General features: G+C 44.1%; 4 protein-coding genes and 1 pseudogene across 6 annotated transcripts; 2 read left to right on the forward strand and 3 right to left on the reverse strand.

Moving 5' to 3' along the window:
- The first annotated feature begins 11,844 nt into the window (after positions 1 to 11,844).
- On the forward strand, positions 11,845 to 94,281 carry GLB1 (galactosidase beta 1). The gene is made up of 16 exons (XM_054595363.1): positions 11,845 to 12,003; positions 33,379 to 33,548; positions 36,027 to 36,177; positions 37,051 to 37,111; positions 38,234 to 38,328; positions 41,330 to 41,510; positions 44,160 to 44,218; positions 45,571 to 45,692; positions 45,780 to 45,820; positions 50,921 to 51,033; positions 64,115 to 64,189; positions 66,349 to 66,438; positions 69,316 to 69,429; positions 70,778 to 70,909; positions 73,204 to 73,458; positions 93,741 to 94,281. The coding sequence occupies exons 1-16, from the start codon at positions 11,905 to 11,907 to the stop codon at positions 93,993 to 93,995; spliced, it is 2,013 nt and encodes a 670-aa protein (XP_054451338.1). The 5' UTR covers positions 11,845 to 11,904; the 3' UTR covers positions 93,996 to 94,281.
- Positions 11,918 to 16,601, forward strand: TMPPE (transmembrane protein with metallophosphoesterase domain). 3 transcript variants are annotated; one of them, XM_054595364.1, is made up of 2 exons: positions 11,918 to 12,003; positions 14,089 to 16,601. In XM_054595364.1, exon 2 carries the CDS (start codon positions 14,198 to 14,200, stop codon positions 15,539 to 15,541), a length of 1,344 nt encoding a protein of 447 aa, XP_054451339.1. In that variant the 5' UTR covers positions 11,918 to 12,003; positions 14,089 to 14,197; the 3' UTR covers positions 15,542 to 16,601. The 3 variants fall into 3 exon arrangements, 2 of the variants coding, with proteins under 2 accessions (XP_054451339.1, XP_054451340.1); XM_054595365.1 differs by lacking the exon at positions 11,918 to 12,003 and adding an exon at positions 12,246 to 12,300; XR_008530968.1 differs by lacking the exons at positions 11,918 to 12,003; positions 14,089 to 16,601 and adding exons at positions 12,280 to 12,300; positions 13,622 to 14,076.
- Positions 47,523 to 48,061, reverse strand: LOC129088211 (ubiquitin-40S ribosomal protein S27a-like). The gene has a single exon (XM_054595366.1). The coding sequence runs from the start codon at positions 48,023 to 48,025 to the stop codon at positions 47,555 to 47,557; it is 471 nt and encodes a 156-aa protein (XP_054451341.1). The 5' UTR covers positions 48,026 to 48,061; the 3' UTR covers positions 47,523 to 47,554.
- A 17,703-nt stretch (positions 94,282 to 111,984) lies between the features above and the next one.
- LOC129087902 (dnaJ homolog subfamily A member 1-like) lies at positions 111,985 to 113,192 on the reverse strand (annotated as a pseudogene).
- Positions 113,193 to 119,026: 5,834 nt separating this feature from the next.
- On the reverse strand, positions 119,027 to 120,109 carry CCR4 (C-C motif chemokine receptor 4). Its single transcript, XM_054595046.1, has one exon. It carries the CDS (start codon positions 120,107 to 120,109, stop codon positions 119,027 to 119,029), a length of 1,083 nt encoding a protein of 360 aa, XP_054451021.1.
- Positions 120,110 to 144,179: the final 24,070 nt, after the last annotated feature.

Below are 144,179 nucleotides of genomic sequence, written 5' to 3' on the forward strand. Positions count from 1 at the left end.
TCCCTTCACTTTTTTTCACTCACTCCCCCAACCCCAATCCCCTCTGGCAGCCATCAGCCCGCTCTCTGTATCTGAGTCTTTTTCTATTTTGCTTAAGATAGCAAATATTGTTTTGTTCTTTAGAATTCCACATATAAGTGAAATCATGTGGTATTTGTCTTTGACTGACTTATTTCACTTAGCATAATACTGAGATTTCCATTTCTAGTCAGCACCCTGATGAAGCTGATGCTTCTGGTCCAACGCCTACACTTTGATAGCACTGCTGACCACCTTACTTTTCAGTGAGAAAGAAAGCTACTAAAATTAATAAGGATGTCAGTGGCACTTGGTAAACTACTTAGCTAGCCAAGCAGAAGATGCAGCACCTTACAACCCTGAGGATCCACTCTTCAGAATATACTGCAGACACTTGCATATATGCATCGAAAAATGTGGATGGAGCCCTGGCCCGTGCGGCTCGGTTGGTGGGAGTGTCATCCCATAACCCGCAGGTTGTGGGTTCTGGGCCCTGGCCAGGCGGGTACAGGAGGCAATCAGTCAATGCTTCTCCCTCGCATCGACGTTTCTCTTTCCCTTCCTTTCTCGGTAGAAGCAATGAGAAGATGCCCTCAGGTGAGAAAAAAAATAGAGGTGGAATGTTAAAAGCAGCACTTAAAAATTATTTCAACTTTTTATTTTGGAATAATTTGCAGAAAAGTTGCAAGGACAGTATAAAGGACCCCGATATGCCCTTTCAGCAAGAGTCACAAATTGCTAATGTTATGCCACATTTCCTTTCTCTCTTTATGTTTTTTTCTGAATCATTTTTAGAGTAGGTTGCCTACATCAGGCCCACTTCCCCCTTAATCTCTCAGTGTTTATGTCCTAAGAATGGAACTACAGATAATGGTCAAATTCAACATTGACAGAGACTTTAACCTGCCTTCCCTCTTCCAGGTTTGTCCACTGTACCAATAATGTCTTTTATAGCACTTTTTCCCTGGACCGTATGCAGTCCGGGATCGTGTATTGCATCTGGTTGTCACCTGTAGTGCCTTCTAATCTGGACCTTTTCAGCTTATCTTGTTGTGCCATTGACGTTTTTGCAGAATACTGGCCAAAACAATATCAAGATCCCACTATACACCTATTAGAATGGCCAAAATCCAAAACACTAACCACACCAAATACTGGCAAGGATGTCAAGCAACAAGAACTCTCATTCATTTCTTGTGGGAACGCCAAATGGTATAGCCACTTTGGAAAAGAGTTTGAAAGTTTCTTACCAAACTAAACATGTCCTTACTATACAATCCAGCAATCACACTTCTTCGTATTTACCAAAGTTAGTTGAAAACTTTTGTGCACACAAATATTTATAGCAGTTTAATTCATAATTGCCAAAACTTGGAGGCAATCCAGATGTCCTTTAGTAGGTGAATGGACAAATAAACTGCAGTGTATCCAAACAATGGAATAGTATCCAGTGCTAAAAAGAAATGAGTCACCAAGCCATGAAAAGACATAGAGCCACCTTAAATGCCTATGACTGAGAGAAGCCAGTCTGAAAAGGCTATCCTGTATGATTCCAACTATATGACATTGTGGAAAAGGCAAAACTATGAAGATAGTAAAATGGCCAGTTGTTGCCAGGTGTTGGAAGGAGGGACAGAGGAACAGGCAGAGCACAGAGAATTTTAGGGCAGTGAAACTATCCTGTATGATACCATAATGGTGGATAAATCTCATTATGCATTTGTCAAAACCCAAGGAATGTACAAAATCGAGAGTGAATTCAAATGCAAACTATGAACGTTGAGTGATTATGATTTAGTGTAGGTTATAGCCCCAAAGTGTATTTCTCATGGTTCTGGAGCCCGAGAAGATCACAATCAATTTGCCGACAGATTCGATGTGTGGTTCAGGCTAGCTTCTTGCTGTGTCCTCACATGGGGGAAGGAACAGGAGAGCTCTCTGGGGTTCCTTTTATAAAAGCTCTAATGCCATTTGTGAGGGTCCTGCCCACATGACCTGACCACCCAAAAGACCCTAAAGACCCACCTCCAAATACCATCCCACCAGGAATGAGGTTTTAACACATGAATTTGGGAAATATGCAAACAGTCAATCTCCAACAGTAATCCAGCGGGAGGGTGAGTCTGGGAAGATTTCTTGCAAGAGGCGATGCTTGAACTGCTATACAATGCTTAAAAAAATCAAATAGAAGTTGGCTGGAGGTAAAACAAAAGGAAGGATTTCTGGCAGAGACTCGGAAAGAAAATGATGGGGCTGGAGGCCAAAAAGGCCAGTATAGGAGACCCCCAAAGTGATCCTCATAAGAAAGATGAGGGCCTGAATTAAAACACAGGACATAAAGAGCCATACCACAGAGAAAGATAAATGTCAGAAGTCAGATATTGCTAACGGTGATCACTTCATTAAGAAAGAGGCATTAAATCTGGGGTTTGAATTGGGGCTACTTTGTGACCTATGATCCTAGGCATCCCCCAAAACCCCAGGTTGGAGGAAGCTCAAGAAATTCATACAAGATATGGGAGGCTGCCGGGCAACTTCTTTGTGTTGATTAAAAATTTATCTCATCCTGGGCTCCCTAGAAAACAGAGTCTGAGGCAAGGATTAAATGCTAATAGTTTATTTGGGAGGTACAGCCCCAGACAGAGGGCACGAGAGGGAAGGATGAGAGGGAACACTAAGTGAGGTGTTGCTATGCTGGTCACTGCTTCATAACAGCCATGAAGGCATAAAGTCAGTTTCTTGGCAGGTGCACCCTCTGGGGCACGTGGAATGTCTCTAGACAGGCTCTACAGAGACACCATGTCTTAAACAGTTCATCTGAGAAAGGAAGGGAAAGGTTTTCTTATTGGCTCGTTCTCTCCTCTGCTCTCCCACTGTACTACGTTTTCCATGGGAAGTGAACGTGCCTGCCCTTCTCGGGTGTTCTTACCAGCCTCTTTGGCAGCCAGTTAGGAAGCATGGTGCTTTATTCCAGTGAGTCCAGTAATGTCTGGAGGAGCCTGAGACTCCAGATGGTTGGTTTGGGGTGGCAGATGTGCTGTAGGGGCAGCTGACGTGGAACAGGCAGCCTATGGTTTGGGAGACAGGTGACCAATGAACCCCAAGCATCGCGTAGATGTGTCTAATACAGCAGCCACAGAGGTGTGATCAAATTACCCGAACCTGCAAACTTAAATCTCTCATAGAGCCTGCGGGTCATGTCAAAAGTGACATGGAGCCGATGGAGATTATTGCCCACCGAAGGGACCTACCATGCCTTAAAAGTGTCCCCACACATATCTCCAGTCTACGTTACCCTCTGGGCCTATGGGCTGGGGCAGCCACACCTTCTGATCTTTGAAGAGAAACTGTGTATCTAGATTATATAAATTCCCCCGATTAAATGTTGGCAACCCCAGTAATCGTATGAAATTTAAGACACTGGTGAGCCAACATGGTGATTGTCAGAACAAATACACCTCTGGCTGTTTCTAGTTGGAACCGCCAGCTGAGCTAGAAAATTCCTGTGGTCACTGAGAGCAGTGAGCCACACGTGCAGATGTGTCTATGGAGAGAGAGCGAACTGAACCTAGGGCCCCAGGTGGAGAAGAAACAACAGGCCTAACTCAAACGCAAAACGGGAAAAGACAACCCTGCAAAGATACAGCCAAGAAATGCTGGAGAAACAGATGCTCTTGACAGACAGTAACGGATACAAAGAAACAGGAGAGAAGAGTGTTTAAAACAAAGTCCTCATTTTATCTGCCCTAGGCAGGCCTCATGTGGGGCATTGTGTATTTTTAGATATTTTTAAAACATACCTGTTTTTAGAAGCTGAATGGGAATGTGGAGACACAGGGACAAGGACAGCTGACACCTATAACTCATGTGGCATGCCGTCCCTGCTACACAGATGCTCACTTGCATTGGAGTTGTGGGGGAACTCTTGGCCGATTATTTCACAATTTTATCTTTTTATTCTTTCAGGGCCATACCCATTCGTTGGTTGCACAACTTAACCCCTAGACTCAGGTCTCAGGATTTTCTGAGTCGGAAAACTTAGAGACATGAGAAAGGTAAGGAATTGCTGCGCAGCCCAACTGTCGGCGTCTGCAGGGCGGAGGTTTTATTTTTTATTTTTTTTTAGTTTTTAAAATAACTTTACTTTGATATAAGAATTCTTGCGTGCCCTTTACCTAATTCATCAGTTGGTAACATTTTGCCTTGTTCCATTTTTTGCTCTGTCATTTTATACACGTGATCTATATTTTATTTTATATATAAACATATACATACTCTTATTACCATTTGAGATTAAGTTGAAGATGCTATGCCCCTTTACCTCTCAATATTTCAGAGTATATGAGTATTTCCTAAGAACATAGGCACAGTATCATGATCCAAATTAGGAAATGCAATATTAATACCATATGATTTTCTTTTCCTTTCTCCCTCCCCTCCCCACTTTGCAATGCACTTCGGTGCTTGTGGAGGCACTGGCAGTGGTTCGGGGCCACAGCTGGCTCTGGCGTGGGGCACTACGAGAGACCTGGGGGGACGCGCCTGCCATGAATCTACAATATTATATTTTCTAATCCGCAGTCTACATTTGGCTTTTGCTCAGTGTCCCACACATCTTTTGTAATTATCCTTTTCCCCCCGGGCCCAAGAGCCAAACACGCATCAGAATTGGTTGCCATGTCTTTTTAGTGGAGGCCTTGTTTTTTTCTTGCCTCTAACGTATATCCTAAAACCTATTCTAAATTACAACTATTTTCATGGAATTTTAAAAATATTAGACACATAAGATTTGTTAAATGTTTGCACTGCAGTCGGGTCAGAACTTGACACTGGGACTTGAAATTTGCTAAATTAGAAAGCTCTGCTAGGACCCTAAGGGAAAATTGATCGATCAAAGGGGCTGAGATTGATTCTTAACTTGTGTGCAAAGTCTTGTTAGGATAGAAAAACAAAGTTTTCACCTGCGTTATTGGGCCGCACACCTCTCTTCCCCTCATTATTCTTATGCTATTAATGAGGCCTCTGTGTTTTTCAAACTTCCTTTGGTGAAGAATCAGTTTTGTTTCGGTGGTTATCAGTGCTCTATCCCAACAATTCAAGGGCTGATCCTGTTGTAAAAATATGATAAAAATAAATTATTAGAAAAAGGAAATAAAAATGTACATACAAAATTTACATCCACTTTTTTGCTATTAGATTTAACAGACAAGCTTTCACAAATTGCTACAAGTTTCTAAATACCTCCTTTGATGTGTGTATTTAGGCCCCTGCCCTTGGACCACACTGTGAGTAGCACTGCCCTATAGTAGAGCCTATACTACATGCAGCTGTGTATGTGTCAACATCTTTTTTACTGGAGATGAGTCCTTACAAGATGACAGCTTTCTCGTGGCCAGTTCAGATTCCCCACAACCTAGAGCAGCAGGTTTCACATCCCAGCACACTCGCTGAGGGGCACCTCCCAAAGAACCTGGAATTATCTTCTGCAGTGTGGGTCCCTTGTGGTACAGGCCTCCCCTGCTAGGTGAGTGTCTAGGAACCCATCTGTATCGCTGTACCAACTGGCGTTGTTGTGAGAGGCTGCGTTCGGCTTCAGTGAATTTTCTCTGAAGACCCAACATGTTTGCCCATCTCTTGATGGGTGACTTACTAGTCACCCTTCCACATCGTGCTGAGTGTTCAGCAGTTTTTGACCAAAAACAGCAAGACTCCCGTGCCCCACCCTCCCTATTCACCCACTCTCACCCTAAGTGACTTTTTTTGTGTGTCCCTGGGTGAAAAAAGTCCTCAAAGGGAAACACTTCACTGATGTGAAAGAGGTGAAAACAAAAAAATGGCAGAAGCACTCAAAAGCAGCAACATCAATGAGTTCAAAAACTATTCTGGCTGTGGAAGAAATGTCTCGATAGGTGGACTGCATCAAATGGAGAGTACTTTGAAAGTGACTGAAGTTTAAACATGTAAGACTAGCCCTGGCTGGTGTGGCTCAGTGGACTGAGTGCTGGCCTATGAACCAAAGGGTTGCTGGCTTGTTTTCCACCCAGGGCACATGCCTGGGTTGCAGGCCAGGTCCCCAGTCGGGGGTGCGGGAGAGGCAACCACACATTGATGTTTCCCCCTCTTCTTCCCTTCCTTCCCCTCTCAAAAAACAAATAAATAAAATCTTTAAAAAACCAAACATGTAAGAATAAATACACAATTTTTAATAAATAAATTCAGGGTTTTTTTTTTTGCGGGGGGGTCCTCCCTGGTTTATGTACACTTCACTTGGACAGGAACTAATAGATAAAGTATGGGCAAAAAGAGGCATGGCCTTGTAAAAATAACTCAGGCTTGAAAGTCAGACAATGTGACTTCAGAGACTCCCTCACCTCCTGGCCCTGTGGCTACTGGCAAGTCACTTAACTCCCCTGTGCCTTCGTTGTCCCCTCTGTGAGGTGAAATTTGGATCTTGAGGCAGCGACATGCTGCTGGTAAAGCATTCAACAAAACAATGACCATTACTTTTATTGCTAGTGCAACTACAATACCAAGTCGAGTGCTAGCATCTCAGACACAAACTACAAACAGCAGGCTCTGGGCAAGCTTTTACTGTAAAAGGGCCAGATAGAAAATATTTTAGGTTTCGTGGACCATAAGGTCTCTGCTTTGACTACTCGATTCTGCCACTGCAGGGTAAAAGCAGCCACAATGTGCAGAGATGTGGGAGTGGTTATGATTTTTTTCAACCATTTAAAAATCTAAAAATGATCCTTAACTGACAGGCCGTACAAAAACAGGCATCCGGCGGGATTTGGGCTGCTGACTGTAGTTTGTTTAGCACAGCCGTGGCTTAAACACTTTCTGCCTCAGCTCGGTTAAAAATGCCTGCTGTGCATTGTCACCGCAGGTCTCTTAGCTGGGGGCAGGGGTCGGGGGAAGGTGGGAAAATTTGAATCTGCCATTTGCTAAGGATTTTTAAAAATTTAACTATCTTCCAGTCAAGATGGCAGCATGGGCAAACATGGCCCGCCTCTTCACACAAACACATCAAGATTACAACCAAAATTATAGAACAACCATCACTTAGAACTGTCAGAAATCAAGTTGAAGGGAAGTCTGACAACTATAGAATTAAAGAAACCACATCCTTCTACTCTGGTAGGAGGGGCGCAGACACACCACTGGCTGGTCCCACATCCACACGTGATGGATAAAAATTCGGGAGGGATCTCTCAGGAGCTCAGAGTCCCAGCCTGACACCAGGCTCCCCAGTCCAGGGTTCCAGTGCCAGGAAAATAAGTCCCCACAACTTCTGGCTGCAAAACCTAGTGGGGATTGAGTCTGTGGCAGAAACTGCTGAAACTCCAAGCAGTTCCTCTTAAAGAACCCGCACATGGACTCACCTACTCGGACTCACTCCCTCTTGAGCTCTAGCACTAGGGTAGCAGTTTGAAAGGCACTAGTGACATACAGGGAGACTGAAGTATCTGGCATCAAGGTGAGCAGATACCATTGTCCATTTTCTAGACCCTCCCCTGACAGAGCCAGCAAGCCGATGTCATCCATATCTGAAACTGCACCAACATGGCTAACACTGTTTTATTCACCTTGGAAATCCATAGAGATTCTGCCCCACCCAACTTATGGGCTCACCCAAGCTGTTTTTCCATATGAATGGTCTTGGCTCCTGCTGCACAACTCCCCAAATCCTCTCAAATAAGCACCAGCTGCCCTCAGTGGACCCCAGGCCTGGCACTAGCACCAACAAGCTTAGAGTCACAGCATGGCTTCACCTGGGACTCTCCAAGCCCAGCACAAGCAGCAGCCATCTCAGATTGTTCTATAGCTCCGGCAGGGCGCCCCAGCAAAACACAGGTGGGGACTGACCTTGTCATGCACCACCTGGGAAACCCCAGGGCCAGCCCCCCCAGTGGACAGCTACAGACCACATCGGAGCACTATCACCCAGCTCCTGCACAGCTGATCCTCCACAGAGGGCAGAGGTTGGTGGTCAGTTGTCACAACAAGTCCTTGCAGCTGACTGGCCTGGGTAAATACCTCCCATTGATCTTCCAACAGCAACCAAGGCTCAACTTCAAGAGGAGGGTGTACTCAGTCCACATGCAGGGCGCACCTCAAGTGCGCAGCTTAAGTGATAGAGGAGGCTGTGCCATGGGACCGTGCAGGACACCTACTACATTAGACCACACTACCAAAACACAGTGTCAAAGCAGCTTCACCTAATACATAGAAACAAATGCAGGGAAGCTGCCAAAATGAAGAGACAAAGAAACATGGCCCAAATGAAAGAACAGGTCAAAAGTCCAGAAAAAGGAGCTGAATGAAATGGAGATAAGCAATCTATCAGATGCAGAGTTCAAAACACTGATTATAAGGATGCTCAAGGAGCTTAGTGAGGACCTCAACAGCATAAAAAAGATCCAGTCAGAAACGAAGGCTACACTAATTGAGATACAGAACAATTTACAGGGAAACGACAGTAGAGTGGATGAAGCCGAGAATCAAATCCATGATTTGGAACATAAGGAAGCAAAAAACAACTATGCAGAACAACAAGAAAAAAAAGACTAAAAAAAAAAATGAGGATAGTATAAGCAGCCTCTGGAATTTCAAGAGGTCTAACATTCACATCATAGGGGTGCCAGAAGGAGAAGAGGAAGAGCAAGAAATTAAAAATCTATTTCAAAAAATAGTGAAAGAAAACTTCTCTAATTTGGTGAAGGAAACAGACACGCAGGTCCAGGAAGCACAGAGAGTCCCAAGCTAAATGGATGCAAAGAGGCCTACTCCAAGACACATCATAATTAAAATGCCAAAGTTTAAAGATAATGAGAGAACCTTAAAAGCAGCAAGAGAAATGAAGTTAGTTATCTACAGGGGAGTTCCCATAAGTCTGTCAGCTGATTTCTCAAAAGAAACTTCAGGCTAGAACGGATTGGCAAGAAATATTCAAAGTCATGAAAAACAGGGACCTACAGCCAAGATTGCTCTACCCAGCAAAGCTCTCATTTATAATGAAGAGCAGATAAAGAGCTTCCCAGGGAAGAAAAATCTTAAGGAATTCATCATCGCCAAACCATTACTATATGAAATGTTAATGGACTTATTTAAGAAAAATAAGATCAAAACTATGCACAATAAAATGGCCAAAAATACATGTCTATCAACAAATGAATCCAAAAAGCAAACTAAGCAAACAAGAACAGAGACAGAATCATGGATACGGAGAGCATTTTGACGGTTGTCAGATGGGAGTGGGGTGGAGCAGAATGGTTTAAGAGGTGAGGGGATTAAGAAGTACAAATAAGTAGTTAAGGAATAGCCCTGGGGATGTAAAGTACAGTATAGGAAATGGAGCAGCTGAAGAACTTATACGCATGACCCATGGGCATGAACAGTGGTGGGGGCACTGCCTGAGGGAGTGGGGGTGCTGTGTAGAGGGGAGCAAAAGGGACGAATCAAGACAACTGTAATAGCACAATCAATAAAATATCATTTAAAAACATTTAACTTTATTTTTCAATAATTTAGACTTAGGGAAAAGGTTGTGAACACAGTAGAAAGAATTCCTTGATTGATTTCCCTAATGTCAACATTTTACCACATTTGCTTTATCGGTCTATGTGTATGTATGCCTTTTTTCCCCTAAACTGTTAGAGAGTCAGTTGCAACAATGATACCCTTTTGTTTCCTAAAAGCAAACACATTCTCTTATAAAAAAGAGTGCAATTATCAAAATCAATAAATTAATGTGAAACTATTATTTAATCTTTGGCTCTCACACTCTTATCAAAGTCAGGAAATAACCCACATATCTCTTCGGATTTCATCAACTGCCCTGCTAACATCCTCTATGTGCCAAAGGTCTCATAGATATCACCTTTTGCAACTCTCTCAACAATCTGGTGAGTTTGATATTACTATCCCTATTTTACCAATGAAGGAACTGAGGCTCAGAGAGGTTCAGTAACTTGCCAGGTCACATAAACTTTAAACAGCAGAGCTAGAATTTCAACTCAAGTGTGCCTGCCTCCAAAGCCCTTGTTCCTTAGTTCTGGACCAGGATCGCCGTGTTTAGAGAGGACTTCACAGTACAAGACAAGGGAGTCTGTGTTCCAGCCAAGAAAAGAACCTGTCAAAGGAATGCCAGTGATTATTTCTCAGTCTCCGAAGGAAATGTCCAGTGGAAAAGGAGAAGGGAAGGAGCAGATGGAATTGTAGCTATTTTGTTAAACAATGTATAAGTTTTTTTGGAGGGGATACAGTTATGGTTATTTTTTAACTTTTTAAAAGTAAAAGGTAACTTTTTAACTTATTTTAAAAACAGATACAGAAAGAGGCAGAACACAAATAAGTAACTTAATGAGTTTTGTTGTGGGTTATACCCTTGTAACCACCCTCCAGTTCAAGAAACAAAACTTCAGTTCCAGAGCTGGGGGTAGCCAGTGATCCTGGACTAATTAACACATACCGCAGAGCATTGATTTGTTTGCTCAAGTGTAAAACGAGATAATGCTACAGTCATATGCTGCATAATGACGTTTCGCCTAATAGTGGGCCAGTAGTGGTCCCACAAGATTGTAATGGAGCTGAATCATTCTTTCTGCCTCACGAGGTAGCATTGTAATATCACGTTTCTCACCTGTTTGTGATGTTACTGGTGTAAACAAACCTGCTGCACTGCCAGCCGCGTACAAGCGTAGGACATTTAGTTATGTCCAGCACACTACACTTGATTATGATAATAAACAGCTATGTCACTGGTTTATATATTTACTACACTATATCTTTTGTCATTGTTTTAGAGTGTACTCTTTTACTTATTTTAAAAAAGTATTTGCTGTAAAATAGTATGCCATGTTTATCACGTCTCTGGATTGCATTATTTTTTCTTGTGCTTGATTTATTCTCATGCTGTTTTGTAGGTAACCATGTAGCCCAGGAGCAATGGGCTGTACCATATAGCCTAGGTGTGTAGTAGCCTCCAGGTTTGTGTAAGTGATGTTTGTGCAATGACAGAAGTCACTTCACGTTGCATTTCTAAGACTGTGTCTTGTCCTTAAGGGACACGGGACTGTGTTTTATCCCCGTATGACAGATCTACCTTCATTGGCATGGCAGGGCTGTTGAGAAGCTCAAGTACAAAACTGAAAGACGAGAGGGGTTTCTCTTATCTGTCAAAACCAACAATGAAAAAAAAAATTCTACGGACCCTGATGCTTTGAAAGTTGGCATTTGTAATGTTTCACAGCTGAACCATAGCTCTAAATTTCTTGGTAACCTAAAGTTTGAGCGGTTCTCAAACTTCAGCAGGCACCAAACAACCCTGGGGAGGGGGGTGCAAAGATACTTCTGGGCCCCACCCTTTGAGTTTCTGATTGAGAGTTCTCGGGGTAAGGCCCTAGAATTTGCATTTCTAACAAGTTTCAGGTATAGGGTTGGTTCAGGGGCTGCAATTTGCAGACCCCTAGTTTTCCAGAGAATCCGGTATGCAGGGCTAAGATTCTATCAAGTCCACTTAGGTTTATCTGGTTTCAACTTCCCGCTTCTGTCCTCTGAGGCAGCCAGGGAGCAAGGAGGCCCATGTTGAAGTCCAACCCCCGGGCGCGTTATCAAGCTGCTGACAGCGGGGCCTCCTGATTGCCTTTGCAATGGTTCTGGCGGAGGCCGATAAGGAACCCGATAACGCTCTCCTGGAGTCACGAGGCCGCGCGTGGCCTCCAGGCTGGGCCGGCCCTTTCCCCGCCCTCAGGTCTGCTGTGGCGGGGCGGAGCCCGGGGCGGAGCAAGCTCCCGGGCAGCGGGCAGGACCCGCGAGGGGCGGTGCCAGGCCGCGGGTCCTCAGTCAAGTGACGCTGAGCGGCTGGCCGGGGCGCCGACTGCGATGGAGCGGAAGGGCTGGAGAGTGGATATGCCGGGGGTCGTTCGCATCCTCTCTCTGCTGCTGGTGTCCCTGCTGCTGGGCACTGCGCGCGGCTTGCGTGTAAGTCCACAGAGCCCCCGCGCGGGGACGCATCGTTAGGGGGGACAAGCTGGCGGAGGCCAAGGCTGTGGCTGCGGCCAACAGGGGTCCTGCAGGGCGCTGGGCCTGGGACTCGGGGGCGCAGCCCGGCAGCCGGGCAGCCTGCGGAGCGCAGGCAGTGGACTGGCCCTCCTGCCGGGGGCGGGCCGGGTAGGGCGCTCGTCCTTCCCGGTAGCCTGTCGCTTGTGTGTTCCGCTCCGGCCGCCGGTTCCGCTGGGACTTACGTCCTCAAAGGTGCCACGAGGGGGGTGAGGTGAGGTGAGGTGCACCCACACCCTTCCAGCTTTGCAGTTTTTCGGGAGGGGGAATTCCAGCCGGCGCGCATTATTGGAGGAAGCCTTGGGCTCTGGCTTGGGGCGCCCTCCCTTGCCCAGTGCGTGCTCTGCGGACCGCTCCGGAAAAAGGAAAATGGGGTCAGGGGAGGCCCCCGCAATGGCAACTTTGGGTTAATGTCCTCCGTGGAGTTCTCTTTTCAAACATCTTGCCTCTCCCCGCCGCTTCCTTTTATGGCTTGGGTTTTCCAGACCTTCAGGACGGTCCGGGCCGCGGGTGGCCGGGCGGCAGGTGGCAGCCGGAGCCGCTGGAGGGAGCCTGCAGCGGCGCGGCGGGGCGGGGTGGGGGCGCGCTTGGCGGGAGGGGAAGGACCGCAGGGAACTGAAACCGGCAGCTACCCCTCGGCCACGTTCAGCGAACCAACTTTGGTGCCTCCAGAGCCTGGGTGGGCTGAGGCTGGGGCACGTTTTAAGCAGAAGTGGTGAAATTTGGGCCGGTTGATTTGTAAAGCACACCCTCGCTTAGAAGCTTTAAACAGCTTACATTCAGATAAATGTGTAAGGGCAAAACCATACATTTATTTAAAGCGAGGTTAAGCATCTTAAGAATTTGGAAAACACCTGCTGAGAATATTTTTAATTTGAGGTTCCTCTTGGGGAACGCTCACCTCAAATAGAGTGTTTGCTAACCCCTGTGCACGGGGGCCTGTGGATCGTGTAGCCCAGATTTTTGACTAGGAGGGTTGGCGCGGCCCCCGGGCTCTAGCTGGCCCGCTGGGAGGACCGCGGGGAGCGGCGACAGAGACAGCCGGGCGCGGGTAAGACAGGTCTCGACGTTCAGGTGGCTGTGGGGAGGGAGAGACGCGGTGTGTGGCTGAGGAGCCGGTGGGCAGGGCAGTCCCCCTGGGCAATGGCTGCTCTTCATTGTGCAGCATCATTCGCCAGTGGGGTACCCTCCGACTGCCGTGCCAAGGCCCACCCAGGGAGGCCAGCTTCACCCCAGGAATTCCTTCCTGTCTAGTTTTCCTTCATGGGCCTCCAGCGGAGGGAAGCTACCAGCGAATGAGTTTTCTGTGATGTCCTTGTTGACGGGTACTTAGAACAGCGGTTCTCAAACTTTCACTGTCCTAGAACTTAAATTTTTAAATATTTATTAATTTATTTCAGAAATAATGAATCTAGTACATGTGAAGAAACTTATGGGGGTTTTTTTGGGGGGGCGGGCGGGTGGATAACAGTGTTTCTCCCCGAAATTTCGGGCAAAGTGTTGGTTTTCATGTTTGGAAATCTCATGTCTGTCTTAATAGATGACAGTCAGATCCTCCCAACTGCTTCTGCGTTTTGCGTTGCCATTGCATCTGTCACCTAGCCTCTGAAAAACTCCACTGCACACTCCTGAGAGAACGGGAAAGGAAAAGGCAGTTACGGCTTAGCATTCCTATGGAAGCAATTTTAACTAAATGGACCCCCTGAAGGTGTCTCCCCAGACCGCACTTTGAGAGCTGCTGATTTAGAATAACGTTTTTGTTCTCATAAAAGAAATTCCATGTGCATTGTGGAAAAACTTTAAATGTTCAGAAAACTGGAAAGAAGAAAATGAAAACTGCCCATTGTGTTAACAACCCAGTGTCGGTGTTGTTGAGAGTAGAATGTCGCCACTGACGCGCGGCCTGGATTCCAGGCAGGTGGGGCAGGTGTGAGTGGCCTTCAGGTTTTAAATGGGGACAAGAAAGCGCTAATATTCCACAAAGCTGATGCCGGTTCCTGGTTGCAGGCGGACCTGAGCTGGAACCCTCTCCTTGGCCATTGTCTTTTCTAAGGACCTCACCTTCCAGAGCCCAGCTGCACCGAACTGCCAGGGGACCCTCTTAGGAGCAGACGCAATGGTGATCTTCAGGCAGCTGCCCCTGGGCGTGAAGGCTGCCCTGGCCGCCGGCACTGTGTTCGTGTCCATGATAATCTCGCGCTCCTATCTGTCTGAGAGCCTTGAGCTGGGAGCCTGGCGTTGGCTGTTCCACCTGCAGCTCGCCCTGTTTGTCAACTCGCTCATGCTCATTGGCTCCGTCTACATCTGGCGTAGCACAGTCGGCAACCTGAGCCATTCCCCAGCCTCGGAGTCGGCCTGTTTTCAGCTTTGGAAGGTGGCTGTTGTGACGTTTCTGGCCCTGGCCCATTCCAGTTTCTTCACCATGATCTTTTTAGTGGCCGAGGAGCCCTACCTCTTCTCCCTGGCTGCCTACTCCTGCCTCGGGGCCTACGTCATCATGCTCTTCTTCCTCTGCACCCTCAGCGGCATGGAGCAGGCCTACCAGCTCTTGGCCTGGCGCAGTGGGCGGGTCGTGGGCAGCCTTGACAAGACGAGGAAGCTGGCCCTCCGGCCGGCCCTGGCGGTGGTGGTGACCGCTGTGCTCAGCATAGCCGGGCTTCTGAACGCCGCCCAGCCCCCGCTGGTAAAAACCGTGGCGGTGCCCATTCATCAGCTGCCCCCCTCCATGGACAACCTCAAGATTGTGCTCCTCTCAGACATTCACTTGGGCCCCACCGTGGGCAGGACCAAAATGGAGATGTTTGTAGGGATGGTGAACAAGCTGGAACCGGATGTCACGGTGATCGTGGGTGACCTCTTCGATTCAGAAGCCTCCATCCTCCGGACCGCCGTCGCTCCTTTGGGCCAGCTTCATTCACGCCTCGGTACCTACTTTGTCACAGGGAATCACGAATACTACACCTCAGACGTCAGCAACTGGTTCGCACTGCTGGAGTCCCTGAATGTCAAGCCCCTTCACAATGAGAACGTGAGGATTTCCGCCACAGGGGCCCAGCGTGCTGGCGGTGAGGGTGACGACTGGATCTGCTTGGCTGGGGTGGATGACATTGAAGCGGATATCCTGCACTACTCTGGCCACGGCATGGATCTCGAGAAGGCGCTAGGGGGCTGCCGCCCAGACCACGCTACCATCTTGCTAGCTCACCAGCCCCTGGCTGCCAAGAGAGCCCTTCAGACTCGGCCAGATATTAACCTGATCCTTTCTGGGCACACGCATGCTGGGCAAATCTTCCCCTTGAATGTGGCGGCCTATCTCCTGAACCCCTTCTTTGCTGGTCTCTACCAAGTGGCCCAAACCACATTTGTGTATGTCAGCCCAGGCACGGCCTACTACGGGATCCCCATGAGATTGGGTAGCAAGGCAGAGATTACAGAGCTCATCCTGCAGCGGGCTCTCTGAACCGGGCCCTGCCCCGAGGCCTCTTCATCGCCCTTGCCCTCCATCCTCCGTCCCTCTTCAGAGCAGGTTGCCTGTGTTACGCCCTCCCGCCTCGCCTGCCCAGCCCCACCCACACATGCTTGTCACAAGCCTCTCCTGAGCACTGATTTGTGATGGGGCTGCCTGGCAGGTTAACTCTGTAGATGACCAGTTGCGTTTTGATATGCATCTGTGAGGCCACTAAAGTCACATGCGTACGAACAGGCACCTGTTTTCCAGATGACGTGGAGTAAACCCTCCCTCTTTGCAGAGCTAGGAATACACCGAAACGTGGGGTTGCGAGGAAGGGATACCTCTAGAAAGCAGAGTAGGGGAGGAGCTCTGAGTGCTTTTTAAACCCTCTGTAGGACTGAGGCAGTTTCCAGGATCACTGATGTCGAGCTTTCTGGGCAAGAGGTATGTTGCTAGGTGATCTGGGAGAGCAGGCAAGACAGAGGCCCCTCTGGCTGCTGAAGACAAAGAATTTCTTTCCCCCCTTGGTTCTGTTGAGGGAATCGGCAAAGCCTGCTGGAACACAGAGCTCATCCTATTCCAGACCCTGAGTGATGCTGTTTTACTGCCTGTGCTCCTGGGCTTTGGGGATTGGGAGTGGGGTGGGAAGAAACAGCACCGTGGTAGGTGATGGTCATAGTGCCGCATGGGAATTCAGAGAGTGTCTGCCTCCTTCTATACAATAATTGGATGAGGTGATTAAGAACAGGCTACTTTTCCCTGTCTGGAGATGAGGAAACTGGGGCAAAGAGCTGTTTTCAGGGCATTAGTGACATGACACGTCATGTAGGAGATTCTGGGCTAGAAGTCACAGCTTCTGTTTCCCAAGAAAAGTGTTCTTTCCACTGTCTGGTGGCCAGTAGCTGTATCTGATTCCAAAAGTTACCAGATTTAAGAGAACAAAAAAAGGGCCTAGACCCTGCTGTTCTTTCAAAGTGGTTTGCTTGAGGCTGATTTCTGTGCACCTGTAACTACATGGGCCAGGGCCTGGAGGGGAGTGAGCTGGTTTCCCTGTGGGGGTCTGTTAACACTGGAGGAAGAGTTGGAGCCCTGGAGCCCCTCCCTCACTCTCTACGGGGGAGGGGGGTGTGGCGGGGGACGTGGGGGACAGTGGGAGAGGGGCGCTGCATGGGAGTGGCAGGCCTCTGTCCTCTGGCAGTGCCTCTTGGTCTTGCCTCCCGCTGGGCCCTGGCTGTGGAGTGCAGGACCCTCCTTCCTGCTGGACGGCTTCCAGCCCCCTGGCCTGACCTTATCAGAGCTGCCTTAGGGCTCTGGCCGCAGAATCATACAGCCGTCTCTGCTGGCCACTGGACCCATAAAATCTGGGCAGATGTTGCTGTGTCTGGAGTGACCTCACCTCTGTTGGTCCGGCCCTTGTGCCAGACTCAAGAGACCCTTTGGTCCTGGGGTAGCAATAAGCAGTCCTGTTAGGAAAGACCTCTCTGAGAAGACCTGGCTCAGCGTTGACGTTTTTGTGACTGGCAGTCTTTCTCTGACAGGGAACACAGACACCACGCTGTCGAGAAGTCACCCGGCTGCTCACTGGCCAGGCACTGTTGGGCAAATGACTTGACCTCACTGAGCCTCGGTCTCCCTCACCCTAAAAGGGAGATGTTACCATGTCTACCTCAACACTGTTTCGTGGGGGAGGGCACCAGGACATGGCGCATGAGTTGCACGTGGCACAGTCACAGTGGAAGCACTCAGTGTTGCTGCGTTGTAAACATCACATGGGGGCTCGCTACGGAACTGTGTTGGGCACAAGTGCCCAGGAATTTATAGAGCAGACAATCTGGAGCATGTGAGTGGGTCTCATGCCTCCTGCTGCCGGGCCCAGCGATTTGCTGGGGGGTTGCTTCCCTCTGCCTGTGTTAAGTCTCCTGTGCATGCGCTGCCTGGTGCATAATGGAATCCCAGGGGACCCTGAAGGCCACCTTGTTATGTCCAAAGTGTTGACAGCGGGCCTCCCAGTCCAGTGTGACCGATTCCTCTCTGTTAGGCACAGAACAGGTCCACCTTAAGTGTCCAGGGAATAGTCAGCAACACCTCCTCAGACTTGGCTTGTGTCCCATGACGTGGTGGGAGTTTCCCAGCAGAAACTTCTCCATTATGGCCCAGATGCGGCCCTGAAGGGCCACGCTCTTCACGGCACTCTCTGCACCTCTGTTCTTCACGCATTTACCTTCGTTTATGGCTGGAAGAGGTGGTGAGAAATATGTACTTGGAGCTTGAAAATTATTTCAGTTTCATTTAAGTTTCTTTAAAAAAATCTGTCAATGCAAGTGAAATCGAAATGCTTTTAAAAAATTAACAATGGCGTGTATAGTGTGATCCTGTTACTGTAAAATTTCAGCACATGAATCCCACTGTCTTCCATTCCAAACATCCATCCATGTTTTTTCCCTTTATTTTGTTTGTTTTGTTTGAAACTTTTTATTGAGAAAATTTTAAAAAATAATTCACAAAATGGAACAGCATCCTGAATCCCCACGTGCCAACACCCAGCTTCGATAGTTGTGAACATTCTGCTGTTCTCTGTCACTTGCCCCTGCCCCACACTCTTTTTTGGCTGGACTCTGTTAAGGCAAATCTTAGAAAATATGTAACCCCGAAATACTTCACTATGAATTTGTCCTAGGAAAGCATATACATAATGGTGTTATATCCAATGAAATTAATAGTCATTCTTTAATATCCTCTAATGTCTAGTCAGGGGGTTTGGGGGCTAGAAGCCAGGCCTTTTACCTCTCAATAAAAGTGTTTTTTCCACTGTCTGAGGATTAAGTAAGTGTATCTGTTGCAGGTGACTAACAGGATTCAAGTGCAATTTACTGTCTGAAGAGTTAGTATTCAGTTTTCCCTGATTATCTCAGTTGTCTTTGTTGTTTTTTTTTTTACTGTGTTAAAAAAAGCACATAGCGTAAAAAATTTATCATCTTAGTGACTTGTAAGTGTATAGTTCAGTCGCTTCACAATGTTGTGACACAGACCTCCAGAGCTTTTTTTGTCTTGCCAGTCTGACCCCACTCTGCACCCACTAAACAATAGCTCTTCCTTTCCCCTTCCCTCAACCCCTAATCACCACCATTTTACATTCTGTTTCCATGAATTTGACTCCTATGCGTACCTTACTGAAGCGGAATCACACATTGCTATTTTTGTGATGGCTTATTTCCCTGAGCATAATGTCCTCAGTATTCATCCATGTTGTCGTATGTGACAAGACTTCCTTTCTAAGGCTGAATAATACTTTGTTGTATGTATATATCACATTTTGTTTATTCACTTGTCCATCAGTGGGCATTTGGGTTGCTTCCACCTTTTTTTGTTTGTTTATTTATTGTGAATTGTGCTGCTATGAACATGGGAGTGGAAGTATCTCTTCAAGACACTGCTTTCTATTCTTTAGAATACATACCCAGCAGTCAGTTTTTTGAGGAACCGCCATACTGTTTTCCACAGTAGCTGAACCATTTTTGTATCTTACCAATAGTGCACAAGGGTTCTCGTTTCTCTGAGTTTTCACCAGAACTTGTTATCGTTTGTTTTTTGTTCGTAGTGTGAAGTTATAACTTACTGTGATTTGGATTTGTGGTCCTCTGATGATCAGTAATGTTGAGCATCTTTTCATATACTTCTTGGTCATTCATATGTCATCTTTGGAGAAATGTCTATTCAGATCTTTCCCCCTTTTTAAAAATCAGGTTATTTGACTTTTTGTGGTTGTAAGAGTTCTTTTTTATATTCAGTATATTAACCCCTGAGCAGATACATGATTTGCAGATATTTTCATCCTACTGCCCTTAATGGGCAGAAGTTTTTAAGGATGTCCTGTTTGTCTATTTTTTGCTTTTCCTGCCTCTGTTTTTGGTGTCATATTCAAGAAATCATTGCCAAGTCCAATATCATGAAGCTTATGATCCATTTTGAGTTAATTTTTATATATAATGTAAGGTAAGGGCCCAACTTCATTCTTCTGCATGTGAATATCTAGTTTTCCCAACCTCATTTGTTGAAGAGACTATTCTTTTGCCATTGAATGGTCTTGGCACCCTTATGCATATATGTGAGGGTTTATCTGTGGCCTTTAAAAAAACATTCTATTTATTTACTTTTAGAAAAGGAAGGAGAGGAAGAGAAACACTAATGTGTGGTTGTTTCTTGTGCATCCCCGACTGGAGACCCAGGCCACAACCCAGGCATGTGCCCTGACTGGGAATCGAACTGGCAACCCTTTGGTTCACAGGCCAGCACTCAATCCACTGAGTCACACCAGCCAGGGCTATTTATGGCTGTTTTATTCTATTCCATTGGTCTATTTGTCTTTATGCCAGTACCACAGTGTCAGTTTTATAATATATTTTGAAATAAGGAAGTGTGAGTTTTCCAACTTTGTTCTTTAAAAAATTGTTTAAGCTATTTTGGGTTCCTTAAAATTCCCTATGAATTATAGGATGAATTTTTTTATTCATGCAAAAAATGCCATTGGGATTTTGAAAGAGGTTGCACGAATCTGTAAATCACATTGGGTATTATGGGCATTTTAACAAAACTTGAGTCTCCCAATTCGTAAACATTGATTGTCTTTCCATTTATCTGTGTCGTCTTTGATTTCTTTCTTTCAACAATGTCTTGTAGTTCTTGGTGTAGAAGCCTTTTATCTCTTTGTATAGGTTTATTCCTAAGTATTTTATTCTTTTTGATGCTGTTATAAATGGAATAGTCGTCTTAATTTCCTTTACAGATTGTTCTTTGTCAACGTATAGAAACACAGCTAATTTTTGTATGTTGACTTTATATCCTCCAACTTTGCTGAATTCATTTATTATTCTAATAATTGCTTTTTTGGTGTGTAGAATTTTTAAGATCTTCTACATATAATATCATGTCATCTGTGAACAATGTTACTTTTTCCTTTCCAATTGAATGCCTTTTCTTTTCTTTTCTTGCCTAATTGCTCTGGCTTAGACTTCCAATACTGTGCTGAATAGAAATGGTGATGGCAAACTTCCTTGCCTTGTTCTTGATCATAGAAGAAAAGCCTCAGACTTTCAGCACTGAGTACGATGTTAGCTGTGGGCTTTCATTGAATGGCCTTTATTATGTTGCTGTAACTTCCTTCTATTCCTAGTTTGCTGTTCTATTATGAAAAGGTGTTGGATTCTGGCAAATCTCTTTCTGCCTCAGTTGAGATCATCATGTGGGTTTTGTTGTTGATTGTGCTAATATGGTGTATTACAGTGATTGAGTTTCATAGGTTGAACCATTCTTGCATTCTTGGAATAGATCTCACTTGGTCGTGGTGTATAATCCTTTTAATGTGTTGTTGAATTCATTTTGCTGGTATTTTATTGAGGATTTTTGCATCACTTATTATCAGAGTATTGGCCTGTACTTTTCTCGTTATGTCTTGTCAGGCTTTGGTATTAGGGTAATTTCGGCCTCATAGAATGAACTTAGAAGTGTTTTCTACTCTTCAGTTTTTTGGAAGAGTTTCAGGAGGATTGGTGTTAATTCTCCTTTAGATATTTGATAGAATTCTTTAACAAAGCCACCTGGTCCTGGGTTTTTCTTTGAGGATTTGCACCTACTGATTCAATGTTCTTACTGGTTATTGGTTTGTTCAGATTTTGTCTTTCTTCATGATTCAGTCTTGGTAGATTATGTGTTTCCAGGAATTTAACTAATGTCTTCAGGGTTGTCCAATTTGTTGGCATGCAATTGTTCATAGTATACTCTTACACTCCTATTTAGTTCTGTCATATCTGTTGTAATGTTTCCTCTTTCATTTCTAATTTTAATTGAGTGTTCTTTTATCCTTAGTTAATCTAGCTAAAGAATTGTCAATTTTGTTGATCTTAAAAAAAAAATCTCTTAGTTTCATTGATTTTTTTTTCTATTTTTCTGTTCTCTGTTTTATTGATCTCTGCTCTAATCTTTATTATTTCCTTCCTTCCACTGTTCTTGGGTATAGGTTCTCCCATGGTTTCTTGAGGAATTATATCTCTTTGCAGTTTTTTTGTTTGAATCAGAATTCAAAAACAAGGTCAACAAGATATATTTCTTAAGTCTCTCTAAGTTTATAAAACACCCTCCTTTTTTATTTTGTGTCATTTGTTTATTCATCTTGTCAGAATATTATATCTTAGAATTTCCTCCATTTTGGAGTTTTAGTGATGTTTAATGTGTTGTTTATTCCTCATAGTTTCTGTAGACTGGTAGAACTAGAGAGCTATTAAAGTTAGAAGTAGAGGCTGGATAGAATCAAGTTCAACTTTTTCCCTTTTTTGATAGGAAGACTTCATTTCATCAGTGATATAAAGATTGACCCATGGGTCCAGGGGTTAGCTTAATCCCTCCACTAGAAAATTCCTCATTGACTTTTTATTTAAGGTTTCAGCAGTCACTGAGGATTGTTGCTTAAACTTATCCACTTCCAATTGCAAAATGGTAATTTAACAAAAAAATAGTATGACACATTACATTCAGATTTTGGTAGACCAGTGTACTCAATAGGCTTTCTAAGAGTAATTAGCTGGTTTTCATATATTCAAGAGACAGTGGGATCTTCTTTCACTTTGGCTTTGCATTGTGAAGGAGTTTTTATGGCACTCAGAAATATAATCTTTCCCTCAGCCCCGAAAATAGTGATTTTTAATTTCATCATGCCTTCTGCATTTATTAGCTGTCATTCTTCTGCAAAGAACTCTCCTCATCAGTTGTTTGATTGCTCTGAAAAAGTCTATAGCAAAGGCAAAACAGACACTAGATTCTTCTCCTTTATTCATCAATTTTCTGATTAATGAGTTGTTGCCCCAGCATTCTCCAAGGATAACCAACAAGTTTACTCTGGGATGGGAGAGAGTATTATAAATTTGGTTATTTTTATATATTTGATGTGATTCAGTCCATTGAAGTGATACATCTTTTGATGCTTAAACTACCTAATTTTTGTCCAATTCTGTCATTTTATTGTGACCCTAAATAGTTTTTGATAGCTTTAGACTTATTTTGGACATACTCCCCCCCAACTTAGATGAAGTAATTTTTTGAAGGCTCCTGGGTCTTTTTAGTGGGTAATACTTAGAGACTGTAATTTAAGTGACAGGGGATCTAACTGCTACTGGCTGGTGTGAATTCTAAGCTGTGCCAGTGGATATTGCTAAAAAATATCCACTTTTTTTTTCAGAAAAAGAAAAGTTTATAGTAATATTTACAATTCAGGTGGAAGATTGTAGACTTTTTAAAAAATAGAATTTTTTTAGAGCAGTTTTATGTTCACAGCAAAATTCAGTAGAAGGTACAAAAGTTCCCCCCATATCTCTGATGACAGGGTTTTTACTTGACTTTCTTTGATTTTGTTTCTTTCTCTTTTACACTGAAAGTTTTGGTTCCTAACAACCCAATTCAATTACTTAATTACTTTAATCTACTATATATGTTATAGATTCAAAATAGTAATAAAATATTAGTACTAAGATGAAATCTACTGAAAGGTTGGTTGGTTTGTGTGTTTTACCTAAATGCAGTTTAAGGTGTATTTTTATCCTTAGGCAAAATATAGTCATTTCAGATTCACTTGAAGTGATTCTTTCGTGATGTATTTTTATTCTTAGGCAAAATATAGTCAACATACTACTTTAGGTTCACTTCAAGTGATTCCTCTGTGTGAAGTTAGGTTTGTTTTTAACTTTTAAGAACTAATTTATATTTTAAAAATTTATTTAAAAAGAAAAAGTGTGCACTTTTCTCTGAGACGAAGGGGCAGAATTAAATCTGTAAATGTCTGTGAGTCCTGGAGGACTGGGAACTGGTCCCAACAGGGCTCACTTCTCCTCCATTTTGCCATTTCCCCTCCTTTTTCATTGTAATTTACACTCTATGCACAGTCTTTCAGGATGCTGAACAAAATCTTTGCAGAACAAGATAGGCCTAAGTACCGTATTTTGCCTTGTATATAGTGTGCACATTTTTGCCCACATTTTTGAGGGAAAAATAAGGATGCACACTATACATGAATAGTACTAATTCTGTATCTATATAAAAGTTTTTAATTCTTTTATTTCTGTTTGTTAAAAGTATAACTCTAGAAAACGATAACGCTGCCCATATGCAAAATAATATCCTGGAATACAATAATTGGTTTTGTTTCTAAATATAAATAAAAAATTGAATGAAAAAATTAAAACAAAAGCTTTTTTTTCCCCTTAAAGTTTTGGTCAGAAACGGGTGCACATTAGACACGGCAAAATATGGTCAATAAACAAAAATATGCTTAAACACTAGCAGCTCACCTGCAAATTTCTCCAGGTCCATATTCATTCTCACCATTCTCTGGTGGTTTTGCTTCTGCATCCTGTCTGATGTTAAAGGTGTTTCCGTGACATTTCATACTGGAAAAATTCATAGATCTGGCATAATTCACATTTGTTTTATAGTTGTCTGAAATAGTCCTTCTCTTTCTCTTTGCTCTGTGGACTGTGGGTAAGTCCATGGTGTATAAAGACTAGTCTGCCCCATGTTCTCTCCTTCCCATAACCAATCTCCCCTCATCCCTAGAGGCTTGGGTCTCTGCCACCTTGGACCTGAACAGCTTACATCAGAAATTATTCTGGTTCTTGGGTCTCTAGCGTGAGTTGAAAGGGCGTATAGAGTGTTGGGCATGGAGACCCATTGAGTAAGTACTTACCACAGTTACATGGAGAGACTTGGAAGACAACATCTTCACATGATCAGCATGACCCATGTATAAGCTGTGATATAACTAAACTTTCATTTCTTTATTCTAGCTGAGGAATGTGCACAAGTAAAGCAAATATAATTGTTGTTTTTCCTGAAAATTAGGAAACTTGGGGAATGTTCATATTACCTGGTAATGTAATTATCAGTGTTACATTCAATGTTTTTTTTTAATTGCTTATTTACCACTGAAAGAATCTAAACAATAAACAACTTTAAAAATGTTACGTTGAACAGTATTAAATCCCTGATGTAGATTTGGTCTGAGGATATTTTGATTATATTTCTGTGGGTTTTTTTTCCCTCCAGCAATCTATGTATTATGTACACGGGGAACTTTGGGAAGGTGCGGTCCTGGCCTGTCTTGGATCGATTTTCTTTTATTGATATGCGGCTGCTGTGACCTCACGCATTGTAAGGACTTATGCTACCACACCCCTGCAAGTGTGAAATAAAGCTGGCTCTTCAGCGTTTCGTCCGAGTGCCAATTAATTTAGAAGGGCTGGTATCTGCACACAGGGCAGACTTTGCATTCTTTTCATTGGGGGGGAAGAGACTTGGAAGGCAACCTTTCCTCCTTCCTCCTCCCCCACATTTCTTGATTTCTTGTGAGACTTCTTACGGCTCCCCAGCTCCAAATAGCATGGTGTCATTTACATCTCAGATCAGAGGGCCAGCCCATGGCCTGTCCTCACAGTCAAAGTCTCTCATGGGAAAAAGTGGTACAGTTAGTAGGGCCCCGGGGCAAGAGCGAATGTGCACTGCTGTCCTGCCAGCTTAACAACAAACTGCTTTTTGATCCTTTTTATTGATAATTTTGAAAAGATCAGAACATTGGCCACAAACCAAATGCCAAAGGCTGTGTCAGTCCATCCAGTTACCCCATATCCACAGGGTGCTGCCCCTGGGGCGACTTCTTGGTTAAATAAGTAGGTGGCCACCCTCATCTGCCACAGTCTGTCTGCTCTTCACGGGGGCTCGCAGGTCGTTGGGGCGGGGGTACGGTGGGGACGGCCTGTGAGTCTTGGTGGAGGACGCACTCTGTCTGCAACTTCAGGAGGAGTTGTGGCCTTGCTTCCGATTCCTCTTGAGATGGGGCCCATTTCCGGGACTTCCCTTGGCCCTTCCCTCCATGATGGCTCTTACTCACGGTGAGGGTCCTGGGGGTTGTTAGGTACAACCATCCCAACCGGCACCCAGGGCCAGTAAAATAACCATAAGGTAGGTCCTCTGATGTGTTGGACCCACTGTGAGAAAGAGTTGGGCCAAGGCTCCCTTTTCCCCTGTCCTCCCAAAGAGCAGTCAGGGAGAGCGATGGCATCTCAGGTCTTCTGGAATCAGTGACAGCCCAGAGCGTATGCCACTTTCCTGAGGACACACACACCGTAAGTGGGAAGGATCGGGGAACTATTGCGTGTACAGTCCTTGAGTGGGCATTGCAAGGCCCTCCCCCAGGGGTCCAGCCAACCTCCTGGTCCGTCAGTTGGCGGCTTGTCGGAGAGCCGCCTCAGAGCTGGCAACCAGAGGAAGGGACCCATTTGCCAGTTGCTATGGCCGACAATCAGCCTTTTGTTCGGGAGTTCTTCATTTGTTTTTTTTGTTTGTTTGTTTGACACGTCAAGCAACACCCTTGCTGGTTGCCCAACCGTATCACCCTCTAGGAACACTATGGTGTATGAGCCATGGCTGAAGATCGCTGTGAGTCGGCGGCCGCTCTGGCCTTGCTGGTCACTGTGATCATTATAGCCACCTGCTTCTGATGGCCAAGCTGTCCCTCTTTGTCCAAATCCCATCATACCCAGTGACACTAGCGGGGAGCCCAGGACCACAGCAGCATCTCCTGTCACCGTTCTACAGAGGACAGCACCCTCACTGGGCTTCTCCGAGAGCCTGGGCTCCTCCTCTCGGCTGCATTCCTCCCAGAAGGGAAGGGCGGCCTGGCCAATACAGTCAGATGGTGGGGTGTCGGGGCACCATTTTTACGTCCCCACCTCTGCGAGCCATCTCACACCGTCCTCAGGATGCCAGTGCAGCCTTGGCATCTCCAGCTCATTTCCTGTCGGCCTGTCTCGCCTCCAGGTTCCGAGGAGCCACGCCAACAGCACGGGGCGGGGTAAAGGTGTTGTACCGGGATGCCAACTCACATGCCAGGGAGAGTGCGCTATGTCAGCAAACTCGCCTCTGTCCGGCCTCATGTTCCGGCCCCTCGGGATGCGCGGCCCACTGTTCCGCGTGATTAAGCCCTGAGCCTTGCTTTTCCAGAAGGAGATGTGGGTCTCTGGTCATTGCCATGGAAGCCTCACGTTCACAGACTGCTCTGAGTGGATGGATATCTCTTTCTTCCAGGCGTCCAAGTCTGTTACAAAAGCCAGGCAACCTCGCAGTCCTTACAACTACCAGTAACACTCCCTCCCAGGCCCCATTCCAGGCGTAGAGCTAATGTAGATGCCACCCCTCCCTTTCTGCCAGCCCTTATCTCCTCCCAGGTGAGGGCCTTAGCTTTGGTATGCGGAGCCATGCCTGGTCACCGCCCACTTAGCGCCAGCTGCAGGGTTCTTGTTGCTGTTTGACATATCTGAGAAATCCGGGTGCAGACTCACATCCTGAGGATCTGCTGTGTGGGCCCGTCCTGGTACCAATTGTCATCATCTGGAAACATAACACGGAACAGGGCTCAGGTGCAGGTGGCCCGAGGAGTGATTGCAGAGGGCAGAAACGAGGGACAGGTGGAAAGAAGCAAAAGCAACGGCCAGGATTCTGCCCGGGTCTTCTGGAAAGTATACAGGTGTCTCCAGGATTGTCTGCGTAAATGAGGAGAATGCAGTTATTCGGTCCCACTGGTTGAAGACTGTCCCCAAGGTCATGGACTCGCAGTGCTCCTGGGCTCCTGGGAGAGCGAGGTCGGTGGTGTTGGGAGGCAGGAAGGCACAAAGACTTGAGGCATGAGTTTGAGCTGACACTGTCCTCACAAAGTCTACAGAGCTCACGCAGGACTATCCACAAGAGCTGCAGCAGACATAGGCCTGTTTTAAAAAGAGAGAGACTCCTTTCTCTTTTTATTCTCTATGTGGGAGATCTTTCCACAATGGCAAGAGTAGGATGTTTCACTACTCTCAAGAGCAATGAAATGTTTCATCAGATATGCATATGTGATATTTCATCATATATGCATATATATATATAAAAAATACATCATAGAAACCATAATTTACTCATCAGTCCACTTATTTGTATCAACTTTTTACTAGGAAAAAATTTCAGACATACAGAGAATTGAAAGAATTGTATCCCAATTCTTTCCCTCCATCCACATTCTAGCATTAACATAATGCTCCCTCCATCTACCCATCAATGCACCTTATTTTTGGGGTACATTTCCAAGTAAGTTACAGACATCAGTGCGTTTCTCCCCACACACAAAAAGACTTCAGCATGTATATTATTAACTAGAGGGCAATGTTAGTTTCTAGCTTTCTTGTTCCCTTTTAAGATAAACTTTACATATGATGAAACGCACAGATCCTGCACCGTTTGATGACTCCTGACAGATGCACACACCTGAATAACGCAGGGCCCTTATCCAGCTGGAGGATATGCCCACTACCCCAGCAAGTCCCTCAGGTTCCTTCCCAAGCAGCGCCTGCCCTCACTCTCCCAAAGACAACACCTATTCTGATTTTTCCCCACTGTAGATTTGCTTCGCCTGTTCCAGAACTTCATATAAATAAGTTCACATAGTCTGAACTCCGTTGGGCAGGGCTTTTTTTCATCCAGCATAACCTTTTTTTTTTTTTTTTTTTTTTAAAGACTGTACTTTCAGACAGGGGGAGGGAGAGAAACATCAATGTGTGGTTGTCTCCCATGTGTCTCCCACTGGGGACCTGGCCTGCAGCCCAGGCATGTGCCCCGACCGGGAATTAAACTGGCAACACTTTGGTTCACAGGCCAGCACTCAATCCGCTGAGCCACACCAGCCAGGGCATTAACCTTTTTAATTTTTTTTTTTTTTTTTTGAGACTTGTCTGTTTATTGCAAGTGTGAAGAGACCTTTTTTACTGCTGAGTAGCATTCCATTGTGTAGATGTTGCGCAGTTTGTTTACCCATTCTCCTGTTGGTGGGTATTTCGTTTCCAATTTTGGACTGTTACGAATAAAGCAGTGATGAACATTTTTTATGTCTTTTCATGAACATATGCCTTTGTTTCTTTTGTAATTAAGAAAAAGCCTTTATCCTGAAGGGCAATTGGGTTTCAACAGTGTTGGGGTAACAACAACAAAAAGTACGCTTATAAATACATCCATAGAAAAAATTCCGTGGAAAGGGTAATTGCATGTTTAAAAACCTTCTTATTATGGAAAATTTCAGAAGGGGGGAGAGAGAGAGAGACGAGAGAGAGACGAGAGAGAGAATACTCTGTGTCTCCTAACCAGCTTCAACAATGATCACTTTGCATACCCTCTACTATTTTTGCTCTTTTTATTTTTGGTCTATGATAACTTCAGATGTAGTAACAGCCCTAAAATACTTCTGATGAGATTTTTTGTTCTTTCGTCTCATCACCATGCCATCGTTATACCCAACAGAATTAGCAATAATTCTTTTAATTCTATCTAATGCCCAGTCTATGTTCAGATTTTTTGTCTCAGCGTGTTTTTTGTTGTTACAGTTGAAATCAGGATCAAAACCAGGTCCCCGCAGTGCATTAGGTGGTTATGCTTCTTAAGTGCTCTTTAATTTTCTAACAATACTCTTATTGTTTTATTTAATTTTAATACCGTCAATTTGTTCGAGCGCCTCTATCGTGGGACTTCCAGAACGTGTCCCACATTTTGGATTTGACTTACAGCTTTCACTGGTATCATCAGCTTCAGGGTCAACAGTGGGGACTGCTTCTAGGTGAGGCTGCGTACTTCCTCTTGAGAGGTGTCTGCTTGTTTCATTTCTATGAGGCTGACCTTAAGCAGAGGAATCACATAGAATCTGCCCCATCCCTTCTTTATAAAATTTTGCATCAACCTTGTTGATGATTTTAGCATCCACTGACAATTTGACCTAAAATCCATTATTTTACTAAGCGTTAGGGTGTTTTTCAGATTCTGTTATTTCATCTGCATTTATTAGTGGGGATTCTGTGAAGAATTTTCCCTTGTTGATTTTTTTGATTACCCGGGAATACAGTTTTGATGTGAAAGGGAAGTAAACAGCTTGGTTCTTTCCTTTCATTTATCACTTTTCAGAGTAATGAGTAATCTAGCAATCTCCAAAGGTGACCAGTGAATTTTTTTCCACTCGGTGTATCATTACAAACTCATAGGTGTTAACATCCTTGTGGTCTTTTTTCCTGTTGATACGTTTCCTAAGTCTCTCTCTCTCTTTTTAAACAATAGTGTCCAAAATTTTCCACCTGGGCCCAGGGGAGCCTCTAGAGGTTACCCGATGTCCTCCACCTACGCCGGCCCCTGTCCTGAGGGTCCTCCTGCCTGCCCACTGGCCACCTCTTGTCACCGCCGTGGTCCGTGTCTCTGCTTGCTTTTTTGCCATTTCAGGAAAAGGCCAGAGTCCCGAATATTTGAAAACACATGCTTGATGCTATCATTCTTCCATTTAAGTTGTTCTCCATAGCTCTTGGCATAAAGTCCGGGCCCATGAACTCAGACTTCAGGGCTCCTTCGATCGTGCCCCTGCCTGGCTCGGTGTCAGCTGATGTCATGCTCTGTTTGCACTGAGGTCTGTGGCTCCTTCCCTGCGGCTACCTCCTCTCTGCCAGCTGCCCCACCCACCCCCCACACAGAGTTCCCTCTGCCTGCATCACCATTCCCCTTGGCTAACTCTTCTTCATCCTAGGGTTGCATTTAGGCCAATAGTTCTCAACCCTGCTTCATGTTTCAACACCTGGGCAGTTTTAATAAATACCAATGCCTGCGCTCCACGCAAGTTCAATTAAAATCTGAATGCCTGGAGGGTGAGGCCTGACGTTGCTATTTTTAAAAGCTTGCGCAAGTGATTCTGATGTGCAACCAAGGTTGAGAACCAGTTTGGGGTGTCCCTTCCCCAGGGAAACTTGCCCTTGCCCCTCACACCCCTATGTGTGGGTCACCTGTCATTTATTACCACTGTAGCATTCTGATTGAATCCTTTAAAAAAAAAAAAAGATTTTATTTATTTTTAGAGAGGGAAAGGGAGGGAGAAAGAGAGGGAGAGAAACAGCAATGCATGGTTGCCTCTCACACGCCCGCTCCTGGGGACCTGGCTCGTAACTCAGGCACGTGCCCTGCCTGGGAATTAAACCAGCGACCCCTTGGTTCACAGGCTGGCACTCAGTCCACTGAGCCACACCAGCCAGGGCATGATTGGACCCTTTTTCATCCCCAGCTTTATTGAGATGTAAGTGATGGAAAACATTGTATAAGTTTAAGGTGCACAATGTGTTGATCTTGTCATCGAGGCCTCGCTGTGTTTACTCTTGGGTTTCTTCTGCGTTAGATGGAAGTATCACGTGGGCTGTGGCGACATCTGTGTGTGCCATCCCTACTCAGCAAGTGTTTGGTAATATTTATAAATGGATAATAGGGAGACATTGAGGCTGAATTTTGATGTGATTTTAAATACAGGGATGCTACTGTGTCGTGTGGGACAAAGGTCAGATTCTACCCTCTGCCAACATCATCTCTCACTAACTCCGCTCCAGCTTTCCTGAACCCCTTCCCCTAGACATATGGACTTCAAACACCCCTTTCCTTTTCCCCAATTCTGCCCAAAGTTGTTTATTCCCTTCATACTATTTAAAAGAACATCCCCAACTCATAGGCCCCCTTTGAACTCACAGAACTTGTGGGAAACCCTTATTTGACAATTTGTCATATACGTGCTGTAAAAAATGCTTTCAAAATTTGGGGCACCTGGTATATGAAATAAATTTTGTATTTTGTGAGTTTCTTTAGGAGTCTCCTACCTTTGAATGGAAATTAAAGCCTTGGTTTCCTAGAAGAATGAATTAATATTAAAAGGGTTATTTTATGATTATTTTTTACTTTTTTTATTTTGAGGTTGCTTTTTTGCGGTGTAATTCACATACAGTGAAGCTTCCCATTTGCCCCAAAGCAATCTACTTGGAATGTTTAACTTATAGTCACAGTGCTCTTTGATAGAGGACACATGCTCCCGCCGTTGCCTCAGATATGACTTCAAGGCGCCCCCAAAAGCTCTCACTGATTGTGATGCTGCTGTAAAAAAGGCTTTTTTAGAAAATTCATATTGTGTCCTCTGAAAGCCTGCAAATACTCAAGGAACCTTACCCACAATGAAATGGTTTCTTGGTGCCGTGGTCCTGTTGGCACCTGTGGCCGGTCGCTGCCTCTTTCGTCCACTAGAGGGCGGTATTTCCCTCCGCCTAACTGTTGGCCTCCCTTTAGGCCTTCCCTCCCTTTCAGACGCTCGCCTCTGCAGCTCCTGAAGTCCCACCAGAAAAGCCTCTGTCGAAATTTGATTTGACTGCTAGAAAGACATCTTACATTGCAACCCTATAGAGACAGACATACATATGCAATTCCCTAAATGTATTATAAAAGTTTCGTAAAATAATACTTCACTACAGGCAACATACTCTATTTTCTCATCTCTTTTATTAGCAAGAGACCACCATCATCCAAACCGAGTTCATCACGCACAAACTGGGTCACAGCCGACAATGTGAACAATATTGCTTTAGAGTTCACTTTGACACCCTGCATATTTATGGGCGAAGAGATGCAATAGGGAGGGACTTGCCCAGATCCCTGTGGAACTTAGGGAAACACCGAGGACGAGTCTTCAGGGCCTCGGACTTTTACTCTGTTGCTGTTAGCCTGCTGACATTGCTGGTCAGGTACACTCCGTGCTCCGGCAGGTCCCAGCCACAGGGAGGGAGGTGTGCAGTGAGTGTGTGGTGGTCCTGGCACACTGGGCTTTGCTACCCCATGAGAAGAGTCACCTCCAGCAGGGTTTTCTCTTTGGGGATCTAACCTCTGCGTCTCAGCCACCGATTGTCAGGTCGGTGTGGCACTGCAAGGTAAGCCCTGTGGAATCCTGCATGGGGCCGCTCCTTGGTCATTCTGCTGCCTGAGTGCCTACGGTGGACCTGGCTTCGCCGTCCGTGGTTGGTTCTGTCGCCCAGAAACCAAACGGTAACTCAGCACATCACGCAATTAAATAGGCAGGGAGTCACCTGACACAGTCTAAGGGTCTACTTCCAAAATGCGGAAGGTGCAAGTGTTATGGTAGGGATTTAACTAATTGTTAATAAGAAAAGGAGGATAAAGGGACTTAGGCACCGAGCTTAACAAAACGGGGAGCATAAGCCTGTTTGCCTCTCCAGGAAGCTGCCACTTTTCACACTCCAGGAGGTTACAGCATTTCTCCGCCAAGGGGATGAACACTCCTTGCTCCCTTCCCTCCTCTGGTACCGGATTGTTGGGCGGCTCAGGGGGAGGCACTGGACCATAGAGGCCTGTCAGTCTTAACTAGGGGGTGTAGACCCCTCCAAAGCCCATGAAAGCCTGGGAATTGGTCATTTTAAAAAAGCTTCTGGTCTTTTCCAAGCCCAGGTTGCTATAACCCCAGGCGAACAAAGAAGCACCTTTTCTCTCTGTTGCTTGTGAGCTGCTCTCACACCCTCCGGTCCCGTGCCCTCTCTCCAGGGCCATGTTGTCCTAACAGCCACGTGGCCCGGGGCCATTGGGACTCCCCACGCAGGCTCCGGGAGGGAGGCCGAACAGCACCGCACAGCAGTGGACTGTGGCTGGGAACACACGCTAAGCTAGCTGGATGCTGGACTGGACTGGACTTTAATGTGGAGCAGAAGCTCTGGGCCGTGGTGTTTACACTGGCCCTGCTGAAGACAAGGTTAGGCTTTTTCCACGGTGGGACGGATGGAGATGGGACTTTGAGAAGGCAGGAGGGGAACCCGCCTAAATTTACATCATCCATAAAGTTCACCACGGAATCCCACACTCCCTTGCGGATCTCAAGAAAGACACCGCAATAACCCATTTTCCACCAATAACAACAGGTTCTCATCCTTGCTCTGTAGAATGTCTCCCAGAAGACGTTCACGATCGACTACAACCGCCACTGCTTCCTCAAGGATGGCCAACCGTTTCGCTACATCTCGGGCAGCATTCACTACTTCCGCGTGCCCCGCTTCTACTGGAAGGACCGGCTGCTGAAGATGAAGATGGCTGGGCTGAACGCCATCCAGATGTAAGTGGGAGGGCCCTGGGCTCGCACCTGTGCCCAGGCACTCGTGCCTGGAGAGAGGGTGTAGCTGCATTTCTCAGGGCAACTATTTCATCGCTCAGAATGGGAAGCAGCATTGTCTGGTGTCCTGGAGGGGCTTGTCATGAGCTTGATTGTCCCTTCCTCAGGGAATTCATTACCTCTGACTATCTTGGACTTCACTGCCAGAAATCATGAAAGAAATATCAGCTTGAAAAGGCAAAGCGGAATAATAATGAAGGATTGTTCACTATGTGCAGGGCACTTGACATGAATGATTCCATTTCCTCACGGTTTTACCACTCCTGTTTACAGCTGGTGAAAATGAACTTTTCCCAAGCACATGTCTTTGGCCACAGGTCCGGCTCGGATTTGAAGAGAAGGGTGTTCGTAAGCAGTCATAGCTTCCCTCAGCTCTTAGGGGGAATACGTCTTGTTAGGTGGATTCCTGAAACCCAGTCGTCTGTCTGCATGGTTCTCTGGGTTTATTCTGTAGCCGGCGGTTCTAGAATTACCCCAACAGCTATCTCCTCATCTCTCCTCTTCTGTTGTTGCAAGGTGACTAACTGGGAAGAATTGGGGTGGCTGGCCACTCTGGTTTTTACACTGTTGATGTGCATTGCCAATCATTTTGCAAAAATAAAGAACGAGAAAACCCAGAGGCAGATTCCTGGGACAGATAAATGAGGGGAAACCCCACTTATTCTGGTTCTGAGGGCACTGGGGTCTGTCTATAGTTTCAACCCTGTGTTCAGGGGGCCAAGACTCTCAGTTCCAGGGAACCCTGAAACCATAGGATCATGGAAAAAGGACACAAGCCAGGGTCATCAGGGAGACCTTTTGATGACAGTGGGTGGCTTCATGCTTAAATTTATATTCCATGCTCTCGGTAGTCAGGGAAGCTGGTAGGGGCTTTTGCCATTTTACCTCCTGCATAGTGTTCCTTCATCTGTTTTTTCCTTCATTGCCTGTGCTTTTAGTGTTATAGCTATGAAACCATTGCTTAATCCATTGTCAAAGATTTATACTTATGTTGTTGTTTTTGTTTGTTTTTTTATTTTTAGAGAGAGGGGAAGGGAGGCAGAAAGAAAGGGAGAAAAACATCAATGTGTGGTCGCCTCTCTCTACTGGGGACCTGGCCCACAACCCAGGCATGTGCGTTGACCGGGAATCAAACTGGCGACCCTCCAGTTCGCAGGCCAGCACTCAGTCCACTGAGCCACACCAGCCAGGGCTCTGCATGGCGTTCCTGACAAAGTCTTCTGTCAGAAGAACACAGGGGTTGAAACATTTTTCAGTTTTATTTAAAAGTCCTTTTCAAAACATAAGTACAGTCAGGCACCACATAACAACATTTCAGTAGATGACAAACTACATGTATGATAGAGGCCCTGTAAGACAGAACCATAAAATTGCTGTTGCCTAGTGATGTCATCGCCATTGTAACATCGTAGCGTAACCCATTCCTCACGTGTTTGTGGCGATGCTGGTCTGAACACACCTCGTGTGCTGCCAGTCAGGTGGAAGTGTAGCACACGCAGTTATATACAGTGCATAATACTTGATAATGATAACAGGTGACCCTGTTACTGGTGAATGTATTTACTTTCTATTCTTATTTTAGAGTATACTATTTTTACTTATTATTTTAAGAAGAACCCTGGCTGGTGTGACTCAGTGGATTGAGTGCCAGCCTGCGAACCAAAGAGTTGCCGGTTCAGTTCCCAGTCCGAGCACATGCCTGGGTTGGGGGCCAGGTCCCCAGTAGGGGGTGCAAGAGAGGCAACCGCATGTTGATGTTTGTTTCTCTCCCTCTCTTCTTCCTCCCTTTCCCTCTCTTAAAATAAATGAATACCATATTTTAAAAAATAAATCAATAGAAAAGAGTTCGCTGTGAGCCAGCATGCCGCGTTACCCTGGCCGCAGGCTTGCCCATCCGTCTTCACCGAAGCTTTTGATGGCACCATTTTCTCTCATGTTTGACTTCACCACATGTGGCTTTGCTATACTGGCTTGCAGCCTAGGAGCAGTAGGCTAGACCATCCAGGGTCACAGGCTCACTCTCTGGTGTTTGCACAACGGCAAAATCGCCTAACGACACATTTCTCAGAACATATCCCCGTCGTTAGGGGACGCTGATTCTCTACCTCTTACGACTTCAGCACAGGTATTTCCATGTTTTGTAAGCCTCACTCAGGCATATATACAATTTGCACATAGCAATCATTCCTGTTCATGTAATTCTCTTGTGGGTCATGCGTTAAAAAGTGTCCCTGCCCCCCAAGTTTGATTCCCTTGGGTAGCTGCTGCGAAAGCTCAGAACAAGACGTCTTCCCCAGAGGCTGCCTCAGGGAGAGGCCGGTGCGTCCTGCAGGCTTACCGCTCTGCAGGCAGCTCTGAAATTCACGCAGGTGTCTGGACTTGGGAGCTGTTTCCAGAAAGCGGCTGTGTGTGTCTTGGCAGATATGTGCCCTGGAACTTTCACGAGCCCCAGCCAGGACAATACCAGTTTTCCGAGGATCATGATGTGGAATATTTCCTTCAGCTGGCACACGAGCTGGGGCTGCTCGTGGTCCTGAGGCCCGGACCCTACATCTGTGCGGAGTGGGACATGGTGAGTGTGGCTAGATGGGGCTCTGCCTGCCTGGTGCGCGGGACAGGGGTGGGCTGGCAGGCGGGGTCAGAGGGGAAGGGCATCAAAGCAGTTTCAATAAGCCGCTAATTCCAGAAAACACGGGGGCTGTGACTGCAGCCAGCGCAGGCATCTTTACCCTTAGGAGGTGCCTCCGCAGAGAGGAACAGGAACAGGTTGGAGGTATGGGTCCTCCTCTTGGTGGCCACAGTTCTTTATTTTTTTTTAAAACTTGTTATTATATTCTTGTAAAGGTTTTCATGCCTGCCTTCTATATTGCCTGTGTCGTTTTGTTTTTTTAACCTATCTGTACCTTTTAAAAATATTTTATTTATTTTTAGAGAGAGGGGAAGGGAGGGAGAAAGAGAGGGAGAGAAACATCAATGTGTGGTTGCCTCTCGCATGCCCCCTACTGGGGACCTGGCCCGCAACCCAGGCATGTGCCCTGACTGGGAATCAAACCTGCAACTCTTTGGTTTGCAGGTCGGCGCTCAATCCACTGAGCCACGCCAGCCAGGCCGGTGGTCACGTTCCTAACTCAGTTTCCTCACTATAAAAAGCAGGAAATGGTACGGGCTCTGTCGACCTCACAGGGAAGCTATGAAATTAAGTCGAATAATCTATAGAAAAGGCTATGATTCTCAAAATATTGCATTCATGAAGAGTGATCTTGTTTTTACCATGATGATACAATTTCTAATGTCCCCAAAAGTCCCCAAATCAGAAAGCCCAACTCAAATACCGCTTTTCTGTGAAACTTTTCTCCCCTCATTGCTAGTAGTTATTTCTGTCTTCCCTACGTGCCTTTCATGAAATGGACCTTAAATTGGCTTTCTTTTTTCTTTCCTATCCGAGGGAGGATTGCCTGCTTGGCTCTTAGAGAAGGAAAATATTGTGCTCCGTTCTTCTGACCCAGGTAAGATATCACAGACGTCTTGAGAGAATTTAAGAAACTTAGACCACTTATATCAAGAGAATCAGGTGTTTTGAAGTCTGAAGTACTTCTGTGCAAACGCTTCTGAAAGTTTTGTGAAAAACGTTTATCATCCATCATCCAGGCAGAATACCAGACATTGGATGTGTAGGAATAAGCTTTCTTGCACTACTTGACCAGATCTTGCTGACAAGCTGGTAACTCTTTGAATTGGCATTGGGCCCGGTTTTGTGGTTGACCAACTGACTTTCGTGCTTTCTCCTCCTATGATCTTAGAATATCGCGGGGCCCGTGATAGCATCTAGCTAATCAGCGTGGCAGGTGTAGTGTCTGGAGTAGCGTCCTGGGGCTGCTTGGTAGCTGCAACGCGTCCCATTCCTTGATCTGCTTTTGCAGAGTGATATGTAAACGATAGGCCTTTTGTTCTTGTGTTTGCAAACTATTGGAAAATATTTTAGCTGGAAACCCGATTAGCTGCATTTCTGTCTTCTGAAGGTTTCAGTTTCTCCTGGTGGTGGTGGAGATGTGGGTGGTCATAGAGCAGCTTGCGTTCAGGTCACTGCGCAAAAGGCTAGTGCGTCATGCTGTATGCACATTTCCTTCTGAGAGTATTCCCTGCACGTTTTGCGCCCTTAGTGTATTACTAGTGTTTTCACGTATATTATATCATTTAATCCGTAAGGCAACTGTGTAAGTACATACTTATTATCCCCACTGGACAATGTATATTAACATTTTTTGGAGATTAATTGTAAAAGGAAAAACCCCACTGTGACAGCGAGGAGAACACACCATTCGTTCTTTCTTCTCTTCGTTTAACATGCACTGGCAGGACGCCTCCTGTGCTCCGGGCTTTGCGTCCTAGGGACAGGGACAGATGCCAGGCATACTGGTTCTTGTCCACTGACAGCTCAACTGAGGAGACGGCTCCTTGCAAGACCACTTTTATCTGACCCTTAATACATGTAGCTGCCCCATTTGGAAAGGTCACTGTTGAATCCAGTACATTCTGATCTCTGCTGTGGGTCCCTGGGCAATAAGGCTGTGTTATATCTATTTGTACTAAAAGGGGCATCGTGGGGTTAAACTTGTCTTGTTTTCCAGATTACCTTGCAGCTGTGGACAAGTGGTTGGGAGTCATTCTGCCCAAGATGAAGCCTCTTCTCTATCAGAATGGAGGGCCGATTATAACAGTGCAGGTAGGCACGGTGCCGAGCATGGGCTGGCGGTGAGGGAAGGCTGCCATCCGCTCACAATGCATAGAGGAGAGGTGCCGACCTGGGCTTCATAAGTCTGTTTCTCTAAGAGGCAATGCCACAGATGGTGCTTTGATTTAAATTGCATCTGGGGGAGATATTGCCATTTTTGAAGGCCTGCTAGGTACCAGACTCTGCCCTGGATGCCCGTTCCATGCTATTCAACTATTCCAACCATTGTCTCTTTTAAATGAAGAATGTCAAAGAGACCCTGGCTGGTGTGGCACGGTAGACTGAACACCAGACTGCGAAGCCAAGGATCAACGGTTCAATTCCCAGTCAGGGCACATGCCTGGGTTGCAGGCCAGGTCCCCAGTAGGGGGCATGCGAGAGGCAACCACACATTGATGTTTCTCTCCGTCTCTTTCTCCCTCCTTCCCCTTCTCTCTAAACGTCAAAGAGAGTAAGTGACTTGGCCAAAGTCTCCCCGCTGGCAGGTGGTAGAGTCAGCATAGCACCCCCAGTCCACTGTAGACTGTCTCCTTCTCTCATCCCATGTTGCCTTCTGGCTGCAGGGATATGGCATGGACCCAGCCACTCTGGCGACTGCCCTGCTTGGTCATTCAGTTCACATTGATAGAGAAAGATGTGGTGGAATGGGGTCATTATGTTTTCTTTCTTGCTTCCTGTCCTCCACTCTCCTTCTTCCACCTGTATTTTGCTCTGCAAAGAATGGTATTTTCTGAGGTATATCATGTGGCAAGTATTTTCCACGTGAAAAATCGGGACCCTTGACCTGCAACGATTTTAGATGTTTATAAACTTAAAACATCAAACTGTGTTCATTAGTCACCTACCACAGATGCTCTTATTGAAGAGAACAGTTACGTGAAACTAGCTGCATCCTGGAACAGCACCAAGGGGCAGTGGAGCGCCCCCCGTGGGGAGTGTGGGCCAGATTTCCTTCTTAGGAACTGTGGCCAGTTTGTAGGAACTGTCATTGTGGGGAGAGAGCATGCCATTCCCTTGCCCATCTAGTAGGTCAAACAAGGCATGGAGAGGGTGAGCTGGCCAGGGTGCCAGCTCTGACGTGCACAGCGGACAAAAGCCAGGCTGCTGCTCCCAAAGGGACGTACACGTGGCACTCAGTGCCCTTTCATCTGTCCCAAGTCTGAACTCACTAAACCTGGAGGAGCCCATTTTCCTGTGTGAAGGTTTTTGTCTGAAAGTTGGGTGTATCTTTGCATAGCTGGGTCTTCCTCCTCTTGATCTCTGGTTTACTTTAATTTCCCTCATTTTTAGAGAAAGTCTGTACTTTTCCCTAAATCACTTTCAATTTCTGATCACAGTGATCACAACTTTTCTGTACCTATGGTTATAAAAATGTCATGAAAACGTACTCAAATATGAGCTCTGCAGAGGAGAGCAAAGCTGGCTGTCTTGGGTGCATTTCTTTTGTGGCCATCCCTGGTAACCTCAGATGAATTTAACTTGGATGTGGGCCCTACCAGAGGACTTGGCTTCCTCCTCCTCCGCTCCCCCTTGCATGCCCACCTGCTTCAATCCCACCTAATCCATTTTGCCCCTGATCACTAAATGAACAAGTACACGATGTTGGGAAGTACAAAAAAAAAACATAAGAGGGTGGGGGTGGGATGGGTGGGGTAAAGGGGGAAAAATTGAGACAACTATAATAGAAAAACATGATTTATAAATTAAAAAAAAAGAGAGAGAGAGAAAACATAAGAAAAAAACCTCCCCATAATTTTCATTTAAACATCAGTAGCCAGAAGCAAAGTTCTTTACATTTTGGGGGGAGATTTCCTTAAATGTCTTTCAGTGGCTTTAAAAGTTTCTTTTTACAGTCAGTTCATACTGTGTAGACAGTTTCCTGTCTGATTTCTTTTTTACTTTATTCTTCTGTCATAAGCACTTTTTCACGTCATTAAAACTTCTCTGCACACCCGAGTCGTGGCTGCCCTCGGCTTGAAAGCCTTCGCAGGTGACTCCCTCGGCAACACTTGGCTCAGGTCGCTCGGTCAGTGCCTCTGTGAAGCGTCTGTGGAAGTTGGTCTACTTCCGTCCCTGCCGGGTGTAGCTCTAGCCTCTTCTGCTCCCCGCACATCTGCCTGGCAGCTGGGAGGTCACATCCCGAGTGTGTCCACGTCGCACATCTACTGAGCGGTTGTGGAATTGAATAGAGGCGGTTGGATTAGATAAGAAGCTGGTATTGGTCCCCAGTGTTTCCGTGTGTGGGAGTTCCTATAAAAGTTGATTTCTAGCTCTGTCTTGATTCAGGCCAAGGGGCGGAAGGATGAATTTACTCAGTTCACCAGGCTAGTGTTTTCTGTTGGTGCCCGGAGAGTTTGAAGGCCACCAAGGAGACGTGTCTGCAGACAGGACCAAAATGATCCCTACCAGCAGGGTGGTCAGACCCCTGCCTGAGGGGGGTCGGGGCCCTCAACATTACTGTCTGACAGCTGCAGGAGCCCAGCCTGGACCTTTACTGTATATTTGTATATATTTAATGTGTGTGAGAGAGAGTGTGTGTGTGTGTGTGTGTGTGTGTGTGTGTACATCTGGAAGACTGTGCCAGATGCTTACAGTGGTTATCTCTGGGTAATAAAACTGACAGGGGATTTTTCTACTTTCTTTTCACTCTCCTCCATTTTCTAATATTTCTACCATGGGGAGGTATTATTTATGTAATGTTTAAAGGATCTACGATCTATCATAGCGTAGACTATCACTACACTTCGAAAACAAACATGGTGATTTTTGTTTTCTTTTTCTTGTTTCCGGGTGGAGAGGTAAGTTTTTAGGCTGAGCTGCTTTTTAGAAAATGAGTTTTGAGGGCCGAGCGTAGGGGATACTTTTGACAATCATTAAATCTCGTTATGTCACAATAGACACTCAGGTGTTTTGTCCAAACAAAAGCGTTCATTAGAATGATTACATTGGAATCTCTGATGGTTTTTTCCCCCTCCCTTCTTTTAATTTGCAGGTGGAAAATGAGTATGGCAGCTACTTCGCCTGTGACTATGACTACCTGCGTTTCCTGCAGACGCGCTTCCGCTACCACCTGGGGAACGAGGTGACTCTGTTCACCACCGATGGCTCGAATGAGAAACTTGTGCAGTGCGGGGCGCTGCAGGGGCTGTACGCCACCGTGGACTTTGGACCAGGTTGGTGGGCACACAGCAGTGGCACGAAACCCAGCTAAGGCTGGGCATGCTGGCTTGGGCTGTCTCTCTGGGCGGCTGTTGTGTTAAGTGGCATGGAGCTGCTGAAGGAGATTCCTCGCATTTTCCTGTATCCAGTCATAGGTAAAATAGAATAATTGATAAAGCCCCCCTCCATGGCCGAGGTTACTTTGTTTAAGCTGATGTGGCCTTTAGGACAAGAGCTCCGTTTTCGGTGCGGGCGAGGCCCGCCTCGAACCTGGAGCACTGCTCTCTCGGGGTCCAGCTGGCCGGCCCAGCAGCTGCTCCAGCCGTGAGACGCGCTGTTGTGAGGCAGCCTCCTTTCACTCCCCGTCCGGGACACACTGCTCTTCACTGTTTTCCGTGTCCCCCCCAGTCATGGCTGGGTGCTTGGGGGCCCTGGTGTGGCCATAGCGAGCTCTGAGGTCAGCCCCTGGCTGGCTGGTGTTAGCCTGTCAGCCCTGAAGGGCAAGGACTTTACCTTTCTGCTTAACGTGTAACACTGTGAACCCTCCCGGGGCAGAGGTGGTTTAGTAAATGCCACAAAACTCATCCTTCCTGACTTGTGAGTGCCATAGAAGCAGCAGAGGTTCCACAAATAAAAGTTTGGGGGTTGGTGCAGCATGGCTAGGATGCTTCTGGATATAATTAGCTTCTGGCTGTAACTAAGAGACTCTTCATTTAGGTTGAGAGCAGCTTTCATAGAGGACATGACGGCAGCATGCGGTCCCGAAAAGGATCCTGGACCGGACCCCCCTCCCCCCATTCTCTTTATTTTTTGCTAGAAAGAACACTATTGTGACAATTGAGATCTGAATGTAGTCTGTAGATTAGGTTAGATAATAGTAATGAAGCCATGCTAATCTCCTGGTTTTCAATGTGTGTGTCGTGTTTATTTAAAGGCTGCCCTTGCTCTTAGGAAAAGCGCACTGAAGTATTTAGGGGTGAAGGGCCCTCATGCCTGCAACTTATTCTCACATGACGTCAAAATACATACGCTTTTATATGGAGAAAGAAATTGATAAAGTAAATGTGGTAAAATGTTAACAATTGGAGAACCTGTGTGAAAGGAATATGAGGTTTTGGTACTATTCTCACAACTCTTCTCTAAGTTTGCAATTAATTTTTTAAAAAAGTTGAAACTCTTTTTGCATCTCCCCCACCCACCCCCACCCCACACAAAAGGACATTCCTCAGGTCTCATAAAGACCCAGCTGGTCTTCTGTCCAAAAATAAGATACCCCATGCGCATTGCACGTCCAGCACTTTCTTTCTCCTGGGAAGGGTGTAACTGTGTTTTTAAGGAGATTCTTCTGCATTACCAAAAAAGAAAAGAACTGGCTTTAAGTGAATTGAGTGTTTCTAGAAACACGGCACGCTGCTCCGAGCATCTGGTGATGAAATCACTCATCTCCAAAGAGCTGCACAGGAAGTGGCAGGCCGGTTTCCTCCTGCTTCCGCACACCTCTCATCACAGTGTTTTCTGCTGGGAGGGACAAATGGAAGCTTATCACAAGTGTGTTGCAAGCACTGTTTGTAGGTAGAGTGATAGCAGGATTGCTACCCGTGGGTTGAAGGACAGATCACTGCAAGTCCCGTGTCCCTGGGGCAGGTGGGCTTGTGGCAGCTTCATTCATTTGTGAGGCAGCAGGACATTGGATGGAGGTCAGATCACGGGAAGAGACTCACGAGAAGAGAAACTACAGACCTGAACACCACCTAACGCTTACTAGTGAGACATTTAGAGCATCAAGTAAAATGCGGTTACGCTTTTTCTTGATCAGCACATTCTCTCCCGAAAGCTGGTCTTACAGAGAACCAACCCGAGGCCCATCTGAGAGCAAGAAGTAATTCGGAGGTCTTGGCTGGTGCTACTTCCACTCTGCGGTACCTGCTGTGAAGTCTGGGATACCTGGACTGTGACATATGGGACCACGGTGTCCCCTGCTCTGTTGGGAGAGACACTGTTCATGCTCATTCTTTCACTGACATAAGGCAGACATGATGTCTCCGTGGAGAAATCCTTTCTCTTTTTAGGGGAGGAAAGGAGAAGAGAAGACATGGGTAGACAAGGCACAGGCATCCTAAAGAATATCTCAGAAGGAAAAATGGAGAGCACGTAGTTAATGGTGTACAAATCAAAATTCAGAGATACTCCATTATTTAGAGATAGACACAATTAGACCACATTTATCCCTATGATCCATTGATTAATTGGTAAATATTTGTGGCACTTACTGTGTGTGGCACTGTGGAGGCTACAGGGAAGACTGCAGAGCACATCCATCCTGTGGGGAACCTCTGGGTCAACCAGATGTCCATGTGAAGAGAGACTCTCATAAGACGTGTCCAGGCCGTGGGGAAACACAGGTGAAGAAGACTCAGGCGAAGTGAACTCCCAAGGCAATGCAGTCACGACAGGCTATGGGGACCTGCTCAGAAAGAAAGCAACATTTTGTGGTCCCCACACATCCATTGTGAGTGCAGCCTAAAGCTAGCTTAGAGGTGGCCCGGGTCCATGGGAGTGTGGGGAAGGACTGGGGCCGCAGGTTCAAGTCCTACAAAGGGCTCTTTTTATTGAACTTCTTGTCATCCCGTGAGTGACTTTTCTCTCTTTCCGATAATGTTCAGGTGCCAACATCACAGATGCTTTCCTAATCCAGAGGAAGTATGAACCCAAAGGACCCTTGGTAAGAATCGGGAGTGAGTGTGGAGAGACTGCTTGTACCAACTTCACTACAGTTGCTGGGAGGGAGGTTACATGCTGTAGAAGGGTGGGGGTAGATCTGTGGTTTTTCTGGCTCTGGGACTGCAGGGACATAGCCCTCTGGACACCTGAGTGACAGCAGCAGCAATGCCCCTGCTTGAGACTGAGGCTCTGCCCTGGGGTGGAACAAAATACAGACTAACATGAATGCCCTGCCGTGCACCAGGCTCAGTGGTCGTGCCTATTTCATCTCATTTAGTCCTCACGGCTATTCTCAGAAGTAGTAGTATTGGCTCCATTTTCTGTGGGGCTCAGGGAACGTGTCACTTGCTCAGGGTTGTGCAGCTGGAGAGTGGCAGGGCAGGATCTGAGTTGAGGTCTGTGTTTTCATCTTCACTGTGCTCATGAAGCACGTAGGAAACTTGTTAAAGTGCAAACTTTGACCTAGCGGGGCTGGGGTGGGGCCGGAGTTTCTGCATTGCTGATGGGCAACCAGGTGGCACTGGGACGCAGGTTTGCTGAGCACACTGTGAGCTGCTGGTCTTTGTGGCATGCCATGCAGGCAGCTAGGAGGAGGAGGAGCTGGTGCAAGGCCCAGGAAGGTGTATATAGTCCATCAGTCCAGCACTCTGCTCTTTCTTCCTCCACACAATTTGTTGTGACTCGGCCCAGATTAAGGGCTTATGTCCTGTGCCTTCTCTGCGCGGGTCAGCTGGCCCCACCTGCGTGCAGACTTTTGTACAAAACAGCCTTTTCCAAATCTGGCCTCTGCTTAGTGAGCAGTGCAGAACCTGCACCCACAGCCTTTGGGTGGAGCTATTTCCTGAGATGAGAAGGTTCCAGAACATGTCCAGATTTCTTCTTCCTTCTCTAGACCAAGGGTTTGTCAGGGTAATGCCCAGGAGAAAAATGAGGTGCTTGGGGCCTGCTTTGCAGAATACTTGGACAAGCTGACTTCACTCTAAGTCAACATGAGATCTAAAAACCGAAGGGTCCATTTGGAGCTGATTATATTATAACAATATTTTTGCCCTCCAATTCTTTTGCCCCACACACTTTCCTACCGTATTTAAACTGGGGATTGGTTAACAAAATTTTGATGCAGGTATAGCTTTTCAGGAAATGCCATGTTACCGGCACCTGAATAATGAGCTTGGGCCACGCTGTGACTGGAAGTCCTCCTTGGTCCCCCAGCTCTGGGTTGAGCAGCGCATGTCAACTCCCCCTTGTACCTGTCCCTTGGTGGGGAGCCTGGGGAACCCGTTCCAGAGCAATAACCCCTGCCTATGAAGGTCATGACTCGACCCTAAGCTCCATGTCCCTCTCTCTTTTTAGATCAATTCTGAATTCTACACGGGCTGGTTAGACCATTGGGGCCAGCCTCACTCAACAGTCAAGACCGAAGCAGTAGCATCCTCCCTCCAGGAAATACTTGCCCATGGGGCAAACGTGAACTTGTGAGTGGTAATTTCTGGAGGGGAGGGCGTCCCCTGCCAGCTGTTGGCTCATAATGAAGTACTGTCTGTTCTCCTGTTTCCTTGTAGGTACATGTTTATAGGTGGGACCAATTTTGCCTATTGGAATGGTAAGAGCAATTTCACATCTGTTTGTGGAAGCTTATGCTAAAAGGATTCTGGTGCTTGATTTTGGGGGGTTTTACCTACAGATAATTTTTATTTTCTATTTTTGTTTGTCTTCTATATTTTCAAATGTATAAGATTTGGCTATATAAATTAAGAAATCATTTTTCTTTGTAAAAAAAATTCATAAATTGCACATTTAGGAACCTTATTGTCTTAAACCAGGCTGTCTAGGTAGGTCTCGGTCACAACCTTTAGTTCGCTTGTGCATATGTGTTCTGCTGTGGTCTTTTTTTAACTTTTTTTGGTGGAACTAAAATTCACATATCATAAAATTCATGATTTTCAAGTGTACAATTCAGTGGTATTTAGTATATCAAAAAACTGTGCAACTATTACTACCATCTAATTCCCAAACACTTTTATCAGTTCACAAAGAAACCCCAAACCCAAGAAATTCCCCACTCTCTGTCCTCCTAACCCCTGGCAACCACTAGTTTTTCCCCTCTCTATGGATTTGTCTATTCTGGAATTTTCATATCAGTAGAACCATACAGCCCTGGCTGGTGTGGCTTAATGGATTGAATGCTGGCCTGTGAAGCAAGGGGTTGCCGGTTCAATTCCCAGTCTAGGGCACATGCCTGGGTTGCGGGCCAGATCCCCAGTAGGGGACATGTGAGAAGCAACTACACATCGATATTTTTCTCCCTCTCTTTCTCATTCCCTGCCCCTCTCTAAAAATAAAGAAATGAAATCTTCAACAGAACCGTATAATAGGCCGTCTTTTGTGTTCAACTTCTTTCACTTAGCATAATCTTTTCAAGTTTCATTCGTATAGTAGCCTATGTCAGTACCACATTCCTCTTTATTGCTGAGTAATATTCCATTGTGTGGATAGACAACATGTTTAGTCACTCATCAGCTAATGGGTATTTGGGTTGTTTCCACTTTTCAGCTATTCTGAACAATGTATGAACATTAATGTATACTTATTTGTTGGACTCCATTTCAATTTTGGGGGGGCAGGTTTATACCTAGGAGTGGAATTGCTGGGTCACTTTGTAACTCTAAGTTGAGGGAACTGCTCTACTGTTTTGCAAAGTGGCTGCACTATTTTACATTTTTATATGTAAAATATTTTTTTGATAGGAAAATTTATGACAAAATTCTCTCCCTTGCCATTAATTTTTACAAAGCCATACCGTGCTCTGTTGGCCTTTCTCTAAACCTCATTCCCCGCCTCTCTTTACATCTGTATTTTTCTCTCTGAATCATTAAGGATGCCCTGCTGTTGACGTTTGAAGGATTAGTTTGGACCTAAATCTCCTAAGATCTCTAATTGTGTACTCTCTGCTCTTAATGAATTTTCTCCTCAGAGCTGCTCCCTTTTGTGCAGGGTGGGGTGGGCTAGGAGAAGGCTTAGCTTGCAAGTATTGTTGATGTTACTACTATTGTTAGAGCCGAGAAATGGAGATATTGCAAGACTCAAATGTCGTTGATTGAAAGACAGTGTGCAAGGTTGGTAAATGAAGTTTTAGACCATCGCTGTGTGTCTCTGTCTTCTTGCTAGAAAGAGGTAAGACTTTGAGAGGCCTTTTTCATTCAGTAGCTAGGAATTCCACCTGGCTTCCATTCATGGCATTCAGACCAGTCCATCCAATCCAATCATGATTTATTTTTTATTTATTTATTTATTTTTTTTAAATGTTAGTTCATGTCTTTTATTAACCCATATACAATTACTTGTCTTCTGGTTTGTTGAAGCAATAGGTCAGACAACATTTGCCACAATAGTGTCTGTCAAAGTGGCTGGCCATAAAAACTCCAGCACCACATTCATCTGAAGGACACTCCCGACGAAGGCGACTGATTTTGCCATTCTCATCCACTTTGTAGTATTTCAGGACAGCCAGCTTAACCTTCTTTCTCTTATGCTTATTCTTCTTGGGAGTGGTGTAAGACTTCTTCTTCCTTTTCTTAGCACCACCACGAAGTCTCAACACAAGATGAAGAGTAGACTCCTTTTGAATGTTGTAGTCAGACAAAGTACGCCCGTCTTCCAGCTGCTTGCCAGCAAAGATCAATCTTTGCTGATCAGGAGGAATTCCTTCCTTATCCTGGATCTTGGCCTTCACATTTTCTATTGTATCCGAGAGTTCAACCTCGAGAGTGATGGTCTTCCCCGTAAGGGTTTTCACGAAAATCTGCATCTTGGCGGCGACTCCACCGCAGATGGCGGATCGGAAAAAGCCAATCCAATCATGATTTAATCCAAAGGCATAAAAAGGCTGATATATTTGGAAACTTTACTATTCATGATATCATTTTTAAATATCTTACTGTTCTCCTTAAAACAATAGTCGTCTTTTTTTAAAAAATTAGATAATATGAAAGCTACCACTGAGAAAATTAGAACTTGTCTTTAATCTTCTCCCTTGCTCGTCACCCTGCCATAATTAACAAAAGCCTGTTTTCTACCTCGGTTTTCCCATGTAGTCCTCAAAACAGTCTCACCTGGGCTACAATTACCAACCTACTTTCCAGATGAGAGAAGCAGGGCACGAAACATTCGGCTTGCAGGGGGTGGAGCCCGGACCAAACTCAGGCCTTGGACGGCTGGTCCCTGCCGTTGCAGCCTGCAATCCCTGCTCCAGCCCCTAGACCAGCCCTTCTTGGGAACGCCAGGCCCCTCTGACCTGCTAGTGGCCTGGTCTTTTTGGGGACGCGAGGGAGAGCCAGTCTGCTTCTCAGCTGCTGTTCCTCAGGCCAGCGTCCCTGAGAGCTGTGAGAGAAACACATCGTGAGCTCACTGCCCATCTTACCTGGCGTCAGCGCCCACGCTTATGCTAGTAGTGTGCACGCCACGCTCTTGCCTGTGTGGGCCCCGACCTGTGAGAGGGGCTCCTGTGGGCGCCAGGTGCCCTATGGCATCTCACACCACATGGAGAGCTGAGGATGGGGCAGTCTTGCCGTTGTTTGCGTTCCTACCTCACACCCCCTGACGTGGAGAAGAGGCTTGAGTTCGCGCTGTTTCTCTAGCACACTGTGGTGGTCTGAAACCATCCCGAGAAAGCTTCTGCTGGTAGAAATACAGCAAAGACTTCTTTTGCGAGGCCATCCTTTAACCCACTGGCCAGCTTCCCAGCCGGGGTTCTCTTGGCTTGTCAAGTTTGTTTCCGGAAGTCACACTTGTTCAACTCAACTCAGCAACTGACAGAGCTCCTCTTCGGTCCTGGCTGCGGGGGGTTGCGGGGAGCCTCCAGACAATGAGGCCACACCTAGTTCTAAGGTGCATGCCGTGTCTAGTGTGCAGGCAGAGATACAAGTGAGAAACACAGGACAGGACTGTCATTGCCACTTTAGAACTAGAGAAGGGACCGCAAAGGAGAAGGTGAGCTCCTTGCAGAAAGGGATGTGGTTTTCTTTTTCATTGCCTCTCACGACAAAGGATGTGTCTTGTCATCTGTATCCCCAGAGGCAGGCGCACCTGCTGGCAGGCAGCTGCCTCTGGTTAATAAGAAATGGGGAGAAAGTAACATGACCCAGTCGATTCCGTTGGTTTAGGTATTTCCAAATGTAGATTCTGTGCAGAGAATAATGAAAAGGGGCCTTTAGCGGGTGACCTAACACTTAACCTTGCTCATGCGTCAATGCAACCACCCGTCAGATCACCCAGGGTGGATACATCATTTGTGAGTGCTGCGACCGTTTGAAGGAATTTGTTATTAAATCATAGGTAGACTCTCAGATTTGGGGCCTCGTTTACTTAAAACTTAGGTTGGATGTAAGAATAACCTTATTCTCATGCACTTACATCACCAGATGCCCCGAGAGTAGAAGAGAAAGGGGTGGCACAGAACCTTGCTGGCCACAGACCTGGGAGCCTGATAGAGATGCAGGGTCTCAGGTCCCACCCCAGAGCTGCTGATTCAGACTCTCAGGCAGGGTTTAGGAATCTCTTAACAAGCTCTGCGTGTGACTCTCATGCTTGGGTGAATTTTCCAAGTGCTGGCAGACGGTCACGGCCCTGTATTGCATACAAACTCCCACCTGTAAATTTCACGTGTGACAAGGTTGGGTCCTCTATTCTAGACTCTGCTCCCTCAGCAATAATCGCAAGACCATTTGCTTTCCGAGTCTTTGTGTATACACAGCATTGACATCATTTGTTGCTTTCTTTGCCGGTTGCGTTCCCTCAGAAACAGACTCAGGGATGACCCAGCAGAAAGTTTATTGGGCTGTGTTCGTAAGGGCACACAGGCGCCTGGGAGAGAGTGCGGGAGGCAGGGCCGAGTGGAGGGAGACGCTAGGCTGTTACGTGGATTCAAAAGGGGCTCAGCTGATTTAGACGGAGCTCTCAATGGGGCCGGGAAGGCCCTTTGAGGCAAAGGGGCTGAGTTTTCTTGTCCCCACATCGGTCAGGGCTATCCCGGGAGGATTGTGACCAGAGAGGGACACATCTGAGAGCCCGCAGCAGCTAACGCTCCCAGCAGCTGGGGGGACCCGTGAGTGCCTTAATCCTGAAGAGGGGTGGGAGAGGCGCACCCGGGCACCTTCTCTAGGCCTTAAGGTTACGTTGGAATCTCTGTGGGTTCATCTGTGTGCGTAGTTATCTCTCATTTTGTTTGGTCTGACAATTCCCAGTTGTTGTCTGCTTGTCCTTGGCCAAGCCACCCGTGTCTCCACCATTGACCTTTTCTCAGACACACAATTCAGGGTCATGAGGAAGATCCCAGGACTAACCATCAGAGATGGGGGTCGTGTCATAAGCCCTGCCGTGACTGGTTATGATGAGCAAGTTTTGTAGCGTTTCAGATGCTCTGCTTGTCCCACGGCAGGGATATCTGTTGATGTCACAGCTATGAGTTCTGCTGAGAGAGGATGGGGAGAGTGTGCTGTAGACTCCAGGGTGCTTGGCAAGGGCTTCCTGGAGAAGGAAACTAATTTCCCTAAACCTTGCATCCAGGAGGGGCGCCTCGATGACCCTTAACAGTTCAAAGGGGTGTTTTATTTTCTCCCTCCATAGCGCTAAGCCCACGAATCCCAAAGAACCTGTCCCAGGCAAGGCCTTTAGTACTAACTAGTGGTATGTTTTTGTCTTCCAGGGGCCAACACGCCCTACCAACCACAGCCCACCAGCTACGACTATGACGCCCCACTGAGTGAGGCAGGGGACCTCACCGAGAAGTATTTTGCTGTGCGAGATGTTATTCGGAAGGTAGGTGCTTTGGACAGGCTGCGGTGGGCCAGGCTAGGGCAGAGCCTGCCTTGGACTCACTATGCTCTGAAGACGACTTCCAAGGGCCTCTGGGTTTCAAGGGACAGGTGAAGGGAGGCATCAGATAGACTTGGCCTTGCGTCTTAGTCTCCACCTGATGAAGATGGAGCCTGTGAACAAGTTATTCCACTAGTCTATTCCTTTGTAAAACTGGACCAACAGCCCCTGGTTGTGTTGTCAGGATTAAAAAGAACCTATGTAAGGCATCACATTGTCCCGCAAGTGGGAGCCGTTACTATTGTTGATACTAAAGGTAAGAAAATGTGTGTCCACGTAAATAGCTGAAATGTGTAGGAGGGGAAATCTGTAGGCACTACAAGCAAGGTGCCAGTGTGAGCTGTCTGCAAGGCCTCATTCTTCTACCTGGGGCAGGGTTTGCAGTTCCTAATGGCCTGCTACCTGAACTGCTTAGTCCTGCTAATGCTTTGACCTTTTGAGCATCCACAGCACCCAGGTGGGGCTTCCTGTCTCAGCTGTGGGTTAAAAAAAAGAAAGAAAGAAACCACAGTTTTTCTGCTCAGTCACCTGAGTTTTGAAGTAAAAAAAACACAGGTTTTTCTGCCTATAAATGGTATGGACAGTATGGACTATTTTTGTTTGTTTGTTTGTTTAACTATGCTATACTCTCAATTTAAGCCTCAGAGTTAAAATCTGTATAATGATCCCTGGCTCATGTGGCTCAGTGGATTGAGTGCCCGTCTGAGTAAAAAAGGGGTCGCTGGTTCGATTCCCAGTCAGGGCACATGCCTAGGTTGGGGGCCAGGTCCCCAGTGGGGGACATGTGAGAGGCAACCACACAATGTTTCTTTCCCTCTCTTTCTCCCTTCCTTTCCCTCTCTCTAAAAATAATTTTTTTTAACTTGTATAATGAAATACAGTAAACATATTGAAAAATATGTATACTTATCTAGGAATTTGTCTGTTTCATTAAACTTTCAAACATATGGTTAAAATGTTGCTCATGTTATTTTTTATTATGGGTTTGATCACTGCAGAATTTGGAGTGAGGATGCCCAAGCTCCCTCTCATATGTCTGTCCTCTTCAGAGCTCTCTGTTCTGATCCTTATTATTTCCTTCCTTTATTTGAAGCTTACCTTTCTAATCCAACCTTTCTCCTTTTCTAATATACATACTCAAGGTCATACAGTTCTTTCTAGTACTGCTGTAGCTCCATCTCATAAGTTTTAATATGGAATATATTATAGTTTACTTCTAAACTTGCTTATTTTGAATTCTCCTTGACCCTTGAAATATTCAGAAGTGGATTTTTCAATTATTAAACATAAGTATTTGTCTAGTTTGTCAGTTTCTAACATAGTTGTATCTCTTTAGAGAACGTAGTCTGTAGATTCCAATCCCTTAAAATTCATTGAACCTAATCTTAGAGCCTGGCATATACCAATGTGAACAAATACTCCATGTGTTCTTAAAAAGACTGTAGGTTTTATACTTGTTGTATATAACCTATGTACATGATCATGAAATTACACTTCTCAATGGGGCTGTTGATATTTCATTTTCCTTCCTAATTTCTTGTCAGTTTATTCTATTACTTATTGAGAGAGTTGTTTATATATTTCTTTGTAGTTCTGTCACTTTTTAAATTTTGTAATTTTCTTTCACAATGCTTTAATTTCAACTTTTTAATATACTTACACTTTTTTATTATGTCCCCTGTAGCTGGATTAAAAAAAAAAATCTAGTTTGAACATTTTTGTCCTTTTAACTGGTATACTTATTCCTTCTCATGCATTATTCTGGATACACAACAGTTAAATTCAACCATCTTATTCTATAATAATTGATTTGTCCACCTTTTCTATTTTGTCTTCCCTTTGTTACTTTCTTTCGAATTGTTTGAGGGGCTTTTTTTTTTCTTTATTTCACCTCTTCTCTCCACTTGGGAGGTTATTCACTATATTTTTATCTTGTGAGTAGTTACCTATTGAAGTATAAAATATGGAGCCCCTCTAAAAGCACAACTCATAAGTGTATGGGTCGGAAAATTTTATACAAGTGGACACACCCCTGTAATCAATACCTCGCACCCCTGAAGCCCCCCATGCGCCCTTCCAGTCATTAACTTTCCATTCCCTCAGTTACCCACTGTCCCGTTCTCTATCGCCACAGGTTAGTTTTACTTTTTGGGGTTTTTTTTTTTTTGACTTTATATAGATAGGTTCACACAGTCTGTGCTCCTAGATGTCCAGCTCTCAAGAAAACGTGACCATTCCGTTTTAACTTACAATAATTTCAAATTCATCAATATCTTTACTTTCTCCATACAACCAGAACTTTATTTCACATTAACTCAGTCACATCCCTCTTGACGTATATGATATTGTCATGTATTTTTGTTCTCTTGGATTTAGATTTCCAAATGCATTCTATTTCTCTCTCTCAAAATAAAACTATAAGGTATTATTATAATTGTTTCAGACATTATTTGACTTTACCCTCATTGTTTATTTATTTGCAAATAATTCCACAAATATTTAGCTAGTTCCCTCTGTATGCCAGGTGCTATTTTGGCTGCTTGGCATTATATATACAGGGTCCAGCACAAATAGCGCCCCTTTTTTATTACAAAATCATAAGCATGTAATTCTGTAGTATAACACTGTCATACTCAAGCACACTTATATGACATTTGAGGTGAAATGTTCAAATTAAAACTATAAATCATTACACCCATATTATTACCCTACCAACCACACTCAGGCAGACGTTACTTCTGCCAGACCCTATATATAGGCTGCCCTGAGAATCAGGTGAAGCTGCAACAAAGACTTCAAGGTGGTGAAAAGCCATGCGGGGCGATATCCAGGGCCAGAGCAGTGCGTGCAGAACGTAGCCTGGGAGAGTGCGTGGCATTTTTAAGGACTAGCAAGGAGGCCAGGGTGGCTGGAGCTCAGGAAATGAAGGGGGAGAGTAGTAGGAGGTGAAGTCAGAGAGATAATGGGAAACTGACCCCACACAGCCTTAGAGACCGTTATAAGACTGACTGGCTTTTACTCTGAATGAAACAGGAATTCATTGTAGAACTGAGCAGAGCAGCTGATTACTCAGGTCGCAATGCTGAGACTAGACACTGGGAGGCAAGGCAAGGGTAGAAGCGGAAAACCAATTAGAAGGCTTTTGCAGCCACTTAAACGACCAGGGTTGTGGCTTGTGAAGGTAATGGGAACTGGCTGTATTCAGACTGTCTTATGGCTGCTTCCCCACTCTAACAGTATAAATAAATTCTCTTGGAGCGCTTTAAACCTTCGATTTCATATTTTACATTTAAATGTTCAGGTACATGGAATTTCTGTAACTGTTGTTAAGACTGAGGTAGGGATTTAACTTGATTCACCTCTTAAGCGACCAGCTGACTTACCCATCACTTTGCCATTGATTTGATGTTTTCATTTTGTGACCTACTTAATTTCTTTAAGTATTTGGGTCTATTTTTGAACCTTCTTTTGCCATTGATATTTTCCCCCTCCTTTTCCTATATTAAACTTGTCAAATTGTTGCCTTTACTATGTTTTATTATCTGGTAGGACTAGTCTTCCATCTTTAGTCTTTCAGAATTTCCCTGGCTATTCCTGCAAGTTTACTTTTCCATATAAACTTTTGTATTATTTCATCAACTTCAAAACAAAACCGCAAGATACCAGTTGATGTTTGGTTAGTTTCATATTAAATGTATACATCAGATTAGGGGTGATATTTACAAGATTGAGTCTTAGCCAAGAAAATGATTTTTTAATCTATTCAAATCTCCTCTGATGTCCTTCTTAAGTTTCTTAAAATGATTTTTGTCTATTTTTTTAATGTTTATTCCCTAATATTCTTTTTAATACCACTGTAAAAGAAATCTTTTATTTCTTTATATTTTGAGATATTTGTCCTTGAAATATGAAATGCTTAAAATACTTAAATATAAAAAAAATAATATATAAATTAATGTTGTAGATGGCCATGTACCTAGTACCTAGTTTTAACACAGGCTATTATGAAATCTTTGCTTCTGGTTTTTAAAGAAAATAGTACATTACACTTATGGCTAGAGCTTCATTCCCTGATTCTTCTCCTCCCTTCTCAGAGGTAATCACTCTCCTGAAATAGTATTTATCATTTGCATACATTTTTGTGCTTCTCCTACAAATGCATGTATTACCATACAATATATTTAATTAATGTTTGTCCTTTTAAAATTGTATAGGAATATTCCATTGTGATTATATTCTAATGCCTATGGACTTACTTCTTTTGCAGTCTGTTCCTTCCTCTCATCAACCACTTCAATTTGTTTTTATTTAAACAGACTTATTTAGATATAATTCATATACTATATAGTTCATCCATTTAAAGCACACAATTCAATGTTTTGGTATATTAGATTATTAATTTTTTTTAACTTGTGAAGTATGTATTAAACAGTTTGCCATTTTAGCCATTTTTAAGTGTACAAATCAGTGGCATTAATTACATTTATAATGTTATAGAACCATCACTGCTATTTCCAAATATTTTCATCACCCCAGATAGAATTTCTAACTACTAAGCAGTAAGTCCCCACTTCCCCCTGCTCTCAGCCACTGGCAACTTCTAGTCTACTTCCTGTCTCTGAATTTGCTGATTCTAGATCTTTCACAGAAGTGGAACTGTACAATATTTCCCTTTTGTGTCTGATTTACTTCACTTAGCATAATGTCTTCAAGGTTTATGCACCTTATAGCATGTATCAGAATTTCACTTCTTTTTATGGATGAATGATATTCCATCCTATGGATATACCACATTTTGTTTATTTATCTCATTCACCTCTTGATCGACACTTGGGTTGTTTCCATCATTTGACTATTTTGAATAATGCTACGTTGAGCATAGGACCACGAGTATCTGTTCAAGCTCTGCTTTCAATTCCTTTGGGTATACACGTAGCAGCAGTGTTGCTGGCAGGTTTATTTTTAGAGTAGTTTTCTCTCCGAAATAGTGAGCTTTTCTTATGCCTTACATAGAAAAAAAATCCAAGTCCAATTATAAACAAATATTTACATTGCCTTATCATAACCTCACATTTTTATTTCACATTTTTAGCTGGTTCTTTCCATCCCCATTCTCACCCTATACCTCCTCATACTTTCCTTGAGCTTCCCTGGCTCTTAGGACTGATGGTCGTTAGAGTCTTCCACCACGATCCTCCACTGCCCTCTGTGCTGCTGGTCAGGGGTCCCTGCTCTACAAACCACCAGCCCGGGCCATTCTGACCATCACACTCCTGCACTGGAACCAGGCAGGAGAATTGTAGACGTCAGTGTGGACTGGCTGGAACTGGGATTTGTACTTCCAGTCTCAGTTGGACCTTTAACTATCTCCAGCTCTCTTTCGCCCCTGGATCTCTTCTCATTGTCTAAGGTAAACAAGCCATCGCTGCTATACTCTCTCCTTAACAAACAGGTAACATCATCTCCCATTTCAGCAAGAACGTTAATGCTATCAAATACGCCATAGTAAGGAGGTTGAAGAAAGTGATATAGCAGATATATGTTTCAGAAAGGGTATCGACTGAGGCAAAGAAAATGAATATGTACTTAAATGAGTAAAAAGAAAATTACAATTACAAAAATTTAAAAGAAAAATAGTCACAAAACTTTATAACATAGTTTGGATTTACTAACTGTGTGAAACACGTCTGCTGTCCTTTCCTCACAATCTCCTGCATGTGTTTTTATTGTCTCTTCACATGACAACCATGTTTGCAATCTTTTCCTCTAGAGAAAGTGGAACTCTTTAATGCGGCTGATTGAAATTTATTTTTTAGTATTGATAGTTTACAGAAATAGAAGGCTTCACATTTCATTACTGATAATGATATACAGGGGTCGCTTGGCACTCATCATTAATTTGTTCCGGAACTCACAGTGAGTGCCAAAACTGAAGAATATGCAATGATGAAGCATTTTCTCTTGTGGGGCAGTGTGACTCATATGAGTTCTAGCAAGTGTGATGAGTCCTGAGCAACCACGGAGTGCTGAAACATTTCTTTTCCCGTCAAAATGCTACAAGTACAAGGTTTGACAAGTCCTGAAGCCGACGAGTACTGAGGTAGGACTGTATACATATTTAGGATTGTTATCAAAATTGGGGAAATCTCTCTCTAGTTCTTTCATATATGAGCTGTTATACCTGGAAGAAATTTCTACAGACGGATTCTGGCCCCATACATTTCAAACCTTATTTCCCCTCCACAGCTCATGTACTCCTGAGGCTGGGCGCCTTAGAGCGTGATCGCATTGCAAGTGAATCAGCATATGGAGTGGCAGGAATAGTCAATTGGCAATAATTCACCTACTCTTGGAAGTGACAGTGCCCCATGTATATATATTCTAAACTCAAATTAAATAAATCCTCTCCTCAACTTGCCTTTGGTTGAATCCAAAGATACCTACAGTCACTCTGAAGCCTCCGGATGGAAGAGGGTGTGTGACCCAAGGAAGGGGGTACAGAAAGAGACAAGGCTCTCAGCCTGTTGTGGTTAAATTTTATTGGTTCTGCAGATTTTACCAAAGCCAGTAACCACAGGAACGCACTGGTATGACCTTGCCTGGGGGCACTTCTGGATACAGAGGATGAGCTGAGGAAGCTGCTGGAGTAACCTGGGAATAGCAGGGGCAGCAGGGAGTGGAGAGGAAGCAGTAGATTTTTAAAAATATTTAGGAATTGAAACTGGTAGGGTTTGGCAATTGCCTTAACACAGTTGAGAAAGAATGAGGAGTCGTTGATTTGTCCAGGGTCCAACCTTCATGAGATGATTGGATGGGCAGTGGGGTCAGCAACTTAGACGGAGGATTGCAGAGAAAGCACAGGCTGGGGAATGGGGAGGGGGAAACAAATTCGGTTCTGGGCTCGTTCTGCTCAAGACGCCTCCAGTAACATCCAGGTGGAGGTGTCTCTGCAGCAAGCACCGCACTGAAGAGGGAGACGCTAGAGGGAAGTCACTAGGACAGGCTCAGATGCTGGGGTCAGCAGTGGAAGTGGAGGCTAAAGTGCAGGGAAAGTTGAGGTTGAAGATGAAGAGCTGAGCGAGAAGGGCAGTGGGCCAAGCAAAAGACTAACCTGGGGCTCCCCAGCTTATAACCGGGGGTGCACAGCAAAACGAACCCATGAAGGACACAGATCCTTCAGAAATGAATGTAATTTAGTAACTCATGACGGGTGTAGCTTCACCTCTAGTCATCCTTTCCTCCTTTTCTTTTTGATATTTTAAGTTTGGAAGAGAGAAAGAAACTACTTTAAAACTTGGCTTTCTTAGAAGACTTTATAGATGGCCAGTGAGCTGGTTTGCTAACTAGTATTCAGAATATTTGCTTGGACCAAGAGAAACAGGAGGATCATAAATACCCACTTCTGTAGCTCTATCAGCCTCTTTCCTTCACCAACGACTTACAAAGCAGAAGGAGTCTGTTCTTTGACCCATTCCTAGAGTTGGCTGAGTGGTGATGGACAATCTCTTTCACTGACATGGACTCCCAGGGATGACAGTTTCCTACCAGGCTGCACAAGCCTGTGCTCCTTGGTGAGAGCTCCAGGCGTCCCTTTGCATGATTCTTCAAGGCATGACAGAACTCATGACATTTGCATTTTCTAAGGTATTCTCTTTGGTGTGGGTAAACCCAACCAGACATGGTTAACACTTTGACCTTGAGGATGAGGTGTAAGACAGCAGGGCAGCGCCCTTCCTCTACCCTCTGCCAACGCTAAGAGGGGCCGTGGGGAGTTTGCTTTTGTATGACTTAGAATGAATGTAAGGCCCACTTTCTAAAGAGTTTTCCATCAAAGATAAGGACCCAGCTGGCTTTTAGGGGATGGGTGGTTCTGCCAAAACTAATCACATTTTAGTTGGAGGACCTTGATATTGGAATTAATCTTGGGATTCCTTGAGGTGGTTATTGGAGCTGGGGGTGGGGGTGGGGACTGGGGATACAAAAATGCCACAGTGATTTCCAATTCTTCAGAAGCTTTAATGAAGTTTGAAACGTGCCTCAGGACCAGTCTACACAGGCTGATTGTTTTTCTTGGGTTTTAGCTGGAATGACATTAGCTCCGTGGGTAGACGCAAGCTGTCTCTTGCAATCCACGGTACCGGTGGGAACACAGAGCTTTGTGCCTGGAAATTAAGGGTAACAAAGTGAATATACTTAATGAATGTTAGTCTTTTGAAGCATCAGCTGCGCCCCTGTGGCACTAATCTTTTCATTTTATACAGACTTGGCTTTTGTAGTCTATCTTCGGGAGTGATTTCTCTAAAATGCTGATCTGGCCAAGAAGCCTTATATGACTTGGCCTCCTATTTTCCGCAAACCTCATCTTTCAATTCTCCCCTTCTCGTATGTGGTTCTCTGGACTTAAAGTAAAGGTACATAAACTCCCTGAGAGGGACAGTGCTGTTTCTACCTCCTGGCTTCTGCACTTGCTGTTCCCTCTGCCTTTATCCATCTAGAACATAAGGACACACCTCAGTTACCTTCTCTGGGGAGTCGTCTTTGACCCGTCTTTCTGCAGTTAGTCACATTTTGCTTTCTGCCATGACCTTACAGTGTAGAAATCTTTAATACACTGCTCCTTAGAGTGAGTGAATTAACTTGTTTACACACGTTTCTCACTCTCTGTTAGAAGCTGCTGATATCCCCAGTATCAAACATAGCACCTGACACAAAGTATTTTTTAATAAGACTTTGTTACATGAATGAAGGAAAACATTAGAGATCTTGGTGAAAGATCAATGGAATTTCATTGGGAAAAGAGCAACTTCCTATACTGAATTTGTCCAGCTGAATAAGTAGGATAAGAAGCAATATTTATTATTAGTCTGAAAACTATGGTTAAAGCATAGATTATTATGGAGCAGTAAAGGTTCAGAAATATAGTGTTTTAGTATATTTGTCTATTTCTTTTCTGAAACATAAATTAGTTGGAAAGAGATTAGGATTTTGCTATATGATAGTAAGTGGAAATAGCTAAAATTATCAAAAAGAAAATGGAGAATATTGTGGCAAATGGGACAGATGGAGACTTAATATTGATATTATAATGAGTTTGTGCCACTGATTTAAAATTCAAGATCCAAATAGATAATTGGGCAAAAGATATAAACAAGTATAGAAATTTGATGAAAACTCTTGCACACACTGCATTAAGAGTTATTTAAAATATTCATATCATTTGACCTAGTTACCCCTCACTTGGGGCTTTATTCAAAACAAAATTGAAGCAAGGATAATGCTATAACTATGAAGTTCACTGCAGAAATATTTTTATATTAAAACCTTCCATATTAAAAAGGTTTCATGGCATGTTTTTGTTTTTAGAATTATGTTTTGGAATTAATAGAAAACCCCTTCCATTGTTGTTACAACAATTAAGGAGGTGAGAGCAGTAGGAACAATAGACATAGAGTCAAAAATCCCAGCTCCTACTCTTGCATTCTTTATATTCTTGAGCAAATTTCTTAATTTGGGGAAATACAGCTATTTGAGGGCTTTTGTGAGTAGTAAATGAGATGACAAAACTGGCCTACAAAGGCTCCGTCAAAGTTAGCTGAGTGTCGATTGAATAAAGATGTCTGTGCAATGACTTCTTCCCATGTGGTAGAAGAGATTATAGTCCTAGTTACATTGGAATTCACTTTGACTTTACAAGTTGGCTATCACATGGTCACTACTATGTACAGGTAAATAGGGGACCTCAGAAAATGAATAATGCTGCTTCCAGGTCCCCTCTGCGGATTTGTGTTTTCTCCTTTTCTTGGCCAGAATGTGGGGTGGAAGAGGAAAGCATGAGCCGACTGGCAGAGGAGGAGGAGTATGGCCCAGACTTCATAGAAAGCTGGGAAGAGAGACCTTAACATCTTGCTCTAAGAGCAACAGTAACTCCTTGGCCTCACATTCATTTTAATATGAATCATGACCCTTATTTTAATATGACCTTTTAAAAACTTCACAGAAATATAGATTCTTAGAATACTGGAAATACCAAGGACTTCAATGGAGCAGACAAGACAAGAGCCGTCCATGCTTGAGAGATTGCAAAGGATTTCTGGGAAACAAAAATAGGAGAAGGAGCGCTGACTGAAGAATCCCCAGCGACCGGGGAAGGGGTTGTAGGGACCGGGAATAGACTGGCCTTAAGGAGCCCTGGAGAGCCAGGTTTCTGGAAGTGCCGGCGCGACAAAGGATGGAAGAGAAATGGAGCTGAAACTGGGAAGGCGAATTAAACTCTGCGTTTCCTGTCAGGCTGCCCCTCCTTCGCCCCACTTTCAGACAGACTGCCCATCAGGAAAGCATTTTTCTACCAGTCAAAACATCAGATTTTTTTTTTCCTTTTAAACAAATTGTGCTCAGCCCTAGAGCAAAGACTCTCCATATTACATCTAACTCCCTGCCAAATCCCTCTAAATCAGAGGTCCCCGCTGGACAGGCCTTGCTCCTGTGCACAGAGAGGGAATGGTATAGAAAGATGATCATGCAAATGCTGATGCATTTGTTTGCATCACCATTAAAACTGAATGGACAGCCCGGGATGGCCAGATGTTGGAGGACATCCAGAAGAACCGGCAATGAGAAAGAAAAGACCAAGATGAAATAAATAGAAAAATAACTCTAAAGGCAACAGAGAAAGCAGGAGACAGGAAAGAGCTTCAACAACACAAAGCAAACCCTCTCACATTTATATTCTTTAGAGAGCTTTGAGAAGATGTTGCATCCATAAAATAAGAATGGGATGCTTTGGAAAAGGAGCCATTAGAGAACAAGAAAGAGTTATTGGAAATCTGCTAGAGATTAGAACCAGAAGACAACGATGGAAATTGAAGAAAAAAGATGAGAGAGATAGAGGAACAATATAGGATGTCTAATTTATAAGAAAGGGGAAAATGGAGAAAAAGAAAATATCAAACAAACAATATGGATTTTTTTTCCAAAACAGAAAAGAATATTTGACTTGCCAGCATAATGAATGTGAAAAACATATGCTATATCCAAACACATCCTCGGGGAATTTTAAAACACAGAGAATAAAGCTTCTATAAACTTCTAGACAGAAAAAGCCAGTTACCTTTAGAAGAACAGGAATGAGCTTGGCATGAGCCACACTGGCTGATAAAGGACACAGACTGGTACCTTTAACATTTTAAGGGAAGATGATTTTCAACATAGAATTCTGTGCCCATTCAAATTATCAACAAAATATGATGTTTTCAGACATTTAAAGATTCAGGAAATTTACCTTCCATGAACTAGTTCTTAGGAAGTTACTTGAGATACTCCAGTGAAATGATGTAGTTATGAGATCCTAGAAACAGAAGCAAGAAGACTGAGGGTTCTGCTGGGAAGTTTTCTAGGGAGAAAGGGGTGTTTAGTGAAACTTGATACCATCTTTGGAAATTTGAAACAACCCAAGGAGATGTTACCCTAAAGGCAGACAGGAAAAGAAAGAAAGGCAATTAGAAACCTCAAGGGAGGAAAAAACACAAAAGGCTGAATAAGACAGCCATACCATACACCACTTGGCTGTGCAGAGAATAATATTTATATAATTCTAATAATGTGATTACTATTCGTTGATTTTGAATTTTGAGTCAATATACAGATGAAGGGAGGACTTATGGCTATAGGGCAAACTGTTTTAACCTTAATAATGTGAAAGCATAGCTGATGGTTTGGAAGCCGGAGTAGGGAGGAGAGTTCAGAGATGGACACAAAGAGCCTTGGCTTAAGAAAGTGTAGACACAAGGGATAATCTTAACTGGGAACTTAGAAGTAAAAGTATAGGATGTTATTTAAATCTGCAAAGCTAACCAGTAGAGAAACTGAAAATGGTGATATAACCATGTTGGCAAGAAAGGGAGATATCCAGAATAAGATGGCTGAGCTAAAATCTCATGTAGTGAAGAAATCAATGATAATATTTTAAATGGATCAAACAAGAAATAGCAGATATGTATATTATTTAGAGACCCAAAGAAACAAAAATAGGTATCACTGAATGATTTTTAAGTGGTTTCCTCAGAAGAATACAGCTAAGAAAATACTGAGTCAGAAGACTATTGCTTTTCCTTATACCAGTCTTTTATCCTCTTCTTTTTTAAAATTACTTTTAAAAAGGAAAGAAGGGAGGGAAGAAGGAGGAAGGAAAGAAAGGGAGGAAGCAAAGGATCATACTGTGATCTACTTGGAGATGCCAGGTTGATGTAGACTTTTCTAAGACCTAGGACTTCCACTCATTTCTTCTGATGCTAATATGAGTGTGAATACACATATTTAATAGGGCTTATTTTTACTTTATTTTTAAACTTTTTGTTTAAAAATAATTTCAACTGACATAAAAGTTTCAAGAATAAATATTGTACAAAGAACACTTGTATATTCCTTACCCAGATTCACCCATGTCAACATTTCACTCTATTTGCTGCTTCACTTACCCCTCGCCTCCCCCTTGTGTTTTCTAAACCGTTGATGGGTTGCATATCTCGTGACCTTTTACCCCTAAATACTGAGTGTGTGTTTCATAAGAATAGGTACAAATATGCTCTTACATAACCATGACAATTTTAACATTGATACAAAACTTTAAGCTACCAATAAGATTTCATATACAGATAATATTTTCCCTTCTCTAGGCTACCTCCCTGCAGATTCTGAACCTTTTTCCTTGTCTTCCCCCACTCCAGTCTTCCATCAGCCTCATTCTCTCCACTTGTTTTTGCTCCCCATTTTGAAGTCTTTGTTCTGTAATTATGTGAATGATTCCAGGAGCGTAAAACACAAACATACACAGACACACGCTTATAAGTAAAAACTTAACCAAGTCCTGTCTTGGAAAGAAGTGTTCTGTTCCTTTGCCTTTCTAAAATATCATTGGCACTGTAGTTTCAGTTGCCGACCGTCCTTTTGAAAGATCAACTGTACAGGTATATTTCCGAGGGTTTAACAGCTGTTTTTCTTCTCTGTCCTTTTTCACTCTGGTTTATAGTTTGAAAAAGTACCAGAAGGTCCTATCCCTCCGTCCACACCCAAGTTTGCTTATGGAAAAGTTGCTCTGAAAAAGGTAAGAAAAAAATAACAGAAACATTGAGAGTGAGGAAATGGAATTTAACTGTTGGGAGCGAAAGTGTTTCGCTGGGGCATCGGCTCGTTATTTTTCTGTGAGTTTGTTTTCTGTGACACTGATGGGGAAGATGATGTTTCTGGGAACCTGGGGGCACGGGAGGTGAGAGAAGGTGTATGCATGTTGACAAGGTGAGCAAATGGGGCATGAGGAGTAGGGAGGTGTTCTAGATCATTCAAGTCATTTTGGTTCAAATATCAGTTATCCAAAGCAATCCCAGGAACCTTTGTGGGAACAAAATGCCACCTTGTTACAGCTGGTGAGGTCCTTTTTTTTTTTTTTTTTTTTTTTTTTTTAATAATTCACCTTTATTTTAGGAGGTTCTCAAAAGCCAGAGGTATTTAGATAGGTATTTGCCATAAATTACACACTCCCATCTCAAAACCATGGCTAATTTTTTGTAGTCTGTAGTCCACATGGTAAATGAAACATCAGGGGGGAAAGCTAGACATCAATCATAAATAAGTTAAAGACACTTTATTCTAGGAGAAGAGAAAAAGAAGAGAGGTTGCATTTTATAGTTAGGAGTGACGTAAGCCAAAGTCACTTTGTTTTGACCATCTCGTTTTTCAGGTTTTCCCCTTTTATAATCCCTAACTCCTACATGTATTAACTCATAAGAAAAGAAAAAAACAACATGAACAGTTGCATATTTCTTACGAATCTTGATATTCTAAAATAGCATCATAAGTTTTTATCTTTAAGCAAAATGCCAAACACGATGGTAAGATTTTTCCATTCATGAAGCCCTTTGATATTATGGTTGGTTGAGTTCTTGTAACTTTTTCCACCTAGCGTCAGATGCGTGTGTTACATTTTACAAAGAACGTAGTGGTGGTTCTGCCTGATAGGCATCTTTCTTTAGATTAATCAAACTTTAATCACACTTGTAGAGGGAGCACCTCCTGCTTCTTCACTGCTATTGCTACTTAAGGAAAAGTTGGTTTGTTGGGTTTAGAGCAATGAGGATTTTATTTTTATACCACAGAAAATAACTGCAAACGTTTAATACAACATTGCTAAAACAAATTTAGCCTGGTATCAAAAGCACATTCTGTTTACCGTGAAAGAAAATTGTGTGAGCAGAAAAGGTTTGTAGTTAACTAAATACTTGCAATTTAATAGAGCAAATCAGCCTATGACTCCATTAAATTTATATAGAACTTAGTCACACAGGATAAAACCTTTTACCATGAGTTGTGTTTGTCCAAGTGGGAAGACGTCCATGTGAGTAGCTGAACTGATAAAATTGTGCTTAAGATCTTTATCTTCAGTGCTGCACATCAGCAAGAAAGTGCTTATGAAATTCCTAACTGGTATCGTTGTTATGGAAAGTCCTGGGTTTGGAGCCAAACCTCACTGCAAATCCTGGCTCTGCCATTGCCCAAGTGAGCTTCCCCGAGCCCCTAACCTGGGGACAGTCATGCCTTCCTCACTGGGTACTCGGGAGGATTCAATGAGGTTTGTGTGTAAAGCTGTCTCCCCTGGAGATTGCTAGCCACCCAGTGTTGGGTGGCTGTTACCATTGGTGTTATTGCACCAGAATAAGCATCCTGAGTTGCCAGGATACACAATTGTTTGGACTGAATATGGGTGTTTGTTGACTGGCCACTATGTACTGGGCGCGGGGGGTGAGCACAGCACAGACCCAGCCCTCATGGAGCTGGCAGCCTGGCAAAGCGGAACAGCTGGTAGATGATACAGGTGTGGAAGACAAGTCACAGAAAATTCGGAGAGCGCAGTCTCGGGTACTTCACTGCAGGGCGTTGGGCAAGGCTTCAAAGGAGGCCGCCTCTGAGCCTCGCGTTTCATTTATTTTAAGAGTCTTTCTCTATAGGAGGCTGTATTTGCAAATAGGTATGTTTGAAAGTCTTTTTCAGACTCCCATCAGGTACTTTTCATCAAACGTTAGGGACCTGCTAGAGATGATTGAAGGTGACTGGGGAGCCTGTGGAGTGGAATCTGAACCATTTAGGTTTATTTAGGGGGTTGGTCAAATCCACTAATCACTTTGATAATTTGCAAACGACATTTTCGACTCTGATGACCAGGGAGAGGTGCACAGTGAATGAGTGAATGCTGCTTTTGTTTCTTTTCAGTTAAAGACAGTGGAGGAGTCACTGAACATTCTGTGTCCCAACGGGCCTATTAAAAGCGTTTACCCCTTGACATTTATCCAGGTTAAACAGGTAGGCCTTCGCAGGTAATGCTTTTTTTCCACTTGTAAAAATGCGCTTTCTGTCCCACCTTGCAATGTCATTTCTTAGCACAGGGGCCAAAATAGTGAACAGATGAACCAGACCCCAAGTAATCTAACAGTGGATTTTTCCAGGCTCTTTTTAGCTTTAAGTATTGCACATTAGGCTGATTTTTTTCTGTATTTCCCCCTTTTCTTCTTATTCTCACTCAGATAAGTTACAGCTCAACCTGTTTTCAACATAATTGTGTACAAGCTATAAATTGAGTGCATTTATGATCTAATTAACCTTTATTACTAAGTACCAGTGGAAAACCGCTATTTTTATCCCAAAAACAACAATTTTATGATTTGTCCTTAGTTAGCTCAAAGGTTTAAGGACTATGTGTTTACTACATTAGGTTCTTAGAGATTCTTTCTCCTGCTTTGGAAGAGAACAGAAAACAAGCACATTGAGTGCTGTGTGGGTACGTGTTTAATCTCCAGGCGCTGCCCCGTCATTAATTTAAGAGCTTTTCCAACTTTTTATTTTGGAAAATTTCAAATCTGAGAGTTGCAAGAACAGTACACCCAACACCCATGTAACTTCCACCTAGACTCTCGGAGGTAACAGTTGCTTCACTTGCTCTGTCTTTCTGTGTGTGTGTCATCGGCCGCTGGTTTGTTTTCTCTTCCATTTGAGTTAGTTGCCACCATCATGATACTTCACCCCTAGATATTAGAGCATGTATCTTTTGAGAGGGACAGTATCCTACATGACCACAGTATAATGTTCACACTAAGAAATTTGACATTAATGCAATCGAATGATCTAATATACATTCCATAGTCAGGTATCCCAGTTATTCCAATAATGTCCTATTATAGCTTAACTTTTTCCATCCAGTTTCCAATCTGTGATCCTGCATTACATTTAGTTATGTCTCTTTAATCTGCTTTCGTCTGAAACTGTTCCTAAGTCTTTTTTTTTCTCTCTCTCTCATGAGATGAACATTTCTGAAGAGTTCAGACCAGTTGTTGGTAGACTGCCACTCACTTACTAGGTTCAGTGACAAAAACATTTTTGGCACAAACATGACAGAGGGTGATGTGTCCTCAGCGTACTCACGAGGTCAGCTTGTCCCTCTGTTACCACGTTAGGTTTGATCACTCAGGTGAGATCTCAGCCCTGTTTTTTGAATGGGTCCTACTTTCTGTAGAGATTGCCTTCTGGAAAGGTGTCTGAACAACAAGGTGGTAGAATAATAGCACACCTACTCTTACTGTGGTGCGTTTTGCCTCCAGTCACTATTCTTACACCCGTAACATTTTACTAGTTTTATGAGAACGTTTTACAAGGGACTATTTTTACACGTGTAAAATTTTACAGGAATGTTTTATGCCAACTAATCTGGTATGCAGTAAATAAAATGAATAATCAGGCTGCCCTACCTGACCTTTTTCATTAACACTGGGTTGAGTCTTCTGTCGAATCTGAGCATGCACCGGCTGTATGTGCATATCTTCATCTGTGTGCTAGAACGTGCCTTCCCAGCTGGTGGGGCCATGCAGCACGTTAGAGAAGACAGGGCGCTAGCGCAGCTGGAGCCTGGAAAGTGAATTCCAGGTCCTCGTATAGACATCTACAGTCTTTGCTCTTTCTCAGGCTCCTTCTGCTGTCTGATCTTTGACCAAGGCAGTGCTCTTGGCTTTGGTGAGGCTCCCTGAGCCCCGGCTGTTTCGGGTCTAGAGCAAGCCCACAAAATGTTTATTTCGAATGAAACCCATGGAGGGCCCAGCTGCAGGGAGTGGGGTGCAGCCCTGGGACATCCCCCACCCCCCAACTTCAGAGGCCTGAGCTACACCTTTGCAGGGAGCATCACAGCTTCCGCTCCCCTCAGGGGGGCCTTTCACCAAGTTTTCCTCAGCCTCTGAGTTCAGATGTACCATTCTGCTTACTTTCAAAAGTAAAAAAAAAAGCAAGAGATGAATGAAGACTTCGGGGTCTGGGGGAGAGGCATCCCGGGCCTGAATGTCTGGTGGTGGCCCCCGTCAGCCCTGTCCTGCAGCGCAGGGACACACGGGTTAACATTTGTTTCTGGCCTCTGCAAATCCCCTTTCCACTTACCTCAGGTGCACTGCCTTGCTTTCCTGGCCCTAGAAGTGAGGAGCTTTTTCTCTGGTCCCTGAAGGATTGTGATTTGGATTCTTTTCACTGACTCTGGATGTGGCCCAGCTCACCGTGGCGAAAGTCCAGAGCAGAAAGGCCACTCAGCAAGGCCTTGCTGCTGAGGCTGGCTGTTGGGGGCCTCCCTTCAGAGCAGGGATACCAGCACCTGAAAGTATTTTCTGACTTGGCAGCAGGTTAAACCCCTGTCTCTCGCTGTCTCCATTTCCCCTACTCCTCCACTTTAAACAGTTTCTGATTGACTGTTGTTTTGTATGTTAGAGCAGAGTTAGCCCAAGAACCTGGAAAATGTTTCACCAGACCTTCTTGGCTTTGTTGTTGTATGTCTTTTTTGTTTGTTTGTTTCTTTGTTTTGTTTTGTTTTGTTTTTGAGGTAATAAATATATGTGATAGGATCCTCCTCAGTGATTCAGGGCAAATCACTGAACATGTTCCAGAATCCTCTTTGCTCACATGGGAAAGGAGGTTTAATAAACCTCTCTTCAGGGTTCCTTGAAGTTTGCTACTTTGGTAGTTATTCCATGATCTAAAAATTGAAGCCGGTTTCATTCTTTCCAACTGAAATTTCTCCAGAGGTTTTCCCGAAGACTTTTATTTGTGACAGCTTTAGAAATGTCCCTTTCATGCAGATGGAGGGCAAATGAGCTCTCTTAAGATGAATAGCAAAAATGACAAATTCTTCTTTCATCCTTCTCTGACCAGTATTTTGGGTTTGTGCTGTACCGAACCACACTTCCTGAGGACTGCAGCAACCCCACGCCCCTCTCCTCACCCTTCAGTGGCGTCCACGACCGGGCCTACGTCTCTGTGGATGGGGTAAGACTTGGCCCTGAGCTGTGTAAGTCTGCCCCAGCAGGGGCATGTGTGGTCTGCACTTGGTAGCATACTCTCGAGACCTTGGCCCCGCTTTCAGCCTCAGGCTGTGCCCCTTCTCCTGTGGCTCCATCTGCCCGAATCAGCCCCTTCCCCATCCTCACCTGGAGGGCCGTGCTGAAGGTCGCACCTTCTCAGCAACCTTTCTGGCCTCCCCAGTCCCAGGCCATCCTTTGTGACTGACTGCCGCATGTCACCCCTGTCTTCTTTGCTCCTTGAGGAAAGGGTCCCTTTTGTACAGGCCAAAGTGGTGATTCATTTAAGAAATGTTATATTCTGAAGGGTCATTCATGGTAGTTGTAGCTAACATCCACAAAGAACTTTGTTTCATAACAAAGGAAAGCTATATTCCTCCCACTGAAATATTCATGGGAAAGAACACATGAGGAGATTTAATTAAGAAAAGTTGTTCAGAAAATTTTAATTTAAAACAATCCCATTCTATTGTCATCAGCTCCTTAGACATTATGTGTATACTGATGGCAATTGTTTCTTGGATTTCCATTTAGGAACTGTGTTAGGGAACTATGGTCAGTAACATTTTTTTAAATTTCATCCTTTAAAAAATTAGGAATATGTTGCTGCTGAAATACCTGTTGTTTTCATTCATTCTATTATATTATATAATTTTTGGGGTTAACGCATTATATCAGGTATTTTGAGGTGGGGACACTTCACCTAACTCTGATTTTTATCTCATTTATATGCTTTATCTCTGCTCACCATTTTGTTAAGAAGCTTTTTTTTTTTTTTTTTTTTTTTTTATGGCTGCCTTTTATGCTGTGAGAACACAAAGAGGTTCCTGTGATAGGAATCCTCCCCTGGAATTTTTTGCCCCCATTTCCTTCCTATTAAAAACAGACACAAAGCAGCCTTGGCCGGGTAGATCAGTTGGTCAGAGTGCTGTCCTGATACACCGCGGTTGCGAGTTCTATCCCCAGTCAGGGCACATACACGGAGCAGCCAATGAGAGCATAAATAAACGGAACAACAAATCGATATTTCTCTCCCTCCCTTTCTCTCTCTCCAAAACCAATTTTAAAAAATAGACAAGAAGCAAAACCTTCCAGAGCAGAGGAAACCAATCTAGACCTTTCCTTGCTGAGAGCCATGTCTGGTGACTTTCCTGTTTAGAAAGCCAATGACTGGGACTAACAGGCCATCAAAGCATTTCCTCCCAAGTCTGGTGACACTTTGAGGGAGGGAAAATGAGTGCTGAATTAACTGAGGGAACTGCCTCGCTGCTGACCTGCTCACCTTAGGTAATTGTCATTTGACATTGAACCCACAGGTCCCCCAGGGCATCCTCGACCGAAGCAATGTGATCACTCTGAACATAACAGGGAAAGCCGGAGCCACTCTGGACCTGCTGGTGGAGAACATGGGACGCGTGAACTATGGCCATTTTATCAATGATTATAAGGTAGGACCAGCGTCGCTGTTAGCAGTGAGGTTCAAAGGCTGGCAGCACTGTGCCTAAGCCATCGGAAGAAATTTTTGTAAATCTGTTTTAAAATGCTCACCCATACATATTTTTCTCCTGTAGCCCTGTTATCATAGAAGCAGTTCTTAAAAGCACACATATGTTGTCTAATTTGATGAGTGAACCTACCCTGATTTGTTTTGCAACCTAAAAGTTGGGTTATTTTGAAGACCTTACTTCCTCTGCAGCTTATGAGAAAGTTGAGCTTTGCAGACAGAACTCTTCCCTTGTGTTTGAGTTCAATCATCCCGCAGAAAGAAAGAGAAGAAGGAAACCACCCCACTGTGCTCTGCTTTTGCTTATAAAACCCACCTAGCTCTCAAAAGGCACCCCCTTGTCAACCAAACCAGCCTAGCTCTGGGTCTGCTCTATTTTCTGGGTATGCACAATCCGTGACAAACTCTCACCGTCCAAAGCCTTGGTGCACCGCCTCTGCCTTGGCCAGCTACTCTGTGCCGGGAGTCTAGTCCAAATACATTTCACTTAAACGTATTTTTGGAGCATTACTCAACAAAGATTTGTTAACCTCATACTCTGTACGAGCTGCTCCTTGAGGTGCTTCGGGGAAATGCCAAGGTGTTGAGACAGTCCTCGGCTACCTCGCCATCTGCTAGATGACAGGAGGCTGCACCGAGGGAATGACGGCACCACTGGGTCTAGGGCAGGACAGGTGTCTGGGCTATTTCCTGATCCTCTGCGTGGCAGCTCAAAGGGGAAGCAGTTCCATCCTCAGGGAATGGGCGCGCTGGGGCCATTCCCTAAGTAGAAATGTCTCTGTTACAGGCGATCATTAGCGGCCTTCCTGCCTGCCTCTCACCATGGAATGACAAGGATGCTTATGTAATCCCTGGGTCCCCAGTACCCAGCAGAGGGCCTGGCACCCAGCTGCCTGGTTAATGTTTATTGAATTACTCAAGGGGCAATTGAGGCTTGGTAGTGAGAGATGTCCTGAGACAAACTTGGGCTCTCACTAGGAATCGGGGCGGGGGGGCAGGGTTCTCCCATGTAAAAGGCCAAGAAGGGGAAGTCAGATGAGCCAAACCGTGAGCAGGGTGAGCCAGAGTGGTGGCCGGTGGCGTGGATACCTGCCTCTGGCCCTTGCCGGACAAATAGAGCAACTTCAGAATACACGTCTGAGCTTCACCACCAACATCACTGCTCTTTATGAGCCTTTATGGATTCAGTAGCCCCCTTATCCAGCGTTTCACATCCCAAAATTTCAGTTAACCGCAGTCAACCATGGCCCAAAAATATTAAATGGAAAACTCCAGAAACAATTCCAGTTTTAGATTGCGTGCCATTCTGAGTAGTGTGTTGGAACCTCATGCCGTCCTGCTCCATGCCGCCTGGAAGGGGAACCATCCCTTGGTCCGGCATCTCCACGCTGTATACCCCGCAGCTCGTCAGTTACTCGGTGCTGTCAGATCCACAGTCACGGCATCGCAGTGCTTGTGTTCAAGTAAACCTCATTTTACCGAATAGTGGCCTCAGAGCACAAAAGTATTGAGGCGGACAATTCGGATACGCCAAAGAGAAGCCATAAAGTGCTTCCTTTAAGTGAAAAGGTATGTGCGCGTGGGCATAGGGAAAAACATGGTATATATTGGTCTTACTCGCAGTTTCAAGCATCCACTGGGGGCCTTGGAACAAATGGCGCATGGATAAGGCGGGCTACTGTATCAAAATATTCTCACGTATATCATCGCATTTAGCCCTTACAGCAGGCCGGGGGCTCAGGCAGGATCATCCTTGTGAGTGCTGCCGAGGGGCTTCAGGTCAAGACTGGCTTGCTCCGGATGCATGTCAGGGACAGAGTCCGCCCTTCCCTCCGTCTACAGGGAGTTGAATGTTGTTTTGCGTTCCTCAGATTCCATCTTTTCCTCCATTCTAGCAATGGCTCTGAATCAGACACTGCAGAGAAGGCTTTGGGGTGAAAAGCTGTAGTGGTTCAATCCCCTTTTTGCAGAGGCAGAACTCTGGGCCTTCTGTGGGGACACCCTGGCCTGCAGAGGAGAGAGAAACCTGTGGTTTGGGAAATGCACCTCTTCCCAGGGAGATGTGACTCTTCCTAAGCCACGTCTGTGTCGATTGGATGTACACACTGTTTGAGTCTCGTTTACTGCTGGTGTTTCATATCCCAGTTTGCTTTTCCCAGGAGTCCAGGGATGGAACGCAGAGACGCCCAAAGCCTCTCCCTCCCCGCCCCAGCTCACCACCTTGCTTCTCCTTGGCAGGGCCTGATTTCTAACCTGACCCTCAACTCCACTATCCTCACGGACTGGATGATCTTCCCGCTGGACACCGAGAGTGCAGTGTGCCACCTGGGGGGCTGGCATGGCAGTGACCACGGAAGCCGCCATGATAAAGCTGGCCCCCTTGGCGCATCTAACTACACGGTCCCGGCCTTCTATGTGGGAAACTTCTCCATTCCCAGTGGAATCCCAGACCTGCCCCAGGACACCTTTATCCAGTTTCCTGGATGGACCAAGGTACATGTTTTCATAGAAAGTGTTTGAATTCAAGCGTCGAACGTCTGGTGTTTAGTGTTTGAGAGAAAACCAAAAAGAGCTGCTCACTAGATGCCACGCGGCAGTTTCGGAAACAGAGGATTTTCTGTGTGAGCTCAGCCCTTCCTCGGGAGTGGGGTCATGGCAGGTCTTCAGGGATTCGGCGGCCCGGCCAGCCTGGAGGTGGCACCATCTACCCCGTTTTCATTGACTGGCAACTTCCTTTTGGGAGTGATGACTTTTCTGCTTCCTCTAAGAAAACTCATTGCCTCTTTGGATGTTGATTATGAGGGGCACTTCCTCATTATTCTGAAGAAAATCTGGCCCAAGCAAAAGGGTGACTTTCCAGGAGAGCCCATTTTACTTTTGTCCGTGCCTCCCGTAACACGCCCATAACACGCCCTCCTTCATGTGGCCCTGGGCCCGGGCGGCATCCATCTTTGTCTGTATGATCCTCAACTCTTTTTTGGCCACTCTTCTTTATTCTTTGCAGACCTTAGTATATCTTGCTTCACTGTCATTTTCTCCACTGCAAGTCCTATTTTCATCGTAGATAACCTTACCATCACTCAGTTATTCATTCAAGAGAGTTATTTTCAGTGGCTACTGTGTGTCAAACTTTGTGCTGAGCACTAAGGATATAATTCAAAAAGTAGGTTTACAGTTGTGAGTACGCAAAACACAGAGCTTATTTTTGTATTATTATTTATTATTATTGTATTATTTCCCATACAAAAACTGTAAACTTCCTTGTGCCGCACCCTGTATATAAAACTACATATGGTCCTTGTCCTCATGGAACTTACAGTCTAGGTGTGGAGCAGGACCAAATCATGTAACCACCCAAATGAAGTGGTAAAACTGTAGCTGCAATGGGTACTAAGAAGAGATATTGGGAGCTGATAATCACTGGGACATTTGACCTTGTCAGGGAGATCAGGAAAGCCTTACCTGGGGAAGCGGTGCTTGAAAGATATGAAGGATAAGTAAGAATTAACATGGCAGAAAGGGGAGGAAAACATTTTCCAAGCAGAGCAGATAAAGGTGCAAAGGCCAAGTGCTTAGAGGGGAATGTGGTAAATATGAGGAAGGATTCAAATGTGTGCAACACAGAGAAAAGGGAGTATAGTTCAGAGGAGAGGTGAGAAAGTGGGTAGAGACTAGGTTGGAATAGGCCAATTATATCACATTACAGTTTTGTCTTTATGTTGAGAGCCATTGAAAGAGAGTGACATGGCATGATTGTGATGTCACAGCGTCTCCGACCTCCGTCTGCAGATCGGGCTGAGTGAGGATATGTGTGAATTCAGGGAAACTTCCTAGGAGGTTGGATCATAGTCTCCTTGAGAGTCTGGGATGGCGGTAGTCAAGATGGAGTGGACATCAGCTAATTGGGAGATGTTTGCTGTTAAATCAATAAGATGAAATGATGGACTGGATATGAGAGTTTAAAGAAAAAGACATATCCCAGATGACTCTTAAGTTCCAGACTTGCAGCTGCACTTGCAGCTGTACCATCTACTGAAAGAAGAAATTTCAGAAGACTTGGGCTGGGACAGTGAGGTCATGGGTTTGGATTTGGACACACTGAGTTTGAGAACCTTGGGAGGACAGCCCTGGGAAGACACTGGAGGAGGCCTGTTGGATCGATGGACTCGGAATTCAGAGGAGGGCTCTGGGCTGGAAATACACATACATGCTCATTTGCATATGGGTGGTCGTTGAAGATATGGGATGGATGAGGTCCTCTGAAGAGAGAGGATGCAGAAAAAGAAAAGAGGACCTAAGGCTGGTTTTGGAGAGACAGAAACATGACAGAGTGAGGAGGAGAGACGGAAGAAGTAGGAGAAGAGCAGGCATTTATGCTTTCTAAGAGGACAAGTGAAATAAAGACAGAAGCGCTTCTGCTGGGTTCAGCAACAAGGAGGTCCCTCGGACCCTCAGTAGGTGCTATGCCAGCGGAGTGAAGCAAGCCAGACTGCATGCCCTGGAGGAATGTAGGGTAAGGCGACGAACACGTGACCATAAGTATGGCTACTTGAATATAAATGTTCTTTTGAAAAGTTTGACTCTAAAAAAGAAAAAGAAAAAAATGTTAGTAGCTGGAAGAGAGAAGGGCAAAACATGCATGTGGATTGTGTTTAATAAATGCCCTTTTATACTTTTTGCTTTTAAATGATTATGGAAATATATTGTCATTATCATTTTATTTGAGTACTTTATAATTTCCCTTATTATCTCTTCTTTGACCCATAGATTATTTAGAAATGTGTTGTTTAATTTTTGTATATTTGTGGGGTTTTTTTTTAGCATATCTTATTTTTATTAATTTTAATTTAATTCCTCTGTAAAATTCTGGAAGAAGGAGAAAAATCTGTATAACCTTGGGTTAGACAAACACTTCTTAGTTTTGACACCTAAAGCATGATCCTTAAAGGGGAAAATTAGTAAATCAAGCTTCATTAAAATTAAAAATATTTTCCCTTCAAAAGAAATCATTAAGAAAATAAAAATCCAAGTGACAGATTGGGAGAAATTATATTCAAATCATATATTTAACAAAGACTTTTATCTAGAATATATAAAGAATTCTCATAACTCAATAATAGGAAGACAAAGAACCCAAAGAAAAAAATGAGCAAAAGACTCGAATAGACAGTTCACCAAAGAAACTATGCAAATGATTGATAATTACATGAAAAGATGATTAACAATCTACATCATTAATCATTAGGAAAGTACAAATCAAAACCACAATGAGTTAGCACTTCTCACCCACTAGAATGGCTATAATAATAAAAGATAGACAGTAACAAATGTTGGCAAGGATGTAGAGAAGTGGGAACCCAAAGACCTAAATGTGAATATTCATAGCAGCAATATTCCTGATAACCAAAAACTGGAAGTAATACAAATGTCTGTCAACTAATGAATGGATAAATAATGTATTTCATACAATGGAATAGCATTCTGCAGTAAAAAGGAACAGACTACTGATACATGCTACAACATGCATAAAACTGAAAAGCATTATGCTACGAAAAAGAAGCCAGACTTATAAGACCACATATTATATGATTTACTTATATGAAAGGTTCAGAAAAGGCAAATCAGTAGAGACAGAAAGTAGGTAAATGGTTGCAAGGGCTCATGGTGCGGATGGAGAGCAACTGCATGGGTATAGGATTTCTTTTGGGAGTAATGGAAATGTTCCAGAATGAAATTGTGGTGATGGTTCCACAGCCTTCTTAAAATTATTGCGACTTGTGTTATGACCCAGCATATGGTATATTTTGGTGAGCATACTTCTAGAATTTTAAGGTCTGATATCCCCTTTCTGGCCACGTGTTTCTATCCCCCAAACTCTTAGGCGTCCCAGGCCTACTCTTGGATCTTACTGATGACCTGAAACTCTCCACCGTTAAGGCTGTAGCTCCTCCCTGTCCAGCCCAGACATCACCACTGCCCCTTTTTTAAGAGCCATCAATCCCTGGCCCCCTTGCCCTTCTCTTCTGTCTGCTTGCTCATCCTCCATTTTTAGTGGGTCTGCTATTGGTCTTTGCTGGTTCACCAGTTGCTGGGGACTGCTGGGGGAGTCTCCAACACATTCATCAGGGCCGCAATCCTCTCACTGTCTCCATCCTCTGGAGGCCCCCACCTTGCCCAGTAGCCCCTGGTCTGGCTCTTCCCCCTTCCTCAGGGGCCGCCTAACCTTCACCACCCTCCTTAGGCCAGTTTATTCTTCCACCTCCTCCACTGAGGACTCACCCTTTGACTGCTCTCAGGTGTTACTCCTTTGTTCCCTCAGCTTCCTGTCAGACTTATCTCTCTACCTCTACACCCTCACTTCCTGCCCAGTGGCCTCTAGGAGGAAGTGTAAGCTCTGAATCCCCTCCCCACCTTCTTCCTCCAGGCCAAGACCCTGTTCTCTTCTTCCTCCTTCACGTGTGTCAGCCTTTCTCTGCCAAGTCCTGTGTTGCAGCCAAGAAGTGATACCTGGGTCTGCAACCTAAAAACAAAGTAAAGCCCTCCCTGGATGTTCCTGCTCCAGCTAGCACGCTGTTCTTATTCCTTTGATCCCTCTTTTGCTCCCCTCCTCCCTTTTCCTCTTCTCCGTCTTGGTGTGCCACTATATCTTTTATTCCCCTTGTTCATCCTTTTTCATTCTCTCGCTCTGCCCAACTAGCCATCACATATTCATCTGTCAAGAATGACATTGACTCCTCTAGGAAACCTTCCCAGACCCTTAGTCCAGGAAAAGACTGGCCCTGCCCTCCTTCGAGCCCCTCTGTGCTCCACCTGGACTCAGCACCATGATGCTCCATCACACTTAGGTTGACACCTTGGTTTCAGCCACTGGGTCATAAGCTTCATCATGGGCACTTTTTAAGTGTCCAGCTTACTCACCATACTGCCTTCCTCCTGGGCCTGGGTGCTCTGTGAATGCTTTCCAGCAGACAGGTGCACCAATGCCTGTGCTGCTGAACCCTGGGAAGAAAGCAATTGGGAGTGCTCAGGGGCTTTGCTGGGGCTTAGATTATAGGGCCAAGGCAAATGAGAAGACCCAAACACAAATCATTGAATCATTGTTCACCGAGTGGCATCAATTTAGTGCCTTAAGAGAAAGAACTTTCCAGAAATGCAAAGCAGAAGGAGAACATGTCTGTTACAGGGATTATCAGAAGGGCTGGGTGGTTCAGATAGAGCTTGAAACAGACCTGAAGGATGGAAGGCCCTTCATCAGAATCAGAGGGAGTTTTGTCAGGGAAGGAATTTCATGTGGGAGAATAATAGAAGCAAAGGTACAGAAATGGAAAAGCAGGGGACATTTTGGAGGTCAGAGGGGGTTCACCTTGGCCAGGTCATAAAGATGTCAGAGCAAGAGTTACAGAGCCAGGCTCTCCTGAGCACTTTAGAGACACTATCTCCATAATCATCAAGAGTGGCACATGTGGTAGGATGTTGTATCATTATCTCCAGTTTGCAGATGAGCAGATAGAGGCTCAGAGAACTGGGTATCTAGTATGAGATACAGAAGTAGGTAATGGAACAACTCCCTGAGCCCCAGGTTGGTCTGACCTGAACGCCAATATGAAAAGGCAGAAAGGCAGGCAGCACTGAACAAGGCCTCAGAGGCCAGTGAGAAGCTTGGGCTAATTATCCAGGCAGGGGCTCTTGACTGATTTTATCAGCCTGATGAACAGTCTGCACATTCATACCTGAAAAGTACATATACGCAATGTTTGTGACTTTGTCAGAGGGTTCAGAACACCAAAAGTCCATCTAACCCATATGTCCACTCAAAAACTGGTACATACATGTTCACACCAGCATTATCCAAAATGGCCAAAAGGACTTCTGGGCAAGATGGAGGCATAGGTAGACATGCTTCGCCTCCTCATGCAACCACAAAAAGAATTACAACTAACCTGAGAACAACACCCAGAACTGCCAGAAAATCAAACTATATGGAGGGCCGACAACCAAGGGTTTAGAGGGTAGGATTCGTCCAGATGGGTAGAAGGGATGGAAACGTGGTGTCGGAGTGGAGACATGGTATCAGGGTGGAGAGGGGAGATGTGGTGTAGCACGGAGGGGCCACAGCAGCAGCAGAACACATGGTCCCATACTCATGTGTGGTGGATAAAAGCCAGGAGAGCACCTGGGGAGAGAGTGGGCCCAGGCCCAGGCCAGACCACATTGCCCAGGGTTCCAGTGCTGGGAAAAATAAAGCCTCATAACTCCTGGCTGTAAAAGTCATTGAGGCTTGAGGCGGCAGAAGAAACTATCAGTTTCTCAGGAGAGTGCCTTTAAAGGGCCCGTATGGACTTAGAATGACTCAAACCCACCCACTCTGGCATTCACCATGAGGGTAATAGCTAGAAGGACACCAGTCACATATGGGAAGTGGATGAAGTGACTGGAAATGGAGCACATGCCAGGCAAACCTCCAAAAGCCAGGCAGTAGCATTGTCCCCTCTCTGACCTCTCCCCCCACACAGAGCCAGAAAGCAGTGAAGCCGGTTGCCCAGCCCTGGCGAACACCTAAGGCTCTATTCCGTACAACTTAACAGGTGTGCTAAGCCAGAGAGTCAAAGCAGCTCTACCTAATACATAGAAACAAACACAGGGAGTTTGCCAAATTGAGGAGACAAAGAAATATGGCCCAAATGAAAGAATAGAACAAAACCCCAGAAAAAGAGCTAAATAAAACAGAGATAGTCACCCTATTAGATGGAGAATTCAAAACACTGGTGATAAGGATACTCAGAGAACTCATTGAGTACAGCAACAACATAAAGGGTGAAATGAAGGTTACACCAAGTGAAATAAAGAAAAATCCACAGGGAACCAACAGTGAAGGGAATGAAGCCAGGAATCAAATTAATAATTTGGAACATAAAGAAGAAATAAACATTCAACCAGAACAGAAAGAAGAAACAGGAATTCAGAAAAATGAGTAAGTATAAGAAGACTCTGGGACATCTCCAAAAATGCTAACATCTGAAACATAGGGGTGCCAGAAGGAAAAGAGGAAGAGCAAGAAATTGAAAACTTATCTGAAAAAAATAAAGAAGGAGAACTTCCCCAATCTGGCAAAGGAAATAGACTTCCAGGAGATCCAGGAAGCTCAGAGAGTCCCAAAGAATTTGAACCAAAGGAAGTACACACCCAGCACATCATAATTAAAATACCAAAGGTTAAAAATAAGGAGAGAATCTTAAAAGCATCAAGAGAAAAGCAGAGAGTTACCAACAAAGGAGTTCCCATAAGACTATCAGCTGGTTTCTCAAAAGAAACTTCTCAGGCAGAAGGGACTGGCAAAAAGTGTTCAAAGTGATGAAAAACAAGGACCTACAACCAAGATTACTCTATCCAGCAAACGTATCATTTAGAATGGAAGGGCAGATAAAGTGCTTCCCAGACAAGGTAAAGCTAGAGTTCATCATCATCTAGCTCTTATTACATGAAATGTTAAAGGGACTTACTTAAGAAAAAGAAGATCAAAACTATAAACAGTAAAATGACAAGAAATTCACAACTATCAACAACTGAATCTTAAAAGTAAAAAATTAAAAAAAGAACACAAAAAAACTAAGCAAACAACCAAACAGGAACACCATTGTAGATACGGAAATCATTTGAAGGGTTATCATCAGGGACTAGGAAGGGAGAGAGTGGGGGAAAAGGTGCAGGGATTAAGAAGCAAAATAGATAGGGAGATGTTAAGAACAGTATAGGAAATGGAGAAGCCAAAAACTTACATGCATGACCCATTGCAGGGGATTGCCGGAGGGCAGGGGCTACTGGGCAGAGGAGGGCAGAAGGGGAAAAATTAGGATAACTGTAATAGCATAATCAATAAAATATACTCTTTTATTTATTTAAGAGGGGGAAGGGAGAGAGAGAAATATTGATGTGGGAGAGAAACATCAGTTAGTTGGCTCTTACACACCCCCAACTGATGACCTGGCCCATAACCCAGGGAGGTGTCCTGATGGGGAATCAAACCAGTGATTTTTCAGTTCTCAGGCCTGCACACAATCCACTGAGCCACACCAGCCAGGGCTTGGTAAAATATACTTTTAAAAAATGGCCAAAAGGTGGAAAAACCCAAATGTCCTACAACTGATGAGTGAATAGACAAAATGTGGTATATCCATATAACGGAATATCATTTGGCAATAAAAAGAACTGAAGCACTAATACATGGTATAACATAGATGAACCTTGAAAACATGTTAAATGAAAGAAGCCAGTCACAAACCATTCATATGGTATGATTTCATTTATATGAAATGTTCAGAATGGATGAGTCCATAAGCATAGGAAGATTAGTGGTTGCCTAGAGCAGGGACAGGGAAGAAGGGGAGGGGCGGGGCGGAGGGATGGGAATCACTGCTAAAGGGTACAGGGTGTCTCTTTGGAGTGAAGAAAATGTTCTGGAATTGATTGTGGTGACAGTTACATATCTCTGTAGTATACTAAAAACCACTGAATTATACAGTTTAAACGAATGAATTGTAATGCTATGAATTTTATCTCAACAAAGCTTTACACACATGCACGCACACACCCATCGACAGGATTTGTGGATCTCAGTTGCGTAGGTCAGGAGAGGAGAGCACCTATTGACATACAGCCTACCTCGAACAGAGCATCTGTGTTTCCTGTTATTTTCTGGCCAGCAGTGGTCCTTTGAGGGGAGGGCTGCACCGGCCCAGCTCCTGAGGTTCTGAATGATCGGCACACACAAAGCAGATAGACCTCACTCCCCAACAGGGCACTGAGTTCTGACTTTTGGGGGAATGAGCACTTGGGCAGCTGTAGGGGAGGGAAGGTGGAATGAATGACCATTTCTCAGACTGCCTCCAGGCACACTAACCCTCTTCCATCAGGGCGGCCCTGCAGGGCTCCTGTGTCCAGCCTCCTTACCTTGCCTACACTATTCACTTGCTATAGAGAAACTACCGTATTTGGCTGTGTAAAATTCACAACCACGTTTTCGGCCCAAGCTTTCAGGAAGAAAATCTTTCGTTTTAATTTTTTTAATTCAGTTTTTTAGTTATTTATATTTAGATACTTTTTTTTGTATTATAAAGGAATTTTAGCGTTTATTTTTTAACATACTGTGGTACAAGACATTTTATGTAACAAATAATCACAAAACACAAGAACAGATACAAGGAATTTCAGGTACTACCCATGTATAATGCACATCCTTATTTTCCCCTCAGAAATGTGGGCAAAAAGTGCACATTTTACACAGCAAAATACAGTACTGTTAAGAGTGATTCATGAGATAAAAAGAAATCACGACTGATTACTTTGGCTTTACTCAAGTCGGATGTGGCTTTCTGGTTAAATGCCTGAACGTGAGCTGGGATTTCAATGGGAAGCGATCAGGCCTGTTTTGCTGTATCCAAGAGACACAGGCCAGCATGTGTCTACACAGAACTCTTGTCCGACTACAAACTCTCTAAGATAGGCAGTGCTTTCTCTGTGTTCTGCCAGTGCAGTGACATTTGGTCTGTTTATCTCTCCTTCAGATGGGTGCAGATAAACCTCATATTAATATCTTCTGCAGCCTTCCTGCATTTTTTAGCCACTAGTTGGTTTCGGTGTATAACAGTTGGTTTCGGTGTATAATAGCTTTTCCTTAACCAGAATTATATTTTTAATTCAGAATCAAAATAGAATACTGACTAAAAGCAGTTTTATTTTTTAAAAGCAAATATTACCTCTTTCAAGATGTAAAAATCATGAAATACAGAATTCATAACAAAGGGCTGATGAAAATCCCTTTTGTCACCAATCCTATCCTGAGGCCTGGTCACCAAGTGATTGGAGGGTCTAAGCGTTGGGACTGGGGGGCTGGAGACGGAGCTCTATAAAAGCTCTAGGACAAGGAGCCTTGGAGAGCTTTGGGCCAGTGAGCCTCCCCGTGCTGACAGGTGCAGATGAAGAGGGTCAGAAGCTCCAAACCCCACCCCTGTACCTTGTCCTATGCATCTCTTCCATCTGGCCATTCCTGAGTTATATCCTTTATAATAAACTCAACCAATGTAAGTAAAATATTTTCCTGAGCCTGTGAGCCATTCTAGCAAATTATTAAACCTAAGGAGGAGGTTTGGGAAACTCTCGGTGTATAGCATGTTGTTCAGAAGCACCGGTGGCTTGAGATTTGCAACTGGGTCTAAGTAGGGGTGGTCTTGGGGACTGAGCCCTTTAACGTGCGGGATCTGACTTCAGTGGTACGTAGACGGAGGGATGGGAGTTGTTGGACTCCCAGTAGGTGTCAAAGAATTGGAGAACTTGTCAAAGTTAAAGAAAACATGGCAGAGAGAGTGAGGAGCGTAGTGGTATCAAATGCAGTTGAAAAGATGGTTTTGTGGCCTCGTGTACCAAGGAATTTGGACATGACTTTGAGAACTTTGTACAACTGGGAAGGTTTTAAGCATCAAAGTCTTTTGAATGGATATGGCAACAGTGTGTAGAATGTACCAGGAGAAGTGCTTGATGACTGACTGTTGAGGATGTAAACATGATAGACAAGAGCGGTGCTAGTAGAGTAACATCACATTTATATTCTTCCTAATTGTTACTATAGTGATCCTGTAAGAAATTGTGGACTTGGGTGGTAGTAGATGGAGAGAAGTACAAGATCTGTATAGGGGGAAAAGAAAGGCAGCGCTGGCTGGGTAACTCAGTTGGTTGTAGGGTCGTCCCAGTGCATCAGGTTTGAGGGTTTGGTCCCCGGTCGGGGTTCATTCAGGAGTCAACCAGTGAATGAATGGATGGGTCAAACAATGAATTAATGTCTCTGTCTCTGTCTCTGTCTCTCTCATCAATAGATAAAATTTTAAAAAGTGCCCTGGCTAGTGTGACTCAGTGGATTGAGTGCCGGCTGAGAACTAAAATGTGTCCAGTTCAATTTCCAGTCAGGGCACATACCTGCATTGGGGGCCAGGTCCCCAGTTGAGGGCATGGGAGAAGCAACTGATGGATGTATCTCTCGCACATTGATGTTTCTCTCTCTTTCTCCCTCCATTCCCCTCTCCCTAAAGATAAATAAGATCTTTAAAAAAACAAAAACAAAAAAAGAAAAGGAAAGGCAAGATTTGCTGAAGGATTAGGTGTGGTGTTGGTGAAAATGAATGAAGGAGGACTCCAGAGTTGGGGCCAAGTAACTGGAAGGATGGGGCTGTCAGTGTCTGAGGCAGGGAAGACGTGGGGGAACAGGTAAAGGATCAGGAACTCTGACTGTGGACATGTTCAGTCTCAGGTACTTACTAATCAGTCAAGAGATGCTATCTATTCTTGGCCATCAATCCAAGAAGTGGCCATAAAATCTGGAAACATAGCAAAAATAAATAAATAAACAAATAAATAAATAAAGGCACACTCAATACAATAAAGTAATATCATCTGTGCTTTCAGACCTCTGGCCATCCTATAGAAGGCCTGTCAGTCTTTATAAGTCTATATACATCCAGAGGTGGGTTTAATGTAGGTTAAAGGTAGGTGTTCAGTGCCCGTTGTGGGACTGCAGAGACAAGGAACCTGTCCCAGGTTTGGAGCTATTAGGAAAAGGTCACAACCAGGAGAACTAACTCTGAAACTGTCCCTGCCAGCATCTACGTGATGGTGTCTTCCCTAGGCATTTCTCGGGCCTTGACCTCTTGGCACGTAACATCAGACATGGGTAACCATTCCCTCCCTTGAACTGCTTCTCCCAACTTTTATAACCAAACTTGTGGTTTTTCTTCCCCCAATTTGTTCCTTCTTGGGCTTCTCTTCCAGTTTCTATGTTTCAGATCTCAGGGCTTGATTGTGGGCCCCCTTAAACTTTCAAGGGATGCCATCCCCACAGATGTGCTGGTAACACCCAGCTCAGCATTTTTGAGGACCCAGAGCAATACCTCCAACCACCTACCACTGGGGGTCTCATAGGCACCTTCAACCTGCTACATGTAAAACGGAACTGTTCCTCCTCACTACCCCTGAAACTGCTTTCCTCCTGGAGAAGCGATCCAAGGAGAAAGGATGCAGCTGGAACTTTAATGTAGCAGAGGGGATGGAGGGCTGGGAGGGTCCCACTGGGGACGGTAATAGTAACAGCCACATCATTGAGAGCCTACTACGTGCCAGTCACTGTGCTGAGTGCTCACAGGCGTCCTCTCACTCAGTCATTCACAGCCACCCTGAGAGGGGCACGAACACAACTGAGGGAGCCCTGACAAGATTAGGTGACTGATTAGTGAAAGAGGAACTGACTAGCTTTTTGGCACTGCATTTGCCACCAGTACACAGGTACTGCGAAAACCACCACTAAATCAAAGCCAAAATGGAGAAGGAAAAGACTCACATCCATGCTGTGGTCATTGGACACGTAGATTCTGGCAAGTCTTCCGCTACTGGCCATATGATCTACAAATGTGGTGGGATCGACAAAAGAACCATCAAAAAAATGTGAGAAGGAAGCTGCTGAGATGCGGGAGGGCTCTTTCAAGTATGCCTGAGTTTTGGATAAACCGAAAGCTGAATGCAAGCGTGATATCGCCGTTGATGTCTCCCTGTCGAAATCTGAAACCAGCAAGTATTATGTGATCATCGTGGATGCCTCAGGACACAGAGACTTTATCAAAAACATAATGACAGGCTGACTGTGCTGTCCTGATTGTTGCTGCTGATGGTGGTGAATTCCAAGTGGGTATCTCCAAGAACGGGCAGACCCACAAGCATGCCCTTCTGCTTTACACACCGGGGGCGAAACAGCTGATTGTTGGCGTTAACAAAATGGATTCTACTGAGCCGCCCGACAGCCAGAAGAGATATGCGGAAATTGTTGGAGAAATCAGCACTTACATGAAGAAAATTGGCTACACCCCTGACACGGTAGCATTTTGTGCCAACTTCCTGTTGGAATGGTGACAACATGCTGGAGCCAAGTGCTAACGTGCCTTGGTTCAAGGGATAGAAAGTCACCCATACAGATGGCAGTGCCAGTGGAACCTGCTGCTTGAAGCTCTGGATTGCACCCTGCTGCCAACTCGTCCAACTGACAAGCCCCTGAGCCTGCTGCTCCAGGACATCTACAAAATTGGGGGTATTGGTACTGTCCCTGTGGGCCGGGTGGAGACTGGTGTTCTCAAGCCCGGCATAGTGGTCCCCTTTGCCCCTGTCAGTGTTACAACTGAAGTACAGTTTGTGAAACGCACAGTGAAGCTTTGAGTGAAGCTCTTCCTGGAGTTCAGTGTCAGGAACGTGTCGGTCACAGATGGTTGTCGTGGCAGTGCGGCTGGTGACAGCAAAAATGACCCAGCAGTGGAAGCAGCTGGCTTCACAGCAAGGCGGCTATCCAGGCCAAATCAGTGCTGGACATGCACCTGTGCTGGACTGTCGCATAGCTCATATTCTTTGCAAATTTGCGGAGCTGAAGGAGAAGATGGGTGGTTGTTCTGGGAAAAAGCTGGAAGATGGCTCAAAGGTTTTGAAATCTGGTGATGCTGTCATCGTCAGTGTGGTTCCTGGCAAGCCCGTGTGTGCTGAGATACTTCTCTAAGTACTTCCCTCCTCTGGGCCACTTTGCTGTTTGTGACATGAGACAGACAGTTGCTGTTGGTATCATCAAAGCAGAAGGCAGCTGGAGCTGGCAAAGTCACTGAGTCTGCCCGGAACGCTCAGAAGGCTGAATGAATATTATCTAAAACACCGGCCACCCCAGTCTGAGTCAGTGGGGGGAGGACAGGCTCCGAACTGTGTGTCTCAGTTGGCCACTTAAGTTTAATGGTAAAGGACTGGTTAATGATTGCCGTGCATCGTAAAACCTTCAGAAGGAAAGGAGAATGTTTTGTGGACCGTTGGTTTTTTGTGTGTGTGGCAGTTATTAAGTTATTAGTTTTTAAAATCGGTACTTTTTAATGGAAACAGCATGACCAAAATCTGTCACAGAATTTTGAAATCCATTAAAACAAAGTTTAATGAGAAACCTGTGTGTTCTTTCAGTCAACACTGTAACTTTCTTTTATACCACCTAGGTCAGAAGACTTAAGAGTAGCCCATAATCCATTTCTGGTGTTCTACTTGGTCATCATTTAGAATTGGATAATTCTATTAATGTGTTTTCTGGGTGGAAACTTCTCTTTTTCACTTTGTCCTGAGGGGAGGAATCTGTTTACATAGTAAAAGCTGTGGGAGGGGCCCTGTGGATGCTAAATAGGTTAGGACGGATAAGCAAAGGAACTTTGTTTCTGTGTAAGCTAGTTTATAGCGGCCAAATTCTGCGTTAGTAAAGTCCACATACTACATATAAAAATTTTGGAGTGAACACCAATATTGAGTACATTTGTTATATCAAATTTTAGTTTTCAGTTTTACTAAAATGTGAATTCACATTTACAAATGCTGAGATTGTTTAAAGAACCTAAAATGAGGCTTAAAGAGTATTGAGCACTGTCTTGCTAGTTAATTGTACCTAGATACTAGGTAAAATAAATGATACTGAAAGTTGAAAGGAAAAAAAAAAGAGGAACTGACTTGTAGAAGGTGACTCTGCTATTTTTAAATTGGATTTATAAACATTTACTTTACTTAACAGCGTGTTGACGCACCTTATTGTGTATCAGTTACCTCTGCCCGCCTAACAAGCCATCCAGTTTTAGTGGTTTAAAACACCCATGTATTCAGCTCATCTTTTTAAAAAAAGATTTTATTTATTTATTTATTTATTTATTTATTTATTTATTTTTAGAGAGTGGAGAAGGGAGGGACAAAGAAGGGGAGAGAAACATCTAACCTGGCCCACAACCCAGGCACATGCCCTGACTGTGACTCAAACTGGCGACCTTTAGGTTCGCAGGCTGGGGCTCAATCCACTGAGCCACAACCAGCCAGGCCAGCTCACCTTTTTGAGTGTCACCAGAGTGGGTGGTTCTTCTGCAGGTCTCCGTGGGCGTGTCCTTCTGGTCAGGGAGGGGGCTCTGCTCCTAGGTGTTAGCTGGCTGGCTAGCTGCTGAGGGTACAGAGAAGCCCGGGCTATGTCCCTCTTAGCATCCAGCAAGCTAGCTCAGGCTTGTCCGCATCCATGTGGTGACAGGCAGAATTCAAAGAAAATACAAGCGTGTGAAACTTCTTAAGGCTCAAGTCATAACTCCTGTGTCAAAGCCAACACAAATCATTACACCATCTCTCTCCAAGGGATGGAGAAACAGATCCTGCCTCTTGAGAGGGACAGCTGCGAAGAATTGCAGTCACTTTTGCCGTCTGCCACAGGGCTTAGTACTGTGTGACCGTACTTTCATTCTGAATTTGATATGTTTTTAAAACTTTTCTGGACTGATTTACAGTTATTCTTACTCCCTACCATTTCCGTCTAATTTATTGTTTCTTGTCACAGGTCCTGTGAACTTGGAAGCTAGATAATCAGGCTGCTTTTTATAAACACACATTAATGTAATAACAAAACTTGTGAGAATGGAGTGTAAGCAGGAGTGAGCAGGAGTGAAGGAGGATCACCTGTCATTTTTAGTGCATGGACTTTATAACAAATATAAGCTCACCAGATCTTAGCTCTGTTCTGGATATGGGAGGTGGTATGATGCAATAGTATTGACAATAATACTCCATTAAAAAAAGTCAAGAAATGATGGAATTTTTGTCAGTTGCAAAGGAAAGGAATTTATATTTGGGGTTCAATGAAGGGAAGAAGTGATTTATGTTTTATGCTAGGAATTTAGGTTTTCATGGCTTCAGTTCTATACAGAGAAACCGTAAAAAAAATTTAACTTTATTACTGTAAGATCAAGGAGGAAGCAAAGGAGCGTGCTTTGCATCCACTAGAGACCCCTTTGGGTGGAGGGAAGAATTCATTTTCTCCTGTGTATTGCAGTAAAATTTATCTAGCATCTTATCTAAGCAAGCCCGTCACTATTTTACCTTTCTAAAAAAAATTCTTTTTTTTTTTCTTTCTCCCAAGTTAACATCACAATTACCCAGGAATTGTGTGTGATAAGAGCCCTTTAACCTTGAGAAATGAACCTTTGTCTTTTGATTTTAACTTCTCCAAGTGTCTAAATGTCTTCTTTCAGAGTATGGCAAAATCAGTGTTGAACCTGAGTTTGTTGCTTTTAATAAACTCTTAGCCAAATTTGAAAAATTTTAAACTGTGACTTAAAACAGCATTGAAACTTATGAGAAGTTTGACTTATCTTGAGAATTTAAAACAGACACATATCTGTCTGATTAATTAAATAGGTCAAGTATTTCCTGGAACCTAACATTTATACTATTATCACCTTAGTAATAATAGCAAAGAGTGGGAAGCCTGTCAAGTGTCAAGCCATGGTCAGAGAAAGTCCGACATTGTCACGAACATCTTAGCCGGGGCAGCCCCAGGAAGCCCCAAAAGCCACTGCTTGGCGCCCATGGTGCTCACTCGATTAATTCAGAGTGTGTCTACTTTTAAATAGCATTTACCAGCACGTGAGTCTTCCCCTCTCCACAAATAACTTCAGCACAATTTTTTTAAAAAATCAAAAGGTCAGAGTGTTTATATTCTTTTTTAAATGGCAGTGCTAATCAAGGAGGAGTGCAAATATTTCTGTTTCTTCCAGTAAACAGTTGTTTTCTAAAACTCTTGTCCTGGCTGGTGTGGCTCAGTGGACTGAGCGCTGGCCTGCGAACCGAAAGGTCGCCAGTTTGATTCTCTGTCAGGGCACACACCGGGGTTGCAGGCCAAGTCCCCAGTTGGGGACGTGCAAGAGGTGACTGATTGATGTTTATCTTATATATCGATGTTTCGCTCCCTCTCTTTCGCCCTTCCCCTCTCTCTGAAAATAAATACCGTATTTACAAGAATAAAACTCGTAAGCCAGGAGCAGAGGAACATGAAGTATTCTTTCAGTAGGGCCTTGTGCCAGCTCACAGGTGAATCTTTTCTCAAGCAGACCAGCCAGTATTATCTGATCAGGGCCCTAGGTGTATACTTAATATCATTCTGCTGAGGGCTGAGAATCTCACCTTGGACAAGACCAACAAAGCCTTCTCTTCATAGAGCCCATGCTGGAAATAGCTGATAAATCAGTAATGAAACAAATGATACGAATATCAAACAGTGATGATAACTAGGAAAAAATGAAGAGCTTAAAAGGGTGGTGAGTGGCTTGGTGTGGAAGGCCCAGTACTAAGGACAGTGGCCATGGATTGAGTCCTGAGCCATCAGAAGGCTCTAGGTCTGGGAAACAGTCATGAGGAATAGTTGGTGTATTAAAGGAAGGGGGGTGAGTTCAGCGGGCAGCTGAGTGAGCAAGGAGCAGAGTGGCAGAGACAGGGTGCAGAGGAGCAAGGCATGGGCTGTGGGCCATGGTAAGGAGGTAGGAAGCAGGCACGTGTGAAAATCACCTGATGTTCACTTGGCTGCTGCATGGAGCCTGGGGTTCTAGAGTTAACAGAGGAAGTCGCAGCCTGTGAGGAGGCTGCGGTAGTCTCGGACAGCAATGGCTACGACTTGCTCTCAAGGGCTGACTGTGAGGCTGGAGAGAAGCAGAAGGATTTTGATCTGATCATGAAATTACAGGCATTTCACCACGCCTCAGCCTTATGGTAGCCATTAGCTACGTGTGGCTATTTACGTTTAAATTTAAATTAATTTGAAGAGAAAATTCTATTCCTTCTTCACCCCAGCCACATTTCAAGGGCTCAGTAGCCACTCTCAAGTGCACACAGCTACTCCGTTGGGCAGCACAGAACATTCTATCAGCACAGAAAGTTCTACTGAATAGTGATGCCTCTGGACTACGTGCCTATGACCTGCTCTTCCCAAATTCTTCATTCCTCTCTCTTGGAAGGGCAACCAAACTGTCATAAACTTCATTGAATGCCCCTCTTTTAAGAGCTGTGCAGGGAGGAAAATTTGATCCTGAAGAAGTTGATAGCTTCGGAGAATAAACCAAAGCCCGAGAAGATATAACCCTGGATTTGGGGAATGTGGGAGGAAAGATGGGAGGCATGATACTACATATTGGAGAGTCATGTGTGCGAGTCAGGAGGCAGAGTCCATATGGCAGCTGGAGGCTCACAGTGGGCCCCAGGGGATAATGTTGGGGAAGGAAAGAATAACTAGAACAGATTATGCAGTGTCCAGAATTAAGGAAGTGATTAGGAGAAAGGTATTATAAACTTCGATCAACAATTAGTAGTGACAGTTTGGGGTTCTATCTGTCAGTCACAGTGCAGTCTGGGAAGAGGGGCCAGTAGGACTCTCTATTAGGGGTTAGAATTTGGAAGGAGGACAGAGCATCAAAGGAGGAACTCTAGTCGGCCTGCCTGCGCTGGTCAAGTCGGCACCTCAGGGGACTCTCAGGAACAAGTCCAGCCACCCAAGTGGCACTTGCAGGAGCTCACAGGGAGGGCTTTGGGATGCTACTGCACCGTTGGTCAGCAGAACAGCCTTCATGAAGACGAGCTGGACATGGCGCAGAGGGGACCAAGGACGCAGCAAGCCCACCGGGCCCCGGGTCCTGTCAGTGCTGGGTTTAGCCGTGACGACGCCCGCGCACAAGGGCTGCTGCTTCCCTTCTGCTTCCCAATCTCACGGTCCTCTTGTGGCCAGCTCTGACCCAGAACCCTTAGGTGGAGGGGATTTAGGGAGATGGTCCCCAGCCTTCCAGGGGGGGCATGCTGATTCAGCTCATGTGAGGGACCATCTCTGGGATATTTAAGAAATGGAGTTTTAGGTGTGAGAAGGAACCAAACCTCAACGGTGTTCGCCTCACTCTTGGGTCAGGAGTCGGCTTGACCCTTGTTGGGAACACAGTGTGCGGGGCATGTCGCACAGGCCATTCCTCGTGTGCCGCTCCCAGAACCCTCTCGCTAATCTACCTCTGAACCCACCTCACCCATTGACCACAAAAGTGAAGTGTTGCTGTTCGTTAATACTGTGAAAACAAGGCACTGGCAGATGTTAAACTGATAAAAACCTGGTAAAGCTGTCATTACACATACCTTTCAGGATGGATCAAGATAACATATCCCGTGGTTTAAAAAAAAAAAAAAAAAAAGAGTAAGGTGGTTCTGGGTACTGTGAAACTGTCATCCTTTTTCTAAATGACTTAATCCAAACGACAGGTGGTTTTTTAATCACTGGTCTGCTTTTGTGGGTACATGACTGCCCAGACGGTTTCGTTATATTGTGTGAGGAGAGCCGCAACTCGCTGAGCACGACCCGGGGCTGGCACTGTGCGGGCGTGCCCTGCGTCCTCCTGTCCTCCGTGTCCCCAGTTACCCATGCGAGTTGGGACCGGCCCCGCGTCAGACAACAAGGAAGTGGCGGGACTAAGATTTGAACCCCGCTAGGAAATGCAGAGGGAACAGCAATAAAGGGGGCACCTGGAGGCTGGAAAAAATACCCAAAGCTGAGCGACTAAGTAGGTGTAAGGTGAGGGGCTGCGGCTGAGATACGGACGACGGACGCCAGAGGTCAGGGCTGGCTCCGCAGGGGGCGGTCGGGCCTCCTCCAGGGTGCCCCTCCCGACACGCAGGTGCTCCTCAGCTTACGCTGGGCTTACGCCCCAATAAACCCATTGTAAGTTGAAAATATTATAAGTCAAAAATGCATTTTAAACACCTAACCTACCGCACAGCGTGGCTTAGCCCAGCCCGCTTTAAATGTGCTCTGAACACTCACATTAGCCTGCAGTTGGGCAAAATCATCGAACCCAAAGCCTATTTTATAATAATATCTAATATAATTTTATTATATGTATTGCTTGAGCACAGTTCGTAAAGTCAAAAAATCCTAAGTTGAACCATCCTAAGTTGGGGACCGTCTGTATTTGGGCCACTGTGGGGAGGAATTTCTTTTCCTCTTCCTCCCTCCCTCCCTCCTTTCTCTCTTTATTCCTTCCTTCCTTCCTCTCCCACATATTCTTCCTTTCTCTCTCTCCTATGTGAGATCTTCCCTCCTTTACTCTCTTTGTGACAGAATGTTCCATCTCCTCAGCCAACGGTTGCGTCCTGCCCTCTGAGCAGATGCTAGCGCGCCGAGAGGCTGTGAGGACACACCCATCCACCCTCTTCTTCAGGAGGTTCTCCTCTGTTCTCAGTTTTGTAGCGGAAGCAGCGTCTCCTCCTCACAGAAATTGTCTTTGCAGCTTGTAGGGTCCCCTCTGCTTTTTGAAGCAGGCATGCCACCCTCGCTCTGATGTTGGTATGAAAACCAGTAAACACAGCAGTAATATAGACACCCAACTGGGCGGGCCCCCTGTCCTCGCTCTCCCCCACCCTCCACATCCTTCTCAAGAGGTTGCTTGGGGACAGCTCCTGGGACCTGACTGCAGGTCCTGTACCCGTCTTGTGCGCGAAGACAGCATGGTCAAGACCCACCTCTAAGAGCAGAGAGCAAAGAAGGAAAGCTCACCTCCTTGAGGAGGCCGTCTGCCATTCTCTGTGTCCAGGAGAGTCAGGGAGAGGCTGGTATGTAGAGACAGGCAGCCCTCCAGGAGCCAGGATGACATTCAGAAACTTCCAGAACTGCCACAGTGTTGTCCACTGCTGAAGCCAGGCAGAGGGACCAAATGTGGATTTTCCTGAAGCAGGAGTGGGTATTGGGGGCAACTTGTTATTCTCCCGCCCGGCCCGTGCCCAGCCCGGCCAGTCGTTCCTGCCTCTGCGGTGGCCGGCGGACCGCGTGCATCGAGGTTCCTGTTCCTCAGGATCAGTGCTGCCGGGGTTGATGGTTTCTTTTTTTCTCTCACTCTCTCCAGGGTCAGGTGTGGATAAACGGCTTTAACCTCGGTCGTTACTGGCCAGCACGGGGCCCCCAGATGACCTTGTTTGTGCCACGGCACATCCTGGTGACGTCAGCCCCGAACACCATCGCAGTGCTCGAGCTGGAACGCGCACCCTGCAGCGACAGTCCCCCCGAACCGTGCACTGTGGAGTTCGTGGACAAGCCGGTTATCAGTGCAGCTGTGGCCTACAGCCCTCTCTTTCAAGACCTGCCTGATCAAGACTTATGACAACACCATGGACAATGACAAAAGCCTGTGATTCTTTGCAGCACTGGCCTTTCACATACCTCCCATGTCCCCTTGCAGTGGCAACATTCACTGGAGACTTCGACCAGAGAAGAGATTCGGCCTGTACATTTTCCCCCGAGGATTCCCGCCACTTTGCAGCGGCTGACCCGCCCCTGCCAAGGGCTGCGTGGCCGTGCGCCGGGGGTGGGAGCACCGGGAGCACAGCGGTACTCGGGCGTGTCTGCAGCGCGGGAACAGAAGCTTTCGAGGTGTTTCTGATTTTTATTCTGGAAGAATCATGTCTTTTTTAAAAATAAATTTTGCATTCATAATGTTACTGTTTTTGACGTTGAGCAGGTATTAAGTTATAGGTTCTGATTTAAATCATAACTAGACTTGAGTGGGCTGAGAAGCCACTTCAGTCACTTGAGGTTCAAAGGCATGGAAAATCGTCTTGGTTTGATCTAGTGGACTGCTGCATTTCTGATCCTTGTTTAAAGTTCAGGCCCATCTTATGTGTTTTGATGTAACAACTGTACCTCTCCACACACTCACACAGGCCTGTACACTTGTCAGCAGACACACATACACATGAGTGTACACGCCATGAGTGTACACGAGTATGCAGGGAGAAGGTGTTGTATAATATGCATGCTTTGCCCTGGGCAGTAGCTCTCGGTTGTTGAGCACTGTTCCATACCATGTCCAATTCTGGGCATATTATTTACTTAATACACTCATCCCTCACAAGAACTCTGAGGGATGCGCTCTCACCTTACCCAATTTACCAGGACACACCGCTGTAAGCGGTAGAGACAGGGCTTGAACCCAGGTGGTCCGGCTCTAGTGTCCAGGCACACATTGCATACATAATGTATCAATAGTGGCTTATGTCCTCATAGGAAAGGATTGGAACAACATAAATGAGAATATGACCCTGCCTGGGCGCTATTTGAAAGTTGCTCACTTTTTATTTTTTGCTTACTATGTTTTAAATCCTTTACAGAGAAGATGCGCTTTTTTTAAGGGAAGGAGAAAGGAAAGACTTTGAGGCTCATCTACAAGATATTTTCATGGTAGTATATTTTTCCCCAGCTCACAGACATCAGTAATGAAGGTCTGGGAGTCAACAGTGGGGTTCGGAGGCTGGTTGTGCCGGCTGCAGGAGTTGAGACAAACTGAGGCTGGAACCTGACGCAGGGCTGTTTTCCATAGGATCTGTTTCTCGATGTTCTGCACCCCACGGTGTTTGGGCCTCCCACAGGGTGCAGAGGTGCTGCATGGAACCCGGCCTCGTTTCATTGCTCTTCCTTCCACTGCTAGCTTACAAAAATATGTAGAGTGACGCTCAGGAACTGTGCGCAGTGATAAACTTTGGGAAGAAACGTGAGGTGATTCCTTTTCAAGCATTATGTACGGAGGTAAACTGCACCCCCCCGTCGAAGAGGCCAGCGTGGAGTCTCCAGAAGGTGCAGGCAGTGAAGCGGGATCACCTGGTTGAGTGTGCGCTTCTGTTCTGTCGTCTGATCCTCAGAACCACACTGTAAGGTAGGCAGCAGTAAGTGCATTATACAGATGAAAACATTTCAGCGAGAGGTGGAGTTGGGTTTTAATCTGGTCTGCCCCCATCCAAAGCTGGAGTGTTTGGTGTCATCGGTGTGAGGCACTCTTTTGGCTCCTCCCCTTCCTATGGCATCATGCCTGCCCTTTTCCAGAATACCATGTTCTGGAAAATAGGACCTTCATTCATAAATAGCACCACGCTGGTCTCTGCTCCCAACCCACTAACTGTCTGTGCGCCCTCTGAGGGGCCATACCTTTACCTTCTACAGTGTCATTCTCAAAATGCGATGTGCCTTTAGTCCCTCTTGATTTCTGAACTCTGTGTATGGATGCTACCTTTGAAAATGGTAAGGGCAGTACCTTTACTGACTGCTATGCAAATCTTTTAACTTCGTCTCTAAGCTAATTTTAATATTCCAGGACTTTCTGAGCAGGCTTGTGCTAACTCAACGACAACATCAAGGAACATGGAATATTACCATATTCTCAGTCATCCTTGTGATGAATATTGTGGCTTTTTCCTTTGTACCGTTGCTAAATGCATACCAGACTGCAGAACATCTTGTTTTAAAACAGCTTTATAAAAGTATAATTTTGCATACCATAAAATTCACCCATATTAATGTACAGTTCAATGAGTTATACTAAATGTATACAGTGGTAAGGCCGTCTCCACGGTCCAGTTTTAAAACACGTCCCTCACCCTGGAAAGCTCTCTCAGGCAGGATGTGCTTGTTCCCACCCCCACACCAGGCAAACACCAATCTGTTTTTGGTCTTTTTATAGGAATTTCTTTTAACTGGATCATGATAGGTAGTCTGGGTCTGACTTCATTCACGTAACAGTGTGTTTGAGGATAATCCATGTTGTAGCATGTTCAAGAATGTGTTCCTTCCCTGGCTGGTGTAGCTCAGTGGATTGAGTGCCAGCCTGTGAACCAAAGGGTTACTGGTTCGATTCCCAGTCAGGGCACATGCCTGGGTTGCGGGCCAGGTCTCCAGTGGGGGACACGCGAGAGGCAACCACACATTTGATGTTTCCCTCCCTCTCTTTCTCCCTCCCTTCTCCTCTCTCTAAAAATAAATAAATAAAATCTTTTCAAAAATCTTAAATGTGTTCCTTTTAAAATTTTTTTAAAAATGTTTATTGATTTGACAGAGAGATTGAGAGATTGGCTGCCTCCCACATATGACCCAACTGGGGATCAAACCCACAACCCACCCATGTGCCCTGACCCGGAATTCAGCCCCTAACCTTTTGGTGCACAGGATGATGCTCCAACCCACTGAGCCACACCGGCCAGGGCCAAGAATGTGTTCACTTTATTGCTAAGTAATATTCCATTGTGTGGACCTACCACATTTTGTCTACTCATTTGTCAGTTGATGAAGATTTGAAGTGTTTCCAGATTTGAACTGCTATGAAAAATGCTGATCTGAACATCCATGTACACTTCTTTGAGTGATCCTATGTTTTCATTTGCCTTGGGTAGATACCTCGCAGTGGAATTGTTTAGTCATATGATACATGTATGTTTAACTTTTGAAGAAACTGCCAAACAATTTCAGAACATCTCTTGAGGCTCACGAGGAATCAAATAGCATCTGAGCGGTCCTCAGCAGAGCCCAGTCCACTCCAGAGCCCGAGCCCCTTCTCCTGCCTTCTCTGGCCCCTGCTTTGCTCCGGCTGTTCATCGTCTCTCTCTGTCTCTTTGCATCTGTCAATCTTTGTGTCTCAGCAAATCCAGTTTGTTCAGAAGGAAATTGTTTGCCACTAATCTGAGTTTGGGTTTTTTTCATTGTTTCCCCAACAAGCAATACGTCTTCTGTCAGATGACACAAACAGGAAATGATCTTCTATGGTCTTTGTTTCTTGCCCTATAAGAAAAAAAAAGTCCTTTTCTGTAATCACTTTTTCAGTCAGGGTGAGGGATTCTGTCTGGTCTGTGGTAGCGCAGCCAGCCCGTGGGGACCAACAGCCCACATGGGCTATGAGGAAAGTCCGCTCAGTGTCCAGGTCATTGGAGTGGGTGGTTCTGAGTTTAAGCCCAGCCTGTGCTCTTGGTCTGACTGAGCATTACTTTCCAGGTTAGCCCTTGCCTTTCAGCTTTGTGGGCCTGGGGTTTGTTAGCTGGACACCCAGCAGCCCTCTGGTTGTCTGTAAAAGCCCAGTGAAGATTCTGCACTGATTACCCACTAGACAGTTGCTCTACTTACGGCCCAAGGGGATTTCCCACGCGTGAGGAAGCCTCCCACCAGCGTCAGTCCTCGGCACTCCCAAGCCGGCAGCATTGACTCACCAGGTGAAACGGGACAGACTTGGGGACAGAAGGAGGTCATGCTCCTGCTCCATTACTTACCGGTGGTGTGATCTCAAGTAACTGGTTCACTTTTAAGCCTCAATTTCCTCATCTCCTAAGTGTGGTTTCTACCTTGTGGGGTTTTTAAATCAAATACAGTAATGTGAGAGCACCTGGCATGGCCCTAGCCACAGAGCAGGTGCTGACTGAACAAACGTTAGTGTGACACTTTCCCATCACATTCCTCTGGAGAAGCAGGTAAGGGATGGTGTGGAAACCTGGGGGACAAGGGGAGAAGAAATACCCCCCAGAACACACCATCCTTTTCCCACATCCCTTTCTGTTCAGCTCAACAACGTGGTTCCTCTCCTGACCAGCCACTGTGCTGGCTAAGGATGCAAAGGTCAAGGAGACAGCCCGCCGTAATACATGGACACGGACTGGAAGAGGGGGAGGGGGCTCCGCCAAGAGGGGAGGCGCATCGTCCGTCAAGGCCATGACCTGAACCTGCTGTTGCCGGGGACAGCCTGAGCCCACAGGAAAGACTGGAGATCAGGTTTGGACGTCAGGGGCCTCAGTGTGGACTTCTTCAGTGCGCCACTGCCTTAAAGCCCCTGTACCCTTGCCCTCAAAACTTAAGCGACTTTCCAGTGCCCACATACTGACTTCCTAGCCCAGCGGGCATTTCTCATCACCGTGTGTGTTGTTTTGGTGGTTGTCTGTGGCTGCCTATAAAACCACTTTAACAAATTTGTGTAAGGGACATAAAACAGTTATTTTGTGATGGGGGTGATTCTATGGCTCTGGATTGGAGTTCCGCAGGCACAGCAGCGGGGCTTGTCTTTGTTCTGTGGTACCTGCGGCCTCTGCTGGAATCATCTGGGGGCTCCTCCACTCCTGTGTCTGCAGCACCTGGCGTTTGGGCCGGGCTGACCTGAAGTCTGAGCTCAGCCTGGGTCTGTCAACTGAAGCATCTCCACGTGGCTTTTTCCTGTGATGATGCTAAAAAATAATAAATACATAACATTTATAAAATACTTTTAATGTTTAATTTTGCAGAGAGCATCTCATTGCATCTTTTTTTTTAAGTTTTATTGATTGATTTTAGAGAGAAAGAGGAAGAGAGTTAAGAGAGAAAAATAATTAATTTGTTGTTCCACTCAGTTGTGCATTCCTTGGTTGATTCTTGTATGTGCCCTGACCAGGGAGCGAGCCTGCAACCGTGGCCCTATCAGAATGGCACTCTAACCCACTGAGCCTGGCCAGGGCTGCACTGAGTCTTCATAAGAGCCTTTTGAAGAAATAGGGCAGGTGATATGCAGCCCAATTTGCAGTGGAGGAAAGATTGCGATTTACCCAAAATCGGGAGGGCCAAAACTGAGACTCTTGTGTCCAAATCTTCCCATGGGCACGTTACCTTGGTTGATTGGGCTGCAAGGAAAAAGTTTTGTACTCCATTGGAGAAAACCCAAAACACAGAAGAATGGAATTTCAGCGACGCTGCCTGGCTCCCACCAGGACAGTTGTGAGCTGCAGTTTTGGTGAATGACCTGTGAGATAATGGGGCAGGAGGGGACTAAACATCCTGTATGGGCGAGGCGCTCATGGACACAGGTGAGGGAGCCGGGAGCCCTCCACACGGGAAAATGGCTTGTTCCCAAGTCCAGGCCTCCCTCTCTCACAAAAGCAGCCTTGTAGAGCCCAGCTTCTCTTCCACTTTAAGTTATTCTTTGACATGCAGCAAATTTTCCCAGGAGCTTAGCTGCAAAGTTCCATGAGAACTGAGTTCTCGGAAAGACGTGATTAGAGAGACTTGACATGGAATTATAGTTGAGAAGTCAAATGACGACTTTTGGTTTTCCTCTGAAAGAAGCTCTTCCTAGAGGTGAGACGGGACTGAGGAAACAGAGTGGACAGATAAGTACTGCAGACTGACGTGAACAAGCCCCCGGGAGGGTAGGAGCCTCACAGCTTGCCTTGTGGGTGGCTGCAATCCCTGCCATGCTTGGTAGACACCAACACTCATTTGCAAAGAACAAATATGGTAAAGGCCTTGAGCAACCACACCAAAAAGTTCATTTATTGTGAGTCAGATGCCGTTGGACCATTTCCAAAGCCCCACTTGCGCCTTTCATGGTTTTGTATTCTAAAACTGAGATCGCTTGGAACCTAAATGACAATCCTTTCACTGGATGGGATTTTTGCAGGACAGGAAGTCCTCACTGAACGTTGTCCATGGGTTCTAGGAAGTATGGTGAAACAATGCATAATGAAACCAATTTTATCACAAGCTAATGGATACAAGCAAGAGTTGAGTTCTTATGCATCTCATCAACATTGTAACGAAATGATGCTAAACAAAAATGACATTATTTGAGGGCCTGCTGTACTAAATATCCATACAAAAGAAGACCTAGATGAAAGACAGTCGGGTGGAACCCTAGGTCTGTCTATCTTTCTATTAAAATATTATGTGAATGCCTGATGAGCTGATAACAAGCAGAATTTATTGGAATACACCTTTCAGGCCCTGCCTGTCCTGAGGTCATTGCAGATTCGTATCAGCCTCATTACAAACTCTCCAGAGGCCAATCTGGTTAAATATGGAATTCTGATTGTTCAGGAAGACAGAGGTAGAAGATAGGAAGAAAGAAGTTCGAGATAATCTGGTTTTTCCCCACTCTGAATACCAGAATTTTTCCTCTAAATAGCTAGGGAGGAACCCTCTATCTCAGGTTTTCAAATAGAGCCATGCTTTTGTGAACGATTAACTCCTCACTCAGGTATAAAAACTCAGGGCCTGTATGGTAACAGATAGAATGCAAAAGCCATACCAGCAGCAGTGAACCAAACTTTGAGCCCTTCTCTCTGAGCAGGGCTGAAACAGGGCTGAGACCTGTCAACATCATACTGGTCTCAGCTGCTCCCCTTTCTCTTGGTAACAAAAGTCTGCCATTTTCTGCTCCCATGTTTTTATATATTGGAATTGCCCCTTCTTCATTTCAGATATACTACCACTGAAGTCCTTGGTCTTTGAACCTGAAAAGTCTCCAAGATCCATTCTTTATGAAAATACATTAATCTCCAAAAATGTTCTACAGAAGTGCTTCTAGCCTCCATGTCTTTGTTAAATCCAGGACAATCTCCATCCATCCATCCATCCATCCATCCATCCATCTATCCATCCATTCAATTACTAGTGAGTAACCTAATCCATGCTAAGCATTGAGGACAAAATAGTAACCACTTTACAACACCCTCTCTCAATCCCTGTTTTTTAAAAGTATAGACCAACTATCAATAGCACTAATAATTGAAATATGGCCCATGATTCCAACAGGTTTATAGCTAGAGGAGTGGTGAGTAAACAGACGTGCTCAATGGTTCTCATGGGCACCACAACACAGCACAGTCCAGAGTGGGAGGAGGGGTCCACAGTCCAAGCAGCCAGGGACTCTGTCTTACAGCAGAACCTGAAACAAGGGTTTGGACACATGTGGTCTATCGCGGGGCTGCTCTAAGAAGAAAGGGAGTAAGGGAACATGGGGCAGAGGAATAAAAACAAGCAGAGACTACTTTCAGCTTAAAATAACCTTATTTAGTTCGTAATTTTCCTGGTAAGTTCTGGCCTGGACAGGGCTCTGCTGATGTTGGCTTGACTCATTCATGTGTCTGAGGTTAGTCAGTAGGTCAGCTTGGGCTGGCCAGTTCCAGAAAAACACACATACAAAGTGCACCACAGAGTTGGTCCCACCTCGATTCGGGGGTGGGGGGGGCTGGACTATTATACCCACTCCCTATGTCAACCAGCCATTGGCTGCAAGCCGCCACTGAGGGGAGGAGGAGTTCGTTGTGTTATGGGGAGATGGTGGGGAATTGGCCAAAATAAGAGAAGGCCAATGGCCTATTTGGAGCCAATGCCCTTTTAGAAGCCAATGCCCACAGCAGCTTGGGACTGGGTATGCCGGTCCCTGAGGGAGATTTGGGCATCTGCTATGGGCCCCACATTGACACCTGAAGGATGAGTAAGTCAGTCACACAGAGGACGGGGGGAAAGTGTTCCAGGTAAAGTTAACAGTATACACAGATGGTCAGAGCTGAGAGAGAGCAAGGCCATTCACAGAAACATATGCAATGGGGATGGACAGTGTTGAGAGCTCCTGGGGCCGCAGTGCAATCAGGGAACCAGATGTGAAGTGTCTTACATGGCTGTATAATGAGGATAATATTGTTGAGGTGTTAGCACAATAGTTCTGTGTCAGTCAGTAACAAACAACACCCAAACCTTAGTCATTTAAAGCAAGATTTATTCCCCACGCTTGCTACATGTTCTTTGCAATCAGGTGGGGAATCTCAGTTTCCTGTTTTGTTTTGTTTTGTTTTGTGTTTTTCACAGTAGGACCCAGGCAGACAGAGCAGTCCCCACCTGGAAGATTTATTCCACAGTTCCCAAAGCAGGCAAAAGAGGATGTGGAAAATCACACATTAATTCTCAAAGCTTCTTCCTGGAAGTGACACTAAAAACAAAAAAAAACCAGACCTTAATTTTCAAAACATCATTAGGAATAGAGAGTCACCACAAAAATTATGAAATTACTATTCATCAAGAAGATATATTATTGTAAACATTTATACATAAAATATATTTTAAAAACCTGATTGAACTACATGTAGGGAGAAATTAACAACCCTCTATCGCAGAGCATTAAAAAGCTGATAATATAGTAAGAGAGAGAAATAAATCATTCAGAGACATTTTTGCATTTGATGGTCCCAAGTAAACTGACAGTGAAATTGAAAACAATTTTGGAAGGGGTCACGAGGCAATTTTGGATGGGGAGCACAGAAGTCGATGGCTGGCATTCATGGAGTTTGGAAAGTCTAACAGATGACAGACCCACCTTAAAGTAGGTGGCTAGAGTTCTCAGTTAGGAGTGGAATAAATGGAAACCACCCTCCATTCTCTGAATTCCCAAGAGATGTGGGGACAATTACTTTGATTCTGAGCGAGGCAGAAATAACTAACAACCCATCCCTGATAGGTTATGAGCACAGGCCAGGGATTTATGGTCTAAATGCGCATCACTGAGATAGTCCATTAAACTTCAGGCTGTGAATCACAGTGTTATAAAGGACTGATAATGCCTCTTTATGTTCTGAGAGAAGTAAATTCGAAATCATCTATGGAACAAGGGCACCCATTGTCCTTCATCTTGGGAAATCCCCACAAATAATTTTCAAGGTCAAAGAGCAGTCACAGTCAAATATAACCAAATACACAAGAAAACAAAGTGATATAAACAAGAACCAGCAGAAAAAGACCAACACAGACTTTGGATATTGAAATGATGAGATATACTTTAAATATTCTACAACATTTAAAAACAACTAAATAACCTTGAAAATATTTGCAGGAGATCAGAAACTCTATGATGAGACATCACAGATTTTCAAAAGAACTAAATAGAACTTCTGGAACTGCAAAATAAAATAATCAAAATTTAAAACTCAATGTAAGGTTTGGGAGCTGGTTAGACACGGTAGAAGAGAAATGGGTTTAAATATAGATCAAAAGAAATAATACGGAGTGTAGGTTCCCTGGGAGTAGAGTCAAGGGGGACAGAGTGACGTGATCAAACATATTCCAAAATGAGAAGATAGAATGCAGCAAAGGTAGTATTTGGAGGAATAATGGATGAGAATTTTCTAGAATCAATATAAGGTGCCAGTCCATAGACTCAAGAGGCCCAATAAATCCCAAACATTTAAAATAAGCAGAAGTTTATATCTAGACATATTATAGTAAAACTGAAGAACACCAGCAACAAATAAAAGTACCTTAAAAGTAGTCAGAGAATAAAGATTACCTTCAGTGGAGGGGCAATACGCTGAAAGAGAGCTTCTCAAAAGCAAAACTAAAAGACCAAAGATAATAGAATGATATCTTCAACATTCTGAAAGAAAACAACTGCCAACCGAGAATTCTGTACCCAATAAAGTTATCTCTCCAAAATGTTGGTCAAGTTAAGACACTTTTGAAAAGCATAAACAGGGACCTTTACTAAAAAATATACTAAAGCATATACCTCAGGGAGAAGGAAAGTGACTCAAGAAGGAACGTCTGGAATGTAAAAATGAACAAAGAGCAAAAAAAGTGATAAACCCATTCATAAACATACACAAATATTAAATTAATGATTCAGTAATAATGACCAGCAGATCTCACAATATCAAGTTACAATAAACAAAACAAGAACTATAAGACAGGAACAATAAAAATAAAGTCTTTTTTTTTTGTGGTGGAGGTGGTGATTGGTTTGGAGGTTTTTTTGGGTAATATCTGTAATAAGAACAAAGGTAAATGATTTCTTTTAAACTTTGAAATTTTAATATACTCTCCGAAAGAAGGCAAGAAATGAGGGGGAGGGAGCCATAATAGGTAATATAAATAGAATCCATGGAATAAGATTTATACACAAATATATCAGTAATCACAATATAAATTGGCTGAATACAACAATTAAAAGACCAAAATCACCAGAATGGATCTTTTATAACCAACTACATGTTGTCTTTGAGAAAACAAATGAGAGTCGTGGACACAGACAGCAGTATGGTGACTGCCCGAGGGAAGGGGGTGGAGAGAGAAGAGGGTAAAGAGGGGATAAATTGTAACAGAGAAAGACTTGGGGTGGTAATCACAAAATACAATATACAGATGAGGTATTTAGAATTGTACACCTGGAATATATATAATTTTATTAACCAATGTTTTCCTAATACATTCAATAAAAAAAATATTTTTTATTGTTCAGGTACATTTGTCTCCATTTTCCCGCCACCATTTTCCCCTGCCCCTCCCACCCCCACCTCCCACCCTCAATCCTTCCCCCCTTTGGCTTCGTCTGTGGGTCCTTTATACACGTTCGTTGATTTGACCCTTCTCCTTCTTTACCCCATTACCCACCTCCCTCTTTCCCTCTCATTACCATCGGTTTCTTTTTTCTTTTAATGGTGCTGGTTATATTTTTCTTGCTTGTTTGTTTTGTTGATTAGGTTCCACTTATAGGTGAGATCATATGGTGTTTGTCTTTCACCCCCTGGCATATTTCACTTAGCATAATGCTCTCCAGTTCCATCCATGCTGTCATGAAGGGTAGTAGCTCTTTCTTTCTAAAAAATAATTTTTTTAAAAATAAAGTATTTTAAATTAAAAAAAAGAAAGCAAATGAAAACATAAGGATACCAAAAGGCTGAAAGTTAAAAGATGGAAAATGCAAATCAAAACAAGGCAGTTTTCTCACCCAAAGGTTTTTGAGATAATGGGTAATTTCCTGTTTTTGAGACACCTGTTCTTAATATTTTATCAGTACTCTCCCATTAGCTTAACTGAAGCATCATTAAAGTGGTGGTCATGGAGCTTCTTCAGCACAGTTCTGTGCTCACAAATAGTAGTTAATGATAATAACAATAGTCAAAAAAGAAGAGAAACAATTTTTTTAATTAGGCAAAGACACTATGTCAGAAATTCGGACTTGTGGATTAGGACCATGTTGGCAAATCATTCAGAGAGCCTTGATGGCAGAAGAAGAAATGGATAGAACAGAGGGTAAACTCTCCCATGGCTTCTTAGAGCTATGTTCTCCTGATGTTTATTCGTGAAGGGGCTGTTGATTCTTTCTCCGGTTACATCCTTCTCTGTGGCACTTAGCTCACAATATTGCAGTTATTTGCTTACGACTGATCAAGAGAGCCTTCACGACAAGTCCCATATGGTTTTCATTCTTGTTTCCCTGAATCAGTACACCTAGCCCACAGTAGGTCCTCAGTCAATGCTTCCTGCATGAAAGAATGTGTCTGTGACTGAGAGTGGGTCCATGTGTCTTCCCCATTCTTTTAGGCAAGTCTAACACAGATGTCAGCTGAGGTGTCCTCTCTTTAAAAATCTAAATAACATCTGTCTTTGAGACTTGCCCAAGGTTCCTGTGAACCCCCTGGGGGGCTTGCTTTCTCAGTTTCCTCTTACTAGACATTCTACCTCTGCTTCCCCTGAATTTCAGCAGTTAATAAATGATCTCAACATCCCACACATTCTTTTGCAGTGCCATGACTCAAATGTGGAACTGAGTCCCTCAAGTTTCACAAAAATTTCACCCACATTGGACCTTTTATCTTTAGAACTTTTCAGAAGCTCTGAAGAGATTAGTGCAAGGGATGGTCTGCCTTGCAATGGCCTAAGCTCAATTGTATTAAATATTAGACATCCCAGTTGGTCCGCTCCCACCTTTGAATCTCTAATCATTTTAAATTAAACATGTCTTATATGTATTTCTGAAATGACACATGCTTGTCTTTCTCCTCCAGGTCTGGCTTCTTAGGAAGGGGCCCTGCGAGGGATGAGAAACCCACAGGTTAACAGAGAGGGAGAGAGGAGTCAGAGGAAAGCAAAAACACAGATGCAAGTGAGCATCTTTGAGAAGAGTCCTGAAGCTGCCACTTCCCATGGCCTAGGCCCCGGGGTTCGGAAGAACAATAGAATTCTCCAATAAGGTTTTGATATCTTGGCAAGTAGTGCTTTTGAGACTCCATTCCTAACGGTCAAGCTGGGGGAGGAGGCAAGATCCCTGAGTTCCCTCAGGATGCAAGTGGGTGTTTGCACACGGACCAAGGGTCCCCATGAGCCAGACATGGGGTAGAGAGCAATAGGATGATCTCTCATACCAGCTAGAGCAGCATGAAGCAGCAAAGGCTCCAGACAGCCCCATTAAGCCTTCTGAAACCACAGGGTAGAGCAGGAGAAAATTCAGGGTGTCCTGTGTCCTGAGGAATGCCCCAGCACCTGAGGAGGAGCCTTGTGGGAGTCCTGTATGCGAGCACGGATCAACTCAGCAGGTCACTTCATGGACTGATGCTTGAGACCCAGACAGGATGAGGTGAGTGTCGGCAGGTGCTGACGTCAGTGATGACAACAACCGAAGTCGTCTCCCAAAATTGTAACTCCAAATATTACTGAGGGACAGGGGAGTGGGTAAAACACTAAATTGACAGGGGAGTGGATAAAACACTAAATTCAGTTTCTGATTCCTGGGAGACCTGGGCCTCAAAATAAAAATTAAGTTCAGTTCTAGAAGGAAATTTACTGTTGATACCCATGCATGGCCCTGCTAATGCCTTTAGGTAAGATCAGCCTTTTCTGTTGTCAGTAAGTATTTTAGAATCTTTTGTTCTTTGTTAGTGGGTGTTATTACTTGCTGAAAGTAATCAGAATACTTATTTTTAAAGTACTTTCCACACTATTACATTATATTGAGTTCACCTGAAATGAGCTCTTGTTTTGTTTGTTAATCTTATTCACTGTTTTAGAATTATATTTCTTCCTTGAATAATGGAACTTTGGTTTGCTTGCTCATTTTGAATGAGAGATTTATGTTAGTTTATAAAGAGAGCTTCCTCCCCCCCCTTCCTCTCTCATTGGTTCTGCTTCTCTGGAAAACCCTAATACAGAACATATCTTTGCTTAGCGTCTCCCCCTTCCCTGTCCAACATCCCTCCTCCACTTCTTTAGGGAACAGCACCCAGTAAATCACTCACACTGGAATCTGCCTCAGTTTCTAGAGAACCCAACCGAAAGTCCTTCCAGTTAACAGCTTAGAGTCAGTCTGTAAACAGGACTTATGTTGGTGGCTTGGATCTCAAGTCCCTTAGTGATTTGGGGCTACCACATGACTAGCTGATTATTGAATCATGGGCTTGGGGCCTGCAAGGTTGAAATCTTAGTTGTGAGTTTGTGTTTATCATCCAGCCCACTGAGGTCTACAGTTGCCAATCAGTAGTTTTTCCATCTCCTTTCAGAGGCGAGGCAGCCCTGCCCTGCCGTCGCCACCGACTTCAAGCCCGCCATGTTGTGTGGAGTGGCTGCCCCACAGCGTCTGAGCTGCTCGAAGTGACGGCCAGCGTCAGGCCCCCCAGCGCAGCAGGGCTGAGGTCTCCGCTTTGCTCACTGCCTTGCTTTTGTTTCCCGTCTGCGGTCCTTCCTCACGGATGCTTACTCCTATCCCTTTTCTGCAATATTATTCTTATTGATGTATTATATAATTTGCATGCCATAAAATGGGCAGGTTTTTAAGTACACAAGATAATAATAAAAGTTGATAAGTATATCTACCCACCTCACCCATACCCAGTAAGATACAGGAAATTTTCATCACCCAGATCATTCCTCTCTCTGTGACCCTTTACCACACACCAGAGGCAACCACTGTTGTAAGGTTTTCCTCCCTCGGTTAGGTTTTGCCTGCTCTAGAACCTCAGATAAATAAAACCATTACACTCTGTGTCCTTCTGCATCTGGCTTCTTTTGCTCAATGTAACATTTCTGAGGTACCTCAATGCTGTGTACGTGAGAGATTCCTTCACGGACCTCACTGAGTAAGTATTCCATTGTAAGAATATACCAAGCTTGTTTATCCATTCTCCTGCTAATGGACAACTGGATTATTTCCATGTTTTGGTTATTATAAATAAAGCTGTTACAAACACTACTAAACATTTTTATTGAGATGTAATTCATGTGCCATAAAAGGTGCTCATTGAAAATGTGCAGTTCAATGGTTTCCAGTCTATTCGCAGAGCTGTGCAACCATCACACCATCCAAGTGTAGCACCTTGTCATCACCCCAAAAAGAAACCCCATGTACATAAGCAGTAACTCCCCCTCTCCTTCTTCTCCCAGCCTTAGGCAACCACTGACCTACTTTTTGTCTCTATAAGTTTGTCTAACCCAAGGTTATAACTACATATTTCTAAGAATATGACAGTTTTAGCTCTTACATTTAAGTCTGTGATCCGCTTTAAGTTTTTTTTGCTTTGGAGTAAGGTAGGGGTCCAACCTCATTCTTTAGCGCATGGATACCCAGTTGTTCCAACACCAGTTGTTGAAAAGACCATACTTTCCCCCCCTTGAATTATCTTGGCGTCCTTGTCAAAAATCTATTGGCCAGAAACTTGAGAGTTTGTTTTTGGACTCCATTCTATTCCCTTGACTTTTATGTCTATCTTTATGCCATTCCACATGGTCTTGATTACAGTAGCTTTCTAGTTAAGTTTTGAATTTAGGAGGTATCATCCCTCTAACTTTGTTCTTCTCTTTCAAGATTATTTCAGCTCTTTTGTGTTCCTTTCATTTCCATGTAGAATCAGCTTGTCAATTTCTGAAAAAAAACCCAACTTTTTTTAAGCCATCTGGAATTGTGACAAAAGATTATATTAAATCTGGAGATAATTTAGAGAGTATTGCCATTTTTTAAAACATTAAAATTCCCAATCAATGAGTACAGAATGTCTTTCCATGTTTTTAGGTCTCCTTTAATTTATTTCTGTGATGTTTTCTAGCTTCCAATGTATATGTCTTGCACTTCTTTTGTTAAATTTATTTCTAAGTATTTTATTTTTTGATGTTATTATAAGTGGAATTGTTTTTCTTTATTTAATATTTGGATTATTCATTGCTACTATAGAGAAATGTAACTGACTCTTGTATATTGATCTTGTATCCTGCAATATACTGAATTTATTTATTAGCTCTAATGGTTTTTTATGGACTCCTTATCATTTTCTGCATAAAAGATTGTGTTGTTGGCAAACATAGTTTTACTTCTTCTTTTTCAATCTGAAGGCATTTATTTTCTTTTCCTTACAAGAACCTCCAATACAATACAAATAGCAGTGGCAAAAATAGATATCCTTGTCTTGCTCCTGTTCTTAAGGGGAAAACACTCAGTCTTTCACCATTAAGGATGATGTCATGAATATTCTTAAACAAGTCCTTTTATTGACTGAGGTCTTCATTTATCTTGAGTAAATACCTAGGTGTTGAATTCCTGGATCACAGAGCACATATATGTTCAACCTCACAAAGAATTGTCAAATTGCTTTCCATAGTAACTTCTGTACCCAATCATCTTTTAAATCCCTCTTATTATATTGTTATCTAACATCTCAATGAGTTTCAGGAAACAAAAAGACTTCTAAACTGTGAACTCCTCACTGCACCTTAATTGGACAGCTTCCCAGTGGTAGACTTAACAAGTTTGTGACCCCCCAAGAATTTTGCAAGAGACAATTCTTTCATTTACAACTTAAATCTATTCCCTCATAAGCTTGCCCTTCTTCCAGTGCACAAAGCCACCCAAATTCCTCCTCAGTTATTCCCCGAAAAAGAACCCAGCTAAAACACAAAATATGCCACCTAAACCAGGTCCACGTGATTTGTATGTGATGTTTTCATGGTGATGTCATTAAAATTAGGAGAACTCCCTCTGACCAAGACAACCATGAAGAAATGGTTACATAGTCCAGTCTTCTTCTTTCACATTTTTAAAGTGTTTCATTAATTGAATTTATTGGCATTACATAGGTTAATAAAATTATATAGGTTTCAAGTGTACCATTCTATAATACATCATCTATATATTCTCAGTCCAGTCTTGACGCAGATCATTTTCGTGCCTGCTTGGACTCCAGTTATGATATTGGTTTATCTCACGTGTGATCAAAGGAATGCAAACATTCTGCAGACTCCCACATGCTATCTTGTATCCATCTCATAACGTAAACTCTGCCACCCATCTCAAGGACCGATGTCAGCATCTCTTTCAAAGCGCGACATGTCTTTGCAGGCAGTTAGCATATCAGGATGAGCATCCGCCTGCTTACCTCACCTGAGAGCCTTGTGTTTTTTAGAATCTCACTCTGTGGTTCATTAGTCATCTTCCCATAATCATAAAGGCCTTCTTTTATTTTTTTTCCCTAAAATGACAAAGTCTCTATTGCTTGGATAGATTATGAATGTTATGTATGTTTGTTCAAAGAAAAAAAGAAGCCTAGAAATTATAAAGCATAATTTTTCCCTCTATAGAATAGCTCCCATCACTAATATCTCAATAAAGCTGGGAGGGAATTTTTTAATGGCTAATAGTTTGGGATTTGAATTTGAGGTTTATCAGTCCAGGTTTTTAAAAGGCACTTGGACATTTCTGCATAGTAATTGGTATATAGGTAGAAGTCATTCTTTCTAATAGTATCATATTCCATAGTATGAATATACATTATTTTTGTATTATTAAATATTTCAAACATACAGAGAAGTACTAAAAATAATGTAATAAGCATCCACGTGCCACTGAGTTATTAGAAAACAGTTCACTGACACAAATATTTTCCCCCATTTGTCTTTTGTCTTGACTTTTCTTTTGGTGATGTCTTTCATGCATATTTTTATAGTCACAGAGTCAACTTTAAGAATCTTTTCTTTTATGGCTCCTGCATTTTGAGAAAGACCTTGCCCATGCCAAAGTTATTCAGAAATCCTCCAATATTTCCTATTAGAACTTCTATTGTTTTGATTTTTACATATGAACATATTGCCTACTTGCAATGTAACCATGTGACCGATATGACATGTAAATCAAGCTTAGTTTTCCTCCCAGATGACAGTTCACATGGCCCACTTCTTAAGTAAATAATTCTTTGTATCCCTCCTTTGATTTAAAATGCCATCTTTAATTATATGCTAAATTCCCATGTAAATTTAATTTGCTACTGTATTTCCCATTCTGGCCAATTGTCATACTATTTCAATTAACTAATTAATTTAATATACACAATAACTTATAATATGAATATCTTTATTGCTCTTCCTTTTCAGAGTGAATCTGGCTATTCTTTTCTTGTTTATTTTTACATGAACTTTTAAATCATTGTATGTAGTTTAAAAGTACCATTGATGTGTCTTGAAAAATAACATTGAATTGAATAATTTAACTTAGGGAAAACTGATGTTTTTATAATCTTGAACCTTCTTGTACAAGAACATCTAGGCGTTTTCATTAGATCATTTTGGTGTCTGGCAATGGAGATTTAAAGTGGATTTTTAAAATATATTTTGCATACATATCCTATATTTGAGCTTTTATATTTTGAATTTATTCACTTAACTTTTAAAGCACTATTCTGGTTCAATATTAAAACAAAAACAATAGCAGGTAGTGAGCATATTATGATCATAGTCCTTTACTCATTCACTACCATATAAAAAATGCCAGCCGTGAGTGACGTGCACTGGCCCCATTAAGAGGTCCAACCCTGAACACCGCCCCTAAGATGATGTTCATCATCCTCACATATTTCTCCATTGTAATGGCACCATCTTTCTTGATTTGGATCAAAGCCCACCAGTTCTACCAGGTCCATCTCATCAGTCTCTTCTACTTCCTTCCTTTTAGGTAAGAGCTTTTCTAGTAAAGAGAGTTTATCAGGAGAGAGAAAGTCATTTTCAGGAAAGTTTCCCTTAAATTCAATGGTTAGACAACCCCTTTCATATGGTCTGAAATAAATTGGCATGCCTTCATTTAGCACATACTTGATATCTCCATGCTTGACAATCTGACCGGGGTGAGAGGCGATTATTGTGGTCCATTTGTCAAGAGTAGCTGTTGGCTTCTGGAAGCCACACAGTGCTTCAGCCAGCTGTAGGTCCATATACATGAAAAGGTCTTCTCCTTGCTGAGTGAAAACAGTATGATCCTTCTCATCTAAAACAATGATAATATCTCCTGGCTCTAGTCCTGGTTCTTGGTCTCTTTCACCATGGAATGTTGTCTTCTGGCAATCTTTCATGCCTTTGTCAATATGAACTTCTAGAATCTTCTTCCCCTTAACTATCTTCCTGCCATTGCAGCTTTTGCATCTGGCTTTAGGGCTGATCCGTCCCCTGTGGCCCGGCACTCCTGCACACAATGAATTGGCTGAACCATTCCAGGTCCTATCTGAAGAATTCTTATTTGCATCCCAGTACCTCAGCAATTGGGACCGCACTCTACTGCTCCTTTCTTACCCCTCGGCCTTCAGGTTCATCACAAATCACATTCCGTTTGCAAAGCTAGTTTTCTTGTTGAGTCATTATGTAAATCTTCTAAGGCTACGAAGAGCTGATGCACAAGATTTTTACCTCTCCTTTCCCTCTGCATCCTTCCTCCTCCTTCTCCTCCTCCAGAAAACATGTCAAAGATGTCCACAGAGCAGACAAAACCAACACCTGCCACACCTTCTTTAATTACCTGTTCTCCTCTTTTACCATATAACTCGCTTTTCTTTGCATCAAGTAGCACTTTGTAAACTTGAGAAATCTGTTTAAACTTCTCTCCTTCATTTGAATTCTTATCAGGGTGGTACTTCTAGGCCAGCTTCAAAAGAATTGAAGTCTTTTTCAATTCTTCCTGGGTGGCATTGCACTTGACCCCCAAAACATCATAGTAAGTGGTTTCTTTCACCATTTTTGACAGGTGGTGAGTGTGCTGAGGCAGGTGTGGAGGACTGGAAAAGAAGATGTTAGTGCACGCAGCTCCAAAAGCCCCCACTCCATGGCTTCTCACAGAGTGTTCTGGAAAGTTCCACCTATTTCCTATACATTTTAGGTATATAAATGCATTTTAATTAAGATTTCTTCTGTTCTCTTTCAAACTATGGGTCTGTTTTTCTTCCATATTGTCTGATTGTTACTTGTAAACAAATGTAATGGAGTTGGGTGTATTAATATTTTGCCCTATTAAGTTGTTTAGTTACCTTATTGTTTATAATAATAACTTGAGTTTTCCAGGTATTCAACACTCTCATTGCAACTAGAGATGCATTATCTTTTCTTTAAATAAACTTTATACTTTACAACAGTTTTAGATTTATAGAAAATTGTGAAGTACAGCAAGTTCCCCTTTACTGTCATATCCAATTTCCCTGTTATAACATCTTACACTAGTATGGAGCATTTGTTATATACTTAATGAACCAATATTGATACATGATCATTAACCAATGACTAAACTTTATTCAGATTTTCTTAGTCTTCAGCTAATGTCCTTTTTCTCTCCCAGAACTAATTACATTTAATTGTCTCTTGGGCTCCACTTGGCTGTGACAATTTCTCAGACTTTCCTTGTCTTTGATGATATTCACAGTTTTGAAGAATAATGGGCAAGCATTTTGTAAAATACCCCTCTAGTCCAATTTTTATGCCTCTGATTTATTCCCGGTATAGCATGGAGCTGGTACGTGCAGTGTGTTGTTACGCGGACGCAGTGAGAGCAGACATTCTTGTCTTGTTTCATTTTTTGCTGGAATGCCTCTGCGGTGCCCCGTCATGCATATAAGCCAGGACAGATATCTGTTTGATCGTGATCATGAAACATTACATTCCTATACTTCTATAGTACTCCTATCCTGAGTATAGTCAGTATTATTTTCCTTGGTGTCTATCTCTGAATTATTGAACATGCTTCTGTTTGGGGCGAGGGGTCCTGCAGTTTTCCAGGCTCGCTGTTTTCACAACGCCAATAGCTCTCCTCTGCTGCCACCGAGACAGGCTTGTCTCCTGCAAATTTGAAATTTGGCAAATCTGCCTTCTCTGCGTCTCTGAATGAAAGTGGGACTCGGACGGCTTCTGGCCCAAGTTCTACTCATCTCAGCTCCTGCACCTCAGGGCGTCCCCCTTCCTTCAGGAAATGTACCTTTGTAGCGCTTCCTGAAGTCTGTCACTGCTGCACCCTCTCCCTGCTTCTTGTCGCCTTTCCCATGGCTTTTACCTGCTTTTAGTAGGCCTTACTACATATATGAGTCTGAAAAGCATCTCTCTCTCCAGGTTTGACCGAGAATGGAGTTCGTGGGATTTTAAATTCATTCTTGCTGTTGTATCACGGTTTCCCAGAGAAGGTGAAAATGCAGACTTCTGCAGCTGTGTTCATACCAAAAGTCTTCATGAAGTAATTTTTGACCCAAAGACCGCCTACTAGTTTCTGGAACTAGGGAGCTATTCAATCAATCTTTGAACTCTGTCACATAAAGTTTTATTAGAAACAAAATGGGGATTTTGGAGAGGATTGGTGAACTTTTCATGGTGAAATAGAAACTTGAATCACCATGCAGAGAACTTGATTAACAGATAAGGAAATTCACTCATTCAGTAAAAAAAATAAACCAATACTGAAGAACTACTTTGCGCTAGGCATTTTGCTAGGCGGTTAGCTTGTTGTTATTGTTGGTGGAGTTAGTCTAATTAATGCTTAGACTATTATTTCCCCTGGACCTCTTTGGAGGAATAAAATCAAATTGATCTACTTTATAAAGAGTTTCAATATATGAAAGCACTTGCTGATTTTTTGATTTTCTGAAAAGGAAATTTGGATCCATTGTAAACTTTTGAAGGGTATATGGTACTGTGACCACAAAAATGGCTGGAGCTGTGTCTGGTTCATTGAAACCAAGATAGTCACTGACTGGTAAAAGATATAGGATGTCAGATGACTTAGGCGTGGCCAAAGTAGACAAGACAGAAAGAGAGTGGTATAAGGAAGATGCCTCAGGGCGTGAGGCAGGCAGATTGTGGGGGCAAAGGTAAGACTGGAAGCATAGGAACCAAGAGTCAAACTGGGGTTGATGGTCAGAGGGCAATGAGTGAAGAACATCCATGATGCAAAGATTATGCCTCTTCATTTCCCCACACCTCAGGTCAGTTTCCATTTATAGTAGGTGCTCACTTGTCCCCTATGTGATCTGAAAGTCCCATCTTAGATTGGGGTTTCTGGACACAGGCTCTGAGACTCGGAGATTAGCAACCAGGAGATTTGATGGGGAACCCTCTTGGGAGCAGCCCCCATAAGAGCATGAAGGAAGCACGACTAGACAAGAGGCAAAGGTGAACTGTAAGGTAGTTACCACAGAGGTGGTCTTGGCTAATCTTATGGGGAGCCCTGGAGTTGAAACGGCTCTTCAGAGTTGTCCCAAATTAAGGCAAGAAGGTGTTTTATTTCCGGTCATTTTCTAGTCACTGGATGTGAACTGTGCCCAGACAGGATTATCCTGAAAAGAGTCTAGCTGAGAGCTGTCACCCGTCAACGCTCCTGGTGGCTATCGAATGAATGCTTCAGTCCTGGACAGGAGTGTACGAGCAGCACCTGAGTTCACTAATGGTCTTCTCAAGCCCAGTATAGGGTGGCAGCTGCCTCAGTAGCTCAGAATTGCAGCCTCTGTGGTCTCTCTCATCTTTGCCTACTTTGCTACTCTTCCCCACCATCTATGTAGTCACTTTACAAACACCTACTAACCACTCCCTGAACACATGGTATACTCCTACCACCACCCTACCTTTTCATTTGCTCTTTCATCAATCTAGAATGTCCTTTCTCCCTTCCGTTCATCAAAATCCAGCCCCCTTACCAAGGCCTACTTCAAAAGCTAATTGTATTGTAAAAAGCCAGAACTGAATCAATGTCTCCTTCTTCTGGGGTCCCAAATCATGTTGTTCCTAATTCTCTGATCATATCTGCCATGCCTACTATTATAGGTGATCTTGTGTTTGAGTTTTCCTTTCTCAGATTGTGAATTCAATGAGTGCAGAACTTACTCTTTTATACTGTTATTCTCTCCATAACCTAGCATTCTGCTTGGCTCAAAACATTCAACAAAGAGGAATTAATTACATCAAATAGTCCAAGTTGCTATGAGAGTTTCTTAGGAAAAATTTCCCTAAAGGTCTGAAGACCCCTTGGCATCACCCTGCATTTTTCCCTCTCATAGGAAACAGGTATTTATTTTTTCTGTATCATTTGAGTGCTTACTATGGGACAGATTCTGTTAGTGCTACTTCCTATTATTCATCTTGTTGGTAGTGGTGGTGTTATTAAGGTCAAATTCATATAACACAGAACTAATCATTTACAAACATACAATTCAGTGGCATTTAGCACATCCACAATATTGTACGGCCATCGCCTCTGTCCAGTTCCAAAACATTTCCATCACCCCCGAAGCAAACCTGTTTCTACTATTCTTAAACAAATTCCACCTGGCCTTCCAGAAACTAGGCCTGTTGCAATGAGAAAGGAGTGGGTCTAATGTCTGAAAACTTCATAGTTTAACCCACCCGTGTGTAGAAATCATGCTGGCTTGCTTTTCTATGTTTCTGTTACTGACTGGGAGGGAACTTTATTTTCAGTGTTCTGAGAAGGTCACGTTTGGGTATCACTAGACATTCTGTGGTCCCATCCTGGGGAACTATCCCCAAGCTTTGGAAGAAGGGAAGCCCCGAGTGGCTTGAGGTAAAGGATGAGCCGATGAGCCCACCCCCGCTGCAGAGTTGGAAGCCGAGCGTCTGCACCTCACCCCTGCTTAGCATACGGTGGAGAATGACGGGACAGTAAAACCCCTTTGGCCAGTCCTTGTCTTTTGGTGTCCTGAAATATCTGTTTCACTGTGAATAAAGGAATAAAATCACTAACTCTACCAGCAAAGTGGAGGCAGCCACTGGTAGGGCCAATCTAAAACCACCTTAATCTACAGTCTGGGAACATAGGTGCTTCGCATTAACCATCTCACTTCTTTCTTCCAATCATTCTGCAGTAGAGTCTGCTTCACAGATCAGAGAAAACAGGGGCTAAGAGAGGAAAGAAACGTGCTTAGGCTCACAAGGGAATGCAAAGCTGGGATTTGGCCTACCCTAACATACCATGTACGGGTTTTCTAAGGAAACTCTGCCTAGAAACCCGGCTCCACCCCTCACTTCTTACCTACTCTGATCTCCAAGTGTACTGGAACAAGCTAGCAACTCCATCCCCACCCCAACTGGAGATCTAAACAGTGAACCCCCCAATTCCTCCCCTTGGGCACATCCATATCCTCTTCATCTTGTAGCTGAGGTAGTGAAGACCAGGCAACGGGGGCCTCCGCTGCTTGGATTCTCATCCGTATCCGATCAAATACGAACATCATCAGGAAAAAAGGCTCTGCAGGACTGTATGCACATTTCTTTTATTATTATTTTTCTATTAAGGCAACATCAACACTTTTCGATTTGCTTTTCTGAAAATAAATTTTCTGGAAATGCATCATTTAAAAATGTAGAACATGCAATTACAGGTAAACTTATGGAAGCATTTTGAACTGGGTTACTCAGTTACTGGTTTGCAAGACAGGCTTTTGCTTTTGGAGGGGTTTTAAGTTGTCCCTATTTTACCAGTGTGCCCAGACTTTGTTAAAGTATTTACATAATTGATTAAGTAAAGCTGTAAGAGCACCCTTCATGGGGTAAAATGATTAATTGCATGATTAAAATGATGAGATGACTGAACTTTTGAATTATGCAAAATTTAAAAACCACGGCCAATATTTTAAAAGAGAGCATGACACTTTTTACAATTTCATAATTTTGACAGTCACTTTTATGTCACATCAACAATAACTTTTTAATTGATTATTCTTGCCTTTCTTGATTGCTGCACTTCAAAAGGACAAAGGACACATTGTCATACTTTAGTAATCCTTGTCATTTTCAGTCCTGAAGGCACTGTGTGTAAATAAGTAAAAGACCGCAAATAAATGTATCAGGGACTATGTAATATTTTTAAATTTTGAATATGCATCTCTTGTAATTAAAACAAAGCATTTGAATTTCCACAAGTACGTTTGGATTTTTTAATGCCTTGAATTTTGTGTTTGGAAATCCGACTATGCTAATGCCTTCATATCTTTATTCTTGGAATCAGCATGAAAAGTTTGGCTTCCATTAACAAATAATCCCTTACCTTCAAAAAATCAGATCTAAGTTCATTACTTCATTATTCACTTCTGCATACACCTGGCTTCAGATATATTATTAGAAAAAACACAGGGACGGCATGTCAAAGCTTTCTATATTGTTCCACAAAAGCTAGAAATTAATTAAAGAGCCCATTTTTCACAGCAGAAAGCAGCAATTTATTCCACCAATTCTCTTCTTCTTCCTCAGGCGAATACCCATCTGTTCAGATTAGAAGGGAGTGGTCTTTCCCTTTCAATATTATTTCTAACCTCTAACCTGCTCAGAATTCTGCTCGGGTTTACTTATCACACCAGCCAGCCTGGTGCAGGGAAGGACACCTCAGGCCAGGTGAACTCTCACTGCATTGAACTTGGACGCGGCAAGAGGAAAGCTGACTGCAGGGTGAGAAGCCCGGCTTACTGCCGTGGATGGATGTCCGTCTTCTCCCTGACGCTTACTTGCTCAGGGAACTCTTACTATAATACAGTTGTAAATAAGCTCTTGATTTGGGAAGTTTCTCAAGTCCGTTTTCTGCATTCCCATTTCTTACAGAGCATCATGGAGCTCGTGATCCACTGTGGACTGTGAGTAAGATGAGCTGGAGGGGTCGGGGAAGTAAATCTGGAGGATCCTACAGTACTGGCAGAGCACAGAGGAGCCCCCGCACATTTTGAAGAGCTGGATGATGTACTTGCGAAATTTCTCCCCCAGGAAAAAGTAGATGACTGGGTTAAGGCAGCAGTGGACAAAAGCCAGGGTCTCTGTGGCCTGAAGGGCATAGTCCAGGTGTCTTTCAAAGGCACAGTCCTGGATGACCTCTAGATCCACCAGGGTCTCCAGAAAGAGCACGACATTGTACGGTGTCCAGAACCCCAGGAAGAGGACCACCACGGCAAAGATCATCTTCACCGCCTTGTTCTTCTTCTCGTTTTTACAGCGCTGCAAGGTCCTGATGATCGTGGAGTAGCAAAAAAGCATGATCCCTAAGGGAATCACCAACCCCAGAATGTTGATCTCCAGGGAGCTCAGAACCTTCCACCGTGTGGAGTTGCGCGCGTACTTGGTTTTGCAGTAAGTATGCTTTTCTTCTGTGTAACTAGTGCTGAATAAAAGGCCTGGCAGGGAAACGAATACAGCCACTGCCCAGGTGACCAGGCTGGTGATAATCCCATAAGACACGGTCCTGGCTCTCAAGGAAAACACTGCGTGCACAATTGCCAGGTATCTGTCTATGCTCATGAGCATGATAAAGAATATGCCACTGTAGAAGCCCACCAAGTACAACCAGGAAATAATCTTGCAGAGACTTAGTCCAAAAACCCACTGGTCTGCCGCATAGTAGCCCCAGAAAGGGAGGCAGAGCACGAAGAGCAGGTCCGAGATGGCCAGGTTGAGCAGGTACACATCAGTCATGGACCTGAGCCGCTTGTACTTGAACAGGACCAGAACCACCATGGAATTTCCAAGCAGACCAAACAGAAAGACCAAGGAGTAGAGCGGGGGCAGGAACAGCCCCCCAAATGCTTTGATGCCTTTTTTGGTACAAGGCTCGGGCATATTCACGTAGAGATAGTAATTGTTATAGATGCTGTCATCCATGGTGGTGTCTGCCATATCCGTGGTGTTCATTTTCAAATCTACAGGTTCTCCAAGGCAGGTCTGAGTCCAAGAAGAAGCAGCTAATGAGGAGAAGAGCAAACAAGGTTCCTGTGAGGACAAAAGCAGATCAAAACAGTGCTGAATGCAGAGAACAGCTGCTTAACATTTTGCACCAGATCATTCCACACTTCCCAAGCTGAAGGGCTCAGTTCCTCACAGGACAGTGCAGCACAATGAAATAATCACGACTCTGGCCAGTGTGGCTTAGCTGGGTGGAGCGTCGGTCTGTACACCAAAAGGTTGGGAGTTCCATTTCTGGTCAGGGCACATGCCTAGGTTGTGGGTTTGTTCCCTGGTTGGGGCACGTATGCGAGGTAACCAATCAATGTTTCTCTCTCACATCAATGTTTCTCTCTTTCTTTCCCTTCCTCTCTCTCCTCACTCAGTAAACACTTTTAAGAACACTTTTTGAAAAAGGATCCTGCCCTTTGGAGTCAGACAGCTTCCAAATTCCAGCTGTGCCACTGTTATTATCCCTCCCCCGAGAGCTCCAGTTCTCTCCTTTGTAAGGGGGGGCGCATTTCTAAAGGGTAGCCTGGCTTACTGACGCCATGTGCGGGAAGAACAAGGCCAGCTGCTATCCCCAACAACGCTGCACTGAGGGCCTTTCTGACATACAACCAGAAAGAAAGAAAAGTACTTTAATATCTACCTATGCTACCCCTTTAGATTGTTAACTCCAAAAATTCAGTAACTACTCAGGTAATCATCAAGCTAAAAGGAAATCCGGTTGGTCATTTGCCTTTATATGAAAATTCTTCCTCCTCCTACATGCTTCACACTTCATAGATTCCAAAGCACATTCACTGGTATTGCCCATTGCACCCCGCCCCCACGCTCCCGTCCCCAGCACCCCGCCATCCCAACGAACGCCTGCTACTCTAAGCCAAGCTAGCACACTGAGCCACTGTGCAGATAACTCATGAAAGATTCAGAGAAGTTCAATTACATCAGAAGGCCAGAGAGCTATACACAGCACTTGCTCTTCAGGCTCCAAGACCCAGGATACACTGGTAAAGCAGGTCAGGAAGGTGTTGAGGATAGGAGGGCTCTGATTTATGACTTTCGCTGGTTTCCATGGTGTAAATACTCCCGCCATGGACAAGGTCAAGCTACCAACTGCCTCATAACATTCCTGCATATTTCACAACCAGCTCTTGAGAGGAGGTGTGAGTGAGCTCCGGTGCATCACTGCCCAGTTTCACGTTCGCGCCAGAGCCTCGTCTCAGGTGGGAATGCACCTGCCCCCCAGGCGGGACGGCTAGCCTCTCCCAGGCCAATGTGACAGTAACGCAGCCAACCTGTTCTCAAGGCCCTTCAGAAGGTGACGGTACTTACTTAGCTGGGTGAACCAAGGGAAAGTGTGGTCTTGTCATCAAAACCATATATGAAAATCCATCCCATGCACTGAGTCCCATCAGAGTGGGAATTGGTGGGCAGATCTGGAAAAGGCACATCAGAGCCAGAAATAAAATCTCTACATCCTCAACCACCCTCATTTCCTATCTAAATCGGCAGATGAGGTTAAAACCTACTTAAAGTTACACACAGGCTCACAGTCACTCTCATTTCCTATCTAAATTGGCAGATGAAGAGGTTAAAAGCTTCTTGTAGTTACACACAAGTTCACGTGTGAACCAGAGCAATTTAGGAATGAGAGCTTTCTGACTCAAGGGCAATTCCCCTTGCTTCCTTTTTCTTAAAAAAAATTACAGTTTACACTCAATATTATTCTGTATAGTCACAGGTGTACAGCATAATGATTAGACAATCAAGCGCTTTACAGAGCGGCCCCCAATATTTCCCGTACCCGCCTGGCACCATACATTGCTATGACGATATATCGACTCTATTCCTCTTGCGTTCTTCTCCATGGTACCCCGAGGCTTCTTATTAAAAACTCTTTTCACAGTGCTGAGTAATTCACATCTACTCCTTAGCTGACACTGTCACAGGCCCATACCCAACCACCTAAACTCTGTGTTTTTCAAGGGAGAGATTTTGGTTTACTCCTACAAACAGATGCTGAAGATTGCTGCACCTCAAGGTCTCAAAAAAAAAAAATTTGTTACATGAATAGCAATTCTATTTAAATGAACAATTCTAGTCTTTCTGTATCATTCTGCCAGTGAAAATTAAAGACACAAAAGAGGCAGAGGATTTAGGAAATTATCAGAGCACACAAAAGTTAAACACAGCCAGTAAGTGTTTAGAATTATTCTGTGGTCCTTATTTGTGCAGTCTTTCTTGACCTGGGAGTGTTCGTAGAAGCGGAAAGCAGCAAAGTTTACATGTTTAATGAAAACTGTCTGTGTATTCTGAGCATGTGGACTTAGACCAGGTGTGTGCGTAAATCAGTGCCCGATGGATGAGGACTCGCAGGGTGTGGGTCCAGGTAGATCACGCGTGGCCTCCAACATGGGAAGGAGCCAAATGTGAGCACTAGACCCACCAGGATGCCCGAGTGATAGGACTGGGGGAGTGGCTGGCCAGCTTTAGTGCTTCCAGAGTCCTCATGCCTGTGGAAAAATCAGCACAGCCCAAAGCTCCGGGAATGGCCCCATCCGTCCCCACGTACCTTGTGTTTCTGATGGTGGCTCTGAGAAAGGTCTGTGAAGCAGTGCCAGACTTGCTCAAGAAGCAGCATTAAGAAAGACAGGTGCCTTTGAAGGGCATGTCTTCCTGTGAACTCCGACTGTTCTCACCCATCTCTGCTGAGTTCAAGTGGGTTTTTTTTTTTTTCATAGAAGAAAGAGAAAATGACTCTTAATGACCCTTAGTGACTCTTAGTCACTCATTTCCCAAAACTGAAAGCAAGATTAAGGAGGAAAATGAAGAAAATTATTAAAAAGAGAAATCTGTAAAAAAAATAATTTATTTGCTATATTTCTAACTTAAAAACTGCCCTTTTAGCTCGCTGTGTGCAGTAGAAGTGATCTTTATATTCTGGATCAGGGGGCTGTTTGCTCTTCCCCTGGCATGGATGTGCAGTGGCAAGCCATCAAGATGTGTGATATTCTCTGAACAAGTGGGATCTGAGAAGGTCAGAATAAGACATCAGACATACTCAAGAGAAAGGGTAATCAGGTAGACAAGAGGCGAATGTGGGCAAATGTACATGTCTGGCAGTAACCTGGAAGACCTTAGTCCACCACATTCAATAATGGAGAAATCCTCGGTCTTGCAGAAGTGGCATAACAATATAGCTTCAAGCCCCTTTTGCAATGGGAGGACCCCTCCCCTGAACCCCTTCTCCTTAGAAATCATGGTGATTTTACCTGGCGGTGATCTTGGCTAGTCCCTTTGGTTTTACGTAGCAGTCATAGCCAAGGGGCTGACCCCAGTCCTCAATCGGTGTAGCCTACCCTCAGCTCTGCCAGCTTTTGACTGCTTTCCCTCTACACGTCTAGAGTTGCTTAGTTCTGCAATTCAGCTTAAAAGAGCCAATCACGCCATTTTTCTTGGGGAAGTTGCCTGAATAGAAACTAAAAGATTGATCTAGAGTAGCGTTTATCAAATTTCTTCATTATCACCCCCACAAGGAGTCTTTTCAGATATTTTTTTCCGAATCGCCTCTCCATGAACTTTTAATACCACAAACAGTATATCTGTTTATGTAATATAACACATGTATCTGTGCTTTACACATAGAAAGAGTAAGGTTTGGGGGGGTTTTTTTCACCCCTAGGAACAAATTTTTGCCAGGAATGCTGTTAAAATCCTACAGGACAGAGGAGAACCCTCCACGACAGTTATCCATCGCAGAATGTCGATAGTGCTGAGGGTGACAAACGCTGAGTGAGGCCAATGTCCCTCACAGTGTGACTGTGCATCCAGGTGCATAGATATCTGGGGATGGGGGGACCAAAAACGAATGGAGATGTGTGGTCAAATAAGTTTGGGCAATGCCGGGCTTGGGTTCAGGTTACAGTTCTTTACTGCAATGCTGCTTGGTGGCTTTCCAATGCTGATACCATGGTGAACACTGAAAGGCAGGTGTAGAATGAAAATGTCCCCATCTATGCCCGCTGTGCAGAGTAATTCATGAAATAACCATATTTTTTTTAAAATGTGGAGGCTGAGGAAGTTTCTCCCATGGAATTGTAGACCTTGAGAGGCAAGCTAGGGAGCTGAGGGGCACAGTGCGGGGGCGGGGGGACGGGCTGTGTGACCGCACCAGGCCTCGCGAGGCCAGGGCCACGCCCACGCCCCCCTGAGCACGGTGGCAAAGTCTCCCTGGCCCCTGGCTGGCAGGGTGGGGGTCGTTAAGGTTCCAGAACATGCGATGGCTATCCAGAGGTCCAAATCCCCCTAAGTGATCGTTGGTCAGTCCGGGTCCTGAGATGATCCCTTAAAAGCCAGTGAGAGCTCCCGGGACTGGACCTGCCGGGTGACGGGCACTGCGGGTCAGGAGTGAGAGAAACCGCGAGCTCCGGTGTTCACGCTGGCTGAGAACACTTACCTGGAGGTCTGCTCACCCTGGGTTTGGGGCTCAGTACCACCTCTTTCTAGCTACGGAAACCTCAATTGTTTCACCAGTAAAGGGGTGATAATGCATGAGGATTGCAGGAAGTTACTGAGCTAACGTTTTGTGAGGCACTTAGTATAGTGCCTGGTGCAGAGGTGTGCGCAACGATGACATGGGCGGTGAAAATTCGGATAAATAAAATGCACAGGAATGACTGTCTCCCTTCAAATAGCTGAGCCTGGCACATTCCCCTTAGCCATAACTAGGAATCCAAGAAATACTTGGACTTAGGTTCAGGGGGCCACATTTGATTTCTGAGTCAGTGTTCAAGTTAAAAGAAGGTTTCAGGTTTGCAAGATGCAGAGACCGGTGTTCAGATTTAACGTTACTGCCCTGGAGAAATACTAAGCAGGCTCTCCTTCCAGGAAGGGTTTCAGAACAAACCAATACTACCCTCCCGCCCTCCTCCCCCGACAAAAAAAGAATCAAATTTTTGTAATGCCTATTTTGTAGATGGGGAAATAAGAACCTAGAAAGGGGAAGTGGTGTGTTCAAGCCAAGAGAGCCAGAGAGACACAGAACCTACACTCCTGACTTTTTCATGGACACCGTCTTCCACTGGACTGAGTTTCTGAAAACTAACTAAATAGGAGCAGGCCAAGAGAAGCTGTCCCAGGGCAACCCTCCCGCCAAACGCAGGGGGTGCGCAGCTCGAGGCATTCCAGAAGGAAAGCACTAACATGAGACTACAGCGCCCCCTGGTGTTGCCAAGCCTTATTTCAACACTCCGCACCTGCAGTACTTCACCCAGCCCACCCTTGACCAAATCCATCCACAGGGGCCAGCATAGTATATGACACTGCAAGCCATAACCTTCCAAGGCCTTCAGGACAGCCATTCCTCCTGAACAGCTGATCCTCCACAGAGGGTAGAGATTGGTGGTCCGTGGTCACAGCCAGTACTTGCAGCTGATTGGCATGGGTAAATACCTCCCATTGACCTGCCAACAGCAACCAAGGCTCAACTGCCAGAGGAGGGTGCACTCAGCACACGCAAAGGGTAAACCTCAAGTACCCAACGTGGGTGATAGGGGAGGCTGTGCACCGGACCCTACAGAACACCTACTACATTAGTCCATGTTACCGATACAGAGAATCATAGCGGCTCTACCTAATACATAGAAACAAACACAGGGAGGCTGCCAAAACCAGAAAAAGAAACATGGCCCAAATGAAATAACAGATCAAAACTCCAGAAAAAGAGCTAAACAAAATGGAGATAGGCAATCTATCAGATGCAGAATTCAAAACACCAGTTATAAGGATGCTCAAGGAACTTAGTGAGGACCTCAGCAGCATAAAAAATCCAGTCAGAAATTAAGGACACACTAGTTGAAATAAAGAACAATTTACAGGAAAACAGATATCCCATCACCCCAGGTCCCAATTCCCAATTGGGAACTGGGTCCCAATTCTCTGCACCATCCCCACCCCACCCACCCAACCCACATGCAAACCACCAAACCCTGTCCTTGGAACACCCAGTTTCCTCTTCCTATGTTCACATCAGGCCTGGCTCGGGTGCTTCCCCCTCTTTAACCCCAGCTTCTACCTCTTCCCCTGTTGAACGCAGTTAGAGACACAAAGTATATAAACACAGATCTGTATATTTTAAAAGTATCAACAAATTCAATGTGCCGTTTTATATGTTAGGGTACAGTGAAAGCGGAGCCCAGAGAAATAGTTCCCACAGCATCCAAGAGCGTGGAATAAGTCACCACAAGGACGAAGGTTGTGGGGGAGGGGGGCTCTTACTCCTGCAGCCCTGAGAATCCTGGGCGGGACGTGGGAGCAGGAGGTGGCTGTGGACACCGGAAGGCAGACTGCAGAGGTGCACCATGCTCTGTGGCCTTTTTTTTTTTTTTTTTTTTTTTTTTTGGTCTAGGGTAAAAAGAGGAGAAAACTATTGCCAGAAAATGAGGGCGCCACGATGGGCCAAAAAGCGGCGCCCTAAACTGGAGAATGCAGGGCTTGCAGCGATTAAAATGAGGCTGCTTAGAATATCCTGTCAGGGCTACTCCCTTCTAGGGCTCTCTCCAGGACGTCAGACGCGGCCTCTCCGGTCCCTTCACGCCATCCCTCCTCCCCTCCCCCCAGCCTCCTCAGCCCCTAGTCCGCATCGACACTCGGGCCCAGAGCACCACGGGGCCAAGGCTGGATGGGCTAAGCCTCCTGTAGTGCCAGATGCCAACGTGGATGGGGAGAAGAAATGTGAATGCCATGGCATTTGGGAACATTCTAAGATAAGCGATGCTTAATGTGCAATGGAATGTTAATCCAAAACCTTTTTCATGTAATATTAATAATCCTGGGAAAAATGGTAGTTTGTTTATTTATATCCTCACCCAAAGACATGATTACTGATTTTTTTTTTTTTAAGAGGAGAAGGGAGGGAGAGAAATATCAACATCGGTTGACTATTGCACACACCCCGACTGGGGACCCAAACCCACAACCCAGGCATGTGCCCTGACCGGGAATAGAACCTCCAACCTTTCGGTTTACAGGAGGACACTCCAATGAACTAAGCCACACCAATCATGGTAAAAATGGTAGTTTAATTTAAAATAAATTATTTCCTCTTTCTCTACAAATATTTACAACTTTATGTAAGATCACAAAATGATAGCGGCAACATTTTATCAATCAAGTGTTTGTGTGTGTGCGCATGTATATGTGCACCTGAATATACACATAGTTTAGAGTGCAAAAATTACTTATGTGAGCGACAGTTACACCTACACAATGAGCTGATGCAATAAGGTCATGTGATAAATACACGCATGCTACAACAATATGCCCAGTCCCTCACGGCACGTCTTTTTAGGATCCGGGTTCATTTTCCTTTATGGAAATGCCCACGTTGTTAACAATTCCAGGATAGATCTTTTGAGTCTCTGAGCTTACTAAAAGGGGAAAATAAGAGAGATGTTATGAAATACTGAATGCTGGTAAATAACCCTTCTGACGTGGAAGTGAGAAGTGGGATCCATTTGGCCAAGGTTCCCATAAGTTTACCTGAGTTCTAAAAATTTAGAAAGTTTGAAATCATCCACATGTTATTACACAATATCAAAATACCATTGTATTAGTTTTCTGTTGCTATGGTAACTAATGATCACAAACTAAGTGGCTTAAATAACAGGAACTTATTATCTTACAATTCTGGCAGTCGGAAGTCAGAATCATTTTCAAGCAGTGCGGTTTATCAAGAAGCTCAGGGAAGACTCTGTTTCTTTGCTGTTTCCAGCTTCTAGAGGCCGGTGCATTGCTGGCTCCTCTCACGGCCTCTTCCCTCCTCTCCAAAGCCAGCAGTGGAGCATCTTCTCTCCTCTCGGACTCCTTTGTGACTATTGTGATTATGTTGAGCCCACCCAGATCATCCAGAATAATCTCCCTGTTTCAAATCAAAGGTGCAAAATTCCTTTTGAGTGTAAGGCAACACATTCATAGGTTACAGGGATTAGGATGTAAACATCTTTAGGGCCCATGATTCTATCTACCACATCACATTCAGTAATATCACCATGGATCTCATCAGAAAACCAAAGGGGAAGAGCTGAGGGAGGGAAGGAGGGAGGGGGCAAGGGAAAGTGGTGGGGGCTAGGCAGAGACAAATGTATTTGAAAAAATAAATTTTAAAAAACGTTGTCATATTCATCATTGTGGATGTAAGTTTTCCAAGATTATATATATTTTTTATCTTCACCCGAGGATATATTTATTGATTTGAAAGACAGAGAGAGACATTGATGTGAGAGAGAAACATTGATCTGTATGCACCCTGACTGGGGATTGAACCCACAACCTTTTGATGTATGAGACAACGCTACACACAACTGAGCCACCCAGCCAGGGCCCAAGATTATAATTTTCACTTAAAATTTTCAATTTTATCATTGGCAACAAATACGGTCCTTGTTTTAACTTGAAACGACTTCATTTCGTTCATTTCATTCACTTCATTTTTAATCAAATGTCTACAAAATGCCTGTTTGAATAATCATAAACTATAAGTCTTTCAAGTTAAATGGAATTCCGTGTGAATTCAGGGATAGGGAAAACAAAGTCGTTTTTTTCTGCTTCATCCAGGATAAGCTCAAGTAAAGCTGGCACTGAGAGCGCCGGCAGTGAAGAGTATGTCTTTAGCACAGTTCCGTTGCCTCGATTTGTCCGAAGGTCCCGGTGGTTTTTCCCAGCGTTGCTTTTGCACTAGAATTGCAAATCGCACCAGCATTGCAAATCGCACGAGAGCGGAAAAGAGAAAGTAGGAGCACTATCTAAATGTAGGCTTTATATCACGGTTCCCCTAGAGAGGAGCATAGGAACCTCCCCTCTCTCACCCCTGGAGTCCGAGGACCACGCTTTGCGCGCCGCTGTTTTCGGGAAATGGAGCCGGCCAGCAGAGGGCAGCAGGTACAGCAGCATTTTGCAATTGGCATTGGCCGTGATTGAGGAAATAGTTATTTCGCGATAAATTTTAAATTATGCCTTTAAATCTCAAGGATAACATTTCTTTCAGAAAATATTTTACAATATACAGGACAATTCTATGAAACAAGTGTTACTTAAGCTTATGACTCAATTATACAAGAACTTTTTTTTGAGAGAGAGAGGAAAGGGAGAGAGATTTCTTGCTCCACTTACTGATGCATTCACCGGTTGATTCTTGTATGTGCCCTGACCTGAGATCGAACCCACAACCTTGGTGTATAGGGACAATGCTCTAACCAACTGAGCTACTCAGCCAGGATACAAGCATTCTTAAAATATGAAAATTCTCATTGATAAAATGTAGGAAAACAGGCATTCAGACACGTGAGAGATGTAGTTCAGCGTACTTATAGGAAATCTGAGAATATGTATTAAAAGCCAGAAACTTATACCATTTGACCCAAGAATCCTATTTAAAAGTAATTTTTTTTTCCAGAATGAATCAGGGCTAATCATGAAGTCTAATGTAAAAGGAAGTTATGGTAGCATTATTGAAACAGTGAACAGATGTTAATAATGTAAAGGCCAGGTCAAATAATACAAGGATGAATCAGTTACTTATGGAACACCAATAACATAGTATATTATACTGTCTTTAAGCTGCTTGGAAGGGTATTACAGATGAGAACATTCTCCGAGGTATGGTAAGGTAATGAGTATATTCTTATGCTAAATACAGGGGTGGCAAAACAGTTTATTCTTATGTTATTATTTAATAATAATTGTATTAGTCGTTTGTGTTATAGCTGTAAACATACTTTTTTCCACCCTTGTATGTAGTATGATTCTGATTTCGTATCACATTTATGTATGTACAAAACTTGAGCTCATTAATATTTTAAATATTATAAACACTTTAATGGAGAAACAATCACGGTGCCCTAGCTGGTGTGGCTCAGTGGACTGAGTGCTGGCCTGTGAACCAGAGTCACCGGTTCAATTCCCAGTCTAGGGAACGTGCCTGGGTTGCAGGCCAGGTCCCCAGTGGGGTGTGCACAAGAGACAACCACACATTAATGTTTCTCTCCCTTTCTTTCGCCCTCCTTTCCCCTTTCTCTAAAAATACATACATACATACATACATACATACATACATACAAATATATAATATATAAATATAAAATAAAATAAATTAAATCTTTAAAAAAGAAAAAAAAACAATGATGGTGATCTCTTTGTGAATTATAGCTGGGTTGTTTTTTTTTCTTTTTAGATGTTCTTAGATCTGAAATCTTCAATGATGATACTAAAAGCCACAGGCAGGGGGAAACTTCTGAGCTCCATCTATCCACTCTCCTCTACTGGGGTGTCTCAGTCTTTCCTGTCACTGTCAAGTTCTTTGAAATAGAACCATGCTCATGGCCCTCCCTTCTTCCCCCCTCCATTCACTTAAACCATGGCTGTTTCTTCATTCTTGTCCTAATATTGTTCTTCTTAAGAAGAGCCACAGTCACCTAATTTTTCCAATCAAATTGCCACCTCTAGGTTCTCCCTTCAGCCAAAGGCATTTTACAGTGTTTTTCATAATTTAATTCTCCAAAACCTGCACTCCTTTGCTGTCCAGGGCACTGGTCTCTCCTGGTTTTCCTCCTACCCAATGTTTGCTTGCTTCTCAACCCACCCCATCTAAGTGGGTCCATCCATGCTTCTCTTTTCTTCTCATGTGGCTTGCAGTACCTGAGTGTTTAACTCCAGTGGAAAGTTTACCATGAAGCTCATAAAGTTCATCCTGTTTAAGGCCCCTCTCCCTTGCAGCTCTGGCCAAGTAGCTCAGGCGGTTGGAACGTTGTCTCAAAATGCCAAGGTTGTGAGTTTGATCCCTGGTCAGAACACATATAAGGATCAACAAATGGATTTTTAAGTAGGCAGAACAACAAACCTCTCTCTCTTTCCCTCTCCCTCTCCCACTCTCCTTTCTTCTCTCCTTCTCTAAAATCAATTTTTTAAAAAATTAGGCTTCTCACTTGTATGGGCTCCTTTGAAGGCCCTGGGAGGGACCCTTGGGTTAAAGGGTAATTTCTCTATAAAGTAAAATTATGACTGTCATACAGATGTGTTAAAGATTTTATTTTGGCCCTAGTCAGCTAGCTTAGTAGGTTAAAGCAGCACCCCAATATGCCAAGATTGCAGGCTTGATTCCCGGTCAGGGCACATAGAGGAAACAATCAATGAATGCATAAATAAGTGGAACAACAAAGTGGTTTCTCTCATTTTTGCTCCCTTCCTCTTTCTCTAAAATAAATAAATAATTTTTTTTGTAAAGAGTTTATTTTAAGTGTAATGGGGGAACCAGTCAGAAGTTATAACTAGTTTAAAAGATAAACCAAAGAACAGACATATTTATAAATAGGGGACTATTGAAATGAATGTGCAAATGGAGACAAAGCTGACTTTTTCCAAGGAGAAGAGGTTTGTCCCTCTACTGGGCAGAATTAATTTGCATTTTCTACATGGAAGAATTATTTTGCATTGCTATCAGTCCTCTACAAGTGAAAGTTGTTAAATAGCTACCATAGAATTAGAATCAGATAATGCAGATGAACTGTAGATAATGAATAGTTTTCCATGAAGCACAGGTTTTTCTCTGCTGTACAGCAATGTGGTAACACATAACACAGTCTTCTGTTTAATAAAATAGACAAAAATAAGATAGTTTAATTGCAATTGATCAGGACTGACCTCTTCCCTCTCAGAATTTGCACATGCTTCTCATGTCAGAAGCTCAAGAGTAGCCGTTTGCATTTTGGGAGACCCAGCTAAGGAAAAATTTAGCTTGGCATGCACTTAGATTGGATTTAACAGGATATATTTATGTGGTGCGTAATTGCTTCTGAATATAATTAAGTGTAGTAATGGCTTCCAGTAACAGTCCTTCTGCCTGTGATGCCTATTTACCTAACATGAAGCAAAGGTACAGGGCCCAACATAAAATTCAGAATATTCCATAGCAACATCAACAACCAATTAAGCATCAAATGTTACCAACTTATATAATATTTATGAATAATTACCAGATCCTCCAATCTTACCCCTCAAATGAAAGAAGCATGATAGCGGTTTTCTTATATTTGAGAGCGCCGAATCCTAACCACTAGACCACCAGGGAACCTTGTTTTCTTATATTTGACAACAAGATTCAAAAAAGTTGCAAGACGCTTCTTATAATTAACTGTGATGCTGAAAGAAATTTTTCTCAACTATCAATAATAAAGGAAGTTTTGATCAACCATGATAGAAGGAAGATTGAATTACCTCTTTATTCTTTCTGTAGAAAATATGTTCAAAATTGTTATTACATGAAGAAGGATATGCCGCTGAAAACATGGAGAATGTTTTTATAAAGACATTGTAGACAATACAGTGTATTCTTTTTCATACAGCTGTAAACCTACCATTGCCCTGTATGTATTACTTTGTAGAATTTTTTGATGTTTGTGGTATCTTTCAAATTTATAATTTATCATTATTTATCATTCTAAAGAAATATTTATTTTTAACCTAATTTCATATTTGTAATTTTGGGTTTTTTCCTCTTAAAATGGACCCTCAAATTGAATAAGCTTCAGACCCACAAATCCAGATCCGACACTGACTTCCAGTTGGAATTACATAGTGTGTACCTTTCTCAGATTGGCCTCTTTCACTTAAGGTTTCTCCATGTGTTTTTGTGGCTTGATAGCTCATTTCTTTTTATTGCTGAGTAATGCGTCACTGTACCACAGTTCGTTCATGTAGTCACCTATTGAAGGCATTTTTGTTGCTTCTAAGTTTTGGCAGTTATTAAAAAGGCTGCTATAGACCAGCCGGGTGGCCAAATTGGTTAGAGCATCATCCCAATGCACCAAGGTCGCAGGTTTGGTCCCTAGTCAGGGCAGTTATGAGAATCATCCAGTGGATAAATAAATTAGCGGAACAAGAAAAATCAATGTTTCTTTCTCTCTTTTCTTTCTCCTTCTCTCTCTCTAAAATTTTTTTTTTTTAAAGCTGCTATAAACATTCAGAGGCAGGTTTTTGTATGGACATAAGTTTTCAACACCTTTGGGTAAATACCAATAATACAACTGCTGGAATGTATGGTAAGAGTATTCTTAGTTTTGTAAGAAATTGCCAAATAGCAGTGAATGAAAGTTTCTGTTGCTCCACATCCATGACAGCATTGGACATTGTCAAGCATTGGATTTTAATCATTCTAATACGTATGCAGGAGAGCTTCTGGACAAGATGAAGGTGCAGGTAGATACGCTTTGCTTCCTTGCACAACCAAAAGGACAACAACCAATTTAAAGACAAAAAACAACCAGAACTGCCAGAAAAATCGAACTGTGTGGAAGTCTGACAACCAAGGAACTAAAGAAGAAACATTCATCTAGGCTGGTGGGGGGACGCGGAGAGGCAGCCAGGGTGGAGAGGATGAGCCGCAAGGCAGCAGACGGGGGGGGGGCCTACACTCACTTGTGGATAAACCGGGTGAACAGCTAGGGAGCAAGACTGACAGTGTAACCCACCAGGCGAGGAAAGAAAGCCTCAAAACCTCTGGAGGTAAAAACCTGTGGGGATCGCAGCAGTGGGAGAAACTCCCAGCCTCACAGGAGAGTCCGTTGGAGAGACCCATGGGGTCCTTTAAGGTACCCAAACCCACCCACCTGGGAATCAGCACCAGGGAAGCACCTGAAAGGGCACAATCTGTTTGTGGGAGACAGGGGAGGTGACTGAAAGCCAGCCGAAAGCCAGCCAAGAGCCGAGCAAGCGGCACTGTTCCCTCTTGGGCCCCTCCCCCACAGACAGCGCCACAACGCAGAAAGTGGGTTGCCCCGCCCTGGTGAAAACCTAAGGCTCCACCCCTTACAACGTAACAGGCGCTCTGAGACAAAGAAATACGGCCCAAATGAAAGAACAGCTCAAAACTCCAGAAAAAGAACTAAGCGACGAGGAGATAGTCAACCTATCAGATGAAGAATTCCACACACAGGAAGCTCACAGAAATGGTTGAGTATGACCACAAAATATAGGAAGAAGGGAAGGCTACCCAAAATGAAATAAAATATACAGGGAACCAACAGTGAAGGGAAGGAAACTGGGACTCAAATCAATGATTTGGGACAGAAGGAAGAAATAAACATTCAACCAGAACAGAATGAAGAAACAAGAATTCAAAAAAATGAAGAGAAGCTTAGGAACTTCTGGGACAACTTTAAATGTTCCAACATTCAAATCGTAGGGGTGCCAGAAGGAGAAGAGGAAGAGCAAGAAATTGAAAACTTATTTGAAAAAATAAGGAAGGGGAACTTCCCCAATCCAGCAAAGGAAATAGACTTCCAGGAAGATCAGGAAGCTCAGAGAGTCCCAAAGAAGGTGAACCCAAGGAGGAGCACACCAAGACACATCATAATTAAATTACCCAAGATTAAAGATAAGGAGAGAATCTTAAAAGCAGCAAGAGAAAAGGAGAGAGTTACCTACAAAAGAGTTCCCTTGAGACTATCAGCTGATTTCTCAAAAGAAACTTTGCAGGCAAGAAGGGGCTGGCAAGAAGTATTCAAAGTTATGAAAAGCAAGGACCTACATCCGAGATTACTCTATCCAGCAAGGCTACCATTTAGAATGGAAGGGCAAATAAAGTGCTTCCCAGATAAGGTCAAGTTAAAGGAGTTCATCATCACCAAGCCCTTATTATATAAAATGTTAAAGAGACTTACCTAAGAGAAAGAAGGTCAAAACTATAAGCAATAAAATGGCAACAATTCACAACTATCAACAGCTGAACCTAAAAAAAACACAAAAACAAACTAAGCAAACAACTACAACAGGAACAGAATCACAGAAGTGGAGATCACATGGAGGGTTATCAGGGGAGAGGGGGAGGGAGGAGAATGGGGGAAAGGTACAGGAAATAAGAAGAATAATTGGTTGGTACCAATTAGACAGGTGCAGGTTAAGACTAGTATAGAAAATGAAGAAGCCAAAGAACTTATATGTACAACCCATGGACATGAACTAAGGGGAGGGAATGCTGGAGGGAGTTGGGGTGCAGGGTGGAGGGAGATAAAAGGGAGAAAAAAAATGAGACAATTGTAATAACATAATCAACAAAATATACTTAAAAATAATACGTATGTAGTAGTATCTCATTGTTGCTTAAATTTGCATTTCTCTAATGACATATGTTATGGAGCACATTTTCATACACTTATTTGCCATCTATATATCTTCTTTGGTGACTGGATGACCACAGTGTAACAAAGGTCAACTCCGGAACTCTAGGAGTAGCTCTTGGTGACCTGTGATACAGCCACCAGGGGTCAGCAGTGAAATGGGTTCCCAGTTTATCAAACCAACACCCTCATCAAAAGATGCCTCCTGCCCTGACTCATGTGGCTCAGTGGGTTGGGCATCATCCAGTAAAGTAAAAGCTTGCCTGTTCGATTCCTGATCAGCGCACATGCCTGGGTTGCAGGCCAGGTCCCCGGTTGGGGGTGTATGAGAGGCGATTGATTAATGTTTCTCTCCCTCTCTTTTTCCCTTCCCTTCTCTCTAAAAATAAATAAAATCTTTTTTAAAAAAATGCCTCCTTTATGTGAATGAATTACAAACCTAATGCTGACAATGTTACTGTCCCATTACCAACACCTAGATGTGGACAATACCTTTTCCTCACACAGGGAGCTGCCACAGTTACACTGGTTTTCATCCACCAATGGTTAAGACACTCAGTAAAGCCTTTTCTATCCATTATTTTACTTAATTGTTTTAATCCCCGCTCAAGGACATTTTTTTCTTTGGCTTTTAGAGAGAGAGGAAGGGAGAAAGAGAAACATCAATGCAAGAGAGAAGCATGGATTGGTTGTCCCCGCTACGTGCCCAGACCTGGGATCGAACCTGCAGCCTAGGTATGTGTCCTGACTGGGAATCAAACCCACAACTTTCAGTTATGGGACAACACTCCAGCCAACTGAACCACACAAGCCAGGGCTAGTTTACTTATTGTTCACAGTGATCCTGCACACGGCTATTATAATTTCCATTTTATAGTTGAGTAAACTGTGATTGAGAGAAGTGAAACCACCTGCCCAAGATCACACTGCTCGTAGGTGGTGGCCAATTGCTGGCTGCGCCTCTCCTTCCTCTTCGTACTGATGCAATTTACTGTGCAGCTGGGTTAACAGCAACAACGGACTCGCAGCGGGCGGCTGTTTTCAGGGCATTTCCATACACTGCGTGGTCTGAGCCCCACCCTCGTCCTGGGAGGTGTGGCGGGCGGGTTCAGTGACTTGCCCAAAGTTGCTTGGTTTGCTCAGAAATAGCAAGTCCAGGAGAACAGGAGAACCATCTGGAAAGATGATTTTCAGGGAAATCAGGAAAGTCTAGTGTCCTAGCAAGAAGCTAAGTCTCTAAGCCTTCCGGGTCCCTGCTAATACACTTTCCCTCAGGATGTCTTAGCTCAGGCTCTTCCCATCTGTTCCCAGTTGCCCCCTGGGGCCTGTCTCCTGCTTCCCATTCAGGGCCTCCTGCGCCTGCCCTGGAACCGGTCCCCCCTCTCTCAGCCCATCCCTGCTCCCTATCATCCCTCCCACTGAAGCCAAACCACTGAGCTGAGCTCCAAAGCCCCTCTCCCCTCCCTCGGACCCATTTGTCCTGCAGAATTGGAGAAAGCTGAGTTCCTCTTTGCCTCCACCTCTCCCCAGAAATGAGCTCATCACACACCCGTTCTTTCCTTGAACTGCCCACCGTTCCAGAATCTCTCCCAGTCCAGAGCCACACCTCTGCCCCCCAGCCTTAGGTTTGCAGAGTCACCGGCCCAGATCCTCTCTACCTGTGGCAGGCTGTGGCAACTTATCTTAAAAGGTGGATAGGAAAAAAATATGAGAAAATCATGTGGAAGTTACTTTGTAAAAGGCATAATACAATTTAAGGCATCATATTAATATTTACTCTTATGTAGACTCCTTCCAGAAACTCACAGAACACCAAACTTCTCCTCCTCCAAAGATGACGTCCAGATAACCCCACGTTTCTCCTGCACCTCTGGCCTGCTTGCCATCCCCAAGTAGGAATTTGGTTTGTGAGGTGATGTGGAGACCTCAGCTTGTGTGGCATCTGCTGGAGCTAAGGCAGAATTCCGGCTCTGTCACTTACTGTGTCCTGAAGCAGGTTCCTTTACAGGTGATTCCTCACCTGTAGAATGAGCACGTTAATTGCTTTATTTGCTTGTTTTGATACTTAAACAAGAAAATACTTGTAAAGTGCTTAACAATAAACTAAAGGTTTCTTTCTTAAGTCTCATGATAACCAGGTCCTCATGGGTGGAGACAGAAGCCATGCAGTCCCGAAGCAGAGAGAGTCAGAGTAGCTGGGATTGACGGCCTCCTTCACCAGTGACGGACTGGCACAGGGTATAAATACCCCGGTGTCCTCTCTCCTATTTAGGGCAAGTCTGATTGGGTCCTACACTATCTTCAGTGCTCTCCTTTTGGGGATTAAGTCAAAATTACCCCCTGTGGTATTTTTCTTGATATTATACCCTCACTTGTCCTCTTTCCCTTCCTGTGTCTCTAATCCCCTACCAATTTTTCTTGGGAACAATTCCTGATCAAACACTTGCACAGAATTCCTCAGTCATGGTCTGCTTCAGGGAAACCCAGCCAAACCTAAGAACGGCTCGTGACCTCTACCTTGCAGGCTGCTGTGGACAAGAGCCTACAGACGACAGCAGAGAACCTGGCACGCACTAAGCAATCGAACGGCTAGTGCTGGCCATTGGGAGGTGACACGCACCGGCTATGCCAGGACGCAAAAGGGGATCTCAGAGGCCATGCAAGAGGAATGGTAGTGTCGGCTACACATTCCGATGACACAGATGAAGAAACAGAGCTGACAGAATCCTGGTTCTGTCAGCTCCATGTCACTTGGCCAACGCACTCTGCTAGTGGCTGGCAGAGCTGGGATTTGAGCCAGGTCTGCGATGTGGCGATAGCACATAGAGGGCCACAGGCACTGGGAAGGCGAGGCCAGCAGACTGGAGGCGGCAGAGGGCAGAGACATTGTGGTCATCTACACGGAAAGGGAGAAGCACAGTGAGCGTGGAAATGAGGAGGAATGGGATCATCTCAAGAGGATTAATGACAGGATCTGGTTAGGGCCGGAAACAGAGGGCGCAGTATGTGGCTCCATGGGGGCAGGGAGTTTTGTCCGCGTGGTTCACCGGGGTGTCCCTAAGTATCTTGAGCAGGGCCTGGGACCTCTAGGCATTCAACAGATATTCGCTCTGGGGCAGACAATGCGTAGAGTGAAGTGACAACAGATTAAACGAAAAGCATAATTAGTTGGAATTTCTATTGCTTACAAAATTCTAAATACCTTGTATAGATTTGTTCATTCATTTTATTTTTCAAATACATTGTGTTGAACATGTGGGAGGCTTTAGACAATGGAAATATAGCAGTGAATGAGCTCAACAGAGGGAGAGGCGATAAAAAATGATAAATTAATCAGTAAACAAGATACCTTAAACTGGTGATAAATGCTACTAAAAATGAGAAAGAAAGAGAAATATTCAACAGATATTTGACAGGTTTTAAAAAGTCTTTAATTGATTTTAGAGAGAGAGGAAGGGCAAGGGGGCACAGAGAGAGAGAAAAACGTCAGTCTGTCGCCCTACCTACGCACGCATTGGTTGGTTGGTTCCTGCACGTGCTGTGACCGGGCATCAAACCCGCAACGTCGGCCTATCGGGGTGGCACTCTAACCAACGGAGCTCCCTGGCCAGGGTGGCTAGTTGACTATCGAATGGACAAATGAGTAAGTAAAATGGCATCGCCAAAGCCCCTGGTCTGAGTGTAACAATGGAAGTACCCTCGGCAGGCAGGAGGAGGGAGGAGGTTGCTAGGGGAAGCCAGCCGGCAAGGAAGAGAGAAGACGGATTCGGTTTTACAACATGTTAGGTTTGGTGATGGCAGAGATTCCTGGCGAACTGACGACTATGAAAATGAGCTTGTGTGTTCGCAGTCGCGCATACACATACACCCACATCTGCCGAGATCAAGAATGAAAATATTTAAAACAGACAAGAAAAGAACCCCCATGAGTAAGGAATGGCCCTTCAAAAACGGAGGGTGCTATTTGGCCTGCGTCCCAACTGGGCACACTGCCCAACCCCCCGAACGCACACCCTGGGCCGTTCCTGGGTCTCCAGCACTGTTCCCCACTCTTCCGCAGTGGGCCTTTGCCTGATTCTTGGTCTGCCTTGATTTAGGAACAATATCCTGGAGGCTGATCTTTCCAGGAGAGATGACATCGTTACGTGGAAGGTGTAGCAAAAATAAGTGGTACAGGTACCACGACAGAGCCTGTTGCTGAGACTGTGCTGGAAAAGGCTGGGAGCCTCCGCACGCTGGTACCTGCCCAGCCCGCCCTGCACGAGAGGCGTGGGACAGTGTGTTCTGGGTGGGCCCCTCGCCCTTTCTCTTCTCATTTCCATCACAGGCCTTAAAATGTGGGCACATTCCTAAACTGAGCCTTCCAGCCTGAAGGGGCTGATGAGACAATCTCTCACTGGAGATCAGAGGCTGTGTCCCAGTCGCTACCTGACCCGACCCCGTTCTTACCTAGCCCTCACCTCAGCCAGACCCTCACAGAGAGCTAGTGGCAGATTCATCCGGCACAGGGTGGTCCAGACTGTGGCTGAAATACCCGAATGCAGTGGCGTCTCCCCCCTGCCCAGGACACAGTGGAAAAATTTTTAAATTTCAGATTCAGTGCCCATCTAGAGAAAATACTACATCGTTAGCCTTTTGTAGCAAGGATAGTACACATTACTAGAAATTGTGGATCTTATATATAAGGCAGCCATTCTAAAACATGTTGGGAATGCTTGACTGCAAAAGTTGCCAAGTTAAACCTCAATCAATGAAAATCAAAGTTGTCATCGTTTGCATAAAACACCAAGAAATTACCCCGCCCAAGAAAACAAATCTGTGGCCTGGCCACCTGTTCTAGCAGGCCCCAAAGGGTTTGGTTGAGCAGAAAGTGTATTAACATCACAGAACCTGCCAGGCAAAAATGTGTGACTATCCAACCCAAACCATGTGTCTGTATGATTTTAGACTAAAAAGGTGATGTTCACATTTGTCGGTGTTGCAGGAAGTATTCTCTCCCAAACCCTGCTCCAAACTCCATGCATCTTCTTCCTCCCCAGCAAAGGCCTGCCTTCCCAACCTCCTCATTTCTTCCAGAAGCACTGTCCTTTTGGCAGTAGGCTAGGCATGGGGGATGAAGATAACACTGGAACTGAGTTAAGTGAGAAAGCTGTAATTGGTTTGAAGTCATCCTAGAAAATGCTTAAACTGAGCTATCATTCCCCAAATATGAATCATTAGAAGGAACAAGCTAACACACCCCAAATCCTTTTGCAGATGGGAACATAGTAGCTCCAGCTTGCATGTGGAATTGCTCGAGGTCAGCCACGAATTTAGTCCCCAAATAGACTCCGCTGATGTCCATGAACATAGTTCACTTCCCACACCAACTAACATTCACTCTTCTCTCTGAAGGAAGTGTTCGTGTTGAGGAGAGGGCACTATGCAAGAATATACAAAGTCCATAATTAGAAAATAAAGTACGCACATTTATATATCACAGGACAATAGTACTTTCTTAAAAGGTTTATTTTATTCTGCCCTGGCCGGTATGGCTCAGTTGTTTGGGCGTCATCCTGCAAAGCAAAAGGTCACTGGTTCAATTCCAGCTCAGGACACACGCCTGGGTTGTGGGCCTGGTCCCCATTTGAGGGAGTGCAGGAAGCAACCAATTAGTATTTCTCTCCCTCTCTCTCCTTAACTTTCCCTCTCTCTAAATAAATAAGTAAAATCTTTTTTAAAAAGGTTTATTTTATTCTCATTCAAGAGAAAGGGGAAGAGAGAGAGAAAGAAACATCTATTCCAGAGAGAAACACCAATCGGCCGCCTCCTGCACACATTCCCAACCAGGATTCAACCCCACAAGCTAGGCACACGCCCTGACCAGGAATCGAAGAGGTTAGAACCAGCAACCCCTTGGCTAAGGGGCAGTGCTCCAACCGACCGATTCACGCCAGCCAGAGCCAGTAGGACTTTTTCATGTGAGGCAGAACTACTGAGGAGGTCTCTCTGGAAGCCGTCCAGAGAAAGCCTCCGGAAAGCGGTAATTCGATGAACACACAAAATTAAGTTTGAAAAAAGGTAACTTGATGGTTCTTTTACATCAAGAAAATTATATATATTCAGTCCTCACCTGAAGACATTTTTTCATTGCTCTTTTAGAGAGAAAGGAAGGGGGAGAGAGAAACATCTATGTGAGGAAGAAATATTGATTGGTTGCCTTAAGTACGCACCCAGACCCAGGATCGTAGGTGCCTGGGCCAGGGGTTGAACCTGAAGCCCAGGCATGTGCCCTGGCCAGGAACCAAGCCCTCAACCCTTCGGTTACGAGACAACACTCCAACGGAGTGAGCCACACACACAAGGGCAAGAAGATGAATTCTTTCTAGCCCTGACTGGGTACCATCCCATGAAGCGAAGCGCTGCCAGTTTGATTTCCGGTCTGGGCACATACCTGAGCCCAGGCCGGGTCTCTGGTTTGGGGCATGAGAGGGTCAACTGATCGATGTCTCTCTCTCATTCCCTTTTTCCCTCCCTTCCTGTCTTTCTAAAAATAAATAAATATCGGGTTGGCCAAAAAGTTCCAAAGTTCTTTCTGTAAAATAAAAGACACATTTTTCATTTTCACCAACAACTTTATTGACTTGGATATTTTGAGTACGTCAGCTCTCTCCTGCTACTGGCTTCTGGTGGGTCGAGGCCAGGGGCGCTGCTAAACACCTTCCAATGCAGAAGGCAGCCCCACAGCAGAGTTATTGGGCCAAAATGACAGCAGCACCAAGAAACTTCGCAAACCACTTTTGACACATTTGACCAGTCACAGCATTTTTTCCATACACCACACGAATCTTCTGTTTCAGTTGTGTTTTTACCTTTCTTGAAATAATAAAGCATAATATGCTGAAAATGTTGCATATTTTCTTCCACCTTCAATATTAAAACGCAAAAATTCACCAATTTTGATGTCTTTTTAAATGCAAGGTGATAGGGCAGCTGTCACAATACAATCTAACAAAATTGTTTCAAATGAAGTTAAAGACAACTAAGCGCGACTAGAGCCATCGTGTGGAAAAAACTAAATGAGTTTTTTCACCAACCCAGTAAAATCTTTGTACCAAAACCACTCTTTGCTTTTTTGACTTTTTATTAATGACATAGCATATTGTGAGTTTCAGGGGGAGCAAATAAATGGTTGATGTTGAGAAGGGCAATGGGGAGAAGCCACTTCCCTGAGGTGCAAAGCCATCCCATACACAGCCGGACACCAGCATCTCTACTTCGGTCACTGAGGACCCGGCATGTCAACCCATGTTGTATTTATGTTAGGCAGTGTGGTAGAAAGAAAATAAATTCAGGCATTTTTTTTCTTTCCTCACTTTGTATTCGAATTTTTACTAGTATTTGTTTGATGTTTGTGTGCAAAAGTCATGAAAAATAAGGTATGCAATTCTTAACATAAGGATGAACTTGTAAATGCCATGTAAATATAACTCTTCTCTAAACAGTTATTCTAACTGGTTTTCCAATTAAAATCTAGAAGCAATTTTCAAATGATTCTATTTAGGTAATGTTGTAGAGGAAGAAGAAAATTCCCCGGAATAAAACTATCTCATTGAGGGTGGCATAGGGATTGGCTCCAACAGACACTGGGGCGATGAAACTGTTTTCTATCTTAATTGTGGTCTTGGTTACAATTGTGCATGTGTTGTCAAAACTCACAGGAATGCACTCCAAAAAGTGACATTTATTGTATGTAAACCCGAACTTTTAAAATGAAAAGGGCAAGTCTCTAAAAGTTGAATTGTCTAAATATTCCATCAGACTATGTGTTTACAGTGACTAATCGTGGAGCTCATTGTTAAATTTTAACAACCAGCATTGTTGCCTTGGAGATCTAAAACTCATTTTGAAGCAAGCTTAAGTCTAGCACTATACACTTAGGAAGGACTGCTGTCGAAGGCAGAGAAAACAAACTTCTAAGATGTCTGAGGGAAGCGAGTCAGGGTGGAGGGAGGGTAGGGGAAGTCACTTAGGTACCTCGAGGAAATTTCCTGCAGCTATTTACACCATTTTATACCCTGTTCTATTCTTTCTAGAAATGCAAAGGTCTACCATCGTTATTCTTGTATTTCGGTCTCCCAGTCATTATTTTATGAGCGAGTCAGGTTCTTTACTGACAAAAGAGAAAACAAAAATTCTGAGGTTTTCTTCAATTTCTTGGTTACTCTCTGTTTTTAATCATCATAAGGGGACTGGTTGCTTTCAATCTTACAACGTTCTCGTCTAGCAAGAAACCCAACCTGCAACCCACCAAACCACTTAATACTCGCTAAACAGAAACTAAATCTGTTGTAAATATGTAGTATTGTTTTTGTGGGGTTTTTTCAAACATTATGTCAAAATACTGTAAAGTCATTTGGGAACTTGCTCTTTTCTCTCAACATTGATTTTCAGATGTATCCAGTTGGCATCCATTTTAACTTCCATTGAATAATTATCACATTTACTCTTCCATCCCCCTACTGACAAGACACGTTGCCTAATCCAGGCTACAGGACCGTGGTCACTGCACGTCTGCGCTGCCGTCTCTCCACAGCATCTTCTTGGAGGTGGACTTACCACTGGACAGAAATGTACACCTGTATCTTCTCCCTCAGTAGATACTGACAAATTCCCCGTTGAGGGGGATGCACTCTACACTCCCACCAGCCGTGTTGGATGATTCCTGTTTTTCAACAACACTTGCTACAATTAGCCTTTTACATTTGTATCACATATGAGATTGTACGCTACTGTTGCTTATTTTTTGCCTGAGTTCTAGCCGGTTGGACTCTGAGAACTACTTAACCACATTCTTGGCTTTTGTTGTTGTTGTTAGTTGTTTTCCT

The sequence above is a fragment of the Pteronotus mesoamericanus genome, unplaced genomic scaffold, assembly GCF_021234165.1.
Source record: "Pteronotus mesoamericanus isolate MK-2021 breed Mesoamerican mustached bat unplaced genomic scaffold, CSHL_Meso_final scaffold_54, whole genome shotgun sequence".
In the NCBI taxonomy this organism is placed as follows: Eukaryota; Metazoa; Chordata; class Mammalia; order Chiroptera; family Mormoopidae; genus Pteronotus; species Pteronotus mesoamericanus.

What these genes read in the sequence shown, in the direction of transcription:
- LOC129088211 (XM_054595366.1), bottom strand. Translation starts at nt 48,025, where the DNA reads ATGCAGATTTTCGTGAAAACCCTTACGGGGAAGACCATCACTCTCGAG.
- CCR4 (XM_054595046.1), bottom strand. Translation starts at nt 120,109, where the DNA reads ATGAACACCACGGATATGGCAGACACCACCATGGATGACAGCATCTAT.
- TMPPE (XM_054595364.1), top strand. Translation starts at nt 14,198, where the DNA reads ATGGTGATCTTCAGGCAGCTGCCCCTGGGCGTGAAGGCTGCCCTGGCC.
- GLB1 (XM_054595363.1), top strand. Translation starts at nt 11,905, where the DNA reads ATGGAGCGGAAGGGCTGGAGAGTGGATATGCCGGGGGTCGTTCGCATC. An exon ending in CACCGTGGACTTTGGACCAG is followed by an intron (nt 41,511 to 44,159) that starts GTTGGTGGGCAC and finishes GATAATGTTCAG; the next exon opens with GTGCCAACATCACAGATGCT. An exon ending in ATTTTATCAATGATTATAAG is followed by an intron (nt 70,910 to 73,203) that starts GTAGGACCAGCG and finishes TCTCCTTGGCAG; the next exon opens with GGCCTGATTTCTAACCTGAC.